General features: G+C 41.1%; 11 protein-coding genes across 12 annotated transcripts; 8 read left to right on the top strand and 3 right to left on the bottom strand.

Annotated features, from left to right (window-relative positions):
• The first annotated feature begins 6,855 nt into the window (after positions 1–6,855).
• LOC139299458 (alanine and glycine-rich protein-like) lies at positions 6,856–9,390 on the top strand. Its single transcript, XM_070922366.1, has 3 exons — positions 6,856–7,083; positions 8,190–8,472; positions 8,630–9,390. Exons 1-3 carry the CDS (start codon positions 7,079–7,081, stop codon positions 8,651–8,653), a joined length of 312 nt encoding a protein of 103 aa, XP_070778467.1. The 5' UTR covers positions 6,856–7,078; the 3' UTR covers positions 8,654–9,390.
• A 2,856-nt stretch (positions 9,391–12,246) lies between these two features.
• On the bottom strand, positions 12,247–20,814 carry smarcc1b (SWI/SNF related BAF chromatin remodeling complex subunit C1b). Its single transcript, XM_070922362.1, has 28 exons — positions 20,589–20,814; positions 20,071–20,190; positions 19,600–19,685; positions 19,436–19,517; positions 19,257–19,349; positions 18,989–19,058; positions 18,821–18,890; positions 18,642–18,717; positions 18,285–18,410; positions 18,102–18,184; positions 17,895–18,001; positions 17,745–17,804; positions 17,574–17,602; positions 17,336–17,451; positions 17,158–17,229; positions 16,950–17,063; positions 16,502–16,655; positions 16,297–16,407; positions 16,014–16,073; positions 15,616–15,874; positions 15,440–15,511; positions 15,275–15,321; positions 15,048–15,156; positions 14,809–14,948; positions 13,609–13,743; positions 13,211–13,343; positions 12,725–12,811; positions 12,247–12,614 (listed from the first exon to the last, which is right to left on the bottom strand). The coding sequence occupies exons 1-28, from the start codon at positions 20,757–20,759 to the stop codon at positions 12,547–12,549; spliced, it is 2,850 nt and encodes a 949-aa protein (XP_070778463.1). The 5' UTR covers positions 20,760–20,814; the 3' UTR covers positions 12,247–12,546.
• On the top strand, positions 20,712–25,425 carry aste1b (asteroid homolog 1b). Its single transcript, XM_070922364.1, has 7 exons — positions 20,712–20,741; positions 21,503–21,753; positions 22,142–22,408; positions 22,547–23,496; positions 23,593–23,824; positions 24,203–24,395; positions 24,609–25,425. The coding sequence occupies exons 2-7, from the start codon at positions 21,516–21,518 to the stop codon at positions 24,922–24,924; spliced, it is 2,196 nt and encodes a 731-aa protein (XP_070778465.1). The 5' UTR covers positions 20,712–20,741; positions 21,503–21,515; the 3' UTR covers positions 24,925–25,425.
• klhl7 (kelch-like family member 7) lies at positions 25,083–31,153 on the bottom strand. Its single transcript, XM_070922365.1, has 12 exons — positions 31,025–31,153; positions 30,795–30,897; positions 30,014–30,107; positions 29,671–29,795; positions 29,267–29,442; positions 28,898–29,072; positions 28,393–28,535; positions 27,944–28,184; positions 27,493–27,694; positions 26,941–27,038; positions 26,521–26,704; positions 25,083–26,195 (listed from the first exon to the last, which is right to left on the bottom strand). Exons 1-12 carry the CDS (start codon positions 31,151–31,153, stop codon positions 26,030–26,032), a joined length of 1,836 nt encoding a protein of 611 aa, XP_070778466.1. The 3' UTR covers positions 25,083–26,029.
• Positions 31,154–31,904: 751 nt separating this feature from the next.
• On the top strand, positions 31,905–33,970 carry LOC139299236 (uncharacterized). The gene is made up of 4 exons (XM_070922138.1): positions 31,905–31,958; positions 32,491–32,569; positions 32,719–32,940; positions 33,059–33,970. The coding sequence occupies exons 1-4, from the start codon at positions 31,905–31,907 to the stop codon at positions 33,454–33,456; spliced, it is 753 nt and encodes a 250-aa protein (XP_070778239.1). The 3' UTR covers positions 33,457–33,970.
• Positions 33,971–35,183: 1,213 nt separating this feature from the next.
• Positions 35,184–55,010, top strand: hycc1 (hyccin PI4KA lipid kinase complex subunit 1). Of its 2 annotated transcripts, XM_070921376.1 has the most exons (12): positions 35,184–35,319; positions 42,626–42,707; positions 43,459–43,560; positions 43,661–43,840; positions 44,654–44,734; positions 44,816–44,931; positions 46,234–46,329; positions 47,147–47,263; positions 47,756–47,843; positions 49,604–49,766; positions 50,913–51,256; positions 52,786–52,924. In XM_070921376.1, the coding sequence occupies exons 2-11, from the start codon at positions 42,657–42,659 to the stop codon at positions 51,209–51,211; spliced, it is 1,293 nt and encodes a 430-aa protein (XP_070777477.1). In that variant the 5' UTR covers positions 35,184–35,319; positions 42,626–42,656; the 3' UTR covers positions 51,212–51,256; positions 52,786–52,924. The 2 variants fall into 2 exon arrangements, with proteins under 2 accessions (XP_070777477.1, XP_070777476.1); XM_070921375.1 differs by lacking the exon at positions 50,913–51,256 and having other exon boundaries at positions 49,604–49,775; positions 52,792–55,010.
• A 938-nt stretch (positions 55,011–55,948) lies between these two features.
• On the top strand, positions 55,949–59,258 carry tomm7 (translocase of outer mitochondrial membrane 7 homolog (yeast)). Its single transcript, XM_070922077.1, has 3 exons — positions 55,949–56,083; positions 57,725–57,773; positions 58,891–59,258. The coding sequence occupies exons 1-3, from the start codon at positions 55,981–55,983 to the stop codon at positions 58,904–58,906; spliced, it is 168 nt and encodes a 55-aa protein (XP_070778178.1). The 5' UTR covers positions 55,949–55,980; the 3' UTR covers positions 58,907–59,258.
• Positions 59,259–60,593: 1,335 nt separating this feature from the next.
• Positions 60,594–62,156, bottom strand: LOC139299235 (interleukin-6-like). Its single transcript, XM_070922137.1, is given in 6 exon segments — positions 60,594–60,649; positions 60,652–60,817; positions 61,360–61,503; positions 61,599–61,700; positions 61,836–62,032; positions 62,141–62,156. Coding segments are annotated over 6 exon segments (681 nt in total).
• A 10,587-nt stretch (positions 62,157–72,743) lies between these two features.
• On the top strand, positions 72,744–114,375 carry rapgef5a (Rap guanine nucleotide exchange factor (GEF) 5a). Its single transcript, XM_070921743.1, has 26 exons — positions 72,744–72,887; positions 81,435–81,485; positions 82,915–83,021; positions 83,556–83,677; positions 84,669–84,846; positions 90,712–90,793; positions 90,922–90,970; positions 91,076–91,149; positions 94,508–94,696; positions 101,880–102,025; positions 102,997–103,097; positions 106,777–106,855; positions 106,942–107,086; positions 108,712–108,803; positions 108,913–108,943; positions 109,381–109,459; positions 109,716–109,865; positions 110,230–110,327; positions 111,340–111,462; positions 112,079–112,257; positions 112,371–112,461; positions 112,578–112,628; positions 112,755–112,842; positions 112,938–113,002; positions 113,631–113,685; positions 114,033–114,375. The coding sequence occupies exons 1-26, from the start codon at positions 72,744–72,746 to the stop codon at positions 114,149–114,151; spliced, it is 2,688 nt and encodes an 895-aa protein (XP_070777844.1). The 3' UTR covers positions 114,152–114,375.
• A 4,067-nt stretch (positions 114,376–118,442) lies between these two features.
• Positions 118,443–118,949, top strand: LOC139299040 (lactose-binding lectin l-2-like). The gene has a single exon (XM_070921914.1). The coding sequence runs from the start codon at positions 118,443–118,445 to the stop codon at positions 118,947–118,949; it is 507 nt and encodes a 168-aa protein (XP_070778015.1).
• A 2,975-nt stretch (positions 118,950–121,924) lies between these two features.
• Positions 121,925–127,444, top strand: cdca7b (cell division cycle associated 7b). Its single transcript, XM_070922341.1, has 10 exons — positions 121,925–121,976; positions 123,475–123,618; positions 123,716–123,810; positions 124,245–124,476; positions 124,594–124,656; positions 124,811–124,993; positions 125,144–125,299; positions 125,490–125,639; positions 126,754–126,890; positions 127,335–127,444. The coding sequence occupies exons 1-10, from the start codon at positions 121,959–121,961 to the stop codon at positions 127,354–127,356; spliced, it is 1,200 nt and encodes a 399-aa protein (XP_070778442.1). The 5' UTR covers positions 121,925–121,958; the 3' UTR covers positions 127,357–127,444.
• The last annotated feature ends 1,025 nt before the right edge of the window (positions 127,445–128,469 follow it).

The raw sequence follows: 128,469 nt of genomic DNA, 5'->3' as shown, positions 1-128,469 counted from the left end.
CCTCCACTGAAGGCTGGAAGCTCATCTCTTGAATCAAACTCTTTTCTACTGGTGTTCCCCCTGGTGTGTGTAGCTCTGACGAACAGCATATGCTAAATGATTGATGTGTAAAACTTAAAACTGTGATTCCATTAGTTTTCTAACTATGTTTGTATGTTATGTCTGTTTTGATCATTTCAGAGTGTATTTCAACTGTTAGCATACTAGAAATATGTAGAGTTCACCTGACTATGTTTAGCTCCACTCATTGAAGTTACTGCTGTTGTTACATGTCACCACTTCACTTCCAGCTGAAGAAACACAAAAGCCAAATTAAATGACGTATATTCAAAATTCATTCAATTAGTACCACAACAGAATGGATTTTTGAAAGATATCCAGGGAGTTATGTTTTTATGTAAGGACATTACAAGGGAAGCAGAAACTGGAACAACGGGGAGGATGGCAGGGTCTCCTCTGGAGGCTGGTGATGTCCTGTCCAGTGACGGGGTGGTTCTGACTCTGACTGGGTGGTTCTGTAGCTGAGGCGGGTTGGTTAGAGTCCTGGAGTCTCTCTCTTGTTTTGCCTGCTTGGAGACCTCTCCATGTTTGTTTTTCCTACCCACATCTCTCGGTTTCAGGTCAAAGTTTTGTCCTACTCTCCATTTCATATAATAACAATTGAACCTTGAAACTTGTTCCTGTCCTTATTTTATGTTGATGCATAGTCCTGAGAGTTGAGAGCAGAGACACTAGAGGTGTAAAAACCTATGAAATCTACATGTCAGTATGAGAGTTTAGAGACTGTAAATTGACCAGAAGCTTATTCTGTGTAACTCAGCATAGGATTCACAGTGTGAGGGGCGTCAATCTGCTAGTTGGATCCAGAAAATAAACTCAAGGCGCTTTGATTAAGGCAGCAGTGCTGCCACTAGGTGGAGGCAAAGCTTATGTGTGTCTAACAGCAACGTGAGACACAAGCATTACAAACCAAGGAAATGAAGCAGAGCACTGAGTACAGTCTGCTGAGCACTTTATGTGAAGTGGTGGTCATTCCACTATATGAGGCATCATTGGAGCATTATAAGCACATTGTGACTGCATGATAGGTACTATGATCAGATGATCCCACCAAGTGGGATAGAGTATATTCTGTTTTTTTCAGAATTTGATTTCTAGTTAATGAGATTTACCAGTAAATTGTTGCAAAACAATAGTGATCACAGAAAGGTGCCTTTATATTGTGTTTACAACTAGAGCATCATGAACAACAGAACTGTCAGTCAACATTGTTCTAAAGGAGGTGTTTTGTCTTTAATGGGTAAGAGTTAAACTGAAAGAGTCATTGCATGCCAGTGTTTATCCACCACTACACAGAAATTACATTGTAAGTTTGCACCATTGTACAAACGGGAAACACACCTCTACAAGTAGCCACACAGAAAGGGCGGAACGCAAACAACTGAAACGTAACATCAAACTTCAAACCTGAACGAGCTGATCCTGCAACACTGACTGCTGAGAGAGACAAGAGACCCAAGATGACGTAAGTGACTTTACCTTCAACTATAGTTTGGTTGCTGTAAGTGGTTGAGTCACAAAGACACGGAGAGTTCATTATCAAGCAGCATTAGTTTGTGGGAGGCCTCCGGTGCTATTCAAACAAACAAAGCATAATGTCATGAGCTACATGAATTGTTAGGTACGTTTGGTGTTGTAGGCTACTTTAATGGCTACTTTCATGGTGCCGTTTGAACTGAGCTTCGACAATCGGAGGAGAAATCTTAACAGGGTTTTCATTTCAAACCTGTATGATTATGTCAGTTCTTTCCCAGCAGGATTACAGTTATAGCTGCAGCAGCCCTTATATGGTAATGATAGCAGATAGAAATTGTTCATTGGGACAAAAGACCAGTATTTTCTTTAACACCGTGAAAATACAATACATGCATACATTTTACAGTGTACCAATTTCATTCATTATAAGCTTTCTGCTTCATTACAGTGGATATGGTCAGTGACATGACAGAATGAATCCCACATATTCTGGTTGCACACCCAACTGTGAAAAACATCATAGTGCACATAGGGACAATGACACTGTGAAACAGCCATCGGAGATACTGTAACTTTACTGATCTATTGAACACACTCAGCTCCCTGAATACTGAGGTGTTTATCAGTGGCCCTCTTCCACCAGTCAGAGGAGGAGTTGAGAGATTCAGCAGACTGTTGGCACTGAACACTTGGCTTTCAACTGCATGTGCCCTCCATTCAGTGCACTTTATTGACAATTTCTGGGGCCACAGAAAACTGCCAAGGACATTTGTGGACTTTTGATCTGTTGCAACATGTGAAAGGACCAACACACAACCAAGGACACACACTGGATTTGGTTATTAGCAAGGGTGTTGATATTTCTAGCACTGTTGCCAGGCCTTTCTGACGATTTCTGTGTTTTCTTTGATATGTCACTTTCTCCTGATACTGAAACCAGATCAGTTTCTGTCAAAAGAAGGAATATAAACGAGCGTACTGGTTGTCTTTTTATGGAAGCTATACAACAAGCTTAACATCAGACTCTGTTGATTCACTCTTTGACGATTTTGACTGTAAAACTTGATGCCGTTGCACCTGAGAGGGTAAAAACCCTCTCTGGCAAGCAGAAAGCACCATTGAGAAACACCCCAACTGTCACAAGTCAGAAAAGAGAATGCAGGAAAGCTGAGTACAAACAGAGAAAAGGTCATCTTCAGATTTTCTTCAGAAAATATCACAGTGGCCATAAATTCCTCCATGACAAGCAATGGAACCAGCCCACTGCTGCAACTGCGCACAATTTGGCCAGATTGTCAACATTCAACCCTATCAGTACTAAAACTCTGGATATAGTGAAGCATCTTAATTCATCCACCTGCAGTTCTGACACCCTGCCAACCACCTTCTTCAAAAATGTTTTCAGTTGCTTGGAAATGGATGTGCTGAAAATTACTCCAATCAGGCATTTTTCCTAAATCACTGAAAACTGCAGTTGTTAAGCCCCTTCTAAAGAAAGGCAACCTGGATCCTTCCATTTTGAATCATTACCCAGCACTAAATTTCCATTTATTGGAAAAATTACTGAGAAAGCTGTTTTGATTCAACTCATTAACTAATCATATGTTAACGGAACCCATTTTTATAGCTGAACGATCAGCTGGCTGATGGTTACTTTATTTTTGGCATTTCGCTTTATTTGATGGGACAGTAGAGAGAGAGAGAGAGAGAGAGAGGGAGGACATGCTGTCAGATTTACTTAGCTCTTTCACCAGGTGACTATGGTCCCTTAGACTCACTCTATCAATGCGCAGAGCAAGTAAATAGCTGGATGCAATTACATTCCTTCAATTAAATAGAGACAAGACAAAAATCATTGTATTTTGCAACAAGGAGGAAAGAATTAAAGTTATTGCTCAACTTAATTCCAGAGCTATGAGGACCTAAACCCAAGTTAGAAATCTTGGTGTTTTAATAGACTCAGATCTGAGCTTCAGCAGCCACATCAAGGCAATAACTAAATCAGCATTTTATCATCTCAAATAAAAAGCAAGAATTAGATTTATGGAAACCCATTCATGCCTTCATTTCCAGCAGGGTGGACTATTGTAACTATTGTCTGGTCCTCCAAAAAAGGCTGTAAAACAACTTCAGCTCATTCAGGATGCTGCTGCCAGAGTTCTAACAAGAACCAAGAGAACTGAGCACATTACTCCTGTTCTTAAATATTTACACTGGCTTCCAGTTGCTTACAGAATCGATTTTAAAGTGCAGCTGTGTATAAATCACTCAATAATCAAATGCATTTCTGATCTCCTTGAAGAATATAAACCCAGAAGGGCTCTTAAATCTTTATGAAGCAGTCAACTGGTTATAGCTCGAGTCAGAACCAAACAGGTGAAGCTGCTTTTAGCTTCTATGCTGCACACAGATGGATCAGTCTTAATGTTGTGTTAATGTTCTTATTACTGTTATTGGGTACTGAATATTTGGACTTATATTTTGATGCTTTGGCAACCTTGTTTTCGAAACGCTCATGCCATTAAAGCCTTTTTTATTTTATTAAAACTGACAGTTAAAATCTCACCTCCAGTTCTTGCTGAAGAGTAGACAGCCCACATTGACCGCGTCTCTCCAACCATTTACTCATTCAGACTTGTTTTGCCTTCTGCTTTTGTTTTTTTCTCGCTGCAAAGCATCACTACAGCACTTTGTTGCACCACATCAGTCTCCACTTTGATTGATCTGCTTCCCCATGCGATCACGTGAGGTGGTGCATTGCTCCCTCTGCCGCGATAATCTTAATAATACTCTGTAGTGTGTGATGTGCCATTATTTCCCAGTCTTGTATTGTGTGCATGTTTGATACGAGAGAGAGGAACATCTGAGAAGTTTCTCCTTATGTGCGTGATGCAACCCGATTTCAAAATTGGTTAGGATTTTAAAACTCCTGTAGTCTGAGCCCGGCTTTAGCATGCTAACATTTGCTGATTAGTACAAAACACAAAGTAGCCTACAGTTGAGGCTGATGTGAGTATCTTTAGTTTTGCAGGTATTTGGTCATACACTGAAGTACAAAGGAGGATTACCAAAGTTATTACAATTCATCCTGAGGGGAACAATGTCTGTACCAAATGTCATGGCATAAATGTAATGAAATATTGTCATGCTGCACTGGCTGAGTACGGATGCTGACAGTTTCTCTCTCCTTTTTTAGGAATGGTGTGATTGTAACGTTGGTGGAGGGTATGAAATTGTCAGTCACTGTGCCCATCAGTTGGCTGAAATTCACAATCGAGGTAGAGGGAGCGGCAGCAGCAGCGGCAGCGGCAATAGTAGCGGCAGTGGGAGCTGCAGTGGGTTCGGCAGTGGGAGCAGCAGTGGGAGCAGGAGTGGGAATGGGAGCACTAGCAGGAGCGGCACTGGGAGCAGCAGCAGGAGTGGCAGGAGGGGCAGCGGTAGTGGCAGCGGCAGTGGGAGCAGTAATTTACCTGTGCATGGTAAGTGATTCAACATCTCTCCAGAAGAAGCGTGTGTCCTCTGAGAGATGAATAAACTTAAAAATTAAAAAAAATAAAACTTATGAGTGTGAACTGGCCAGAATGAGTTGTGGCATTAGCTAAAGTTAATCTATGAATGCTGTAATGCGTACCCTGTTATGCATGCATGCTATGTACCGTACTTACATGTTATGTAAAAGAAAAGCATGCATACATTTTTATATTTATTTATAAATTGTTTATTTAGGAGGGTATCTGACTGAGGCATGGGAGAAAGAGCAGCCAGGAAACGAGGGAGAGAGAGCTCAAGAAAAAGAGATAAAACAGCCAGCAAGCAATTAAGTGAGTGCTCAATACAAAGAGGCAGAGCAGCACAAAGGGCAATCTGAAAAAGAAAGAAATGCAGAGAGAACAAGATGAGGGTGAGACTGAGGAACAAATAATCCTTTTGTTCGAACCAGTGCTGATGGAGAATGTTGCCAACGATGTGGAAGAACTCAGTGACAATGATATGTAAAGAGGAAGGAAAAGAAAAAGAGAGACTGAGAACTGGACAAAAAAGACAAAGCAAAAAGACAGAGAAGTTTAGGCCAAAGTTACGTTAACACATTAAACGTCTCTGTGCCCACAAGAAAGAGAAGAACTGTGCCTTTTGTCGCCGCAGTGAGAATTTTCCAAAATCAGACAGGCTGAAAATATTTTAGCATTTTTGGTCAACGGGAGATTCAGCCTTGTAGAAAGTTGCTGATGTCATGGTCTCTTCCTCATTCCCTGTGTTTTCCTTCTGTTTCCCCCCTCCTTGTGTTCCTGTCGATCCCCTCTTTGTTTTCTCTTTGTCTGTGTGTGTGTCTGAGCGTGGCTACCTGTTCCTGCTCCGTCTGCCAATTCACCTGCAACTCATCCACTAGCCATGGTCGTGTAGTAAATAGACCCCGTCTCTTCACTCTTCGCCAGATCGCTCAGTTTGCCAACACCGGTACAACGCTACGGCCAGTTACTCAAGTAATTTTACCTCTTGTTTGCTTGACTCCTGTCTAATCCTGTGTTTCACTGTGCTCAGGTTCACTACTCTGCTGAGATCTTCATTTTGCCTGCCTCGCTCTGCCATTCTGCCCAGTTCACCCTGCACATCTCCATTCATCTGGTTACTTCCTGGTTTCACAATAAACTGTGTTGAACTGTAACTAACCTTGTTTGAGTCTTGCTTTTGGGCCCTGAAAACCTTGTGATTATGCCAGCTGAGCATTACTTCTAGATGAAGATATTCGTTCTTATCTTTTTTTCAGTGTTGACTGAAGGATAGTTGATACATTTGAATTAAAATGAATGGTGATGTCCTGCTTGGAGACCTCTCCATGTTTGTTCTTCCTACCCACATCTCTCAGTTTCAGGTCAAAATTTTGTCCTACTCTCCATTTCATATAATAACAATTGAACCTTGAAACTTGTTCCTGTCCTCATGTTAACTGAAGTTTTATGTTGATGCATAGTCCTGAGAGTTGAGAGCAGAGACACTAGAGGTGTAAAAACCTATGAAATCTACATGTCAGTATGAGAGTTTAGAGACTGTAAATTGACCAGAAGCTTATTCTGTGTGACTCAGCATAGGATTCACAGTGTGAGGGGCGTCAACCTGCTAGTTGGATCCAGAAAATAAACTCAAGGCGCTTTGATTAAGGCAGCAGTGCCGCCACTAGGTGGAGACAAAGCTCATGCCGTGAGACACACTCATTCCACTATATGAGGCATCATTGGAGCATTATAAGCACTTTGTGACTGCATGATAGGTACTATGATCAGATGATGATACAATATAACACCGAGTGGGATAGAGTATATTCTGTTTTTTTCAGAATTTGATTTGTAATTAATGAGATTTACCAGTAAATTGTTGCAATTTTATCGAATGAAAGCTTTAACTCACTCTTTGTGAAACACACCTCTACAAGTAGCCACACAGAAAGGGCGGAACGCAAACACCTGAAACTTAACATCAAACTTCAAACCTGAACGACACCAGCTGATCCCGCAACACCGCTGCTGAGAGAGACAAGAGACCCAAGATGACGTAAGTGACTTTACCTTCAACTATAGTTTGTTTGCTTTAAGTGGTTGAGTCACAAAGACACGGAGAGTTTATCAGTTTATCAAGCATCATTAATTTGTGGGAGGCCTACGGTGCTATTCAAACAAACAAAAACAAAACATGAATTGTTAGGTACGTTTGGTGTTGTAGGCTACTTTAATGGTGCCGTTTGAACTGAGCTGCCAGTGTTTGAGTCGCTATCGGCTCTGTGAGGCTGCACAGGGACACAGTAGTTATTTGCTAACGTGCTAAACTCGCAGTTACAATGCGAACATGCTGATGTCACCTGTATATCACTGACCGTGTTCAGTGTCTCTGTTCGGCCCAGATTGTCTCTTGATGTGAGGGGTTTACAGGGTTTTCATTTCACATCTGGATGACTATATGAGTACTTCCCCTGCAGGACCACAGTAACAGCCAGTGAGAGAGACAAGTCCAGGCAAATCCCGCAACAACTGACTACTGTCGACAGATATCAAGCAGCTGTCTCAATGACTGTAGTATTCCAATAAAATAATACTAGATTCCCTTGATGAACACATTAGGTAAAAACAAAAATCAAACACAGGCTCAGTGATCTCAGATTTGAAATCGATAAAGGAAGACACGAAAAATCATGGCAAGCAAAATAAAACCGAATATGTGGTCAATGTTGGACAGGTGAGGCTGAGACAGAGATTCATTTCCTCTTACAATGTAAAACATTCAATGAAATAAGGAACATTTACACAACTCTGTAATTTCAGATTTCAATTTTAATGACCTCTCAAAATTAAAAGTAGTTCTAGGAGAAGGAGACAGGGCATATCTTGCTGCTCAATATGCATCAACATGCCACAACCTGAGGGACAGTGAATGACCTAGTCACACACACACACGCACTAATACATGCATAGGATATACTGTAGGCCTACATATATAATTAATTTGGTCGTACACTAAAGTGCAAAGGAGGATTACCAAAGTTATTACAATTCATCCTGAGGGGAACAAAGTCTGTACCAAATGTCATGGCATAGATACAATGAAATATTGTCATGCTGCACTTAGTAAGTACGGATGCTGACTGTTTCTCTCTCCTTTTTTAGGAATGGTGTGATTGTAACGTTGGTGGAGGGTATGAAATTTTCAGTCACGGTGTCCATCGGTTGGCTGAAATTCACATTCGAGGTAGAGGGAGCGGCAGCAGCAGCGGCAGCGGCAATGGCAGCGGCAGTGGGAGCGGGAGCGGCAGTGGGAGCGGCAGTGGGAGCAGGAGCGGGAACGGGAGCACTAGCGGGAGCGGCACTGGGAGCGGCAGCGGGAGCGGCAGGAGGGGCAATGGGAGTGGCAGCGGCAGTGGGAGTGGCAGCGGTAATGTACTGGTGCACGGTAAGTGATTCAACATCTCTCTAGGAGAAGCTTGTGTCCTCTGACAGATGAATAAACTGCACTATATTTAAATGTTAAACTTAAATGTTAAAGCATGTTACACTTCCACAGTATCAGTTTCAAGTGTCAAAAATGTCTTTCTTCTTTTTGTTTGTAGAATACTGAGAAGAAGATTGACTGACCGACAAGTTCATCCTTCTCGAGTTAACTGCAAAAGCAGCCATTTTGGTTTTGAAGTACATTTCTGTGCTGACATTTTAACATTTATTCTAACTAATAGTATGCAGATACTTTACTGTTGGCTGCATTTCAGACATTTTGAACACATCATTGAAGCTATGGTACTGACGATCCTCTGTGTCACAGTTTTAGCCTCTGATACAACCTTCAGTTTCTATTACAGTAAAATTCATCTTCTGGTAGGTGGACATTTCATGATTTAATGGTTGCTATGAGCTCCACCACTCCCATCCTCCTCTTGGAAAGTACCATCTGAGGGAAAGAACAAAAGTTGTTTGTCTTGGTCACACACGATATCATGAGACAGGATCTTGAATGGATAAGAATGAAACTGAAAGAGTATATCAGTGTTTATCCACAGTGGGTTAGGGTTAGGGTTAGTGTCACAGTAATTATGTTGTAAGTTTACAGCATTGTGCCAGAAATATAACTTAAAACATATCAAAATAAATACGTAGATTCTACAGAACAAATGTATATTTGTTGTGTGTTAAAAACCTGTAAACTTTCAGATATGCAATAGCATCAATTGCTGTTTTCGAACTGAAAATTAAAAATATGACCTGATGATGGGGAGGAAAAATCAAAGGATTGCCAAAGTTATTACAATTCATCCTGAGGGGAACAATGTCTGTACCAAATGTCATGGCATAAATAAAATGAAATATTGTCATGCTGCATTGAGTGAATGTGAGTGTTTCTCTCTCCTTTTTCAGACTAAGTGTGTCTTTCTCATGGGTGCTGGGTCTTTCAGTAATTATACCCCCTGCTGGTTTAGTGGTGATGACAGTAGTTGGAGTGGCAGCATTGCATTTGCAGTGCTGCCGCTAGATAGAGACAAAGCTCATGAGTGTGTCTAACAGCAACGTGAGACACAAGCATGTTTTACAAACCAAGGAAATGAAGCAGAGCACTGAGCACAAGTACAGTCTGCTGAGCCCTTTATGTGAAGTGGTGTTCATTCCACTATATAAGGCATCACTGGAGCATTATAAGCACATTGTGACTGCATGATAGGTACTATGATCAGATGATGATAAAATATAACACCAAGTGGGATACAGTATATTCTGTTTTTTTCAGAATTTGATTTCTAGTTAATGAGATTTACCAGTAAATTGTTGCACGATGACAGTGATCACAGAATGGTGCTTTTATATTGTGTTTACAACTAGGGCATCATGATCAACAGAACTGTCCATCAACATTGTTCTAAAGGAGGTGAGTTTTTTGTCTTGAATGGGTAAGAATGAAATTGAAAGAAACATCAGTGTTTGTCCATGACACAGAAATGTCAGTACTTTCCCAGCAGGACCACAGTAATAGCCAATGAGAGAGCAGCAGCTGACAGTGTTGCCAAGCAAAATATTCTACTACTGTCGACAGATATCAAGCAGTTGTCTCAATGACTCTGTTGTATTCCAGTAAAATAATACTAGATTCCCTTGATGAACACCTTAAGTAAAAACCAAAAATCAAACACAGGCTCAGTGATCTCAGATTGGCAATCGATAAAGGAAGACACGAAAAACCATGGCAAGCAAAGTAAAACTGAATATGTGGTCAATGTTGGACAGGTGAGGCTGAGACAGAGATGCACTTCCTCCTACAATGTAAAACATTCAATGAAATAAGGAACATTTACACAACTCTGCAATTTCAGATTTCAAAGACTTCAGTGACCTTTCTTAATTTCAATTCTAGTTAATGAGATCGTTGCAAAACAATAGTGATCACAGAATGGTGACTTTATATTGTGTTTACAAATAGGGCATCATGAACAACAGAACTGTCCGTTAACATTGTTCTAAAGGAGGTGACTTTTTTGTCTTGAATGGGCAAGAATGAAACTGAAAGAGTCATTGTATATCAGTGTTTATCCACCATGACACAAAAATTATACTGTAAGTTTACAGCATTGTGCAAGAAATATAACTTAAAATATAGCAAAATAAATACGTAGATTTTACAGAACAAATGTATATATGTTGTGTGTTAAAAACCTGCAAACTTTCAGATATGCAATAGCATTGGTTAACAACAGGACAGACAGGAAAATGAGAGCTACTCACTCTTCAAACTTTTACTTGTATTGATTATTTCTACATTGTGGTATTGTTACTTTTACTTCCACCACCACTGTTAAAAACTGTGAAATGGCAGACATTAGCATGCTAACATTTGCTAATTAGTACAAAGTACAGTTGAGGCTGATGTGAGTATCTTTAGTTTTGCAGGTATTTGGTCGTACACTAAAGTATAAATGTACCAAATGTCATGGCATAAATAAAAGGAAATATTGTCACGCTGCACTGAGTGAGTACAGATGCTGATGGTTTCTCTCTCCTTTATAGGACAAGTGTGACTCTTGGGAGCTTGAGAGAAAGAACAAAAGTTGTTTGTCTTGGTGACACAAATCCATATCTTGATAACCTGGAATTATGCAAACTGAAAGTACAGGATACTACACCTCTCAACCTTTGCTTTAGTTAGAGCTATGCAACCCTTTAATGGTCTTCTTCATTAGTTGGGCACATTTTGAGTTGTGATATCTTGTTTAAAAATGACTCAACCTGACTTTTTTCTGGCATTCGGTTGAGTACAGTTGAGTTCCAGTGCTTGACAGAAGAGTGCAGGTGCCTCTGCCTAATGTGAAACAGGAATAAATTATTTAAATTACTGCATCTGGTTATAGAGAACCTTTATCCATTTCATAAACGTCTGACCTAATCAAATTGGTCTAAGGGTGAGCATGGGAAGGTTCAGATCAAGAAAAGAGGTTATATTTGCATCGGACGTATGAAGATGCATGTAAGACTACTTGAATGTATCATTAATATCATTCGGATTGGTCACAGGCCTCCCTCCCTGAGACTGTATTGCAGGAATTGCTGAGCTAGATGGCATCTGCTTTATATATCCAGCTAATGAATAAGTTTGTCTTGAAACGCCACCTTTTTGGAGAGTAAACAGTTACACACATATTTGAGTTGTGTTTACTCCCTCAAGTTAGACGGAGTGGAAAGATAATCCATTATATATTTGTGGAAGTTATTAGATCAGTTGGATTTACTTTTTGATTTTTTTAGATGTTTTAAGTGATTACAGTTAGGTTGACATATCTACCTTTTAGTAGAGGCTCATACTTAACAAAACTGTAGTCAGTTGAAAGAATTATTTTTTTGTTTTTATTTCCAAAAGGAAAAACAATCTGTTGCTTTTTACTGAGCACTATTAAACAGATAAGGCAGACTTGAGACTGTAATCTGAATGAATGTAGGAACAACTGACATGTCACTTGCTTCCAGATCTATCTATCTAAGATACTTTAAGATCATCATCATATACTCAATGCACGGGCAAGCTTTCCAAAGCTTTTGGACTTGTGTACAAACTCTACACTCTCAGAGGGGCACAGGGGAAAAAAGTTGTAATTTCAATGTTATGTAACTGGTGTTCCATGAAGACACACCCATTACTGAATCAGAAAAAGACACCCACACACAATAAAACCAGTTTGACAATAACAAAAGATACATTTCATGTAAAACAACTTTAATAAGTTGAGTGCAATCTTAAGATTTCTCAACTCTGACGTCAGAGCACAAATATTTCACAGATGTAAGACGGACTGAGCTGTTGACCAAATACACATCAACTGTGTCCATGTGCTTGTGTGTCTTTCAGTCTATAAACATGGGCCTACTGAAGAGTTACAGGCTTCAATTTCTTAACAGTTGTTCCTGAACATTTATGCCAGTGTTGCATCTTTATGTGTGTGTTCTGGTTGAAGGAGGACTGGTGTGTGTGTGTGTGTGTTGTTTTCTGGTCAGTTCAGCTGTGACTGGACGCTGGAGGACCCGGCTGAGCTGGTGCTATCCCATCGGACTGCGAGGATGGGTCTGAGACAATAACAGAAGAAATTAGTGTCACCACACCCACAGAATCAGACCATGCTCAAAAAAGCACAAAGCAGCAGTTTGAACCTGCAGGAACCGTAAAGAAAACTCACACATGCCATTGGGAGCTCCAGGGTGTCGAGGGGCCATCGCCTGGGCATTTCCTCCACCAGGCATCATCCGGTTGGGCATGGACTGGCCTGAAGGAGGAGGCAGGGCTAAAATGTAATGAGAGAACTTCAGATGTTAAAGCATAGGAACAAATAATGACTTAACAGATGAGAAATTAAGAGCTGAGTAACACTGAATGCATTTTACCACGTAAAAACAAGTGGTTTTGTGGTGTGCTAAATGGGTTAACTTGATTTGTGGGTGCAATGTCTGTACCAAATGTCAGGGCATAAATAAAATTAAATATTGTCATGCTGCACTGAGTGAATGTGAGTGTTTCTCTCTCCTTTTTCAGACTAACTGTGTCTTTCTCATGGGCGACGGGTCTTTCATTAACTATACCTTGACTTATGGTCAACGTGTTAACTTGATATGTGGTTGTGTTGTTTCTTAGAGGGTGTTTTTTTAGTTTGTGTGTGTAGTCAGACCTGAATGCTGCACTGTGTATCCCGGCTGCCCCTGCTGCTCCCTCTGCTGGCGAACCTTCATCTCTGCCTGTTTCAGCTGCTCTGTGTGGAACGTTTGTCTCTCTGACAGGAGCTGCTGCCGCTGCTGCTCCAGCTGCATAATACACACACATACACACACAGACGACAAAGTATTAACGAAACTGATTTGTAGACATGTTACTGTTGCTTCTGGTTATAAATGAAATAACAAACCAATGTCAAAAACTAGCCATTAGAGCTTTATGATATTTTAGGTTTTAAGAATTTAAGCTCGAACTACAGAGGAACTTCAATGAGCAAGCAGACTGAGGGTTTAGATGATGAAGAGGTTTGATTGTTCTTTGTTTTGGGCTATAGCAGATATTATGTTCACTCACAGCCTCCTTCTCACGGTCCATGATGGTCTCCAGCTCCTCAAAGTGCCTCAGCTTGATCTCCAGTTTCTTCATCTGGGTCTCCACCAGCAGAGCCACCAGGGACTTGATCTTCCTCTCTTCGACTGCCGCCAAGTGCTGCAAACACATGAGGCAAAGATGGAGGAAGTTAGACAAAAAGAGACACCATAACTGCACAAGACAGTTACAAAGGAAGGAAATAGAAAAATAAAAGAAGGAAAACACTGAGGAAGAAGAGAAAAGGAAGACGTGAGAAAGGGTAGAATAAATTGGGTGTGACAGAGCGCGGCAGGGAGGCAGAGAAAAAATTAATTAAGAGACAAATCAATCATTGGCAACTAGGGGTGGGACAACAATTAATCTAACTACACATCTTGACAGAAAAACATTTTAAGTGCTCACACTGCCAGAGGTTTATATTATTGCTAGAACTGTCTTTATCACAGTGGCTGGCCGCTATTGTGGATGGGAACACCTCTTTGCCACACAGTAGACAAAGAGACACAGGGAAAGCAGAGACTTGCATTGAGACCTAATAAACACATCATATCTTGTTGGTTTAATCCATCAAAGTGTTAAAATGATAAGTTGTGGCTTTACAGGGGGTTATGTGCTGGACCATTCCGTAGCTGGGTGCAGTGACTTCCTGAAGTCTTGTTGCTAGTTGTTTCCTTCTGTTTCTAGTCTTCATGCAAAATAATCTAATGGGTTGCTGGTTATAATTTCAAATGCTCACACAGTCAGAAGAAAGTTAATCTAGACAAAACTGAAAAGAAATTCCAGCTCAATAAAGCCACATATAAACACATCTACTCATCTAACTCTCTGCACGAAAGAGAACATGCTTATTTCCCAAAATGTTGAACTGTTCCGATTGGGGTAGCCATTTTTGTTGTAAAATGGACATTTTCTTTTAAAACATCTGCACAGGATTTTGCTGAAAGTACCAGCCATTTTACCCTTTTCAGTCTCTAATCTATCAAATGTACTTTAAACCCTACATAGACTCAATTATATGTGCAAAGCCAGGTCTTAAAAGTGATCTCCAAGATGGTGCCTGTCTTGGTTGCTAGGAGACCTGTGACCCAACTGAAAAGAGCCTCTTCTATTTAAAATGACAACCATTCCTTTGCTTTACATTCCTGCGATTGGTCCGTTTTGAAGTGGCAGGGCGGGCTTTACCTTGGCCTTTGTGGCAGCTGAGGCCAGAGCAGCTGCTGCTGCCGTGGCAACGCTGCCCTCCACCAGATCCAACTCCATCACTCTCCCCTCATCCCCGTCTCCCTCCCGCCGCCCTACGCTCTCGTCGTCATCTCCCCTTCCTGGAGGAGAGAGAGAATTTCTTTAATGTAGACAAACGTGTACATTTACACGCATGCAGTAGATACATATAAATACATATACTGTATGTATTCACATACCGCCTCCCTCCTCTGCAAGTATATTTTCAGCATTTTCTCTTTTGACTCGTTCTTCCTCCACTTTGGCCCCACTGGGTTCCACCTTGAGCCCATCCGCCCTTACAGGGACCTGAAACAGATACAAATGTACACACACACACACACACATATACACACAAACACAAAGGGTAAGCCAGCAGATACAATAATAACACAATACTCTCTCTAAGCTCTTATTGCTGTTTCACCTGATGGGAGGTGGAGTTTGTCTCAATTTTTTCTGTATCCATCGATTCTGAAGGACAGAGGAGGACAGAATAAGAGAGTCATTGTAGACAGCATAGAGAAAAAAATGTATATATATATATACACACACACACACACACACACACACACACACACACACGTCTTACCTGTTTTGTCAGGCTGGTTGGGTGTTTCAGAGATCTTATCCACGGAGTCCTCCTGCACTCTGGAAAACTCCTCTGAAGACAAAGATTTAGAATCACTACACACATACTGTCCATACAGTATACCATCTCAGAACCTTAAGCTTAGACTAAAATTAACACTCCGTCTGTCCTCTCACCCAGTGCGGCCTTAGCTGCCGATGATGCCACCCGTGGGTCCACTACGGATGCCAGGAAGGCCACAGTGCTCATGACGGGGTTTTCTGATTGGCTGAAAGGCACGGGCTGGTACGCCAGTGGGCCGAGGGAGGCTGAGGAGTCTTCTAGGTAAGGGTCTTCTATCGGCAGACGAAGGAAGTGGAGGATACACTCGTCCTGCGTTCTGGAGCCAACATGCTCGGATACTTTGTTCCAGTCGTCTCTGTAGACCTCTAAGGCCTGAGACAGACACGGGAGGAAGACAAAGAGTTGCAAAACATTCACAAAAGTCAAACACAAATAATGTCCTTTTTAGGGAGGAAATGAGTCATGTGCAAGAGCTATGATAAAAATGCAACAACATAAGTGATTGTCTTACCTCCAATAGCAAGAGTGTCTCTTGCTCTGTCCATTCCCGTCCTGCACTCGCTCCTTTAGTCTGAGACAGGTGTCATGAGAATAATTTTAGAATAATTCAACCTTTTAAACACTTCATTACAGAAAGTGTTACAATGGGAGACTAGTAAAACAAATAAATGGAAAAGAAATTTTGGAAAATGTGTCAACAAATGGATGGAAAATTAGGCAAGTGTGCAAAACAAGATTAAAACTATTCAAAAACAGATGCAATTTTCAGTATCTTTGCGTTGTTACGGTGAGACCTTAGGGTGTTTCTTGGTGTAGATGTCGCTGCGCAGACCGAAGTTCTGGCAGTCTGAAGGCTTCTCTCTGCTCTTTTCTGGGAAATACAACATGTGCTGCGAGGCTGACACCTGCAGAGAGATTATCAGGAGGCATTCAAATGATACAAACACATCTGTGTAGAGCTGCTGTCACGTGCTCTGTGTGTATGTGTGTGTGTTTTACCTGCAGGGGTTTGTGTTGCAGGGGGGCCAGCCCGGACGGTGTGTCAGCCAGTACATTGAAATGAGGGGTGGGTGGGGGTCCCATGGGGAGGGGTCTGCTCTCTGCATCCACCTGGTAGTTTATCAAACCCCACTGCTCCAAAAACGCATGAACCCTGGACACATGGAATATTTCTCTTTATACTTATTCACTTGTGTTTCAGCACCACATGTGGAAATATGTAAATACACTCACAAATCAGCATGTGTCATGTTGCAATTAAAAATAAAAGCTGCTTTTGGACAGTAGACTCATTATGCACACCACATACCGCATGATCCTTCCCAACATTAACAGATTTAATTCGTTATCACATTCATATTTCAGAACGCCCACATACTACACCTAATTTAGCAAATGCAACAGACATTGCATGCTAGCAAACACCCACACACTAACTAAATTATACCTCATGACAGCACAGACGTCTCCAGTGAGGTTGCGCCTGCAGGACGTTGAACTGAGGTATTCCTGGGGGTTGAGCCGGTATGTGTCGATCATGAAGTTACGGTACGCCAGGTAGCTGCAGTGAACAGGAAGGATCATGTTTTCAGTGACGCCATCTCCATCATCTGATAAGACTTTAAGAGTAAAGTCTGAATGTCTGCAGTACTCACATTTCTGGAGATTTGGACTTGTTCTTTCCATTGAAGAATTCAGGCAATGAACGTTTCTCTATCGAGTGAATGCTGGAATACATAGATAGAAAGGTTAGGTTAGGCTATGAAACAGGGAAGCTAAATTTGGAGTAATGTCACAACAAATGTTTACATCTGTGTGTGTGTATTTATTTACCTGTTGTAATTGAACCAAGATGTGTAACTTGGTATTATGATATGATGGGTTTGTTCTGTGATGTTGTCCTCTCCTTCTGACAGGCGAGGTATCTCCCCTCTCCCCTCCTCATCTTCCTAGACACACACGCACACACAGAGTAAATTTAATAACACTGAAACTAAGACACTAACTGAGACAGACTACCCAACCCTCCTGCAAATACAAACACTTTGATTGAGAAAAATTACTGATTTACCCTCCCTGGGAAATCATCCTCCTGTTCATCTGAAAACGGAAAAGTGAAAGTAGGGTGAAAACTCAAGGGGCATACACACAAACAAAAGACCAGCCACGTCATATTTTTTCATGTTTTAAACGGGAAGGAACATTTCTCCTTAAACATTAGCTATAGCACATGTAAACCTACCCAGATCAGCCATGGTCCCTCCTTTGACAGGAGTATTCTCACTGTCCTTCTTCAGGTTGACTACAAGAGAGGGAGACAAACCAAACATGGTTTAGAGAAGAAATGCTACTTTACTGAATTATTTTATGTGACAGTTTTTTAGTGTTTTACCAATTTTGGGCAGTATAACCTCCTCCATGTTAGGAACAGGGGTAGGGTCCTCCATGTCTTTGGTCAAGTCCTCTTCTGGCTCTTCCTCCTGCTGCCCACGCCTTCTCCTGTGCATACACACACACACACACAGATCACTGCTGAGACCACACACTGAAATGCCAAACCAAAAGTATATCGTCCTGTTGGGTTAAAACTTCTTCTTACCCCTTCTTTCCTTTCTTCCTGCCTTCAGAGGAGGGAGGAGAGGGGGAGCGTCTCCTCTTTTTGGAAGGGGTGGATTTGGAGTCCTGCAACAAAGGGTAGAGGGTGAAAAACTAAGACAGCAAGAGTTTAAGCGTCATTAACTGAAACATTACAGATCAAGACTCTTCACATTTTCGAACAAACCTGGTCGTCTCGGAGGTGAATACGCTGGCGGAGAATGATTGGTACATTCCTCTCATCCACACAATAGTCTTCCTCGTTCATCCACTCGTTAAAAACATCTGTGTCCAGAACCCAGCCAGCATGGACCTGTAGCACCCACACAACATGAGTATTAATGAGGTGCATGCTGATGTGTCTCATCAAGTATCCAAAGTGAACAGATCAAGTAAAATGTACTTTGGCAGTTAAATCCATGTAATCTCCTGTGGTGAAGTGTAAAATATTGATGTATAACTTGATATAGTAAATACAGCAGAAGAACGTGTTACGTAATTAAGCATATAGTGTTGTTTTTTGTATGTGTGCTGCTGTACTAACCCGCCAAGTCTTTTCCAAATGCGGCGGCTCTTCAACCTCTCCGTCAACATCACTTGAGGACAGCCAACTGTCATAACTGTTGAAAAGTGACAAGACACATAATAGGTAAGTATTCTCTTTGTGTATGAGCATCTGTGAGTGTGAATGTGTGTGTGTGTGTGTGAGTGCTTGTGCATTACCTGTCAGGGTGCATGCCCCAGTGTACCAAGACATGTTTGTCTTTCCGCATGACAGGACGCATCCATTCATCTGAAAATAGATGTGTATGAAAACATTTATCAAGTTAAAGAAGTACCAGGCATTTAAAATGATAACAAACACACAAACACGCACAAACTTTAACTGACCTTCGTCTGTAGAAGCAGGTGAGGGGGAGATGTGGTGACTGGCGAGCGTTCGGTCCTCAGTGAGGGTTCCCTGTGGAAGGACAAACCGTGACCCAGTAGCACTGAAATGTAATTGCTTTATCAGACGCACTGAGTTTCATATACTCACTATTTTTTAAATCAGCTAGACCTGTCTCAATTTACTAAACAACAAATAAAAACATTCTCCTTTATCAGTCTGTCTAACCCTCTGTCTGCTCATCTTTAACTCACTTCTGCTGCACTTTACCTGGTGTTTGGTGATAATATTGGTAAGTCTACTAGTCAGCTCCTGATCCAGCGTAGGGTCAAGATATACCACAGGCAGTGACATACAATTGTTCTGTAAATGCACATAACACAAGTCCATCAGTGGTGTGTCCTTGGTGGGCTGATGTGTGTGTGTATTTATATGTGTGTCTCTGTCACCTGGATTAGCGCTTTTTCAATAGTGCCAAACATCTCAACATTCCTTTCAGTTCTTGATGGATTCTGCAAGTCAAACCTCCGCCTGAAAAAGGAGGGAAGGGTAGAGAGATGTTGTGAAGGATACTGCCGTGAAAAGACAAAAGCAACAGAGGCCTGCAACTCACCAGCCTTGCTCAGCCTTGAACTTGTAGGCAGTGCCAAGAATGTGGCAGAGTCCACCTCCTGGTCGCAGGTCCAGGAAGCACTGTGCCTGCAGAGAAATGGGAATGTCAGCAGTCTGTTTTGTTTGTTTTGTTTTGTTTTCCATGCTTTTAACCCATCTTACCAGATTTCTACAGAGGGCTACAATTCAAAGAAGGTTTGAGATTTATTGTGCTTTTATCCGGTTATTCTAATTATGTCAAGATGTTATGAGTGATTGCAGTATTGTATTTATATCATTATATATCACATACTTCTTTATATTTTGACATACAGTTATATGGTGATCTCAACCCTTGTAAAAACACAAGAAGACTAATTAAAACATAAATCAGAAAATTAGGAGATTTTGGAAACCGCTAACAATCAAAGGATGAGATGTAAATTCAGAATAAAGGCCATTACAAAAGCGAGACAGTGAGAGACAGACTCACAGGCAGTTTGGTGAGAGCTGGACTGGCAGCTTGTCTGCCAAAGGCATCCTCTTGGAACTGGAGAAGCTGCAGGGTCACTGCAGCCAGAGCCTGACACGATGGAGCATCCACCAGCACATACTGACAGACAGACAGACAGACAGACAGACAGACACACACACACACACACACACACACACACACACACACACACACACATTTTGAGATAAATATGGGGGAAATGTTTTATTGTCATACTTAAATGCACCCTACTACATTTTACCGACAGTCTCACCAACTTAACTATTGTATTTGGTCTGATTAACCTCTAGGATGTAGCTACATTTGCACTTAATATTTTCGATTTAATTTAAATTAAATTAAATACATACAGGACTCTTTAACTTCGTCACACAAATCTCGCTAGCCAGTGTAAACGTAACGTTATCAAGCATGAGACGTTTGTTTACAGTCTGAGCCATTGGATTGCTAGCAGGGGGCGGCTAGCTTATTAGCTTGCTTCCTAGCCAGCTAACTACCTTTTTGTAGTGCTTCCCGATCCACTGTCGCACCACATCCAGCTGGGCTGAAGTATCTGGACTCTCCCAGAACCTAGCGGACGGACTGCTGTCTTTTTTCCGGAGTGCAGATGTTCCGGAGGAGCTGGCTTGGCTTGTCCCGGGAATCCCGAGGTTTGTTCCTCCGGACATTGTAGCCGTAATAAAACGAGATTAATCTCAAACGGGAGAACAAAACTGGCTAGCGCGCTCGCTAGCTTTTGCGTTCTCGCTTTCTCTCGCGAGACACAGCGCGATTGTCGCAGTTCAGCATAAGAGTTTTTCTATTTTTTAATGTTTAACTGTCTTTCATTTCACGTGTTTTTTTTGTTAATTTGTGTTCTTTTTTGATTCAGTGTTATATATGTGATATATGCAAAAAATATAATTTATGCATAACAGAATACACACTTGGTTACAAATCAGGACTTTTACTTTGAAGTATCAGTAAAAGGAAATAACTGCGCAAGACATGTAAACAGAAGTGAAGTAAAGTGACATTGGTTAGTAGCAACTCATATATATTTGAATGTTGAATGCTCTAATTCTGAACTACCTTTGGAATAATAGTTTGAAGATTTACTTTGAAACGGTCAAATCACTTGCCTTGACTTTATATGAACTGTTTTGTTGCTGTAATTCCCGTTGCGACATACATTTCCGAGAAACAGTCGTGTCTGTTAGGAAAAACAAACTCCTTTCCACCAGACTGTCTACTGAGCAGTGGCAGCGAGTTTGTTATGATCTATTTCCATCGCATTCTATAATTGGACATCTGCAAAACCACAGGCTCCACACACCCTCCGTCCAACTAGGCAGTATAAACTGCTCGTGGCACTGAAGCACCAGCACCACTGTGAGTAACTCATTCATCTTCTCACTCCATGTTTTCCTAGGCCCTGAGGTCCTATGGGTGTCCGGGGTCTGACCACCCTTGTGGAGGAGAACAGAAACCTCCTCCAGGATGTGAAGTTCAGGGACAGTCGCCTGGTTATTGATGGCTGCAGTCTGTATTTCCGCCTCTACTTTAGCAACGGTTTGGACCAGCAGCATGGAGGGGACTATGATGCCTTCGCTTGCCTGCTCACCCAGTTCCTCTCTGCGTTGGCAGCCTGTAACATCCAGCCATATGTGGTACTGGATGGAGGTAAGGATGCTTTCAGTCAGATATGGGGGTCCTAACTCAGCAGTGGTAGTTTTTTCCCCACTTGGTTAAATGTGATAACATATTTTCATGTCATTTAGCCTGTGAAAATGAACAAAACTAACACTCAAACCAATTTTCTTTCATAATTCTTACATTATGGTTCCAAAATTGCTTGTTTTGTCTTCTACACTTTTTTATTTATATAATTGAATATAGTCAGATGTTCTGGTCAATGTAGACAGATTAATTAGATTAAACAAAAGCAACTTGCTCATGTTTGTTTAAAAATTGATCAACAACTTCATTTGAACCTGCACAAAGTCTAAGTTTGTCTGCAGTTGTTACACCCACAAACATTTAATTTCAGTCTTTTTTCTGTGATTATAAGGTATTGACCCCAGTGACAAGAAGTTTCCCACTCTGCGACAGCGTCTGCAATCCAAGATAAGGGAGGCGGACAATCTCTCTACCGGCCGCAGTGGCTCTGTTCTCCCCATTCTCACAAGAGACGTCTTCATTCAGGTCCTCATGCAGAGAGGAGTGCCACTGGTCCAGTGTCCAGCTGAGGCTGACTGGGAAATTGCATGTTTGGCTCACCAGTGGAACTGCCCAGTCCTGAGCAATGACAGTGACTTTTATGTCTTTGACCTGCCAGGTGTGGGGAGTGACAGGATTTTTCTAACTGCACTTTAAAGATCTTAATAGACCTTTGTAATAAATGGTGGTAATAGTATCTTGTTTGATTTTATTGTTGTTTTACATATTGTTTATGTGCTTTGTTTTCTTATCTTAGGTGGTTACTTGCCACTCCGTTTTTTCCAGTGGACCAACCTAAACGGTAAAGCTTCTCACCGCTACATCTCAGCTCTACGCTACACCACTAATGTGCTGTGTCGCTGGTTTGGGGGCTTGAACAAGGAGTTGCTCCCCTTATGTGCCGTCCTGACCGGTAATGACTACGACGCTCCAAATGATGCACTTCTGGATCGGTTAGATTTCAGTGCACTAGGGAGAGGTGGTGGCAGGGGTAAAGGTAGAGCATCCCCTTCCCGCATTGAGGGCATCCTCCTCTGGCTGTCGTCTTTCTCACATCCGGCGAAGGCCCTGGAGGAGGTGAGCGGGCTAATGGGGGAGGAAGGCACAGATGGAGGTGGTAGGGGCAGGAGAGGACAGAGGAGTGGGCTCAGTTCACAGCTGTGGGCAGGTATGCAAGAGTACCACATCACCCCTCCAAGCTCTCTGGCTCACTGGTTCTCTGGAGGTAAGGGTGCTCCTAGAGGGTGGACCTCTGGGCTTGCACAGCTGCCAGAGTGCCTGTTGCTGGCTGCAGCGCAGGGACTGTTGGCTCCCTTGGTGGTAGATGCTCTGGTGATGCACAGAGTCCTGCTCATCCCACAAGTGGAGAACAGCAAGCTAGCCAGCAGCCACTGCAGTGCCAGAGCCATACGCCAGGCCGTATATGGGATATTGCTGCACACAGGGCAAGATGTCCAAGCTCGGGATATGAGGCTACACGAAAACCTCAGCCAGGGTACAAGAGGTGGGAGAGGGCGAGGAGGAAGGGGGTGGGGAGGTGAAGGTAGGGGTGTAAATGTAGGATTTAGCATTGAACAAGCAGCTGGTGCAGCTACAGTGCAGGCCCAGTGTGTAGAGGAGTACGACCGTCTGGATCTGAACTTGAAGAAAAACCTAGTTGAGGCACATCCACCCAGAACCCCCCTAGGTCTGGATACACTTGACCAGGTAAAAATGATGTTGAAAATGATGTGTCTCTAATAGCAACAATTTAGGTTTATTATATTATATTAATTATTCATGTGATGAATTAATTTTATCCAGGCTCCTGTTGCAGTTCGTCTTGGTGTCCTGTTAGAAGTCTTGGGAATAAAGGAGTCTGCCCTGGCTCCCGTTCCTCTCCACCTGAGGCTGGCTGTAGCAGTGACGGGCTTCTGGCTGCGAGATACCATGCCAACACCCTCACAGCCCCAGCTCCAGGCTTTGGTGCTGGGCATGGTTTATGGAGAGCTGTCCTGGAGCAACCAGCCTGGAGCTACTCACTACCAACATGCTGGTTAGTTGCATTGTACCTTTTCAGAATCAGAATCAGAAATACTTTTACTAATCGGGGGGAAATTGTACAGTACCGGTGCTCCCATTCAAGAGTAGAAAGTAGCGTAATTTAGAGCTAAAAGTATGTACAAAATATAAAAATAAGAAATAGAAAATAAAAAATATACACATTTACAGTATTTAAGTGAAAAATAAAGTAAAAAATATATACAATAACAATGTATATGTATGTGTATATATATATATAGTATGTATTGCACTGTTGATCAGATTGTTCTACAAGTTTGCAAACACTAAAATGTATCTCAGTAACAAGGCAGTGATCTATCCTTGATGATCTATCTGATCATGATGATGAATCTGTTTTGTATCTCCCTAGTCCCACAACTAAACTGGGCTGCAGAGCGCAACGTGTGGGCAGGGCTGGACCGACAACGTGTGAGGCCGGGGCAGAGACGGGGCTTGGATGTTGGGGTGGCTCACAGTCTCAGCCAGTGGCAGGCCTGCTTCTGGAGTGCACTGTGTCTCAATCAGCTGTTGCTGCTGCCTCTGCCTGTACCCCACCTATCATGGTAAGGCACATGAAAGTGGAGAGATAATGAGAATGAGAACTAGAGCTGCAGCTAATTACTATTTTTATAATTAAATAATCTGTCAATTATTTCAACAGATAACAGATTTTGTAACAAATTAAAAAAATATCTGCAGATACCACCATGGGTATGTGGAATTTATTTCTTTTTTTGTATTTAGTTTGCCTTCCTCTCCCTCTGTGTGTGTCTCAGGTTGTTCAGCGGTACCTTGGTGCACGGCCTCATCAAGTATCTGAAAGGGGGCCGAGCGGCTGAGTCCCTCCTGACTGGGGGTATCTCGTCAAGACAACTCTACTTCTTGCTGCTGGATGTTGTGAGGAACTGCAGCTCCAAAACCCAACCCTCCTCTTCGGCAAAAGGGAGGAGGAAGAGAGGCGGAGGCCGGGGAAGGAGAGGAAGAGGAAGAGGGGGAGGTGGGAGAGGGGCAAGGGGAGGGGGGAGAGGGATGGGGGAGTTAAACAACAGGTTTGCTTTCCTGATGAGTGAGGAAGAGTCTGATGACGACTGATGAGGAGGCAGATAAAAATGAACAGATCAATAAACTGCACTTGCTAGGGGCCAAAGAAGAGGGAGGACATTCCAGTGTTTTATTAAACACACTCAGGGAATGCTGCAAATAGTCATCATCAAGTGAAGAACTACACCTCTTAATGTTTACCACTGAGCTTCTGCCTTTATTATTGTATCACACTTAAATCAAGATTTAACTCAAATCAGTGATGCCAAGACATCTGAGATCTTTTTTTCCCACGCTTGCCATCTTTTAGCACATTTATGAGAGCTTTTATTAAAGTTATGTCACTGTAATTAATGCAACTGCTTTCAACCTGACAGTATTCAGTTACAACACAAGATTTAAACAGTGAATGTAGAGAAGTCTTATTTTGTCATCTCTGTTGACCAGTTGTATGGCAGCTAATGGCATCTTAATGAGAAACTTGTGAAATCTTATGTCATTTTGATATTTGCCTTAGTACTCATCTTTGTATATTAAAAAATTTAAATGAAACTCAGACACGTTTTTTTTTAAATAATCACATTCAGCTAGTTTTTACTTGTTACCACGTACAGCTGAGAATAAAATGTTTACTCATTCTCTATAAAGTCAGCTTTAAGTTACAGTATGTTACCAAATACATACACACAACACAACCAAGACTCAACTAGTCATAAATGCAGTATATCTACACTCTGTAACAGCACGTAATTTACAAGCTACAAAAACATTACAAAGTTTTTTAAAAAGGTTTTTTTTTTTAGCCTTTTCTTTTTGATTTTTTGATTTTTTTTTCTAAATCAGTCTGAGTATCCAGCCTAACAACCCTCTCTCATTAAAAGCCTCCGTGTCCCCTTAAACATAGATTTGTGGATAGTGTCCCACTGGCACTTAAACAATTCTGGCACAGCTAAAAGTTAAAGAGGAATGTGGCTACGGGACACAGTTAAATAACAACCAGTTTGCTGCCTAAATACACACATGAATAATCACATTACTATGAGCTGTCAGGGCATGAGAAGCCAGGTCTTGCCTTCTGTAAATTAGATACACAGTGGACAGAAGGCCTAATGCAGTAGCTGTCACAACTTAATATACACTGTATCTTCCTCTTGGCCTACGAGGATGATGTGGTGGAGGCAGCTGAAGAGGCAGCGGATGCAGCGTGTGACTGAGAGTCTATGAGGTCCATGTCTTCGTCCTCGTTGACTCCACACGTGTCGACCACGCAGATCAAGCAGCTAGTGACGGGAAACGCTCGCACCTTACTGCAAGTCACCCACCTGAGCACACCGAAGAAAAGTCATTTAGAGACAGCATGAAACAGTGATGAAGATCAAAACCTTCAGTAATGATGGGGTAATTCGATTCAGGGTTTAAACAAGCTATTATTTATTTTCATAGATTCCCAGTGTGTCTATTAGAATTAATTTTATTAGTAAGGATATTGGTGGTTCAGGCACTAATTATATTTATACCTTGCTAAATAAACCACCCAAAACAATTACTGAATTATTGGATCAAAATCACTGACATTGTCAAGTATTGACCATAAATATCTTTTTGCTCATTTGTTTTATTTTAGTAATAGTTAGTCAATACACCAACCTGTCAGTATCAGTGTGGTACTCCAGGACGTGTCCGAGCCGCCCCACACCTTGGAACCCTGCCAGCACATAGATGATGTCACCGACCGCTGCACACTTCACCGTTACACCTCGCCACGGCATCGCCGAAGCAGCACGCCACTCATTACTGGTAATGTCGTAGTACTCCACCGAGTCCAGTCCACCTAGAAAACCCCCCACAGAAAATCAGTATCATTCGGAGGCAGCTGGGATGCTCTTGTAACTACTATATGCTACAGCCACTATGTTCCCTGAACAGGTCGCCAGCCAATATATAGAGACAGACAAACATTCACCCTCACAGTCACATCTACGCGTAATTTAGAGCAGCCAGGTAACCTAACCCTGCACGTCTTTGGACTGTGGGAAGAGTATAAAATAAAATATCAATCTTTTGTACCCAGTGCGCCCTGCCCTCCAACAGCATAGATCCTGTTGTTGACCACCGCCAGCCCATGGTTCTTCCTGGCCTCTCTCATCCCACACAACTCCCTCCATCTGAGGACAGAAAGATGGAGACAGAGACAAACACGAGGACAAGGAAGGGATCCATTAAAACAACACAGACAATTGTAGCAGTGCAACACAACATTTGATGATTGTTGATTTGCCACTTTTACAATGTGCCTATGATTATTGTCAGGTAAAAAAAAAAAAGAAATCTGTATGTTGGTCTGATAAAAGCCTTTGAAATGTTTTCTGTTTTTCGACACACAGACAAAAGAAGGCTATTTATCCTATTTCCTGATAATCGGCTTTCACCAAACAACATTGTTATGGATATACAGACTAGTAAAAAAGCCAGTACATATCAATAAGGCAACAGTCTTTCCCCTAATATTACCTTTCATTATTACATCCATAAACACTGTAAACAAGCCAGTGGCAAAACAAAAGTCCCACATCATCCTTTGTGTTGTGCAGTTCTGAGTTGCATGTTCATGGAACTCACTGTTGTGTGGTGGGATCGTAAACCTCACAGTTGTTGAGAACCCTGCCAGACACATTGTTGCCCACCGTGCCTCCGCAGACGTAGATGAGCCCGTTGGCCTCCACTGAGCCGTGGCTGCAGCGTGCCATCAGCATGCTGGTTTTCACCTGCCATGACTCTGTTCTTGTGTCGTAGCATTCGAAAAGGTCGAGGGCAGAGCTACCTGCAGACACACACGTAGAGTACGTAACACCATGACTAAAGAAGTGGTTGGTCTTTCTCACGTGACGAATCGTCAACGTAATTTCCCCTAAGACATGTAAATCATAATTGAAGTATATACCACACCAAACTTTAAACTTAACTTTACAATCCCAAACAAGCACTCCACTATCCTCAACCCACCTAGTAGATACACAAACCTCCCCAATCCCAGGTCCCAAGTTCACCCCTTCCATCTCCCGGTACTCACCCACTTCCGAACCCCCGGATGTGTAGATCTTCCCCTGGGCAGCGCAGGCAGCCAGGCTGTCGCGAGGCGTGGGCGGACCCAGCTTGGAGTACCAGCTGTCCTTCAGGACGTTGTAGCAGTCCATGCGCTTGATGGGGAAGAGCTGTGAGCCCCCCAGGATGTAGACCACATTGTCCCAGAAGATGGCTGTGGCATCTCGGCGCTTCTCGAAGGGGCAGCGGATGTCTGTCCAGGTGGAGTCCTGCATGAGCCAGGCTGATGCTTAAATACTGGCAAATATGATTTCAATAGACTTAACTATACAAAACTACAGTTATAATGTTTGTTTGTGCAATATCTGATCCGATTAATATAAACTGCACTGTCAAAAACATAGTATATATCAATACAACATTGGCTGATTTAACTGCCCCTGTGGATAAAATTTGTTTACATGTACAGACCGGTACCTTGGGGTTGAAGTAGCGACAGGACTGAGGCTGGGAGCCTCCAAACAGAGCGATGCGGTAGTCGTGCTTCTTGCGTCGTGGTCGGCTGCTCTCTCCCAGATCCTCCCGATCCTCCAGGGACAGCAGGTGGTAGCGCATCCCACCTGGGACAAAAGCACAGGCTGTTTTATGTTTGTTTTGGGTGTGTGAGTGCTAGCGTTAACAACAGAGTCTCTGTGGTGGTGGCTCATATGTTATACATCTACAAGAGCCCTGCCTAAAACCTGAATTTTACCTTTAATAATAATGAATACTTAACATTTTACTACTATAATAGAGTATGATGCAGATAATTTAGCTAAAATCCAGAGTAATGTAACATTTACTTCCACTTAGCAAACAATGACAACCATTTTCTCATTACACCAATGTTTTTGTGTCACTTCACATGAATACAATACACTCAGCATTGTGTGTGTTGAATATGTTCACTTAAATTATGCTTTGTGTGTATGTGTATACTCACTGATGACCATCTTGAGGCACTGTGGGTTGTCCTGGATGAGCGGCTCAGCCTGCACCGTCTTGGAGAGGAAGGTTTTGGAGACCAGAGGAAAGCGAACGCACCCCAACACCTCCACCATGTACTGTTGTCTGTTGCACACATCGTACTTCAGCCAGCGCACTGCTGCGTCATAAATCTAAACACAAATGCAACATGTGGAAATATACAGGTTATAGAAGGTACTGTTTTTATCCAAAGCCATCACTCAAGCTCTGTCCTGATGTGATGAAACCCCATTCATTTGGTAATCCAAATGATAAAAAAAGTATTTATCATAGTTTGCACATTTTAATTCAAAAAATTATATTCAAAGAATATGTGTGCGAGTACCTGGGCCTCAGCACGGACAGTGAGTTTGTCCTGGTGCAGTAGATGTGTGAGCTGTGTAACGTCCAGTTGCAGGAACTCGTCCAGTTTGTAGACTTCAGTGAAGTGGAGCTGGAAGAAGTCCTCTGCCGCTGCCTTCAGCTCGGGACAGTCCATACAGTCTGACAGGGCGGAAATACCTGCAGGGGGACAGGACCAGGATCAGTCAGTCTAATGAGTTATGGGATTGGCAGGCCTGACCCAAACACACATGTGGGGAAAACCAGTTCAACTCACTCAGCTGGAATTGTTGGGCCCCAAGTCTGGTTGTTTAGTAATTGATGCTGGTGACTCAATAAATCAAAGGGCTCAGCAAATGGTGTTGTAAAAGCAAGTGAGATACGACTTGATTGCATTTCTGTTCTTACCAAGGCAGTTTGTTGCATCAATTTGTCCTTTGAGGAACTCCACACACATCTTCTTCACAGGCTCAATCTGGTACTGGTTGGCTGCATCCAGCAATGACTGGACATTACTGCTGTTCACCGAGATCCTGGAACACACACACATACACACATTTTACTATTAAAGAGTTGTTTCTGATGAAATTAGGTGAAATTAACAGTTATAAGAGGATGGTCAAATCTTCTGGAAAGAAATTGTGATAAGCAGTCACAGTCTTATATGTAAATTTCAAGTTGCATTGTATACCTCAAAATGACCACTCCTATATGTAACGATTTATGCTCTACTTTTAGCCTCGGTTCTTACCGAGCTGTGTAGATAAATTCGATCAACAGCTCAATGATCTCAGGCTCCGCACTCCTGAGCTCCACCTCATGGGACATCGACTCCATCATTCTGGCTGGAGGTGAGGAAAAAGAGAGGTAGACTTCATCGAAAACAGAAACATACCAACAATACATGGCAGAATTATATTTCTTTTCCTGGCATGTTTGGGAAGCACTGCATAGTTATTAATCCGTAATCCTATATATCATGACTTTGGTTAACAAAATTAATAATCTTGGTATTTGGCCATAACCACACATTTTGCTTTTGTGTCTGTAGCTAAAACAGTCATGTTGAGAAGTGCAATATATCTAGATACATAACTGGGATTTTACCTGTAGTACTAAATTATAGTTAACTTGGTTTCTTTTTGCTTCTTATTCAACATTCAGCAGTACTTTACAATAAAAAGGTGCTTATTTATAGGCATTTTTGCAACACATCTCTGCATATGTGACTTCTAACAATATGTTCTATCATAAATCAAACTACACCTATGACAGCAGAGGCAATTTTCTCACCGTTGTGGTCCACCTGGGCTCAACCCATTTTTTACTCTACTCCCATCTGGACGCAGATGGATGGATAAATATATATATATATACACATATATATATATATATATATATATATATGTGTATATATATATATATACATATATATGTATACATACATATATGTGTATATATATATATATTTATTTAAAATATCAAGCGTGTCTGTCCTGTCCATGATTATGTGTTTTTGTGTCCACACTTACTGGTGAACATCAGGCTGAAGAAGTGGCTGGCAGCAGCCAACACTACTCTGTGGGCAGGAAAGTGTTTCCCCTGAACCACCAGGGTCACATCACAGAGAGTACCCTGAAGGAAACACACAGAAAGTATTAGGACAGGGAGGGACACACGCATACAGTAAATGCCTCTTGCCCTGTAACTGACACACACTCTTGTCCTCTTGTTATGTGTATTATTTTCTCTGCACACACACCTGCTTCCTCAGGTTGTTCATGACTCCCATGATGCTAGACAGCTGCCTGTACTCCTCTTTGGTGGCACACTTCCTCTCGCTTTTCTTCTTGGAGCTTGCCGCCTTCTCAGGAGAGGCCACCCCCGTCATGTCAGCCTGATAAATGTAACTGTTCAGATAAATTAAATTACAATACTTTCAGCACCACTGCCAGCAGTGTGCACATGTAGTCTCTTTGTTGTCGCTCAGCAACTGACAGTTTGCTTGTTAGCAGCAGCAGCCTGCAGCTTGATGTGGTTTTGTGAAATAAAAAGCCGCCACTTTGACGGCAGCTTCTCCTTAAAAACTAGTAGAGAGAACCTCGTAAAGATTAACTTGCTGTCAGGTGTGGAAATAGTAATAACTAACTAAGTAACGGGTTAGCGTAGTGTATTTTTAAGCTGGGGTTGTGGTTTTCTTCTTCTTCTACGGCTAGTTGGATACTCGCGGTCGCCCTCTACCGACAGACGTGACAAATTACACACCAACAGGCAGGATTGCGAAACTGATTTATTCTTTAACAATCTGTAGATCTAGGATACATTTTGGTACGCAGAACAAAAACACTTTAGTAGCTTGTATCCCTTTGAATTTGATATTTCAGATTTAATTATATCAATAGCCAAGGAAATGACTGCAGTGCTAATGGCAACAGCAGCGTTTTGTTTACCTCGCTGCAGCTCACCTGTGGGTGCACCTGTCTGTCACGTTCATACCAGTACAGTAATCTAGAAAACATAACCAGGAAGAAAGGTTTTTCAGGAGTCGCATGACGTTGACGTCATGTGGAATGCGGACTACATATGCATTGTCAGAAATAATTGACCTGAAAACAAATTGAGAGGCACCAGAGCTGCAGAAAATGTTCCGTTTCCTCTGCTGTTGCTGCTTCTCAAATGAAAACTCCGACAACGAGGTATGTGTTTCCACTATTGAGCCTTGTGTAATTGTTAATGAGATAAAGTGGCTTCATTCGAGTTCAGACGAGAAACATGATCACTGATCTGCTTCAGTGAGATTCCTGGATTAATCCATTACTGTATCCTAATTGAATGTAAGAATGGTGAGGACTACACCCATTACAAAGCTTTAATATTTGAATCATGCTATACAATTGTCACAGAAAAAAGTCCCTATAACAGTATTTTCATGGTGTTTCAAAAGACAAAAGAAGTTCAACTAAATAAGAAATACAAAGTGCAGTGATACAACAGAACCTTGAAGTATAATAAGGTGTCCATAAAGGAAGTATAAACCTCATACATATTTTTATTTAATATTTTTATTATTTATTTGAGATACGTGAACACTGGGTTGGTGCTCTGAGTTGAAAAAGTAATTACATGTGTCCAGGTGAACACAAGCCTTATTAGTGCTTTATGTTTTAGTGCCAGTAAAAAGAAAAAGAAAAAAGATTCTCTGTAAAGAAAACAACTCTGCGATTTCAGAGGCAGCCTCTCCTGCACCCCGTACCATCTGACCTGAATGGAGCTGGATCAGCCAGGCAGACCCGGCCAGCACACAGTGGTACATCATCTCTCTAATCTTTATGTGTCTGCCTCTCAAACCTGTACACTTCCAATGCATAAAATTATGGATCAATTTGAACTACATGCATTTGTTTTTTCTGTGTCTGCGTGTGTGCCAGTTGTGTGATACTCTTTTTTTCCTCCCAGATGTACAGACCGTGAAGCGGATCGGCAGGCTGGTGATGAGGCGAGTGTGTGTGCCAGAGTTGGACCAGAGGTTTTCTGACATGGCAGAGACCTTCAACGAACAGCAGGAGCGCTATGAGGCCATGGTCCGACATATCAACAACCTGCGACAGAGTTACGGCTGTAACCGCAATGATACCCTGGCTTTAGCCGAATGTTTGAGGATGATCAGAGAGGAGCACGGTAAGTGACACACTAAGAGTGCCCTGCCAGTACAGGCAATGTGATGGCAGGTTTCCTTGCCCCAATTTTCTGTTTCCTTTGTTTCTCTGTTTCAATCTCCATTTCTTTCCACTTCCAGAGGCCAAATACAGGGTCTCCCTTAAGTTGAAGGGCTATGACTTCTCTCTCAATGTGGTTCCTGTTGGGTCAGAGGGGGAAAGTGAGGAGGAACTGCTGCCTCCACATCTGCAGTTGGCTCAGGATGAACTGAAGGGTACTTCTGAGAGTGCCAAGGCCACCATCTCAAAGGGTACCACACTTCAAGAGTTGATTGGCTGGCTGCTCCGCAGCAAGGATCAAATGGCTGAGCAAGTGAAGGGGGCAGCAGCAACTTACCAGGAGCAAGGACGACTGAATGAGAACATGGAGGAGAACATGAAAGAAGTGAGGAGGGCGAAGGAGTTGTCGCTGGAATACAGACAACGGGCTGGGGAAGTCCTCACTGAGGCTGCACAGATAGCAGGGGCTTATCTGTAGTTTATGCACATTTTAGATACTTTATTTGAATCCACCAATTATGATACAAATACACAGGATTCAAATATTGTCACAGAGGTTATACACATTCTGACAATTATGGGTAGAGAAAACACTGCCTCACTGCGATTGGTAAACTCACAACCTAGTAACAGTCAGTTTGTGAACATGCACAGGGCTGCCAAATATCAGTATCAGTAAGCTGCATTCATATCCTAGCATTTGCAACAACATCAAGGAGTGTTAGAAATGTTAGATAATAAGACATGCACACACAGAAAGTCATGCATGTATTTAAATGTACCAAGTATACACTTGGCTTTGCAGGACATCGCAGCCACTTGTATCATGTTTGCTACAAGACCATGAAGACTTGTGATCATATCTGGCTTTTAAATGTCTATTAACATTGCAATAAATATAGCAGAGACTCACTATAACTCTTAAAATATATTGGCTGTATAAAGACTGACAGTATTTTCCCGGATTGGTGTAATTGTACCAGCTAACATTAGGGGGCATTGTAGACTCACTTTACTATTCTAAAAGTTGCTCTTCAATCCATATTCCTCAGATTTAGTTTGTTTCTCAGAAATTGCATTACATGGATAAAGATTCCCTAAATCCCAGAATCAGGTATCAAAATGATAAATGTATTACTATTTTTTAGAATTTTGTACCTAATTAGACACTTAAATTTTTGCAAAACCTTGTCACAAGGAAAGCTTGCTGTTTGGCTTGTCAAATACATGAGAATTCTGGTTGTGAACTGCACTGGATAATACATTTCTTCTACAATGCAATAGAGGACAAGACACAATCTCCTATAGCAGCAATAGGAATTTGACTGGCGGTTTGTTTTTTGTGACTGTGCAAGTGTTTTGTTATTGTAACATTCAGGGGGAGATTTTCTGGTTATTATCCACAGAACCCCATGCATTTATTAACTGATTAAAAACCGCAGCTTTCCATCTGCTATTAATGTGAAAGCAAACAAACACATGGTCATATGCCATCTTGATAATTAATTTTGGAAAATCCATTGTTCCAGAGGTCATTGTCAAATACTCATGCATTATTTATCTGAGGGAGACAGTTTTAGAGTACTGCTTTCGCCTTAAGCTTTTCAGATTAATTTGGCATGAAGTGTGCAGGATGTGGTGGATGAAAAACTGAGAATGATTAGTAATCTATAAATGAAAAAGTTTAGGAAATAAAACAAGTAAACTGATAAAAGAATTTGATAAAATATTGCATATGTTTAATAGAGACAACTTATATTTATTATATCCTTCATGACTTTGATTAGATCCAGTGTTAGCGTGAAAAAATGGTTAAAAAAGTGTACCTGATAAAGTTCATAATTAAAATGTGAATATATTTTAATTAAACGAATCAAAGGCAATTATTGACTAAACAAAATTTGACTGCAATTTATATGCTGCAGTATAATTCATTATTCTTTCAATGCAATCATATGCCAACTGTCAATAAATTACTTATTTATGTGATTCATTAAAAGCATCTCTGCTGTCAAAGAGCAGTGTCTGACAGAGACAACCTACCTTGATCGTGGAAATTATTAACATGCAGCCTAGCGTCTAATGTGATTGGATACTGCATTTGGGGGGTGCGGCAGTTTGATTATATGCTCTTCACTCATTGGCTCAGAGGCCTGTCACTCCGTATAGACCGAGTCCCCTTGTCTAAGGTAGTCTGAGTGGAGAAAGTAATGAAGATGGAAGGAGCTGATGTAGATGAATTATTGAGGAGATTTATGGAGTAGCGAAGTGATAGCCGTTTACTCATCTTGCCGGAACGACAGAGGACAGCGATACCAGGAAATTGACAGATAGCATGCCAGTAAGTAAACAGTAACTTCCCCAGTTTACTTGGTGTCGCGCCTTAGCCGAGCTAGCTAACTAGCAAGCTAATCTGTAAGCAACCGTGGTGACAGCTCGAAGTCATTCAGCAAGCCGAGATAGGGAGTGTGTGACGGCGGAGGATTAATTTACAGTCTCTGGCTGATACTGGTTAACAAATACACTGAAGTATATGGCAGGGAAAGCTAATGTTTGTCATTGAACTACCAGTGCCTTGAGACAGAATTGCACGATGGTTAAACGCAAGCTGTGTTACCAGTTGTCACTGTGGCAAACTAGCCGGTTAGCAGTGCCGAGGGACACGTATAGTAACTAGTTAAATTAGCTAGATAACATGAAATAAAACAGCAATCAACATGTGAAGGCTTCCCAACATGTTAAGCTAACGAGCTTTTCATTGTAACCATTTTGCCACTGTAGTAGATTGAGTCACATTTGTCATAGAGACAGACTTTGTACCTGACTTTATCCTGTATAGTAACAGCTGTGGGTGTGTGTGTATGTGTGGTCTCTCGGGACCTTGTTAAGACACTGGTTAAGATTCCTCAGGTGATTCCTGTGTGTGTGTGTGTGTGTGTGTGTGTCTGTGTGTGTCTGTGTGTGTGTGCGCGCGCGCGTCAGTTTGGCAGGGCAAGACTGCAGACTGATATGATAGATAATGCGTTGTTAGGATTTTTCTTTGTCATGTGATGCAGCTTTCCTCTATATCACTCAGCCACTTCAAGGGTCTACTGCCTGGCTAAGGGGGACTAGTGTAAAGCTTTGCCACAAATGAACCCCTTCACCACTGTTCATGCTGTCAAAAGTTGAAAAGTGTCTGTCTTACATTCTGTGTCCTGTGCTTCTGGTGATGTGCCAGTTATTGTTAAGATACTGTTTGCGGCTTAGTTCATAGGTTGTCCTTTGCTGTCCATACTGTATGTGTGTATGTGCGTGTGTGTGTATGTTAGCCTTTGTCATTAGTGAGAGGCTTGTCCTTTAGCAGTAGACTGGTTTGTTGAATGGGTAATTGTGCACTGTTAAAGTGGTGTCATTAAGGTATTGATGTGTGTGTGTGTGTGTGTGTGTGTGTGTGTGTGTGTGCACACGTAAAAAGTATGCACAGGTTTGTTAATGTGTGACATCCGTAGCTGCTAGTGTCTCAGGCCTCTTAATGCTTTTTGACAGTGGCAGGTCATGGAGCGAAAAGATCGTGTGGGCACTGCTGTCATCCAGCATCACAGCTAGAGTCACCCATGCCTGCGGTTTCATGAAATATACTGACAATTTGAGCAATGAAAATTGTTGCAATCCCTCCCCCTTTCTTTTAATTCTGCACTAAATTCTACATACACAAGCACAATATAGGTGAAATACAGATGTTGATTTTCCCAGCAAAAGTGTATTTTTGTAGGCATAGATACCAGTAAATGTTGCATTCTTTTAACGTATGAAAAATCTAGAAAATCGAGATGATCATCTGCTCCAAAAGTGGTATTGAATGTGAAATTTATAGATTATGAGAGAGTTGTCTAATTGACAAGAAGCTGAGACAAAGGGGAGATAAAAGAGAGCGTTAAAATAGAAAAATCAGTGATGTCTCTTAAGGCTCACTTGCTGAAGGAAGACAGGGAATTGGAGGGGCGAGAGGAGGGACGAAGATGCATCACTGGCTTAGAGGCAACGAAGAAAAGAGCGTAGGCTGCTATAAGAGGATTCCTCCCTGTCAGATCTCTCTATCTGTCTTCCTCAGCAGCCAAAACCACACACACAAACCACAGACTCTGTTGTCATGTCTGCTTAGCTACATGCAGTCCTCTGCAATCTATGTGTGTGTTTGCCAATGAGGAAAAAAACAGAAGCAGAAAAGCAGAACCTCCAAGCTATAAGCAACCTGCTATTGAAGAAAACCAGGGGGGAGAGCTAGGTGGGAGGCAATGATGCAACAGGGTTAACCGCAGACCAAGATAGTCCAAAATAAAGAAGATAGCAACAGACGGCACGAAAAAGATGTGATATAAACTGAAGAGAAACGTAAAAACAAAAAGTCCTGGTAATGGACGAATGGTGTGAACAGCTCTTAACTGGGCCAGTAAACAGGAGGTCAGCTCTGGGCATGTTAGAGGCTCTGCCCTTTATGACCACCGTTATATAACCCTGCCTTCGCCTTTACTTATATACCCCACAGCTCCTCAAAATAGTTCCTTAACAGTTTTTGCTTCCATTCAAGTAAGAAACAAGTTTGGAGTCACCTTTCCAGCTTGTTGACAGTTGACAACTGACCTAATTTGGAGATTTTGGGTGGAGGCATGTTGCTACAGTTCCTGGTTCTGACATTGGTTAGTGGAGTTACACATTTTATTAGTGGTTTGGGTGTGTCTGTACAAGAGTTGAGTCAGCGGAGGATACTTTAGCTAGTTGAGGTTCATTTCAGCTTAGTAATGTGTCATTCAGCCTAACCAGTAGTTTGTGTGGCTTGCACCCTGTACCACAGGAAAAGGCAGCTGGGGCAGCTCTGTCGCTCTCAAAAACCACCCACTTTGTCTGTCTGTCTGTCTGTCTGTCTGTCTGTCTGTCTGTCTGTCTGTCTGTCTCTCTCTCTCTCTCTCTCTCTCTCTCTCTCTCTCTCTCTCTCTCTCTCTCTCTCTCTCTCTCTCTCTCTCTCTCTCTCTCTCTCTGTGCTTCCTTTCTTCCCTCCATTCAAGCCTTCAATATTATAGGCCTACTCACTTCCTGGAAAAAAAGAAGGTTCCAAAGCATATGTGTAATAGGAAGTGAGGTAATCAGCAGGGAGATGTGTGTGTGTGTGTGGTGTTTCACCAATTCATTCTCACTTGTACTCGCTTCAATTCTCTCTCCGCCAGCTTTCCCAGACAGGTATGTTTTCAATTTACTACTGGGCACCGGAGGACCCACACTGTGTTTTGAAAGTGCTGATTGCCTTTGGTTTTTGTATTGACCTATGTGAAATAGTATGTGTATGGTGTGTGTTTCCCTCAGGTGTTTTGAAGTAACTCTGTCAGGACATGCAAGCACACTTACAACAAGGATTAGGAATGTAAACTCAAAGGAGACCTGTTTGTGTTGGAAGAAGTCCTCAGAAGGAGGAGTCAAAAATAAGCTCATTTAGACTGCCAGCTCAGTGTGTGTGTGTGTGTTAGTGTCAGAGAGTTTAAGACAGAGGCGTGGGTGTAAATTCAGAGTGAACGAGCTGTCAACTTTAGCTAGCTCACAGGAACAGGTTTTGTCAAATCAGACATTGAATAAACACAGTTACACACTCTCTCACACACACACACACACATTTGTGCAATGCATGACACATTCCCCGTCACTCCTTGGCAAGTAGTTGCCTCCATCAGAGCTTTGCATTCGTGAAAAACTCAGGGAGCCACAGTTAGGCTACTAAATGCACTGGTTAGATCCATTTCTTGAGCCTGTTTAGATCACAGAGAGGTGTGTGTTTCATTATCTGTCCTTATCTCATGTGTTTCCCAGGGCCTGGGTGGTTTCCTGAGGCAGCACCAATTGAAACCTAATGAACTCTCTTCTTTTATTGACCGTATTGTCTCACTCCTCTTGGGTTATCCATCCCTTGGGTTATCATACATTCCTTTTTAACCTCTATAAATCCATTTATCTCTTCCTCTATTCATTTAGCCATTGATCTCTGCTGTGTTCATCCTCCTGCACTGCCGATCTGTCCCCCTCCTGCATTTATCATGCATCTACTTGTTCATCACTTCATTGATTTGTTACTTGTGCTCGTCAAGCCTGCTCAGCCACTTGTACTTAACACTGGTTTATTCATGTGTGTGTTTATGCTGGTCAGTGTGATTGAGCTGGACAGAAGAAGCTCACCAGCTGCTGAATCATTTGTACTGTGTGTATGCATGCTCAGTCTAGCTTATATTGATTTCTGTCATTATCTGTGAGTCCTTAATGACATAGAGATGGCCAACAGACTAAGACGGCATCTGCAAGCATCTGCCTAATAACATAATTACGCTCTAAAGTGTACTCCCTGGGCGATTAGTTTTCTATTTTCCTCCACCAGTTGCCCGTGCCTGTTGGCAGTATGTCAATAGAGCCTAGAAATCTTCAAGACAGGGCGTTGTGTTGCTGTTTGTACCGCTGTCTTTTGTGGTTTGAACGCAGTTTCAGATTGAATCATCACCATTTTCACGGTTGAGTAGCCCCAATTATGGATTTTTAGTCTGTTCATTTTAACTAAAATCATCTCACTATCAGAGCTGAAAGAATTAGCTGGTTAAACAATTAGTGGGTAGAAAATTAATCAGCAACTATTCAATCATCTGCTTCCAGCTTCCCCATTGTGATATTTTCAATGAGGTCAATGCTGGCTCCAGGAAATTAAAAAGTTAAACTATTTTGTAGATAAACCAATTAATCAGTTCATCACAGACATAATTGGTAGATTATCAATTACAAAAAGAATTGTTAGTGGCAGCCTTACACAACATACCATATTATATACAGTATCTTGCTAACTGTTGGGCCTATAACTTCACTTTATAATGCATAGTGAGGGTAATAGATGGGTGTTATTTTTTTGGTTTTGTTTTTTGTTGTTGTTGCTGCTAGGACTGAAAAATGATTTGTTGATTAATCAATTAGTTGTTTAAGGGGAAATTAATGGGCAACAATTCTGACCATCGATTAAAAACAAGCATTTTGATGACGTCACCTTAAGCTTTAGGAAATAATGATGGGTATTTTTCACTACTTACATTTACTATAGCAAATAGAATAATTAGCTGGGTGAAAATAATCGTTAGTTGCAGTCCTAGTTGCTACCTTTTGGCTGGCATTTTGAAAAATGTTTTTGTATATTCAGCACATTTGACTTTTATCTTGTAAGGTCGACTTGTTCAGGTTTATTTTGTCAAAATCTCAGTCACTGAATACTTTTCAATGTTGTGTACTTTGCGCTCTTCACATTTTTTAACACGTATATGTTATATGTACGTGTCATGTTTTTACATGATTTAAATTATTTTCAAAATCCACTTTGATTTACAGCTGCATCCCGTTACAGTAACATTATGCCCGAGCGTCCACCTCTGCTGCTGCTTTTGTGTCGCTGCAGTTACTTCTTGGCTTGCTGCTGAGGTGGAAGCCACATATATCACATAGGTAGGCGGCATGGCAGGCGGCTGCTGATTTTAGTCTGCAAGTGTCTTTTTCTGGATACAGATGATGCTGGTGATGCAGGTGATGCAGGTGATGCAGATGACATGCCCCAGACGCCAGCGTGGACAGAGCTGACCAGTTAAAAGTCAACTCTGTATGAGGAGAACCTCTTACAAGACTGACTCATCCACAGTATAATCACAGCCTTTATTTTGTCATTCAGTGGGCCTGCCATTAAATCGCACACGCTGGCTTTAGATATCGCTGTCCTCCTTGTTGTCTTCACCAGCGTGAAAGAACAGAACAACTCACTGCCACAAAGGACTAATTTCTCTAAATGGAGGCTATTCTGCTTTATAATCCTTCCCCATTTCATGAGTCACTGGCTCCCCTCCCCCCTCGTGGTTCCTGTCATTGGTACAGTCCATAAATAGACACCTGGCTGCCATGGAGGGACCAAGCACCAGAATAATACAGAATAAAGCATTTAGATGTGTGAAAGACAGATTAGGGAGCAGAGAAGACGGGGAGAGAGAGGAATGATGGTGTGTGGGAGGATGAGCGGATGGACAGAAGGAGCAAAGAGACGGGGAAAGGTAGAGATGAAAATCAACCACAAACTTTTTTTTATTGCCACACATGCATGACACAGAAACGGATATATTGTAACATGTATATGCAAGGTTTTTTGATGATCATGGTGATTGAAAATCAGACATCTATTATGATATATTCATTTGAATTCACTTCTAGAATATGTTCTGAAATATTTTCTTTCACAGTCAGAAAGGTTAACACTTTCTGTCATCCACTGAGTGAAGTGCTTGAAGTGGATGAGTTTTAAAAAGTGGAATTATGCCACCTTCTGTTCAGACAGCACATGTTTCTGCATGACAAGTGTGCACATAGAAGGACTTCTTCCTCCCTCTTTCTTTTTCTCAGTCTCTGTTACCAGACATACCAAACATGGACTTTGTTTCTGCATTCAACAGCCAATTTAGCCTTGTGCTCACAGTTTCAGAGCGCAGACACGACATACCCTGCAGTGAAAACAGACTGCTATTGGACAACAGATAATCTATCAGTGATGCGTACACACCGTCTCCTCCTCCTCACCTGAAAGCATATGTCTCTGGTCAACAATTGTCTTTTGGTGACCGTTGCAATGCAGAGTTGGTTAAGGTGGCCCCGGTACATGGAAAGACGATAACTGCATCTACTGATAATCTTAATTATCAGTCAGTCTCTCCCTTTGTTTCAATCCATTGAATTAGTTCATTTTACAATGATGGCGTTTTTAGCCAAGAGTCTCTTTGGATGGCAATGTTGGTTGTTCTAGACATGGTCCAGACTGAAATGTCTCAACAGCTATTGGGTGGATTGCTATGAAATTTTGTGCCGACATTCTGGTCCCCAGAGGATGAATCCTAATTAATGTTAATTAGCTAATATTGGGTTATATATTGTTAACACGCTGACCTAAGATGTGTTAGCATTGAGCTCGAATCACAGCAATGCCTAAGTACAGCCTCACAGAGCTGCTAGCGTGGCTGTAGACTCTTAGACTTGTTGCTTTGTAAATGACCTAAACAATTAGAAAATTGACAACAATTTTATAAATTACCTGTCAGTGAGATGGCAGGAGCATTCATTTCATGAGTAAATGTTAGCTAAAGCAGGTAAGAGCCTCTTTTTCTGTCTGTCTCTGTTTAAAGACATCTGAACTGTACAGCCTGTTCAACAAGCATCTACATTTTGATGTGCCACATTGTTTTTTTTCTCGTCAGTGCTTCAACAGTGAAACCAGTCAGGCTTCTCTGTGTGGGTGATTTTTCAATTTGCGAGCCCGAGTTGAGAATAGGTTAGGTACTTGCTGCAGAGGTGTGTGTCTGGAGAGGAACGAGAGGGAACGAGAGACTTATGCTTCTTTGGAGTGTTGAATTAATGCCTGGAGCGTGTACATTCACTATTCACCACTGCCATGGCATTGTTTGCTGTTTGTAATAGAATATCTGGATAACACATAGTAGAAGGCTGGCAAGCATGGAAGCTCATTTTTAAAGCTGTGATTGCATGTGTGTGTATGCACTATATATTTGCTGTGTGTCAATAATTATGCAGAGTGTGTGTTTACAGTATTTGTTTTCTCTTAGGTAGAGGTGACTCCACTGCAGATGAGGGAACATGTTGGCTATGGACCAAGGAGTGGTGGAGGAATGGCTGTCAGAATTTAAGGTACTGCCTTACTGCTTGTGTGTGTGTGTTTAGTGCAAAAAGCAATATTAAAAAGCACATGCCCATGATCAGTACACACTATGTTCTCTGCTGCTTATTATTGGCAACATGTCTTCCACACACATAAACAAACACACTCTTTGAAGTACTTAGTTAACACAGAATTGCATGCTCCCACTCACCGAAACGTGACTGCTACCAAAGCTGGCTTGGCGAGGCGTAATAATAAAGCAGAAGATGAGATTTTCGTGCATGAATATATGAGGACAGTCTCTCAGTGAAGTTAACCTCTAAATGCAACAAGATCGATGTGACTGACCGCTTCTTTAGACATCATCACTGCCTTTCTCTACTAGCTTTAGTCAAAATATCCTTCAGGAGCAGCAGCAAAACAGAGTGTATTGCTATGTTGCTTATACTTGCCAGCTCACTCTTATTGATATCAATGATATTCATTAACCTGTAACCATAATGTTGGGTAGATTTCTTTAAAATGGTATCTGTGTGTCCTCAACTTGATGTTAATCAGAGGGCAGTCAGTGTCAAGTTTAAACAGATCAAATTTAGACTACATCAACACATGTTTGACTAGTCAGTACTCACTTTACAACTTGTCATGCTGTGTGTTTATTTTTAGAATATTGTTAAGTAAGTGTGTCTGTGTGTGTGTGTGTGTGTGTGTGTGTGTGTGTGTGTGTGTGTGTGTGTGTGTGTGTGTGTGTGTGTGTGCGTGTGCGTGTGTGTGTTTCAGACCCTTCCTGACAGTGCTGTGTCCAACTATGCTGCCTCACTAAAAGACAAAGGTGCCCTGGTCCCCGCTCTCTACAAGGTCATCCGGGAGAACTACAGCGATGTATGGACACATACTTTGATGTTTTTATTCATGTAAACAGTATATATTGTAAACTTTGTTAGTCATGTGCCATGTTTGTTTGGTTTTCTGTCCTCCCCAGTTGCTGGAGCCAGTATGTCACCAGCTGTTTGAGTTTTACCGGAGCGGTGAGCCGCAGCTGCAGCGTTTCACGCTACAGTTCCTGCCAGAGCTCCTGTGGAGCCTCTTGTCCGTCAGCGCAGCCAGAGACCCCCACACTTCCGGCTGCATCGAGGCCCTGCTGCTGGGCATTTACAACCTGGTAGGGGAGAGGAAGAAGGTGGTGGTTGCTGTCTGTGTATGTCACAGCTGATCTGTTTTTATTTATCATCAGTAGAGGAGAGCTGCTCTTGTTAATAACAATATCTTTTTTTCAGTGCGATAAGTGCAAGGCAAGGAAATCCTTGATCCTTAGCAAGTGAGCGTAATCATGCAGTTCCAGAGGCAGGGGACTTAACCACGCAACTATTTCTAGGATCTGCGTCATGTGTTTTGAAAGATTACTTTATGCCTTTTCTGCCTTGTTAGACAGCTCTGCGAGGAGAGTCACAGGAAATATGGGTTAGAAATAGGGGAACACAACATAATGACTTTGCAGTTACACAGTATGGATAGGTTGCACCTTGCAAATGCCCTCAAGCTTCCCACAGCTTAAGATGCCAGCACTAATAATTATTAAAGTGTGCAGAGTCCTATTTTCATCCATTTTGTCTCTCGAAGTTCTATCTATCAGCAAAGTGCAGTGTCCCCTAACTTCCTCTCTGAATAGCAGAATAGGTCAGCTGTCACTCATCACTCTGGCTGGCTCCCATTAATCTATTTGACATTAACATGCACTCAGGGGACACCAAAACACACATATACACACTTACAAGCAAACACACATACACCAGCAGACTGAGTGGGGAAAGGGAGACCCTGAGGTCCACACACAAACACCCACACATAATAGATGAGTGCGCTCGAATAGATAAGCACACACTCTCACACACACAGAAAAAAAGCTTCTGTTTTCCGGTGTTTTCTCGCCCACAGAAACATTTTCTGATTGTCTTCCTGTCTTTCTCTTTCACAGGAAATAGTTGATAAAGATGGACAAAGTAAAATATTATCTTTTACTGTCCCTTCCCTCTCCAAACCCTCAGTGTACCATGAGGTAAGAAACACACACATCTTTTAATTTGCTTTTGCAGAGATGTTCAGGTTAAAAACTTCACCTTCATCTCTCCACCTCTAGCCTTCAGCCATCGGCTCCATTGCCCTTACAGAAGGGGCTCTAGCCAATCACGGGCTGAGCAGGGTGGTGTACAGCGGGCCACACCTCCAGAGAGAGACCTTTACAGCACAGAACAGGTAAGAGGCTTGATGGGCGCACTTTAAAGTCTGCTGGACGGGTGGTGATGTGTCAGCAGGGTGGAGGTTGTGCTTGTTTTAAAAAGGGCTTTCCTGGTATCAGGCTGCCAGTCTGCCTGCTTTGAATTGGCAGCCAACACCAGCAACAACCAAAGTAGAAGCACATGAAGTAGGATGACAAAGAAGCACTGAGGAGTTCATTCATTTCTTCTATTGTTACAATATGACTAGTGAAATTTGACAGACATACATTTCCAAGGATTTGGGTTGATTTGGGTTTTGAAAGATAGAAGATTCCAGAGAAAACTGGAAGCTAGTCTCACCTTTCACGGAGGAGAATCTAGATATCTTACAAACATCGCCTCCTTAAGTTATAAGTAGTCATATTCTTGTCAGGCTGCATGTTTTCTGCCAGAATGTGTGTTTTTAATACAACAGTCCATGAAACTCGGGCACAAGGAACCAGTTACACATTCAGTTCACATACTGTTTTTGATTCAGTCAATGGGAAGATAAGTTAAAATGCATCAAATTAGATATGGTAGGCTGCCTTGAAAAATTGTCCTCAGACTTATGTAGTGTTAGAGAGTTTAGCGTCTGCCAGGTCAGTGATGGCCCATGGCAGTTTGCTCTGTTGCATTTGAAGTTGTTATATCGCTGTTAGGGTTTCTTAAATTAATGTAATGAGGCTGCACTGCAGCCAAACTCTGAAGGTCATGGTGGTCTGAGTTGAATATCCTCAACTTTTTTTCTGTACTGTTTTCTTATACTGTTTCAGACTGACTGTATAGATTATTTGAAAAACTGTAGGTGATGAATCTTTTGTTTACAACTAATGTGAAAAAACAAGTCTGGCTGCTTTTTAAGGTCATGCAAAGATAGTTTGATCTTAATCTCTTCAATGTAGCACAGTAGTTGGAATATTTATTTATGTTTATAGTGTTTTATAGTGCATGCTGTATTTTTCACTGACTGTAATTTCAAAAGAGGAACACTACCACTGCATATGTGAAAAAGGTTGTATAAAGCCAAGTGTTGAAAAGGAAGAAAAAAAAAAGACAATTTCTCTGGTTCTGCTCAGAGTGGAGAACTCTTTTAAAGATTACAGAAGCAAATTAGAAGTCATCAGATAAATTGGGGGTTCTTTCAATCTCTTTTTTGGGGTATTTTTATCTACAGTGTGGCGTAACTGTGTCTGTGAATTTCTGATCTAATATGTTTCGAATTCAGTTTTATATGTCATGTTGTAATGTAGTTGGACATAAAGACGTGCGATTTTAAGGGTACGTTTGTGTTGTTGAGATTTGAGGTGCTGACCTTCCTGCTGCTGTGCTACAACGCTGCTCTCAGCTACATGACCGCCACCTCCCTCCAGTCCCTCTGTCAGTTCAGCTCCAGGTAACACACACACACACACACACACACACACACACACACACACACACACACACACACACACACACACACACACACACACACACACAGCACAACACTGTAGCAACTCGTAGGTCACATGAGGATGTTCTTACTATGTGACCTTTGTGTCACTGTCTTGATTGTTGATTTTCTTTTAGGACGCTACTTCCACACACACAGGTGCTATTTTTCAAGCACTTGTTTATCTGATCCTCTTATAGACTTTGCCTCCAGAGAGAGCCAAGATACTGCTATTCGGCAAAGAGCTGCGATGTACACACATCCCAGCTCAGTGATTTTGGTAATCTGCCAACTGCAGTTGAGCATTGCTCTGATAAGCACAGAGCTAAAGAGAAGTCATCAGCTTTGCTTTCCCCCAGACAGTTTGCTGTGTGTCCACTGTGTACAGTATACAGCAGCTCCGATAGCTTCAAATGCACAGGCGCTATCTCAGTTTTAGCTGAATCCATTTTGTTGCAACTTGTATGATACCTGTTTGGAAATAATAAACAAGCTACAGTTTATGCTCAGAACTGATTCAGTACTTTTAAATGTTGTGGGTAATGTAGTAAACCATTAATAAATTGTGTGTGTGTGTGTGTGTGTGTGTGCGTGTGCGCAATTTTATATCCAGCAATGATTTGCTCATTGTTGACTTTGTTGTCTGCTCACCACAGGGAAGTAAATTGCCTTAATGGAGCTGCAGCCAATTGGCTCAGTGGAGTGGTTTCACTGATTGTAGCTTCCCTGTTTCACTGATACAACCTCCCCTATTGTGGTTTTATTGGTTATCCTCCAGGGTGTGTATATGCGGTTACCCACGGCAACAGATGCGGCGCTACAAAGGCATTAGCACACGGCTGACGGTCACATCAGAGTTCCTGGTTCAGCTCATCACAGGGATACACTACGCCTTGTGAGTGCACACACATGCCTGCACAAACAGCTAGACTCATTGAGAAGCTTTAACTTTTCATGTCTCATTTCTCTAAGTGGATGTACTGCTAAACATTTTCTTCTTTCTCCATGTGTCCTATCTCTGACAGTAATTGAGTTGTTTTAATTATGTTATAACGTCCCCCTTTTAAAAGAGGCTGGACTGTGACACTCACTGAGCCTGCACACTTTGCATTTTGAGTTTACATAGCTGTGTTGCATTTCTCAGATGACTTGACATCTTTATCACAATGTAACGTAAGCAAATCAAATAATCAAGCTGTTAACGGGACCCTGTGGAATTCTTGTAAACAAATACATTCAGTGTTACTCACCTGCATCCACGAGATAAACGAAACAGGGACCCACTCATAGCAAAATGGCTAGAGGTCTGAAACTCCACAAGGAACCTTTAATCTGTATCTTAGACTTGTATACTGTGTGACATGTTTGTGTTTGTGCCTGTGTGTAGGTGTAATGGGGAAGTTGAACTGGGATCCAAAGCACTGGATGACGTTCTGTATCGGGCCCAGCTAGAGTTGTTCCCTGAAGCTCTCTTGGTGCGTGTCATCATAATGTTTTCTTCTTCTATCACATCTCCCTCCTCTGTATGTTTTTAGACCTGTGGTGTGTGTGGTGTGTGTGTGGTGTGTGTGTGGTGTGTGTGTGTGTGGTGTGTGTGGTGTGTGTGTGGTGTGTGTGGTGTGTGTGTGTGTGTCTGAGAGAGACATGTGATTTAGACGCACATGCTCGCCTGTGGTTTTGATTCATGCGCAGCACACTATGCTGTATTGTGTTGGTCTCTGTGTGTGTCAGAGACTGCAAGCAGAGTGTAATCCCACTAGATTATTTACATGCTTTCCACTCTGCTCCGATAAGCTATAATCCTTGAGGCCCTGGGAGTAGAGGATTGAACCTAAGCTCACAGTATTACTACACAAGTCAAGGTGTACTCCTCTACAACAATCAAAACACACGACCTTTGGATTCACATTAATGAGAATGGTGTTAGGGTTTAAAAATAAGTTTTTAAAATAAAGAAACAGCTTTGTGGACGCTATGAACTCGCACACCATCATGTGGAACCTTTCAAATATCAGCGTTTTGTCCACTGTGTTTATCTTGTGTTTACTTGTTAGAATGGAACACACCAGGTGGCTGCTAGCTTAGCATAGCTTGGTGGCGTGTCCCCCATGAGGCCAATGTGTTGCAGCTTCACAGACAAAAGACGTTGTGTTGTGATTATGATTCCTTCTACTCCTAGTACTAGTTCCTAGTACAGGTACTCAACTGTTACATGATCATTAGTGCAAGTGCCGCATGAGAATTTCCAGCTAGAACAGAGGTTATTTTAGAAAGACTTGTGAAATAGTGTTGTATAGAGCGAAATACAAAGCCTTTTTGTTTTTCTTATATCACTAGTCTGTGTCAGTTTGTGCTAAGCTTTTAGGTTTATCCCTTTGCATAAATCTGGTAGAAATGGGATTATTGATGAGATCTGATTGGTTTGGTCACATGATCTGAACTTCAGTCTGACTTAAGAGCAAAACACGTCTTAGTGGTATGAGAAATGCTGCTCTTACAGGCATTGTGTACTGGGCCAATGCCTTTACACTTGGATCTTTTTCATGTGATCTGACTGTGTATGTCCATAATTGGGTGATAGGACAGAGGAACTTTTTTCAGTAGTAGTACTTGCATCAGTGAAAACATAGTTGTATTGTAGAGCAAGTGTGTAAAAGGCAAAACTGAAAACAGACACTTTTTGAAATTGTCAGAGTTGGGTGACAAAATGAAAGTTTATATTTTGTAACATGCAGCTAGAAAGAGGTCTAAAACCAAGTGTTCATTTTAAAACCCCTTAATATTGCAGTATACTGTATCAGAATCAGAATCAGAAATACTTTATTGATCCCCGGGGGGAAATTGTACAGTACCGGTGCTCCAAGAGTAGAAAGTAGCATAAATTTAGAGCTAAAAGTATGTACAAAATATAAAAATAAGAAATAGAAAATAAAAATATACACATTTACAGTATTTAAGTGAAAAATAAAAGTAAAAAATATATACAATAACAATGTATATGTATGTGTGTATATATATATAAATATATATATTATATGTATGTATTGCACTGTTGTGTATGACTATATATGTATTGCACTGAAACATTTAAAGAATAAATAATGAGGTAGTATATGGCAGGTGAAGTAGGTCCAGAAATTGTAATCTTACCATTTCTATCAGTAATTAGAAAAACATTTAAAACATAAAATCTGATAAAATAGTATTGATGATGTGTGTTTCTCCTCACCTTCAGGTGGGCAATGCCATCAAGTCGTCACTGCATGGCGCAGCACTGAAGAGCAACAACAAGGAGGGCGCACGGAGTATCCAGGTGGAGATCACACCCACCTCCTCCAGGATCTCCCGAAATGCTGTCACCTCCCTCTCTATCAGAGGACACCGCTGGAAGAGACACGGTGAGACTCGTACACAGGGAAAGATGCAGATTGAGATGTAGGGACACAACTGTGGGAGTTCAAGTCGCTGAAACACAAGAAGCGCTCTCACACGCACTTTTCACATTTTTCTTTAAACATTTTTAAATTGCATTTCCATCAGGTGATAAATAATAGAATTGTTTGATTGAAGAACAAATCTGTGCCAAAGGAGAGAGCAAGAGGTTTGGATCTCTTCATTGTTCATTTCCCTCGCCATTTCATGTCCTACAATCTGTGTACATAAGTGTTGTTGTCATCCTTCAGCACTCAGCTAGTGCCGTCTACCTCCTTTTTAGAATCTACTCATTGAAAACCATGACTTCCTGTCTGATCTGTTAGGATTTGCCCACGTTGGTGGCAATATAGAGACAGGTGAGCATTGACAGTTTGAGAGCAGTCAGTGAAAAGCAGAAGGATGCAGCCAGACAAAGAGACTCAACAGAGCACATGAACCTAATTTGACAGAAACAGGGAACCAGAGAGCAGGTAGTGTATTTATAGTATAATACAGATGACTTGCAGCGTGTACACTTTTGTATTGAATGTGTTGTGTAGTTTCAGCTCGGTGCCAAAGAAGCTTTATAGTATTTTAGATGACCATAGAACAAATAATGATGACAGTCTGTGTGTGGTTCAGAATTAAGAGAGAGCCGCTCTATTTTCCCAGAGTACTGATAAGGCAGGTAAATTACAGCTTTCAGCTAGTTTAATGAGTAGGTTTCATCGTGAACACCCCTTTTTCATCTCATGTATCCTGCTCATCGGTGCCCGTATCAGAGCTACTTGTTTATGCGTAAAGCGGGAAATACAATTAAATATTAATTCATGTGTAGGAATGAGATGAAATGCGATTCCATCCAAATACTGTGTTCATATTCATCTCCATATAGCATGTATTATGACCATGTGTTATGTTCTGATCACTATGATTTTTGTCTTTTTACTTTTCTGCCATTACATTGATTACCTTTGTGTCTTGTGTTACTGTGGTTGTGTGTGCCTGTGCACATGGCCGTCTCTTTGTTTTTCATGTATGTGTGCATGATGCATGTCTGTCTGTGTGTTTGTGTGTGTATATATGTCTATGTATTGTCCCACTACCTCCATGCTCCCCCCCCCCACCAGAGTCCCAGGAGGTGAGTGTAGACAGTGAGGCTGCACTGGGGGGCGTGGCCATCCCCGAGATCAGTGTGACAGGCGTGAGCGGCGAGCGAATGCCCAATGGAGACTCCCTGCGGCCGCGCCCTGACGGCCGTGCCCAGCCCGACTGCGACCCGTTGGGCGCCGCCTCCGAGGTCAGCCTGGACCCCAGAGGTCATGACTCCGGCACGCGGGGTCAGGAGGTCAGGAGGCAGAAGTCTGTGAGGCGAATGGTGGAGAATGAGGGTTCTGGGTCGGCCTCCACAGGGAGGAGCCAGTACTAAGGTCCTGCCCCTCCTTCCCCCTGCCCCACTCCTGGGGTAACCTAGGTAACCGTGTGTGGGGGGTGTGGTCTGAAAAGCTGCATGATGATGACTTCCCCCTTTACCTTTTTTTGCGCTGGGCTCCACCACCCTCTCTTCGCCTAATTGCACTATTCCTCTCATCTGTCTATCCAACGTCATTCGTTCATTTACGCTCTCCTTTGTGGCTAAAGCTTCCTCATGAAGATCTCCTGCTGATGTTCCTTTAAAATCAAATTAATTATTTACGATCTAACTGAATAACAGATCAATAACCTAATAATAAAAAATGCATCATAATGAAATGTGCTTGGCTGAATCACACAATCAAAATAATGTGACGTGTTTATGTTGAGTGGGTTCTATTAAAAGCAGAACATCAGTTAAACAAGGAACATAAATAACAGATATAAAAGTAGCTTCATGAACATTAAATATGACACAAATACTATAGATATAAAACGACTCTTGCTAGCTGTATCTCGTTTGGTAAAAGTCAAACTAAAGCCTGAGGGCAGGTCACTGATAACAAAAAGGCCTGATGCCCTTGAATCATAAAGCCCAGATATTATTTCTGCACTAGGAGAGTGCACTCTTACAATCTTGTTTAGGGATCTAATTCCTGGGTTTTTACTGGAGGGATCAGTGAGCTTTTGGGTCCTTTTATAGCACCCCTTGGTACACCTCGACACGTTACCCCTGGGTTGCACCTGGAGGCAGATTACTTCCTTCTGACTGGTAGCTAGGAGCTGAGGAAAGATATGCAGGTCTTGAATTATTTGAAGCAAAAGTTGCTCACAATGTTAAATCCAGACATGAATACGATAACTCCGAACCTGAACAGGAAAAAACTGACCATAAAAGATTTTGTCAGGACCTGCCTATCTGTCTGTTTACCAGCTGGTTACAGGTATTCTGTTACAGTGCTAGCATCAGATAGAAAGTGTGTATTTGTGCATATGCGGGTGGTTGGCCACTCTCACGGGTGTGGATGCATGCCTTGAAGAAAGCAGGAAACATGTTTATGTGTGTGTGTCTTTAGATTTAGTGAAGAGGAACAGATACATTTAGGGTTTACTTATTTATGCCTTTGTTTGCCTTCCTCTACTTTCCCTTCGTGGTCTTTCCTAGGCTTATGCTCTTAGACTCTGCCCTCTCCTGCCTTTGGGACAAAACATGCACTCCTCTGCCAATAAACCACTGACTGTTGTCTCATGGCGCTGCTGGTTGACCTAACCTGTGTGCTGGGCTGGAATACACAACTTGCATTGTCTCATGTCAGGTGGCGAGATGTTAGCTGAGGTTATGGTGTGAAGGCGCCACCTGCTGGACAGTGATGGAGCTCCTCTGTCATGCAGCCCAACACAAAGTCAGCATATAGGACCCTAGATGCAAAATGTTTAATACATAATATATTGTTTTTCAGCCATGTTAATCTTAATAATTTGATTGGATCAGATGGGCTGGATGACAGATGATTTGGTTATTTTTTCTTGCCGTTCTCCTGTTTTTCATTTCAGTGCTTGTTTTGTCTCCGTCTGTCTGTTGTCTCACAGACGCAGTGGATCTGGGTTCCCCGGATGAGCTGATGGATATTTCGGAGGTGGATGAAGGGATGTGGCCAGGTGGGGTGGGGCCTGACATGACCCCACCCACCATCACTATCAGCAACAGCGTCACCACGTTGAACCTGGGCGCCAAGGCCATGAAGAAGTGTCGGCTCGGCGGGCGCACCAGCAAGGACAAGGACAAGGACAGGGAGGCGGGCCCTCTAACAACGGGCCGGGCCGCCAGCGAGAACACAGAGCTGTCTGTGAAGCGACTGACGCTCACTTCCAGCCAATCAGTGCCCAAGGCAGGAGCTCTCACTAGCCTGACACGCACCGCCAGCGCCGTCTTCTCCCGCTCCTTCGAGCAGGTGGCCAGTGGCAACGCCCCTCCCTCCAGCAACCACACCGCCTCCGAAGCTGGCCGCTATTCCTGCAGCCTGCAGGAGGAAGGGCTGGGGTACTTGAGTCCGGCGGCGAACCACACGCAGCGCTCTCCCAGCATCAGCGTGCACCTTGGCTCTGACCTTTGAACCCTATGTGACTCCTGATTACCTGAACCCTCTGATCCTGTGACCCTGTACCTGTGACCTGGAACTCCAAGCCATGCCAACTGCAACGGACCATAAACACATGAACAAACACTCCCGCTGGTTCCCTCGTCACTCCATGTTAACGTCTTTTAGGTTCTCTGTGCTGTAAACCAGCCTGCTGCCCTCCTCCATTCAGACATCCAGAGCTACATCAGCTCCCTTTTACCCCTAAAGAGTCTCCTCTGGGCCTGATAGAGGCAGGATGCCACTTCCAGCTTCACTGATTTCTAGTAGTGCACTGTTGCCGTGAAGTCGTGCCAGGACAAAACTGCACTCCCTCGCAGAGCAACCTGTTGTAAATGGGTGCACTTAAAACTCATTACTAAAAAAAACTGTGTGGAAAAGTACTTGGAAAGTATTTTCATTGGCATTTGTTGCCCTGCATGGCTTTTCCATACATCCATCCTGACCTTGCCCAGGTTCGTCAGAGGGCGGATGTTGAGTATGTGTGAGCATGCTTGAGTGAGTGTACTGTAAGTGTGTATGTGCAATTGTTTTTAGAATAAAGGCTGCTGATTGATACAATGAACAAGGTATGATTCTCCAAGTTGAAACAAATGTTTCTACTACTTTTTTAAAAATAATAGATCCTTTCCCATAGCAATACAAATCTCTCCTATTCAGTGTTTTCCATCTTTTGGGAAGATTACCCAAACTCCCTCTGTTCACACTAGTTACAGCTGTGCTTCTTTAAAATCTGCATTCTTCCCTTAAAACATCAGGAAACAACAGCCACTAAATAATCAACCAGTATGATAAGAATCGGTTCTTTATGTTTACAATTGCACAGTATTGTCACGATGGAGAAGCAATATTTGTGTCCTTCCCTCTCACTCCTCTAGCACTTTGCTGAATTGCTGTGTATTTGATGGCAAAAATAAAAATCCAACTTCTGACAAATGACGAGGATGATTTTGGTTTTGGGGACGATGGGTGTGTATGATTTGTTAAGTATTGAATTTGCACTTGAAAGAGCAAACGAGTTGTGTTTTCAACTTTGGTATTTTCTTATGATGAACAAGAGAGGTTTGACTCTCAACTGTGGTGTTGTCCTGTGAGGGAGAGAGATGCTTTGTTGCTCTGCACGGATTTCTACGCGTTGATCCAAAAAAACAGGTAAAAGAATCTGATACCTCTTGAGTGAAGATGTTAAAGCTCAGCCAAAATTGTAACAAGCTATTTATGAGTTCTGCAGTGGGAAGGCGTGCATGGGCAACAAGGCATCTTTCCTCTCTTCTGATCCACCCACCATTCCAGCTGTTTGTAGTACTTTGGTGATGTGTCCCCTGTGTCCCTCCTTGTTGTTCACATCATCATCACGTCACAAGACATGGCGGTATTCTCTTGTAACCCCCCCCCCCCCACCATCTGCTACATTTGATGTCCTAAGTCAAGCATTCATGCTGCCCCACCCTCAAGCAAAACTGTGTTCTGTTGTCTGTGTACTAGAGCTGTCGAGTGTCCATTGCTTGGTGGGACACTAACAATCATTGTGTTTCTGTATGTGGGTTTACAGAATGTGAATGGGTGAGCTCTTGTTGTACATCATACTGTTGTACTAAAGTTGGTTTATATGGCCTTTCTATGTCTGAAGATAACTCACTGCTACATCTTCTGGGAATAAAGTGTTTCTATATTTCACTTGTGTGCTCAGTTATATTTGTGTGTCTCTGCATCACCAAACATTACAATGATAAATTCAGAATCCACTTTCAAAACCATGAAATTAAGGTACTTATTTTTATATAGACCATCTAAGTATATTTATTTCATCCTGACTGAATACACCATCTGTTGAATGTTAGGGTTGTCTAAATACTGCATGTATCGAAGAGCTGGAAACTACATTCTACTAAATTGGCTATGAGGAATTACCTTGTATAGCCAATGTAAATGTTGAGTATTATGAGCTCTGCAATTAGACAGCTGTTCAACACTACCGATTGAGAAAGATGTTATAATAATAATAATATAATAGTATAATTAATTTTAAAAAGTAAAATAAAAGTTCCACTGTATATGTTCAATAAAGAAAAGGCCCGATTAGTAATTGGTTTGAATTCATACATTAATTTATTAATTGAGATTTCTAGATTAAAGATAAACCTCAGGTTATTTTTTTGACCTATTTACATTTGTAATGATTCAAATTGAATGACGATTTGAAATGAACATTTTTTTCAGCATAGATTTTATGCACTTTAGTGCTTTCTTAAAATTAAACTTAAAACAGTGGTCTAATATTAATAAGGACATCTGTAAATACATAAATGTCCTATATTAAAACTAGTTTTTGACATAATAATTGAAAAGAGATGAGTGAGGTTCCCTTTCAGATATCAAACTGAAATGAATCCCAAAATATTCTTGAGTACATGAAGGTGAGAAATATGCTCAAATGTTTCAGTATCAGCTAATGCCATTAGCTTTAATGGCATTTATTAAATTCAGTATGTGACCTGACCTGTAGCAGACACGCAGTTTACACGTCTGTCCACAAGATGGCGACCTATGACAGATGGACAACGTCGGTTAACTGCCGGGTCCTCTACGTCACTTCCTCTTACCTTGTCCTTGGCAGCAGCAACAGCAACAGCATCTTCACTGTCACATGGCTAAAATGAGCAAAGAGACAAAACAGCGGCTGCAGCAGCTGTTCCAGTGCGGCCAGTTTGTCATCCGATGGGGTTTTATCCCAACCGTGCTGTACCTCGGTCAGTATCCGAACAGGAGCAGGGGGGGATACGGCAGGTTGAGGAGGCATTTCTCGCTAACGTTAGCTGGTTAGTTTAGCACATTAGCCTTCAGCTATGAGCTAATATTATTGTTTCTCAGATGGGTGGGCGTGATGTAGCTATGACATTGAATTATTATAACCACCTTGGCACCCTTTATAGAAACAACATATAAAGAATAATCAGTCCCTATTTTGTTTTATTAGCAATACCTGCATAGGTTGTGTAGCATTTAGCATACATGGGTCCGAAGGGGTAGTAGACTTTATATTGCCCCCTCTGGAGAAGTAATGTAGTGCATGTCACGTAATGTATGATGGTGTTTTATGGGTGTAGAAGTGAAAGTTATATATTTAGGCCTACTTGTTTGATCAGTGCAGTAAATCCAAACGGACACGACCAATCGGTCCACAATCTCCTCATGAAAGCAAGTTGTGGCCCATAACTGGTGATTATTTAAGATGTTCAGAAAGAATACCAGTATGTGAGAGAGGGAGAGATGTTATTGAATGATCTCTATGATGGATTGAAGACTGTGCAAATAATGTCTGACCATGAAGTACTTGAGTAATAAGTCCTAGGTAGTTGGTTTACAACTACTCTTGTAAGTCCAAGATGTGCTTGTGCATGTGTTATATTGCCAAATGTGTAGGGCATGTCTGGGGCACTAAAATACCTGGCTGTGGGTTGGTGGAGAGATGGGGAAGTTACGACTTTTGCATGGCTGTGGTTTGGAGTAAACTTGGGGAAGTTTAGACTTTGCATGTGTGATCTCACAGCCGGTGGACTTGCCGTCAATGAGTGAATCTTCTCTGACTTCAGCATTTTGGAAACACCAACACTGATGTCATACCTTCTCCCCTCTCATTTTTGCTCTGTTTATTTAGCCTTTTTTTTTTTTTTACATGCAGTGCATTGCTCTTGCAATTCATTTACTTCTTAAGGGCAGAATTTTCTAATATTGCACGTCATTTGTTGCTCTTGTGTTACCACCATCTGAATAACTCTGCATATGTTAGGCAATCGTGATAAAGTCAAGTAAGATAAAAACGCCAACGTTTTGTAGGTTTCAGATTTTCTGTTGTGAGGATGAAATAAAATGTTTTAACTGTCGATGGGACACCAGAGGCTCTGAAAGCAAAAACATTTTTTGTGACATTTCATAGACTAAACAATTAATTGATAAATCAAAAAGCTCAGAGTAAGTTGAGGCTATATTTAGTCTTCTTGGAATCTCTTATCTTTTTCTTAAGAATTAGTTGCATCATGAATGACCTATGAATGAAACTAGAAGAAAAAAAAGGGAAATTGATTTTCCTTTTTCTGTGTGTGTGTGAGGTGGAGGCGATGAGTCAGATGTGCTGCTCACTACATTTCAGGTGTAATTGTAATGGCCCTTTCACTCTTTTTTGCATCATCTTTAAGTGCACAGGCATTATGCAAATTTAATTGTAAAGATGTATTTTTTACTCCAAGTTGGGGGCCATGCATTTTCTATACTAGGTGCTTGCAGCTAGCCGTAATAAGCTCTTTTGGATGATTGTTTTCACTGTGTCGCACATTCCTGGGCGCTTTTCTCAAATGTAAACCTGTATGCTTCAATTCTTCTTTGATTTACAGGTTTCAAACGAGGCGCAGATCCAGGAATGCCTGAACCGACTGTCTTGAGGTGAGGACAGATTGGTTTGAGAGTTGTGTTTTCTGTCAAATCAGATTTCAGAAGCAGGAAACATAAAGGTGTGAAATGTGATAAAGAATCATTTTCACATCTATGCACCACAAGTATTTCCAGTGAACTAATCGTACATGCTGTTTTGATAACTGGCAGTAAAGTGAAATCTGCAGTTAGACTGTGACAAATTATGATATGATTTTAGTAAAATTGGCAATTATTCTGCTGCACATTTAGCATCTTAACGAGATGTTTGCTGACTCTGTTTATTATTAGAAAACACAAGACACTTCCTACAAGACATCCACAAACTACTTTCCCCCTTTACTCAAAGTAGTCATGAAAGTACTTCATCTTAATGGATACAAGAAAAGAACATTAATTACAAAAGATCTCAGACGTGAAGCCGGAGATAACACTGGATATCGTACAATCCATTCCTCATCCTGCTCTCCCTCACTAGCCAGAGGATTACTCTGGATTACTCTAGCTGAAATACAATGCGTCACTAGATATCTTACAAGAATCCTACGTCAGGTTTTGCAGGAAATTGCTTTTATTAATTAAAGTTGATGTCTTTGAATATCCCTACTTATTGAAGGAATTACACATTTGGCATCTAATAAAGAAAGCTCAACTAGCTCATGTCTCCTTCTTTTTACTTAAAAATCTTCATGAAAATGGTAGAAAAATCTAATAAACCACGTTTTTTGTTCTGCAGTAGCTACTCTGTTAATTTAGAAATGAGATGAATGTCTCCCCTAAACACTTTGAGCTTCTGACACCTGTAAATCCAGAGCATTTGTTTATTTAGATGTTAGCTAATTTTATGTGGAGTTGCAGTAAGCATGCTAAATAAGGTGAATAATTTCACACTTTTTACAATTAGTAACTGGAAATGAAAATCATGATACATAGTTAATACCTTTCCACATTGGTAATGTGGCAGGTTAAACCCTGTGAGGTCTGCCATCTTGTTTCATCACTGAAAGTTAAAGAAAACGTATATAAGACTATAATAACTCTTCAGTGATGATATGCCAGCACTTGGGCTCTGTAAGTGAACTGTGGAATTTCAGGCGTGTAGTTGAACCTTTATTTTTCTTTTCTCTAGTTTGCTGTGGGGCTAAGGAACGTCTCCACACAGTCCCCTCCCCTCCTCATCGAGACCATGTGACCCACCCGTCGTTGGAAATCCAGCAAATGGACATTATTTTTCACACAGTAATGAATGGATGCTATCCACAGCCACATATATAGTACATGTATGGAGAGTGTCGGCTACATGGATGGAAGATATTTGGATTAACAAGCTGGAATCAAGACTTTGTCCCTGAAAATATGTGGTCTTGACTGGACGATCTGCCGGTGTTTTGTTTGCAGTGTGTGACAGCGATGTTTGGATATACCATTCATTCCACGTTTGTCCTCTTTTTATTTGTAATTTAAGATTTCTGGAAATAAATCCAACCAGAAATGTCACTCTTGTCTTTTATTACCAGGAGCAGTGGTGGAATGTAACAAAGTACATTTACTCAAGTACTTTCCTGGTATCAGACAGTATAGGCCTGATCTGGACCCGAGCAGCTGAAGTACTTCAGTACAAATTTGAGGTACTTGTACTGTAGTGGTTTCTTTTCTTTCTTTTTTCTTTTTGCCACTTTCTGCTTCTCCTCCTCTACATTTATCTGACAGCTGACTGGCGTTTCTCACTATTTCCAGAATGTTTACAAACCAAACAATCCATCGATAATGGAGAAAACAATGAGCAGATGAATCCATAATAAAGACAATCATTAGCGACAGCAAAATAAAAAAAAATGAGCTCCACCTCAACCGACTACAACAGTAAAATCCTGCTTTTACATTAATGCATGAGTAATAAGCTAATGATACAGGGGACAGAGTACTTTTAATACTTAAATACTTCAGTAACATTTGCAATGCAGGACTTTTGCTTAAGTGAAGGATCTGAAATCTTCCTCACCACTGACCTGGAGTCATGTTGATGCTTAACCTGAAGAACCAAAACTGGGTTTTGATTGTAAAAATTGGTAGTTTTAAAGTAAATTCTACACAGACTTCTTTAAGATGATGGAAATAATGATTCATAGATCACTGCTTACAACACATTGTGGTTTCAAATGCTTTCACAGATTGTGATCTTTCATATTTTCCAGCCTCTGCTCGACATGCGTACATTAGGAGTCAAATCTGCAAATGTCGTTAACAGTTTGTAGAAAAAACATACAAAGAAAAATGTGTCACAACCCTGCAGTGACATGAAATGTGCAGGAAGTGTTGGAATGAAGAAACTTGTTTCTTATCTATGCAAATGTATTTATTTTTAAAAGGTCTTTATGTTTACAGAATATTCCTTCCAGTTGGCCACGTGTATACAAAACACAGTTCATTACATTGTAATTAAATTAACAGCAAAGTCCGTTTAATAATATTAATTGTCAATAAATAACAGTACTGTAAATATAAAACGCATTGTTTACAAAAATAGGCAATGCAATTTTTTGCTTCTCCTAACAGTGATATCGTCACAATCAAGAAATGAATCAACACTAAAATCACTGAATCCAGTACAAATTGCATTTTTTAGTGCAAGAAACCCACAATCAGGGATTTTCTTATGACTTATAAATAACACTTTCACCAGTATAAATAGGTTAAATAAGTTGTGCAATAGTGGGTGACTGAAGCTGTAAGGCCTGTAAGATTGACACTGTCATAGATTGCTATAGAACCTCCATACCTACAGTACAGTTAGTGGACTGTGTATTCTTGAACAGGTGATTTGTAATACTTTCATCTTTTTAATTCTTGGTCATAGAAAGTGACAGGTGCCATGCTCCTCTGGCCATCTCCCTTTTAATAAGTGCTCTTTTGCTGTCGAGTAGGAATATGTAGAAGTGACGCAAAATGCTGTACGCGGTCATCTTTCTGAGGAAGGTGGTGGGGTTGTCGAGGTTCTTCAGCCGCTCATCCTCCTCGCTGCTGGTCAGTGCCGTGACCTGTTCGGGGTCTCTCATCTGTGGGGCAGAAGTGACAGCAGTGTATGTGACTAAGCAGTGCTGTATTGTAATAATAAACCTAGGATGTAATCCAATCCATTACATCCATTACAAAGTCATTTATAATAAGACATAAGCTCAAAAATGGAAGACAAAATTTGGCATTTGCACAAAAGAAATTAAAAGTAGAACATTTGATAAATGAGCTATAACCAGTGGTGGAATGTAACAAAGCACATTTACTCAAGTACTGAGCTTAAGTACAAGTTTGAGGTACTTAGCTTGGGTACACATTAATGCATCAGTAATGTAATATATAATAATGTAACACGGACAGTGACAGTATTTTTACTGCGCTGCTGCTACTTTTACTTAGCTTAAGTAAAGGATCTGGATACTTCTTCCACCACTGGCTATAACAAAGATGGTGAAAAAGTGAGCCAGATGAAAAGCAGTTAGCCTACATACAGACCAGGACAGGGCTGATGCAAAGGCCACCACAGTGCCTTAACACAGCTACAAATAGAACTATTATTTCTAGTTTAGCATCTCAGACCCACCTTTTCTTTGATCCAGCTGATCAGGAGGCCGGCGTACGATCTGGCTTCTGAGGGGATCCGGCTGCTGGGGCACTCCTTCTCCACATACTTGAGAAGAGCTGTGTAAATTGGAAGGCCGTGGGCCAACCTGTGGAGACAAGCCTCCTGGAGAGAGGAAAGAAAATCGGCCATCAGTGCTCAAAAGCTCATCACCTTCTTTTATCAGCGGAACAGGATGACAAAGGAGGGGACATAACTACCTTGCTGAAGTTGGTGTGAGGGCAGCTTGCTGGAAGTGGGAAGGAGATGTTGTATCTCTCCAGAAAGCCATATGTCACCACATTTTGGAATTCATCTTTAAACTGATGGGGGGAAAGAAATATGATGGAGGTCAGGAGTGCAGTTTACATACTACACATGAGACACCAGTCAGTCCACTCTTCTAAACTTTAATTAATATGTTATTAGTTAATAAGCAAAATTGATAACGCGCATACCTCCTCCTTGTGGCGTCCTGTTGCGCCAATGATGGAGTCCCAGATATTGGAGTCGTTCAGTAGGTCGGAGGGCCTCTCCACCTCCTCACCTGAGAGGTCATCTGCCGGGCTGTCGGTGGGCGCGTCTTCAAGTGGAGCTCCGGGAGCGCACTGCAGCAGCAGAGCCGCCAGCATCACTGCAGAGAGCAAGCACGCGTCTGTGCGGGGAGGAATAGCATGAATGAATGGATGGATGAATGAATGAATGAATGAAAAGAGGAAGAGACACGGAGAGCGTGCTGCTCCACAGGCTGCAAATCACTTACTGAGTTTAGAGGGCATGTTGCGCTGCTGGGAAGCACTTGTTGAGTTTCCACTGACGATGAGGGCTGTCAGGGCCAGAAGGAGTTGCCTTGTCTTTGCGATGGGCTGTCATTTTATATTCTTCAGGCGGGAGGGATTTCCCAATGCCTTCCTGCAACAGGCACGGAATTAAGTTTGCGTCAAGCATCCGGTCCACGTATCCGTCGGTGGTTGATGGTGATTTTGATGAAGATGGCAGGAGTGTCCATCTCCAAAAACTTCTTCAACGAGAGCAGGAATTTAATTTACAAGATGCTTTCATTCTTATCTAATTCAAATTAAAGGATGAAATGCTCTAGGCTCTATCTAAGTAATCATTTCAGTAATTGGAACAATAATAAAGCACGGTTCAAACACACCCCCACACACACAAACTGTCAGCTTTGACATAATTGTGAAAAAAAAAAAATCCCTATGGTATTTTAAGCCACATAATTTAAAGGGAAAATCCACCCATCAAACCAAACATTTGCATATCAGCATCCCAATGGCCTGTGATGGTAAAATCAGCTTCGATGAAATAAATAAGCAATATCCGGTGACGAGAAGTCAAATTACATTATAAAGATATTTAATTTGAGTTACACACTGAGGGATACGTTGCCTATCACAATCAACTTGCTGTATTAAGACCTTCCTCTCCAAAATTAGCAACACTTCTGTAATGTAAGATCTTCTTCCCCTCACGTGACCAGCCGAAATAATCAATATCTGTCGCAATGTATCATCAAAGAGCTATTTTTTTATTATTCCGGTAATATATCTAAGGAATATATTTCTGCAGTTATATATTCATATACATTTAATTGATGCGTCAGTGATTTTCTTGTTTTCTCACAGTGATGGTGTCATTTTCCTGTTCATATATTAGTCATGATACTAGATTAAGTTTCATTCTAGATTATTATCAATAAAAGTCAATTCAAGTGCCCTTGAGTTCTTCTAAAGTAAAATGTATTAGCAATCTAGCCCATATTTATTGAATTTACTTATAACCATCCACTTGAGTGCCTAGAATGGGATTTTATATGCCACGTCCTACCAATGGATGAGGGTTTTTTATTTATTAATGTGGATACTTTCTTTTTCTTGAGATTTTTACTTCTGATAAAGGAGCACTACACATGTTACACATCAAGGTCAATATACTGCTTAGCCTGTGACAACAGTTGTCCTCTGTGGCTCTGAAGAAGCTCTGCCAAGTCTGAAAATAATGATGAAACCACTTGACTTACTTTTTAACAGGAAGTCTGCGTTACAAACTGGGGACAGGGAGTTTGAAACACATACATGTTTAACAGGCAGGGGGGGTCTAACAAATTACACTGCCAAGTTGAATTATGGAAAGTGTCAAATCTGGGGTTTGCCAGAAGTCTGAATATATCAGCCTCACATACACCAGCTTTGACCATTTAAAAAAAAACTGTCTCTTGGGTAAATGAGGAGAGTGCATGTTTAACTTACTCCAAGTTAAAGTTATTTATAATTTAGATTTCCACTATTTGAATTTTCATGTCTGTTAATATAAGTTAAAGTAGCACAAATCTGTAAATTTTCTCCTCTTTATCAGTGAGAGTCAAAACAGAAATGCTATTCAAAACATTGTTTGTTGTATCTAGGCATCTGACTTACCAAGAAAAGTACTATAACTATCGAGACATGGCTCAGTGTGTTGAGTTATTATTATACATATACTATATACATAAGGGTTTAGAGTGATAAGCTAAAGCAAACATGGAAACGTTTGCTGGCTTCATGTAATCTCCAAAAGAATTAATTATTTTCTCAAGATATTTTCTTATAATGTCTAAGGTAAGCAAGAGGGTAGCTTGGTTTGTTTGCACACTGACAATTTTAGTTTAAATGCTAATAATCAATGTTTCAAGTCATCCTGTAATCCTTATTTATATCAAATAATATAAGTTAGCAGTTTTACATTGTGCCTGGTGCTTTTCAAATAGCTGTGATAATGCCTCTTCTCAAACCTTAATCTTTAAAACCAATAAAACAAGACACATTTTATTCCAAAACACAGATTGATGGTCACCTGCTTTCTAATTATTCTGTTTCAACCTAGCTGTTAACACCATCTGAGTTGATTCTAAAATGAGATTGTTGTCTGAATTTGCATTCTAGATTTGGCGGTTTTGTTATGTTTTCTTCATGTTACAGATCACGTTACACCTTTTACAAAATCAATGTTGGGACACCACAGGGCACAATTCTAAACCCACTGATATTCTCCCCATGTAAATGCTTTCACTCACTATCTCTAACATTTACAACAAAAGCCAGCTGATCGATCTATATGTCATCAAATGCTGGATAGAAATAGCTTTAGTGATCCCCAAACTTTTCATCTAGTACAATTGTAAGGTCAAATTTGTTCATTTGTCCAATACATTTGGACACATTTTGGTTTAGGACTGAATCTCCCATCAGCCTCAGGTGTTTTAGCAAATATTAACATGCTAACATGCTAAACTAAGATGAGGAACATGGTAAACATTATATCTGCTTGTCATGTTAGCTTTGTCATTGTGAGCATTTTAGCATGCTGATATTAGCATTTAACACAAAGCATTGTTGTGCTTATTACAGCCTCACAAAGCTGCTGGCTGTACACTCTTACTCTTATTTTCATCTTCTCTGTATTGTTTGAATCAGTGCAGGATGCAAACAAAAACAATATTGCTACTACTTCTCAACTCCTGCCTGAATCTCCACTATAGTAAGAGAATACTATGTATGACTATGGTACAACCACATTTGAGGTGGTTTTTATAAGATTTAATATATAACATGAGCTATCACTGTACTTTTTACCTTGCACCCACTGATTGCTTGGCACTGACTACTTCTGGCAAACAGCAGAAGGGTTTCTTGTCTCCCTCCCCTTCCTGGAAAGCTCTCCGTGCTGTGATAATAGACATAACTCCTCAAACGTGTTTTCATTCCAAGTAGTCAGTGCCCCTGTATATTTTTACTATGATGGATTATTGTTTGTCTTCTTTTCCAGAAATGACTCAGTTTCAGGATAACTCATAGTAGTTTGGGTTCCTGTACATGGGAATTAGTTCAAGTACAATGTAAGTGCATTTGCTAACTTCTTCCTTTTCAAGTAGTAAGATAGAATTTGTGGCCCTCAACTGTTTTCCTCTTGTCTTTTGTGTAGCAGCTCATTTCCTTTTTCCATAGATATTCAAAGAAAAGTTACCTTCTTCCACCAACCTTCAGTTATGTTTTCACAACTTTATTTCTTTCTCACACTCCTTTGAAATACTACTTACTTGTAACTACCTTCCATTCAATTCAGCACAGCAACATATGTGATCATTAGTGCTTTACTCCACAAAGCATCTCACAGAGCTGAGATGCTTTGTAATCAAAATATGTAATTCTTTATAATTCCCCCTGCTACTATTTTTGATATGTAATTTTCCCTCCTTTCTTTTGGGGTTACTCATGGGGAATCAAACTGGAGAACTTCCAAAATGGATTTTAAAAAAAAAGCAGTAATCTGCATACTAGTTGATGCCTGATCTGCTCTATGGAGGATGTTGTAAGAACGGGTTTGCGTCCACTTTTGATCGGGGAGTGTTTTGGTACTTTCAGTGGACAATTTGAGACTTTAGAATAGCTTAGTGGTTGCAAGGTGGTGTCTGAGGTTAATGGGAAGTGCCGATCCTGGACATTCTCCTCCTTGCTGAAAAACTCAAGACACACTCAATTCTGAACCTTTAATGCATTCAGGAGCATTCATGAATTTTTCTTGTTTGGGAAAAGTCTGGTGAGCTGGAAGAAATAGCTCTGACTCTCATTTCTGCTTTTTTGTTTGTGTGACCAAATTAATTTATTGTTTACAAAAGTCCACAGTATTCACACTCCATCAAACCACAGGCAAACCTTGTCTCTTCCATTAAAAATGAACTTAATACACACTAAAAATACAACATTTATTCATTCTAAAAATTGAATAAACACACAAGCAACTTTGTAATGTATTGTAACTTCTCATTGCATGGCAAAGGGATTTGCCTAGGATGTGCATGTGTGTGTGTGTGTGTGTGTGTGTGTAAAGTTTGCACTTTACTTCTCTGTTTTGCTACTTTGCATTTTAAAAGGGGCTTAACACTAAGCAGCTTTGAGGGAATGCACATTATGAATTACTGCATGTATTTTCTCAAAGAGTGGTGCTCTCAGAAAACACAAAAAGAAATATGTTCCAAACTTTCTTCTACTATTATAAAATAATGATTAAAACAAAAAATAGTTTTTGTTTATTTTTATTAACCTAATTATACATTAAAAGGATGTTGTACTTTTAAATACAGCACTACAGAAGATAAGTTTCAAAGATCAGCAGATGATCAAGTCATTTCGATCATGATCGAAAACTCTAGAGCAAGCACTGAATGGACCCTGAGGTGAAATTGTTTTGTCAAATACAGAAGATGTACAGTATGAATTCCAGCTTGGATTAGGGTAAGAAGGGCAGCCTAGTGGGTCAGTGGTTAGCAGTCTACTCACAACAAGTAATGGGGTCTTTCCATGCTGTGATGTAAGAGTTATATTACAAACCACACAGACTTCCCATATCAGTGTGGTTTGTTTTGATCTCTTAGCAACTAACACAATGTATTGTCTAAAGCAATGTGGTCCTAAATGTCTGCATTGAAATATTTCAGTTGACTAATATCATCCAACAAACGTGATTTTAAAAAACCTAGTTATTTTAGGTCAAGGCAAGACAGACCTGAAAAGACCACGTCATGCTTATGACTAAGAAAGGGAGGGATCCAAATTTAATTTTTTTTACCACCCTGACCCTCCACCAGGGTTTGTGTGTCTGCATGTGCAAATACATTAAGTAATCACATAGCTTCACTTGTATTTGCTTGCATCAGTTATGTCAGAGATAATATTGCGTATAGTCATCTATTGCCTAAATCGTACATGATAAAGGAAAGGGAAGAATTCATCAAACATCCCTCTTGTTCTTTCCATTAAACCCCCACTCTCTTCAAAGACAGCCCCACCTTAATTACACCCTGAGAAGAGAAGAATCTAGTGTCTAAATCAGTTAGATCCTCTTTTTGTTCTTTCATTATCAATGATGATACTCAAATTCAAGGAAATTCAGTTCACTTTTCCTGTTGTGTTAGTTGTACTATGAACATTGTGCAAAAATAGTCTAACCAGTGTCATCAAGGTGAATGTGTATGTAACATTGGCAGTTTTGTCCTCACAACTTTAATATAAGTTCATCTTGAATTCATATTCCAGTGTTTGAGAAACACATGCTTAATTTGTTGACTTTCTATATAAACATACATATATGTCTGTATAGATGTGTTCTACTATATGCAGTGTTATATATCTCTTGGAATATAGTACAGTGTGTCATGGTATGTATAAAAAACACATGTGATACTAAATCAACACACAACATTTCATTAAATCTCTGTTAAATAATCTAAACAATATACACAACTATTCTCATACAGAAAAAGTGGGGCTGGTAGTATGGTAATTCTATTTCAAGATGCCAATATATATCAGAATATTGTACAGTACATTTTCATTTAAGAATTCAGTTGAGAAACCATTTATTTAGTAATAGCCAGATGGGAATGTCTGTTTTTGGTTAATGCAGTGACACTGACAAAACAAGGTACTTTACCAATCACTGATGGAAAAATCCTGAAATTCCAATATTACCAGTCCTGCTCACGGAAATGCAATTTTCTGCAATGGCCAAATACAACATTGCCTCCAAGTTCCCTTCAAGTCCAGTGCAACCAGAACCATGAGTTGATGTAGTTCTTCAGCAGTGCAAATCCCCCAACTAATTTGCAAATATCAAATTACCAAAACCAATGGATGTGCAGTCAACCTAGGACTTTTGGGTCCCCTCAGGGTCTGGGTCTTGGTAATGTATCTTTGGTCATTAGACTTGGCCAAATATAGAAATGACATAATAGAAGTGGAGCCTTGAGAAGTAGCAGATGTAATGGACTGGATGGAAGTAATTAATTAATTTGTTTTGTATTAGTTCATTTTGATAATACCTATAATCCACAGGGAATATAATCAACAAAGTATGAAAACGGATGGATGACTCAGATGAAGATGAAAAAATGAAGATCAGATGTGCAATAATAAAAAAAACATTGTTGTGTAGTGTACAGTTGCGCATACCTCTCCGTGGTTGAAAGTGGAGCTGGAGGATTGAATCCCACAGTGTTTCACAGGATCCCACAGGACCAAAACAGTGCATTTTTGTTTTCTGAGCCCAGAGAAACCTTTCCAGATAAAAGTGTCGTATGTGAGCACTGGCTTCTCTCCAAGCTCTCTACTCCCACCTGACCCCAGACCCTCTTGTGCACTACAGGGTCTGATCTTAAAAACCCTGAATTGTGCAATGCCTGAGCCCCTATAGCCACATGCCTTTGAAATCACACAAATCACTTTGAGTATTTAAGGTTTGCACTAATCAATGTGATGAGGTTGGAATAAAGACGCTGAACTTCTGTTCAATCTGCAATTCACCATGGTCACTGCTAGATGGCAATCACGCAGCATCTACGATGAGAGGTAGGTTCAGTCCTCTCTGAGAGGGTGACATCCTGAGGCAACAGAATGGAAAGGACTGTTCTGTGCTTTGCAAAGGCACTACAACAATAATATATGACCCTCACATTGAACAGAAATTGCTGGAGGGCCTCTGTGGACATGGAAGTGTGTGTTTTGTTGTTTGAGTTTGAGTTGATGTTCATATGAATTACTGTGGAGTATGTGAAGTATTTATCATCTAATGGCTTTTTAATTGTCTCAGCAGGAATTGATCACCCTGAAGCCCATTAAGAGTTTCTACTACATATGTTTGGAAGCAAAAGTTTTGGAGTCTCATCGCATATGTTGCCTCCAGGTTCATATAATTTTTGACTTCATACACATACAGAATTTGCTTGCGGCTCTGTTAGGCTGTACTTAGGCACCATGGCGCTTTGAGCTAAACCATAAATCAAAGTAGGCTATTGGACAAATTCAAATTTTGATGATGGCGGATTATCGAAAGTCAGGGGACCACTTAAGTCATTAGGAATCATCCTGAGGGGGACACAGATATCTGTAAGAAATGTAATAGAAATCCATCCAATAGTTGTTGAAATATTTCAGTCTGGACCAAAGTGGTGGAACGACCAGCTAGCTCTATGGCTAAAAAGTATTTCTGTGACGTCTGTCATGCACTAAAGGTCAGTGCAGTTACTTAAAAGTGCACAGAACAGCATCAGCTCTTTCATGGTGAGAGCCTTGCTTCTGTTCTTTTATACATGACCTTATCTGTCATACTGTATTATAGTTTCTAGTTCAATATGGCAGTCATCTCCCCACTTTTCTTTCCCTTCTGATTCTACTCCGTCTTCTTGTCTACTCTCAGTTTCTCCTTTCCCGTCTTTTCATCACTGGCCAGCTGCTTTCTCACCCCTCTCCCATCCCTCCTCCCATCCCTCACTTCCCTTTGTGCCTGTTTCTCAGGCCACTGTGTTCCTGCCTCTTCTTCTTCCATAGACGGGGAGCTCCATAAGAGACGAGAGGAATTGTATCTCCGCCACAGGCACTCCTCAATATTTAATCGAGAGTGCATTTGTTTGAAGAGAGCTCTGAATATGTGTGTGAGTGAGTGATAAAGAGAGATGTCTGACCGTGTGTGTGTGGATGCTGTATTTGTATGCAGGAGAGAGGCGGAAGAAAAAAAGATAGAAGTGTGTATATTTGCGTGTGTGGTGACAGTTTTGGGATGAAAGGCTTTCTCCAGTCCTATGGTAATTGGTTTGCTATCTCTCTCTCTCTGCTTCGGCCCTCCTGTTCCTCTCGCTCTTTCTTTCCCCATCTTCTCTTTTACTCCACTTCCCCTCCCCCTATAATCCATTCTTCTCCCTGTGCATCATCATGTAACCCTGGTGTACTGTATAGTACTGTATGTGCACTGCTATGTAGGGCTCATTCATTCAAATGCTGTACTATCAGGTTTATTTGATTTTGCTGTGTGTGCATATGTGGCTGTGTGTGCATGTGTCTCAATGGTCCCCAGGGACCGCAGAGCAGCATATTTCATCATCCTTTAAGCCCAAAGTCCCCTTCTCTTCTTTTGCTTCTTCAGCAATTCAGCAAACACTGAGTCTTTTTCCTTATTTCCCTCTTTCACTTTCAGGCGGCTGCTGGTGCTGAGCTACTGAAGTTACTAGTCATGTGCTGCATGCTAACTGAATCACTTGAAAATTAGCTTCTGGACTTCTGTGGAGAAAGAATGCCTATTATCATACTTCTGCTCAGTCTTATCCAATGTGACACAAGTACACATGTGCACTGTACGATGCCACTTTACAGGAATTATGTTAACATGTCCAATGGCTTTGTTTATTTTAGTGTCTGCAAAATCTTCAGTGGCCTCTTTGGCAGCATTACGCTCAGCGGTAATATCTCGTCCTCACAGCTGACGGTAGTTTTGCTGCCTCTGCTTCAACGCTGTCCACCAGATCTCAGATGGCAGCTATCCGAACGATGATCTGAAAAAGCACTGATGGGCTTGGGGTTCTCAGTAATTGTGTTTAGTTCTCCTTTAGCATATTATAGCACACATGGGGCCAAACAAGCACTCTGTCATTTCCACAGAGAAATAGTTTAACTAACTGACAGTTACTAAGGAGGCTTTTTTAAACTTTGATTGTTACTGATTTAGTCGTGAATATTTAATATTTAATATTTTAGAGAAACAGTTTACAGGGGCTTTGACAGCTAACAATGCTTTTTCTGTCTCTTTACCTACTGCACTTTCTTGATATGAAGAACATGCTCATGTCTGCGTGACTCCAGCAGGGTCCAGATCTGTTCTCATTGTTGTCATCAGCATTAAAAAGCCAACGTTATGCTGTTTCATCATTGTGTTCCAGTAGCCATTCATAATATACAGCATTTGCCTCGAACATGCTTTTCTATGTCTATTGTGAGACGTCTGCACGACTTCAAAACTTGATTTATGAAGCTACTGTTAGTCTTGGTTAAACAGAAATCATTATGTCACCCTCAGTAAAATCAGTTTTTACTATCATGCAGCACATCTCTGTTCCTTTCTCTCATTTTAGTCTAGATTCAGCACCAAACTTGAGTTTAACATGTCAATAGATTAAATGTTACAGCTAGCTTTTGATCTAATCAAAAATAAAGTTTTTCCTCACATATGTGTGTGTTATTCAGCTGCCAAATGGTATGTATGCTGGCCCATTACCTCTGACAGCGATGGTGTTGGTCTAATCTGAGTCCCTGAAAGGGGCCAATTATCCCAGATTACAAATCCTATCAGGAAAGCAGACTCGACATCTGAGTTATACAACTGAACCCACTGCACTCAAGCTGAACTCTGCTCAGATTTATGTCTTCTGGAGTATCAGGCTCAGACCCTCTTGGATCTACTGAATTCAAATTAATTCTCTTTCAGATCACATTCACTTGAAATATTTAATCAAATGTAATGCACTTTCAGCAGCTTCCCAAGAGAGCTGAGTTCTTTTCCAAGCCATACAGTGAATTTCTCTTAAGAATAAGAGCTTCTTATTATAATGCCAGGCAAGTGCAGCCATTTTACTGGATTCAGATTCAAAATAAGAACTTGTTTTTGTCCATCATAATGTGATATATAACGTAGCCTACACTACAACCAGATTGTTAAACAAAAACAGACCTAACAAAGGAAGAGTAAAGAGTTTAAAAGTACATCTGGTGGTGACTATTATTATGAGAGACACTGTGTCTCATCTTCAACAACCCCCAGCATGGAGGGGTTGAGACCCTCTCATGTTTCAGATCACCTGCCTTCTGCCTCAGGTTGAACTGGAATGCAAAGCTCCAGGCTTCAGAGCATTCTCACACGGTCACGGACAAAACACAGCTCCAAACCTGAAAATGCCATGTAGCCACACACAGACGTACACTCTGTGGCTGCTCTTTGTTTATCTATGGAAATTTGAGCCAGGTAATGTGGTGACGTAGCCCTACCGAGCACCTTCTGCTTCTTTTCTCCCTCAGCCCCTGACCATTATCTTTAGTATTGTATTACATTTACGACTTATGACATAAATAAACATTACAATGATAGTGACATGTCAACTGCACCAGATGACATTTGTTTTAAAATGTTCCTCGCTCTCTTCCTTTGACAGACTGGGCAGAGAATGAAAGGTGGAAGTGATGCAATGTTTCTATGCACCTGTGTGACCCCCCTCCCCCCTCACACAAACACACACCACATCAACCTAGTAGTACCGAGGAGTAGGACGCGCGAGCCATTGGGTGGAGCAGCAGCGTCGCGTGCTGCGGAATACATTCAGTAGGTCGTTAACGCTGCGCGCGGTTTGGTTGCAGATGCAGGTCGCTGAGTGTGAGCGCGAGGCGGGGGGAAATGGCGAACGGGCGCGGGCGGCGGTGCGCCTCGTGAGGATACAGTAGACACTTCGAGCGGAGGCAGGCGGCAGCTCGAGGACATACAGGAGAAGGAAAAGAACCATGGAGGACTCCGATCCCGCAGAGGACGGCTTGCTCGCGGGCTTGCGTTGGAACCGGAGCACACGGGACCAGGCTCAGCTCAAACACAAAATCCGGGATCTGCCGGGGCTACTCAAGCACGGGCTGCACCTGCGGAAGAAGAGCGTGAGTACTTCAAACCGACCGCTGACTGACTGTCCGTCCTTCCGTGTTTTATGAATGTTAGCAACGGCTGACGGTTTTATCTTTTCATCCGTCTGTGTTTTTTCCCGACACCGCTCTGCGCTGTGAGGCTGTTTCGTAACCCCGTCACGACTCAGGTGTTTTCATTTTGTTACAAGCATTACTGTCGCAGAGGCAGTGTGTGTTTGTGTGTGTGTATGCTACATCCATAATAACCAATTGCTGTTGGACATCATACCTTCACACTCCGGTAGTCAAGGCAACACTACCACCCCCCTCCCCAACAGATTCACTTCACACGCACCTACTTACATACATTAAAAAATACATACACTTTTATATATTTCTGTACACAAATCTGTGTGCAGCTGCACAACTAACAATTATTATTATTGATTTATTTGTCAATGTTTTTTTTTTGTTTTTGTTTTTTTACAATCATCTGATTAATTGTTTCGTCTAAATGGCCATCACAAGTTCTGAAGGCTCAAGGTGATGTCTTCAGATGTCTTGTTATTTCCATCCAACCCTCCACAACTCTGAGATAATCCGTTTAAAATGATATAAAACAGAGAAAAGCAGCTATTCCTCACATTTGAGAATCTGGAAACAGCAAATATTTGACATCTTTGTTTGATTGAATCTATGATGAATCGATTATCTAAATTGTTGTGGATTAATTTTCTGTTTATGACTAGTCAGTTATTTGACTAATTGTTTCAGCTCTATTCTGTAATATCAAATCTCTCTTTTTTTATCGACATTATAACACTCCCAGTCCAAATGGGGCACATTTGTAGATCAACCATCTAAAATTCATCTCATGGGTCCTTCTGTTTTCTGATGACTGGTCTACTGCGCAGTAAATGTGTGTGACTTGGTGTGCCCTGATGTGGAACGAACACACCTGACAAGCCAAATATCTGCTCAAAGTGTCAGCTCCACTCGTCTTCATCATCAGCGGCAGCCAGGAGAAACGTGTCCCTGATTCCCTCTGTGGGAATCAGAGACGGAGTGCCAGGACTTCCCGTCCCACTGGTGCCAAATGTGCTAAAGATATGCAAATATGCACTTTGGACCAAGGAGATGAACAGTTTATGTCATGTTACATCTTGTCATTTTAAGTGATGTTTAAAGGACTTTTTGAGGCAGCTCAGTGTTCCTTAAAATGTACAATTTAAATCCTCTTGTGGTAACAAATCAACAATCATAAATCCTATAATGAATTTCAATACAGAACAGGATATGAAAGTCGAGTCCAGTTATAAAGAAACCGTAAAGAATGGATTACTTCAATAGCTGACTGTGCTAGACTGTGTTTGCGTGTCCCGCATCATCTTTGTGTTATTGTTCTGTGCCTGTGATTGAGCTGAAGGGAAGGAAAGAAGGGAATACTGAGGAGATGAAGAGAAAATGTCGAGTTTTCCTTCCCCTGTCTTCATCTAACTTGGTGTATGTGTGTGCATGTGTGGGTGAGTGTGATGAGGCGTGGGTAAGTAGTGTAAAGGTATGGCTGTTCTGTGCAGACTGGTTCTCTCTAGACACTGGCAGTTGGCTGTGCTTCACCTGGCACACACACACACACACACACACACTTGTTTGTATATGCACATATAAAATCTCCAAAGAGATGTTGGAGAGGGACTACTGTGGCTTGTTTTTGCACTTCACTACAATAGCACTCAAATTTGGAATTGCTAAAATGAAAACGATGACATAATCTGAAATCACAGCATCTCTTTGCAGCCTTCCAGAGATGGATACCTCTGATCACCACTTTCTTTTGTTGTTTTCTGTTCTGTTATTAGGGCCCTGTAAAAGAGCACAACATCTGTCATAAGCAGTTTTTCACATTACCTCATGTGCTTCTTTGATGTTCGCCGACAGTTTATGAAGGAATTGAAACTGTTGTACAGAGCCATCTGTCGCCTTTGGTTCGAGCCTGCAGCAGCCTCACCTTTGAGAATTCTCTGTTGTGACTTGCTCTGGTATTCATTATTTAGTCCTTTAATGGCTATGAAATAACAGGAACAGAGAGATTAGCTTAAAGGAACACTTTACTGACCTTTCTGACTGTGATATTCGTGCAGTAGAAGTTTACTACAGGGACAACCTGACTAGTTTTCTTTCCTCCTCCTGCAAATAGTTGACCACAGCTCAGTTGGGTGTCAGATTTTGGAGCCACACATTGGTCAGCCAAAGTCGCTGATTATGTGCAGTGGACTTAATGTTTTATGCTGTCAGAGTAAAACATACGTGTAAGAACCCACTGGTGAGGAAATGTAGCACAGGCTCAGGCTGCCCTTTAGCTGGGCTGGAAAGACAGATGCTGACAGGTAAAACTGCTTGGTGGTGTTTTTTGTTGTTTGCACCAGTACTCTCAAGCCCCACGTCAATTTTCTGCAACCAGTTTTACTGTGGACTGTTAGTTTTGGTTGGATTTTGTTGCTGACACCCAAAACAGAGGGCGAAACAGTGCATACAGCAGCGTGGGACATGAAACTGTCTTCACTTTTGTTAGCAGGAATCAGAAAACAGCAGACTTATAGGGCTTTCTCGACCCTAACTGTGTGTCTCAACGTTCAGTAATCATAATACAGAAATTGTTTGTAATACTAATTGCAGAGGTTGAGGTGTGGATACTTTATTTGTCACAGGGTTAGGGTTAGGGTTAGGTACAGTCACATTGATATGCACAGGTACAATCACATTGATATACCTTCAGTCAATCAATCAAATATTGTAATAATAGCTTGTTCGATATATGTGTGCATGTCCTGTATGTGTCGTCAGTTGCCAACGTGTTTGCATTCTTAATGCTAGCAAAGGAAAAGATGCATGTTGAAGGTAGAGGAGGCTGAAATATATCATATTTTTCAGAAAACAGTTGAATCATGGTGCATTCCCACTTTAAATGTGCTATTTTGTTAGGGGTTGCAGCTTCTTTGTCTTTCTTTCTTTTTCTAATAGATTTATGACAGATTACTCACTGGAAATTATTGCTAGCTGTGAAGTCAAACCTTGTGGATTAAAACTTGAACACAAAAGTAGATTTATAAACACTGTATATAAATGTACACTATGCTGCTCAAGACATATAATTTAGGCTGTAAAATGAGATTATCACAGTCATAATGTAAGCTCTCAGACTTTTTGATCACTGTCTCAGAGGAAAGTTGATGATATTCCTCAGAAGAGGATCTCATTTCTGCGTTATACATGCAGCAAAACAGTGGCTTGTGATGTGTTTTTATGTCTGCCAGCAATATTTCACATCCATAACTGCATTATACATTGAGTTTAAAAAGATGAAAGGGCAAGAGAGGGGTGTAGAGAGAGACTCAACACATTCACACTCACTGTATGAACTTACACGCTATCACCAGAACAACTGTATTTGGCTGAAAGGATTAGCATAGTGAGAAGTATGCCGATACTAATTCCGAACTTTATTAACAGCTTAAAATAAATATGCAAAATATGCACAATGATGCAAGTGTATATGCAGAATTAGCAAATGCTGATAACACATGAAAGAAAAGGAAGAAACAAAGATTAAAATATACAAAAGATAAAACATAAATGTAATACATCATAACATTTATGCCAGTAGACTTTCAGTAACCAAAAATGATCTTTATTATTAAGACCACAAAAACATAACCTAGATCAACAGGTGGCCTCTCATTCTCATTCAAAATAATGAATGTTGAGACAGTCTCTTTCAAATTTTTTAGGTATTTTTGCGTTTCGACGACAAATGTGATATTTACTCATATTATAGATTAGATTGATTAAATCAGTCACATTTTATGGAAGCCTGTCTAAAAAGAACCTTAAGTGGAAGAATTCAAATATCGGGATACATCCATTTTCAAAGACAATGACTCAACTCTGGTCTCATAATGTTCAAAATATTGTTGTTTGGGGATTTTGTTTTTTTATTGTTGTTTCACAGTTAATCTACAGAATACTTTCTCGATTAATGAAATGAAAGTTTGAACATATAAAATGTGAAAATATATTGAAAAATGCTCATTAAAATTTCCTAAAGCCCAAGTTGACATTTAAATTACTTGCTCCAAGCCACAAGATATTCAGTTTACTATGATTGGAGACCAAGAAAACCAGCAAATATTCACATTTGAGAACAAATGACTTAAATGATCGATCAAAACTGTTGTTGTTGATAGATAACTCCTGAAATTACTGTAGATCACTGCCCGCAAGTGTTGGTGAGCCAAAGGTCGTGTGGGCTGGCAGGTGGGTTTCTTTACTAAGTGTGTTTTTCTATGTGTGTGTGTGCATGCGTTGAGCCGTAGCTGCTTTGATGTCTCTTTTTTGACTTCCTTGTATGACGAATCTGTCGAGGAGTCGACAGGAGCTTAGTGTGAATGTGAAGTGTGTGTATGTGTGTGAGGGGGCTTGCCAAGCATACCGTGCTACAGCTCTTCCCTGTGCTCAGCAATCTAATCTGAGAGTAATCCATTTCTCGCAGATAATGACCTCGCTCTCTGCTGCTCTCCCCCTCTCTCTCTGTATACACACTTTGAAGTCATCACACAGATAAGCATGTCAGCATGTGCTCTCTCTTTTTGTAACACTCATTCCTCCTCATTCATCCTGTCTTCTCTTCTCTTCTGTCACTCTCTTTTGGCCTCAGGTGTACTGACAGCAATGGACTGTATACTGTGTGATGGAGGAGTGCATCTCAGTGAGAAACTGAGGCACTGACAAAGAGACTCACAGGAACATGGCCAGCAGACATTTCTCTCGTCGTGTGATGCAGTATGAATGAACCACCTCTATTGCTGGTGTGTCTTGGGTGTGTTTGTGAGAAGAGATGGCAGTGGAGAAACAAAGACCTCCTTGAGAGATCTGTATTCACCAGACGGGGAGACAAAGAGATGGAGAGATAAGATAGAGCGGCCGAGACAAAAGAGAGGAAGAAGGAGCAAGACAGAGATAGCCAGAGTCAGAAACAATTTATTTAGTCTGTGTGCTTGGCTGGCTGGTGTGCTCTACTTAACCTCCAGTCCAAACATTGCATGTCTTCACAGACACAAACACAGAAAGAAGCTCTCATCTATACTGACCTCTCCGAGGACGTCCACTCTGGGCTGGCGTCTTTCACAACCAAAAACTGAGCTCCTTTTGAAAATGTTTTCAGCGCGGGTAAATCGGAAACTCTGGCCTTGCATTTTATTGTGAATGAGGAAAAATGGTGCTTTTGGACTTTATGTCACCTCCAGCTTTCTGTGTACTCTCATTTTAAATGGCAAAATTACAGTAGGGCTGCGACTGATGATTATTTTCTTTGTTGATTATTTCAGATTATTGTCACGATTAAAATGTTGTAAAATAGTAAAAAAATGCCCAATACAACTTCCTGAAACCCAAGATGGCGTCTTCACATTGGTTACTTTGTCTGACCAACAATCCAAAACCCACATATATTAGCTTGAAAAATGATTAATTAATTATCAAAACAGTTGATTGACTAATCAAGTAAGCGTGTTGTAGTCTCACACAGCATACATGACACATTTATGAAAAAGCACATATGCATGTTCCCCAAAATGTCAAACTATTCCTTTTTAATAAAGAGTTGGTGATCTGTGATACAGTCACTGGCTTTGGATAAGGTGTGTGCACAAGTGTGTATACCCGCTTGCTCTTGTGTGTGAGGGTATGAGACATCCCAGACAGTATCATCGCTCTAATGAGGATCACACACACTGCTCTACATCTCTCTAATCATCCCTCTATTTCATTTTCTTGCAAGTCAAAGCCACAGCCATGCTTTTCTCTCCCTCTCCCTTCGTCTTTCTCACTTTTTCTCTCTTTTGCAATTACAATTAAAATGATCTCTCCGTCTCTCTCACCGCTTCATCTCTCTCCCTGTCCATCTGTCATGCTCATATCTCCCGTCATATATTCATAGACTGTTGTGATTTGTTCAGCCCCCCTCTCTTCTTTCTCCTCTTGCACGCTAACTCATTTATATTTCTTCATCTACATCCATCTTCCACAGCTGCTTTCATGCTTTTCATTTGTTCCATCATTTGATCTCTCTGTATCTTACCACTCGTCATCATCTGGTGGTTTGTTAATGTCAGCCAGTGAGAGGCGAAGGGCAGGCTCAATGTTCTGTGAAGGTTTCCAGAGGGAATCAAACCCACAACTCTGTCACAACTCTGGATCCTGCTTCACTGACTGAGCTCACAGACCAGTTGCACTCCTATTGCAGGAGGTTCTCATCTGTCTGAACGCTGGCAACGTGATCGTCATCCTAATACAATTCTACAGTTTGCATTTTCATCAGGGATTTTCAAAGCAGTTACAAGTATCTGATATTTTCTCGCTCATATCCACTGATAATGATGCTGTATTGTTCTAAGAGAGAGTGCAAATGTGAAAGAATGGTTATAAAATCTACAAACTATATTTACCCTCTTGGGCTTTTTCATGTTAGAATTCTTTTGACAGTGATCAACAGAAGAATTAATCTTTAATGTCAGGTTAAAAAGACATCTCTATAAATTGAGTCTCTGTCAGTGTTATACAACTCGACATGACATTTTTTGCATTCTTTGCAAAAGAGCATGGGTTCAGGTCCTGCATGAAATTGGCCACTTGACTTGTCCCTTACAGGACCTTATTGTTGTTTTGAAACCCTTTTTGCCTTCGCTTTGTTATCTTGCTGAAAAATAAGTCTTCTCCCAATTCAGCATTCTCTTGCAGACGGCAGCAAGTTTCTCTCCAGGGTTATTCTGTATTTTGCTGCATTACCATTAGCCTCTATCTTCAAAGTGCTCCCATGCCTGCTGCAGAAAAGCATCCCCTGTGGATGACTCTGACATGACCAAGCATTTAGTAAGGTGGTCTCATCAGACCATAGAAAGTTCTTCCACTTTGTTCTAGAGTTCTTTGCTCAGTGTCTCCCCTCTCAGCCATAAAATCTGTAGCTACGTTAGAGTGTCTATTGGCTTCTTGAGGGCCTCCCTCTCTGCCCTTCTGTAGAAGGTGTTGGTGGCTTGACAATATTCTGGTATTCTTCCACTGATGATAGGCAAAGACGATTGGAATGGACATTTTGACATGTCACTGTAGGAAAAACACAGGTGTAAATTATAAAATGAATGATGGCTGAATTCCATTTAGCTGCTTCAGTTTCAGGGTCCTGCTATTGTGCATGATGGGTCACTGTCACACTGTCATGGCTGTCTACTCAAGGACACTTGAATAGAACTGAGTCATCTTTAATGTTATTAGTAACACAAGTGTCTCCTTCTGACAAATGAAAAATGTCCTTTCTTTTGGTTATGTAGTTTTAGCCAAGAAATTGACTATCCAGCTATTGGACCCTGTAGATACAGGCGTATTTAACCTAAAATCACACCTTGATTACACACAGGTGCCGTTTAACTGAAAACGCTTGGCTACAACAGCGACAATCTAGGTGTGTCAGTGTAAAGGGGGTAAATATTCATGTCATTCTGTGCTTTATGTTTGCTTAATTTAGATACACATGTTCACTTTTCCCTTTCAGGGAGGTGAATACTTTTATACACACTGTAAAGGCTTCTCTTCGTGGGTGGGAAAGTGACAGATTAAACTTTTTAGATATGCCTATATTACAGTACTGTAATGAAATGTTTTTACAAAATAAATACTGAATATTGACCATATATTAGCAGTAACAAATCATATTGGACCAGTTAAGAACTATTATCTTAAAGAAATATTATCTGATTTTGAAAATGGGGCTGTGAAACATTTGAAGCAAGCTTTTAATTCAGCAGCAGAGCAACCAGGACTCGTTACTAAATTACATCATAATGTATCGCACTGCAGTGAAATAGAAAAACAGATGTCTGCATGTAGTGCTGTTTCTACTCTACTTGATCTAACACTTACTATCATTTTTAATCTGTTTTATGACCAGTGTGTCACCACAGTGTCAGCGCTGTCATCTAGCTCCTCTGGCACCATCATAATCCATAAAGATTAAGAGTTTATTTCCTGATAGGCAACGTAGAGGTGGAGTGGATACGCCCAGGGCAAAGGCTACAACATGATGGCGTGATGGTTGTAACCATGAAGAGATTTAAAATGGTGTCACTGTATATTGTAAACTGATAAATGTCTTTTTATTAGTGTTTACTATTGCACTGGTTTTCTGTTGATGAGAGCTTGAGTTAATATGTGTCACTGTTAAACCATTTAGGTCAAATAATCGTTATACACTTTATAAGTGAAAATGAACGGCCACGTTCTCAAAGTGTATTGCAGTAACAGGAGTCACTGTACATGAAAGCACTAAATATCACCAGAATGTAAGTGTGTATGAGCAATGGTTGTTACTGCTGTTGATTTAAACAAAACCTGACTAATGTTTTTGAAATGGTAAAACTGGTCTATCGCACCTCAGAGTCGTGTTTGTTCAGTGTATTTACTGTGTGTGTGTGTGTGTGTGTATCATTGTGAGTTGGCTCTTGACGGCTTTTGTGTATTTTGTTTCAACAGCAATCACCTGACACTATCCCTGGACCAAGCACTGGACCTACAGTACACAAAGTAAGGAAACACACACACGCAGGTGATGTCATCCCATTTAGTTTTGCTATGGAGCGAAAGTGTGTTTGTTTAGCCTCAATACAGATGACATCAGTGGTGATATTACATCGGGCTTTTTCCAAGCTAGTTTCACCAACTACATACACAAACACACACACTCAAGAGAGAGCCTTAATTTGTCGTGCATCACTATAATGCGATTTGGCAAACATTTCAGTACTGCACTCTGAAAAGGCCTTAGGGCTTAAATATCTGCCATGAGTATAGTTTTCTTTGAACATTGAAAGCACAGCTGTTACCCCTGTGCCAAAAAATATTTACATGTGTTTGGTTGTTTGTCCCTCAGCACTGTTGCACTCATTGGAACCTAACATTGATGTGGTACCCAAAGCTGGATGAAAAACTCCTTGCCATGAGCACCTAAGCAGAGATATGCTTGCAAAAAGAAACTTTAAACTTGATCTTTTAAGTTTAGTTTGGAAAATATTTATTAAGAATTGATTGAACCAGGTTGCTGAAAGCTGGACCAATCAATAAACTATGGAGATTAGTTTGGGTGATAGTGACGCTTGATTTTAATTTGAACTTAGTGCTGACTTCCACCTCTTTGACTTTGTGATCAACTACTTCAAAATTAAACATTATTATGCAGCTGCATGGCTTATTTGTAACCTCAGATTGATTCTCAATAACCCATTTCGGTAGATTATAGTTTTTAGAACAGTTCGAAAATCCGAAGCAAAAATGTTTCAGCAAAGGTAGAGTTGTAAAATATTTCTCATTGTTTATTAAAACTTGATCCAAATGCCTGTCAAGTCATTTTCTTTTATTGCCAACACCCATAACTGAATAAAATGCTGATCAAGGCTCAGCAGGCATGCAAACAAAATGAGGACCCACTCTTAGAAAGATTACTCCAACTCGCGATCAGAAATGGGTACCTTTTAATGTTGCAATACATGGGACCGTTTATCTAAAACATATAGCCACACGGCTATGCAACGGACAGGATACAATGTGAGACTGAACTGACACTTGAGGGTTGTAACATAATGTGAATGGAGCCTCACCAGTCATTAAGCGGGCTCTGCTCTATAGCATGTAAACGTGAATATTAATGGAAGAGAACAAGCAGCCCATGTAAACAGCTTAATTGAAATACGGTCTTATTTACCATAGCATCAATAGCAGGATTATTGCAGAGCGTGTAGACACCGTCAATGTTTCATTCCTCAGGGGGACAGAAATCGAGCTGTCCTTCTGAGCTGGTCAATGACAGCTGCATGTAGCCACACTAGCTCTCTGCAGTCTAATGTTCATGTCCAAAACAATGCTTTTTATCATTTTTGTCACATTTATTCATTTTTAATGTTCAGATTTTACAAAAACAAAAATGTATTTTGATGTGTTTGCTGTGTGTGTGTCTCAGTCTTGTTCCCAGAGTTTTCCATGTGCCGGTCGGACTGTGAGGAATGCCTTCCTCTCTCATGGACCGTACCCAGCTAAAGACAAGATACACCTGGCCAGAATCATACGGTACACTTGTCTCTGTGTCTCTGTGTTTGTGTGTCTGTCTGTGTGCAGGGCTGAATCGATGTGTCCGGTGAAGCATATTCACTGACTCACCAGTCACTGTTGAGCCTCGTCCTGATTGGCCAATCAAGTTGTTTATGCAGTATGACAGGCAAAGTGTGACGTAGATATTATATAGCAGAGCACTTGATGGTGTGGGAATACATGCATACTGTACAAACAGTACACACAGATGCAGACAAAACATCTGGACACAAATATAAATAGATACTCTTTACAGGCATTGCACATCAACGCACACAAACACACACCCACACACATACACAAGGAGTTTATCCTGGGGGAAAGTAGACGGAAAGTCTTCAGTGTTTCAGAGGAAAAGGCTCATAGAGAACTAATGAATAATCAATGGATATTGATTAAATAAAATAGACAAGCTTTGTGCGAGGGAAGAAGCGGGTGTGTAAATGCATGTATCATGTAACACTGTGTGGCTGTACTTGTGTACTGAAAATGTGTGTGTATGTATTTTAACAGGCGTAGCTACGTGGGCGTGGAGCTGGTGCAGTGGCTGTGTGAACAGTGTGTGTACGTGCGCTGTCGGACTACTGCTGTGCGTGTCTGGCAGGTGCTGCTGGAGCTGGGAGTCCTGCTGTCTGGTAAAAACACAACCACACATGCACACTAACCTATGCCTGGAGGTTGTACTGTGCTTCAAAATTTATAGTAACCTTCCAACGACATCAGCAACAATCTATACGTGTGTAAAGAGACAAATGATAAACCAGTTCAGCAGGTAATTTCCAACAGAATAGAAAGATGAATTCCCTGCTTCATTCACCTGCTGTGCATCCAAGCCCCCTACGAATAATCCCAAACATCCTCTTTCATTATTTACCAAACACCATTTTAACAACTAACATTTCGCCACAAACTAAACCTTCTGATAAACTGTGAATCTACTATCACTACACCCACTATGCCTCAGTATGCTATGGATGACACATTCTTGTAAAGAGGGTAGGATATTCAAAGGCAGTTAAAGAATGAGCAAACCTGATCCTCTTGAGGCTGCCTGCTTTTGGACATTTTCTCAGGTGCAGTTCATCGGTCCGGCTAATCCACAATAACTGATAACAAAGAGTTAATCCAGGTTTTATTGTTGTCACCATGTCTCTGCTCTTTCTCTAGAACTAAAACGTGTCTGCTATACACCACCAGTGTATGTGTTACATCATTTATTTTTTGTCAATTATTGTTTGTTATATCAAACAGGCAGTTTCATTCAGGCTCACATTTTAGTGCACCAATATAAATATAAGTAATGCACTAAGCAATGCTTGTCCTGTTTCAAGTCTTAAGGTTTTCACCCACATTAAAAATATATTTGACATTATTCATCTCTTCTTTTGGGCTTTTTTCAAAGAACAATAAATTGAGGGGTTTCCTTAATACTCATTTTAATCATCTATTCATATATTAAGCCCAAAATATAGTCTGTATATTATAATAGTAATAATAAATGAAAGACATTGGAACACAATTACTAAACTTATTTCTAACTTAAATGAAGCAGCAGTGCTGGAAATTAACTTAAAACAGTGGTAGACTAAACATGATGTCAATGTTGTATGTCTTTTCTTTCTCCAGTGGACCAGCGGGTGGTGTTTTCAGACTCAAACTCTTACTACCAGTTCAGCTTTGAAGAGTGTGACTCTGCCTCCTGTGAGTTTCGCTCCAATGAGGGGGAGTGGCCAGAGGCGGTTAGGCTCCTCCTACAACTTGCCCCATATGTCCAGTTTCGCTCTGGAGGCGGGGCCAACAGCCCGTAAGTGTCTATTACAATCTGATTGCACATTATGCTGATGGATGGATGGTAGGGATTTCACCATGTAGCCTAATCCTCAGCTAACTTTACCTTGTAAAACGTATGTGGTTCGGTTCATTCACAGAGCCTCCACCGCCTCACTTGAGTTACGAGCTAACAGGTAACTTCAGATTTGTTTTAAGGAAGTTTAATTTTTAAAAGAAAGCAAATCACCTCACCCTGATGACCCATGGTTCACATATTGAATATTGAATATTTCCCCAAGTTTGAATGGTTGTTTGAATTTCAAATAAAAAGTGAAAGCTCTAATCGATGGACAGATATTATTAGTCATATTTATCTGTTGTAATGAAGAGTTAGTGGTTTCCACTGTTGTCACTGGGTTTCTGTCATTAGGGCCAGCATGTTAAAGTGTAGCAGAATTTTGATCATAGTTGATGGTGAATGTGACTCAGTTGTAATGTACTGGATGATCTCCATTGACCTGAAGTGGAAGCTCATTGCTCTGGTAAAATATCAAAGTTGAAGTGACAGTGTTCCCGTTTATGATTTATGATTGAGGTCATTTGTCTGTCTGATGATTTACTGTGAAATGTGACAAGTGACTGTGTTTGATGAAGTGTGGAAGTGCACTCTTGCAAGTACTTAACTTTTTTGCAACATAATATACAGTCACACATACTCACACCTCAAGATCTCCCTCAAATCCCAGCTATAAACCTAATCTCTATTCAGTGTTTTAAATCCTAAATCTGCTTATGTGAGAGACACATGTGCAAGCACACACACCTCCAAGTCTAGAAGACACTCATATACAAAAACTGACACATGATGCCATCACACATATACACGAGATGGGCTCTGACACACACACACACACACACACATATGCAGAGTGGTGTCAGCCAGAGTTCCCTGCTTTGCTGCTCCTGTGTGTGGGATTCCTGCTGAGGCTGCTACTGAACTCAATCTGTCACTCACAGAAAGGGAGCGAGTGAGACGGGTGGAGCGGGTAACAAAAAAAAATAGAGTATATATGGAGAGCGAAGGAACAAGAGCATACGTCAACACATTCATCTGTGTGTCAACTTCAAAGGGTGTATTTCCAGACACCAGGGAGAGAGCACGACAGCGAGGGGAATTGAATGTCATACTTACTAATATAAATCTCATGTATCATACTGTACGTACCTCCATGTTCTCCATCAGTTACTTTATATGCATTATAGTGGATGACATGCATACTTAAAGGCACTCCACCACAGTGTTTCCACAGGTTGGCAGGGTGCAGAGGAATGGGTGGAAGAAAGAGAGAGAGAGGGGGGGGGGGTGTTATTGTTATTGCAGCACCACTTTAGCACATTTCGATTTCATTTGAGGGCTGTTTTTCCCCCAGGCTGGTTTTACCTGTAGTCTACTTGTGTCAGCAGAAAGCTGAAAAACAGACCACAGTTTACATGACAAAGGAGTCTGTATATATTTATCATGTGGTGTTTTTTATGTATTCTCACACATAAGAAGGAATGTAAATAAGTCCTATCGTAACTGTTTATATGCATAACACTCCATTGGCCCAAATATTGTAGGTTTTTGCTTAAAAAAGTGCTGTTGTTTCACTATCGCAGACTAGCCATAGATTAGATAATGCATTCAACATCCTCACTCTGAGTCTGTCACTTTGACCCTGCTGCTGTCTGTGTCTCTCTTTGACTGTCGCATCATTTCTCTGCAGGCATCCCCACTCTCTCTCTCTCTCTCTCTCTCTCTCTCTCTCGCTCCGTCTCACACCCTCCCTCCCTCTTTGTCTCTCTTGTTGGTGTAAAGGAGAATAGTTGTAGCTGTGAGGGAAAACACCTGCTGTAACTCCACTGGCTTCTTCCAAGAGAATTTATGATGCATTAGTTAATACGCTATTCCATTGGTTAATGTTGACTCTTGTTGAAATTGTAAAAAAAGGATATAGATAGATATATGAGATAGATATTACCAGAAGGCTAATAAATGCAGTCATTTAAATAAAATCCTGGCAATGTGCACAATCTGAGAGTGTCTGAACCTGCCCAAGCATACAAATGTGTGTTAAACTACTGTTAAAGGCCTGTTCAGCAATGCTCATGGCTGAGTCAGGGAGATTGGACCCCGCTATACTCGTTGAATTTGTAAAAAGGAGATAGAATTACCAGCAGGCTAATGAAACGCAGTAATTCAAATAACATAATTATATAATTTTTAACAAATGTCTAATATGGTGTGTCTGTTCTCTAGAGTGCTTCTTATCTTCAGTAAGTTTTTATCCAAAAACAGGTGTTGCAAAAAGGGAGGGTCATCTTAAATTGGGCCAATATGATAATATTTAATGAAATCCAAACAGGAGATACCATGTCTGATTTGAATATGTTTCTTATCAGGAGCTTATCTTCATGTTGCCAGTGTATGCATCGAAAGCAAAGCCACATGCCTTTTCTCTCGCTTACATTACATACACATTTTTGATACATGTTTTTGAAGTTGCTACAGCGAGGCTATAAATTCAGCCAGGTGTAACTGATGCACATGCTCCTTTATAAATTATGGCTCCCTCTCTCTGGCTGTAGTTTAATCTAATGAGGCAAGCATTAAACTGATACTTGATAAGGCAGCATTAGCTGACTATTATGCCTCCTTCCAGTGATTTCTACTTTAGTGAAGCCTAAGAACAACAGGCTACTAATTAAGTGGGTTATCTCTTCTGCATCATGTGTAGTGGATGTTTCTTAGTGACTGTCATTATTCAGCTTGTGTCAATGCTGCCAGCGTGTCTCAAAGGATTGCTGTGTCTGAACAATAATATTTGCTACCAGGCACATTGTGGTCATTAAAGTTGATTAGCTTATTGTTTATTGTTCACTGCAATGCTCGCCAGACATAAATGTTCTGTAGTGGAACAAGAATATCGTGGCTCTAAGCAGGTTTCAAACTTCAGATTCATGCACAGTGAATTAATCCTAAAAATGTACTATTGTTTACCCAAGAGTCAAAAATTAACGTTATACAAAAAACATGTCTCCCCACTCTCTCTCTCTATCTCCATCTGAATTCATTTCGGTTTGAATTTAATGAGCTTTTTTGGCAGGAAAGTCTCTCTGTTTCATTCTCTCTCTTCCACTTCGCCTCACATTACAGTAAGGGCAAAACCTGCATATATAGTGCTTTTTAGAAGAGCTGTGTAAGGAGAAGGCATTAAAGTTTAACCATGAAAAGATGTCCTGCACACTGCCCCTGCAGCAGAAGTCACTACATTTTGTTCATTTAAAGTTCAGTCCATGGCAGGTTTAGCTTTGTCAGAGTGTGAACTGATCATGGAGTCAAGTTCATGTTTAGATATGAACGCTGCCTCATCTAGCTCACTAAACTGTATTCCCCTATTTTCAGTCCTTTACTGTGTATCAGTTGCACACAACTTTTATATAGACACAGAACACAAGGGAGGGACACAGTAATATGAACACCTGCACAGCATAATGTAGTCCAATACAATAGCCCTGTGACAAATTCATTTTAGTCTTTGTGGGGCTGATATGTTCAGATTATGTTGAGAATGTTTAGTATTTTGTCACCCTGTCAACAAACAATGCCTTAACTAAATATTAGGTGTTTTTTACGTTGTAATATTATGCAGTTTCTGGCTGGGCTATTACTGTATATTTGATTAAATTATATTTTGTCCACTGTCTGCCTAACATAAGTTGAAATGATAACTATTAATGTTTCACTGTGTGAGAGTGGCAAAAACAATTTTAATGCATAAATGTGTGTACTCTCCAAAGGCCCTCTCTTTGTTCCCACTGTATACTGTATACAGTATTAAATACAGTACATTATCTGTATACCTACTTCATTATTTGGTGTAGTAGGACGTGGCATCAGTCAATAACAATTAAGTTGCCCGTTGCTTTGCATGGTGCTCTGGTCCAAAAAGGGCAAAACGCCAAACAGACTCGGCAGAATGCTGAAGGAACATTTTGGGCAGAGTGGAACGAAACCAAACAATCACTGTTTTTTACAGAGATTACATTTACCTCCTCCACAATTCTGCAGTGTGGCACACAAGTTTTTTATTCTGAGTTAGGCAGTATTCAGATCACAACCACATGCGCATACGCAGTAGATAGATTAAATTATGTAGTTATATTTCTCTTCGAGAATCTATATCACAAACAGGCTGACATATTGTTGTGTTCTGGTAAATCACCGACCATGACTACACCTTGTGGCATGTGTTTTTGACGTGGCATGAACAGGGAGGCGTTGCAAGCACCAATCATGTTAATCCTCTATCAATACTGCTCTGTGCTGCTTAATGATTGGTGACACACCTCCCACTGTGCCTCTCTTCCAGCTCTGGTATATTCAGGCTCATGGTGAGTCACCAAATTACCAAATGAATGCCGGCTGAAAAAAACGTAATGACCCGGATGAGAATAAATTTAGCATGATGACTTAGAATAGACTTTGTGCATCTCACGACCCACTAATGGACTACAACAGATAAAAAAACCCAGAATTAAACCGCAGTGATGACTTGATCATTTGCCCTCATTCACCCGGCACTGGCAGAAGTTTGAGCATCAGTTATCTTGTTTTTAAAGAGAGAGTATAGTAAAGTCATTTTGATCATAAATACTGACAGAAAAGCACAGCCACCAAACGGTTTTTATTGCGACAGTAAAAATAAGGTATTTTCACACTCCTTCAAGGCATGTGTTGGTCTACCTGCCTCCATCTCTCTCTGTCTGTGTCAGAGCCGATAGCTGAAGTGTCAGGTGGAGGGCTACATGTTATCACCATCTCTCCCGCCTCTGCATCTATCATTCCCTTATCAGATTACAGTGTACACACACACACACACACATTCACACAGGGCTTCATCTTCTTTCTATTACAAGTGCCACTGGGATCTGCTGATAAAATCCAAATTGTATGCAAATTGTGTGTGTGTTTGTGTGTGTGTGCATGCTTGAGAAAGAGAGTGTGTGTGTTGTGTAGGGGTGAGGCAGTGTGTGGGAGACCAATCCAAACAGTGTTTTTTTAAGAGAACATATTAGATAAGGGGCCCATGGGTGCAGTCTGCCGCTGTTGAAGACAAACTCTACAACCCTGTATTATTGCTGTGGGAATAATGCCGAGTTTACCCCAAAACAACCACCTGTTTATATAGCAAATGCAAACACACGGATGCAGGATTGAAAAAAAATCCTCGACAAGAGTTACACATCTATATACATTCTGAACGCATGTACACACACACACACACACACACACACACACACACACACACACACACACACACAGCCTCACTAACATCAATAGCAGGGTGTGTCTGGGAGCTATTTTGAATGAAACCACATGAAAGGGGCGAAGGGGGGTGCGGAGAGAGATGCTCGATGCAAAGACACACGAGCAGTGAAGAAGTAGAAAGACAGATGGGAGGGGAACCCATTGGCTACTGGTTTAGTCTTTGAGCAACCATTTGGGAACCATTGGGAAGCCACTATTAGTTATTTTTTGTTTGTATGTAATGTAAAGGTTTCTTCATACAAAAGGGTGAAAATAGAGAAGTGGCTTCTATCCACTTAAATCAATTTAAATACAGACTTATTTAAAACATTTTAAGGTCCACGGGTAAGAATATCCAACTGAGAAGCAGATGGGTTTGTAGGCTGTAGTTCCTCTGTAGCTGTACCAGGGGGCAGCGTAGAGAGGCCCAAAGCTCTGCAGGAGACTTTTTTTCTCTGCCGTGTGTTTGGTCAGAATAATGCACTTGTCAGTTGCAAGTACAGCTCTGTACTGTATGTGAGTGTGTGTTGGTGTTTGTGTCTATCAAAGGTCAGAGGAGGACTCTGAAGGCAACAGGGACATCTGCAGTGAGATTCTCCAGATGAAAGCTCTTGAGAGGCTCACTTCTACGGTCAGTGTGTGCATGTGTGACTGAAGATATAAATATAGATAAAATCCAAAATTACTGCTTCATTCCAGTGTGTTTTAATTCATGCTTTATAGTTTTTGTATTTTGTCTTGACACCTTTTCTCCAACAGGTACAAAGTGAGTTGGCGGCTGCTCTCGCCCGAAAGACTCGCAAAGCTTGTAAGTATGCATTGAATTTGAGCGTGTGCACTTTCCTGGTGTGTTTTTTTTCCAACTGCATTATGAGAGAGTGACAAATAATATTCTGTTTGTGGTTGGTTGCAGTATCGGAGCAGGACTCTGAGACGACGGCGACGAGCCAACAGGAGCCTCGCGCCCCCAGCGAGGAGAGCAGCCCGGTAATACACACAGAAAGACATACACATACGCCTACTTACACTAAATAATAGGAATGTCCATACCATGTTTTTTTATTTTGCACCCAATCCTGATCATTCAATACATTTTCACTCTCTGCCAATAGAGTCCAATCCAATATGTAATAAAATAAATACATCTTATAATATCAGTTGAGAGAGTGATGTTTGTCTAATTTTGTGTTCATGCCGCGTATGAAGAGAGGTTGTCCAAATCTTTCTGCCTAAACAAATCCAAAGGTCAAATGCCGTTATTTAACCAGCAGCAGCTTTTTAGAGGCGTGGTTCACCTATGAAATGGGTTAGGATTACAGTAGCGGCTGCTGTTTCGACCTGTGCTGGATGCTATTTATTTGTTCTTGCTGCTCTACAGTTTGCTTGCTTGTTGCAGTGTCCTGTGTTTGGAAGAGGTTTGAGCGTTTTAATAGGGCACAGTAAAGCTTTCTGACAGCTGTCGTAACCAGATTGCTATAAACAAAGGACTGGAAATCGACCAGGCTGAATATGACCAATACTGGCCAATGAAAATATAACTTGATCATCTCCAACACAGATTGGCTTGGGACATCCATAATAACAGATCATAACTTATCATAACTGACTTATTCTGACTACCTTGCTGAATTTTAAAGGTCACTGAATGCAAGTTGTGTGTGTGTGTGTGTGTGTGTGTGTAACCTCCATGAGGTGGCTGAATATAGAAAATAGGGTCAGAACAGACAGCAGTGGGAGGTCTGTTTACTTTCGGGTCCCATCTCGGTACAGTGGAAACCTCTTTTTCTCCCATCAATTATTCATTCTCTGATTACATCAGAGATGATGAGAGAGGAGGAGAACAGGAAAATAAACCTTTTGAACGCAATTACACACACAGCACTAAAGATTAGTGGTTCATGTTTTGGGCTTCTGACCCCATAATACAAAGAAATGGCTTCTTGCAACCCCCTTGTCACAGTTTACATAGTCTATGACTGCGGGAGTTCAACTAGAGAGTGATTTCCCCTCTCATATTATAGTATTTGGATAATTTTAGAGGCCTGAATTGGTGACACAGTGGTGAGAAAAGGTTTAAAAAATAAGCTTAAATGTTTTTTCTTGTTTCCAACCCCAGTAATCATTTTGAGACTCATTTTGTCCACTGGATCCAGCTGGATTGCATTTGCTATGGCTCAGTCATAGTGCCACTGTAGTTTCAGTGTCGAGTGGAAACGTTTTAGTGTCTCTTCTTCAGCCACATATAGCCAATGTAGTTTGCTGACATTGGTTTGCAGCTCATTTAAATGTGGCAACAGATACTTTGTGGCGGTACTTGGATATGACAACAATGATCACTCCTTTATAAATATCAGTACAGATGCTGTCATTGTGTTTTTGTATATTCTGTCTGTCGATATCGTGGTCATAAAATAATGATTTTGTCTGCAGTTCATCTGCTTGGGAATGACTGCTGGTCAACATAGTAGGCTATTTATGAGCCAAACCCAAATTTCATACTCATTCTGTTGTTTGTCAACAGAAACAGATTTTGTGAACGAGAACAACTATATTGCAAATTCAGCTGCAATAAAACACAGAGAGCAAGAAAGAGAGAAAGGGAGGAAGTCTGCAGTCTGTGGTCAAAAATACTAACGACAAATACATAAAACTAGTTGTGCTGTCTATGTGTTAAGACATGTCAGTAACAAATGAAATGCATAATTAAAGGAAATTCTATGTCAATTGCCAATAAATATAGCCATTTGTATACATTTACAAGTGAATTTCATGCTTCAGAGACAACCTGCTCTGGCAAATATAGACCTGACGCTCCGGTTACAAAGGCTGAGGAAATTGCAACACCAGCTATGCAACACAGCCGCATTCAGTGGACATAAGGTTCCTCCTGCAATCCTGTTGGGGGGTTTGGGAACCACTGCAGGTTGTAGTGGTAACATGAGTACTAGTTTAGTTTATCTGACATAATGAGAAGGAGAACAATAAGCCACACACTTTAGAAAATGTCAAGGATGACACGATGAAGTCCAAGACTTATTTCCATTGGGGTCGTTGATGTACAATTTTTTTAATTTTTTCAGTAAATATTTTGCTAATTCATCTCCACAGCAACTTAACTGGACTGTGCTCCAGTTATCTTACAGCCTACTGAACGTTTTAGCTTGTCATAGATATCAAACACAAGAGATCAAAGAAAAATGAAGGATACAGTGGGAGAGAAAAGGAGACAGCCTCACAATACAAACACACAGACACAGACAGGTTTATCTTGGTATGTTCTGTGTCGCGGACAGGAAGCTGAAAACAGGTTAACAGGATGCACGAGGGACGGGGGTCTGTGGTTCTGATATAATGTCTGTGTGTGTGTACGTGGCTATTCTACCAGATAAGAGTTGTCACTCGGGGGAGTTTTCCTCGTAAACAAAATGAAGCGTGGGAGTATGCCATCATGTCTTGTGTGTGTGTGTGTGTGTGTGTGTGTTACCCTCTGTTAGAGCATGGCACTGTGGGATAGCTGAACTCACAGGAAGGGTTAACCAACTTTGAGCCAAATGAAATACCCCTCTCTCCCTCTTCCAAGGAAAATAAACAGACCAGGCTGCCCACCACTGGTGATAACCATCCTGCTAGCAGCACCCTAGGGAGCAGAGACACACACACACACACACACACACACACACACACACACACACACACACACACAGTCATGTTTTCTGTTGTCAGGTCTATCCGAGAACAATTAGTTTATCAAGTATCCTGCAATTAAATATATTCTCTATATATCTATATTGTCTATTTCTGTTTTATTTTTCTGCCTTAAGACGTCACTGTTAGAGACACATATTTATATATTCTCTATCTACTTCAGTTGGGCTTCCACATTTCTCAGTCCCAGCTATAGAGGGGAGGAGACGGACAGACAGACACCACACACACACCCCCCAGCACACACTCTTCCCACGCAGACACACACTCCCGCCCACTTATACTACTAATCACACACACTCACTCTTTCTCCGCCAGATCCTCTGACACAGAGCAGTCAGACTGAGACAAAGAGAGAAGTGCAACAGATAAAGGGAATTACAGACTGTAATAGATAGACAGAATAAGAGACAGGGAGACCCAGGATTACCATTTCATCTCATTCTCCTCACATGGACATAAAGGGGCAACTAAAAACTTGCCATTGCATGTTCCTGGATTACGCCCAAATTGCTTTCATTCTCCCTTGGATCAAAACTCTGAACTTTCTTGACCTCCATCCCACAAACCTTTTTTTACTGTTTCCACAATGTCTTGGGACTGCGGGTTGAGATATGTGTTCATGCCTCCTGTGTTGCAGCTGGGCGGGGTATGTGCATTGCGTGGTGGCGGTGGCACTGGTGGCAGCGGCAGCGTTGTAGGAATGGGGACGTGCGGCCGCGAGGATCTGACCAGCCGTCTGGGGCTGGAGGCCGTTCAGCGACTGGCCAAGGACGGCTGTCGGCTGCTGCAGAACCACAACTACAGGCTGCCCGACAGAAACCAGGCGGTGAGTGCAGAGTGTGATAATGGCATTTATATTTTGAAATGTCATTAATATCATACAGTACATCTTCACTGCTGATAGGACTGATGATTTTCTGCAAACTCGTTGGTCTTTCGTCATGTAATCTGCAGAGTGAGTTGTGGCTGTATGGTTAGTATGAGTGTAATGTACGTCATCATGTGGTAAATGTTGTCATTATTGTCGTCACTTTTAAGCACACACACACACACTTATGTCTGAGTTACTCATGGATTCGGGGTGAAGGATCATGTGAATAAATCCTCATCAGGGCCATCTTGATTTGTGTTGCTGTCAATCTAAAGGACAGACACACATGTACACACTTTTACAGCATGCCTGCTCACTTTTGTACATCATCTAACATGTCTGTGCAACAACATGCATCCACACACACGCACGCAAACTGAAGTTATCATTGTAGATGCACAGAGCTTTGCTTCACTCAGATCACTTTAGATTAAACAGCCACCAGTTCTCTAGCTCATTTAATGTGGGTGTTAATAATGGCTTAGTGTAATGTGATCTCACACTCTTTTTACAGTCTGCCAAGTACTGTGTGTGTGTCTATATTCACTTGTGTGTGTGAGTTTGCTGGCTAGAGCATATAATCATATGTGGGAGCTTGTGTGTGTGTGTTCATGCACCGTTGGTGCTGTGGCAGGCTGAGTCAATGTGTGCGGATAATGAGTGGGGTGTTAGCGAAGCGTTCTACTGTATAATCCGGCTCTACAGTACACCTGAGGGCAGGAAACGAAGCGAATGCAGTCTGATTTCACCGTACCTCACAATGTGTTTGTGAAACTTACCACATATCTCATCAGCTTGGTGAGTTTGGCTGAAGCCAGCTTAGAGGATTTTCGCTTTCATTCCTTATATACAAAAGTAGAAACATAATGTATTTTATAACAATTACTACTGTATGAAACTGCAGAGACTTATTTATGTAGTGTTGGGTTAGGGTTAACCCTAAGCAGGAATGTGGAGAGTGGGTTCAACTAGAGTTCTCTCTACTTACTACATACTGAACCTTTCAATTTGTAAACCAATTTGCCCACTTTTAGGTTGACTTAAATCTCAAAGTATCATTTCACATCCTCTCAAACTGATGTAGGTTACATGAAGATAAACCTTAGACTTAAAGACTTAAAGTGGGAATATTAATTTTAATTTCAAGCTTTCTAAGCCTTATGAGGATCAGTGGACCTACATTTTATTCACTGCTAAATCATTGTGGTTAGTGGGTAAATGTCTGAATTTTCTCATGTTGTGTATATTTCCATTTTAAAATGCAAAAATGTACCAGCAAATGATTTTATGCAGAGCCAAGCATTTTTCTGATCCGTTTCCAAACAAATATTTTGTGCTGAATTGCAGGCAAATGTGTGTATTATGCACAAGAAATTGTGCTGTCTTTTGTTTGAAAAATAGAAATGGTGTAGCTTCCTGAGTCCTGGAACAAGCAGATAAAAATGATTGATGTGACATAATCTACTTAAAGAGAGATTTGAGGAACAATGTTGATGAATTAATGTTAAGAGGTTAATGATGAAATGTCCAGGTAATGCAAAGATCCTTCAGTCTGCACACACATGCCCACTCTGTTGCTTGGTTTAAGTAAACATCACAAAGTGGGCTATTTCAAACTAAATAGGAAGCCACGTCAAATCAAGTTTCTTACTCTTTTTTTTTTTTAAATAGAAGCAACATCAGCAGCTCACGCAGGAGTTGTCAGCTTGTCAAATTATTATAATTGTCATTTCTGTTCATGGCTATGTCAGCATCCAAAAATTCTCTTAAAAAGATGATTACATGTTCACCTCCATGTACTAGAACACAAGTATGAAAGAAATGTAAAATAGTGACATTGAAGACTCATGGTGGCATGATATTCTTATAGGGGAGGCAAAGAAATGGCTGGATTGTAGTATATTTGTAAATATCAATAAAAGAAGCTGTATGGAATAATACCACCGGGCACTGAGTTCTTCTGACTGTGACTGCTCTACTGTGTGTCAGTGCTGGGCAAGCAATGAAATCCTTGTATGACCGAGAGGAGGATAATTATTGGCAGATGTATATCAGCTAAGGGACGTACAAAAGACACGCATAAAATATCCTTTAAAAGAATATCCATTCTCCTTATCTTATTTATTTAGGCCACAGGGATACATCTAGTTTATGTCAGACTGTCTTATAATTTAAATATTATCAGCCATGTTGCATCAAGCACCGAGGGTACCAGTGGTTACAATGAAAGTGTAAAATGAACCAAATGATTCTTGCAGGTTTATGAGCTTGATAAGAGGCTCTTAGTCTTCTCAAAGTAGATAGGACATGCTGATCTCTAATCATTTTAAGAGTGTGCGTAGAGGTGATGCTTTTCAGTAATGCGTCTCTAATGTTTGCAGATTTGTAACAGGTTTGATTATTATTTTCTGCCATCTTATTGATGGTCAAGCTAAGGCCGCAAAATGTGGCAGAAACCAAACAAACGGCTCGATTCACCACAAAGGCCACTCTCCTTTTGCTGGGTTGTCATGGTGATTTTCTTTTTTTTTTTTTAGTTTCCTTTTTTTCCATGACAGACGAGCTCTGACAAACCGGTGTGGGCTGTTTCCATAGTGATATAACTGATGTGTCAGTACAGTGTATTAGGTGCATCTCTGCCTTTTAGTCGCTTCAGACTTGCATTTGCACTCTTCCACATTTTATTCAGTCATCAGAGTTTACCAGAGGTCAACCTGCACAAGGGATTATACATGCATGACACACATGTGCACACAGGCAGGCTTTTTGGCAGCGTGTGTTACTTTCTAATAGTTGTGGAAATTGTAGTGTGTGTGTGTGTGTATATGTATGCTGCTGACTGAGACGTAATGTGTTTTCATATTCTTATCCATTATTTCCAGGAATCGGACCTGGAGCTATCACAACACAGATACGGCTTGGTCACAGCCAACACACACACACACACACAGACACACACAGACACACACACACACACACACACACACACACACACACACACACACACACACACACATAAAGGAACAGGAAGGGAACAGAGAGTGTTTCCTTTAGGCTGTCCATGAGGCCCACCTTTCCTCTGTACAGTTTGTCATATTGTGTGTGTGTGTGTGTGTGTGTGTGTGTGTGTGTGTGTGTGTGTGTGTGTGTGTGTGTGTGTGTGTGTGTGTGTGTGTGTGTGTGTGTGTGTGTGTGAAAGAGAGATGTGTGTACGCGGTTTATGACCCTGTGAGGGGAACAGTAAGTGCATGTCCTCTGGTCTCTATTTTCTCTTCCCAAATCACAAACCTCTAGAGCATGAAGTCTGACCATTCAAAGACAGACAGAGTGAGACTTGAGCGTGGTGAGGGAAAGGACAGAAAGTGTTTTCAGTGTAGAGAGGAGACAGTGAAGAGGGAAGGGTGGAGACGAGGTGGAAGTACAGATGGTTGAATTGAAGGAAGGGATGGTAAGAAATGGAAGGAAAGAGACTGACCCACCTGTTAGCCGAGAACAAGTGACCATCCAGAGAACTGACTTCACAGAAACAGTCATGGAGGTTTGTACATACCTGGCATGATCAGTTTTGTGCAGCATTTTGGAAGTGGGTTTGGACATCTTTTTGAAATTTTGTCTTTAAAGGTTCTGTCCACCATAACTGCCCAGAAATGTCCTACCCAACCTATAACCTGCTTATGATGCCCCATAAGCAGGTTATAGGTTGGGTAGGATATTACTGTCCCTTTTACATTTAAAAAGTTTGGATAAATGACATATGACAGTTGGATTCACACGTCTTTCTGTCTCTTTGTAGCAGTCAGTGCCTCTTGTTTGTCTCACTTTTCCTCACACTCCTCCGTGTCTCTCGCTTTCCGTCCTGGTCTCTTGCCTTTTGTCTTGCTTTCTTTTCTTGTTCTCTCTCTTTCTGTTGCGTAACTTTTTGACCCATCCTCTCTAGAGTGTTCAAGTGCGTACTTGGTATATTTTTCTTTTTCATGTCTTACATTCGTTCTCAGGCTAAATGAATGTTGTTCTTATGAGCTGCTGTTTGCACTTAACTCTCTGCAGATTGTTTGTGAATGCGTGTGTAAGCATGTATAGCTACATATGCATAGTGGGAATGTTGTAAGTTTTACTTCTGTTTTGGTGCATTTTCCAGAAGCTTTTTGATCTTGAGTGTGTGTATGTGTGTTTATAATGCTGCGTTGCTACATTTTTGGCTCAGAGTTGTTTTTCTTGGCATCTGTTTAAAGAGTGCGAGTGTGTTATCGGAAGGATCAACAGCTACTGTATCAGGGACACAGCACAACATTTTCCTCTCCTTTGTTTTTATAGTGGTTACGCTATAATTGGTTGCATAATCTCTGTCTTTTTCTTTTTTTACAGTATTTCTGGGGCACTTCTTCCTTTATTAGATAGTTGATGGTGTAGAGAGACAGGAAAGGTCAGAAGAGATTAAGGGAGTGACGTGTGATAAAGCATCCTGGTTCATATTTGAACCCTGGATGATCTAATGGCATGTCCCCTTTAGACCACTTAGCCACCAAAGTTGTTATCTTGACATCACATCTGGGCCGTTGGGTGCGGTCTGGGTGCCAGCCCAAATTGTAATTAACGGCCTGCAGTGTCAGAACTCTTTATATCAGCCATCACTGCCTTATTTATCAGCTGCATGCATCTCTGTGTTTCTAATCCTTGAGGACATTTACTTTCAGCATGTTACATAATGAAATGGCAATGATTCTTTGAAAGTTCTGTCCAAAGGTGAATTCACTTTGAAGACCTGTTTTGTTTACTGTAGATTATCACATGTTTGTTACAGTGAAAATCAGGAAAGTTTGTCTACCTCAGTGTCTTGGTAGTTTACTTGTGTGCAACATGGAAATTGGTCCTACTGGACTTGAGATTATTGTGTGCTGTTTGATATGAAGTCCATGGGTTGGGCAAAGGCTCTGTAGTAATTCGGTGAAATTATATAGTTCTGTTAAATACTGGTGTGTCATTTATATGGATAGGAGGAATAAGCAATTAATTATGAAGGCATTTTAAAATTGCAGTTTAAGTTACTGCAATACGCAACTTAAAAGAAGCTCCAGTTTTCTTAGATAACTTTGATTGGATCTTAATAGAGTCCCGAACAAGACATTGTGCTGCGATGAACACCTCCAGTTTTGTTCTTTCAAGTGCTCATCCAAGACAGAGGCTCCTCTACCGAGAATCAAACCAGAGTCTCTGCAGTGGGCGAGTGTTTCCTTTCTTTTTAACCTATAAACCACCTGAACGCCTCTACAATGATTCATTATAAGGTGTCAAAATGAATAAAAACATTCTCTGTTGCAGATGCAAGTGTATCATCATTATCATTTAGCTGAAATGAAGACATGGACAGTTAACATTTAACTGAAGCTTGACTTGAAGTCAGTTTTACTTGTACAGCAAAGCACCCTCTATTCCTCTGAGAAACCTTTGGAAAGTGAAATTGCACTCTCCCAAACAAAGTTCCCAAGTACTTTATTTCAAATACTGTAGAATTTGTTAAATAAGAGGGAATGAGCCCAAATGGTTAGTGTGTGACGCACACAAACCAACACACCTGAGGGAAAGGATCCAGTGAATGTGTGTTGAACATCTGTGTCATTCTCCAGTAGGATATGAGTCATCAGGGCATGTCAACACACACACACACACACAAGATCACACAGAGCACTTTAGGCATATTGTTTTGTCTGACCCAAGTCAGACCCGACCTGCTGTCTCTCAGGATCAGACAACTCCTTTCATCAGATGATCACAGAGATACGTGTGTGTGTGTGTGTGTGTGTGTTTGCTTGTTCATGTCAGCCTGCTTATTGACTAGTTCTTGTGTGTTACAGAGGTATCTGTGACTGCATTAGTAGTGCTCTGTGTTTGGGCTCCATGATGTCTAAAATAAAATCAAGGTTCTAGATATCACAGTTATTGATTACTGCACTGTTGGCACTGAACCTGAGGACTTTTTTCAAGCTTCAGCTGAATTCTTTTAAATAAAATAAAAGCTATCATCCATGTGGTATTATGTAATTGTATCATTATGTGTGTGTGTGTGTGTGTGAGTGTGTTAAAGGAAGAAACAACAGAAAGACAGCCCTGCATAGAGAGCTCTCTGTGTCAGTTGTGATTGCTGCTGGATCCCTCTGGCTGCGACAGAGACTGCAGCGAGCAGCTGGAGGAGAGACGTTGCTTCTTTATCTCTCCTCCTGCTCTTGTCCTCTGCCTTTGATCTCCCTCTCTCCTCTCCTTCTTCTCTCCTCTCCTTCTTCTCTCCTCAGGCTGTTTCGTATTGTGCTCCTTTGTCCATCTGGAACCCTGTCCCCATTGCACTGCCACTGCAGGTGTGTGTGTGTGTGTGTGTGTGTGTGTGTGTGTGTGTGCGTGTGTGTGTGTGTGTGCGTGTGTGTGTGTGTGTGCGTGTGCGTGTGCGTGTGCGTGTGTGTGTGTGTGTGTCAGATCAAGTTGCTGTTCATTTTTGGAGCAGGAGATCATTTCGAGTGTCAGCCCACATTCCTAGTTGTCCCCATTGTTATTCATTACACAGTACTGTTTCTTCTGAAGGCAAGAAATGCAATCCTTCCTTGTTATGGTGCCAACAGATTCCTTGTCTGCATGTGTGGATTGGTGAGCGAGTGTGTGTGCTACATTGGCCTTGTAGGAGAAACCTTTTCATTTTGTGAAGTGAAAGGTTTGATACTGGACTTTTGAGGTCGATAACCAATATGGATATTTGAGAGTTAAAAAAATCTGACGACATTTCAGCTGATTTTTAACATTAATTACTGAATTTTTAACACATGACCTAAAAAACATTTTTCATTATGATTGCTTAAACTTGGTCAATAAGGAGTTGTGACCAAGATAGTGTGTATTGAGCGAGAGAAGAAAACTTGTCAGTGCCCTCTAGTGGATAGAAAATGCATGCATATGGTATGATCTGGGTTTTCAGAGTCTTGACACACATGCATCACATTAATTTCATTGCCTGTTGATGCTGAAAGTGTCTACCGTTGAAAAAACATCATTGTCTTCACTCCCTTAAAATGCCTTCCAACACTTTTGTCCTTGTCTCACTTTGTGACATGTTGTTCCTTTTTTTTTTTTCTCTCGCTCTTGTTTTCTCTCTCAGGAGGCGGTGGGGAGGGTTTGTCTGAAGGAGAGAGGACGGGACGTGTTGGTGTTGCGGAGAGTGACATCATCAGTGACGTCGCCATCGGACCGTCCCTCACCCACGTCGTCAGGGGGCGGGCCCAGAGAGGAGGATTGCGACAAGAGGTCAGTCCCTCCTCCTACATAATAAGAGCCCTCCAAACCAACAGAGGCAACAAAAACATAATCATAGCACTCCTCCCTCTCGTTTTCAGTTTTTTATTTTGGCATCTGAAGTTGCAACCACACACTCTTGCACGTACATGCAAAATATCAGTAGTGCTGTCAACACTGTGTGTGTGTGTCTAAGATAATGTATGCTTTAGCTTCTGGCACAAAGCGGAAAAAAGAGAATGGCTTTTTTGTTTTCAGCTGAAAGGGAAACAAATATGACACCAAGACTGGTTTACTTCCTTCTACATGGTATGCGTTTAGGATTGTGTGTGTGTGTGTGTGTGTGTACAAGTGCATTTTCTCAAAGTCAGTTTCTTTGTGCAGTGTCTGTGTTTGTGTGCATTTAAGCCAGTGTGTGCCAAGACCTAAGGCACAATGCAGGGAGTGTCAGTGACAGGCAGGTTAAGTGTGTGTGTGTGTGTGTATGTATATACAGTGCTCAGCATCTTCAGTTGCAATCAGTTCCTTCTAAATGCTACTGTAGGAGCTGTCAGAGAGAGGGTTTTAATCTCTGGAGCTCTTAGCTGACGGGGACAGACGGCAAGGCAGTTTGCCCCACAGGAGAGCACCCTTCCTGGGTATGCAAAACTTAGATGAGGGCTGATCCTCCGGAAGTGTTAAGATATGAAGATGACCACCAAGCTAGCTACGCTTGCCGAGGCAGAGGAGGACATAGATGATGAGGACGAGGACGAGGACGAGGACGATGATGATGATGATGATGATGAGGATAGCAATCAGGATGAAGACGGTAGCAGATCAGAAATCTGTACATTTGATGTTCCCCATTTTCGCTACATCGATGACGACGATGTGGAGGAGAATAAGGAGGAAGAAAGGGAGGGAGGATGGAGGGATGGAAGTAGTCGTACCTGTTGCTCATTCTCTAGGGAGGATGATTGTTGCAACTCTTCGTCTTACAGGTATGTGGTGGTGTCGGGGACGCCGCTCAAGATCTTGGAGCATCTGCTAAGTGACCTGCGATTGGACGACCAAAGAGGGGCACCAGAGAGCAGGGAGAGCGGTAAGCTTGTCGACACACACACGTGAACTCACATCTCGTAAACATTGTGCACAGAGACACATCTTTGAGAGGGCATCCATACACACAGTGTGCCTGTATCTCCATAAAAAGATAGAAACATATTGATGAAAGAAAAAAGTTAACAAAAGTTAGTGGAAGATTAAAGAGAGAGTCATATAAATAAAGCAGTTGAGCTGTTTGTGTCTGCGGTTTGACCAAAGGTATGTTTCAAACTAAGCAACTCCCCACCCATTGTAAGGAATTTCATTTTCAGTGCCACACAAGTTACAACACAGCCCAACCTGGACCTTTCTCTGTCTTTCATTTTCCCCGAAGTGGGTTAAAACCTGGGAGGTATGCACCCCCCCTCGATTACACTGTCTGTATGTGTGTGTGTGTTGTGTGGCTGCGTGAGTCAGTCAGCCCTCACACCACATCCAGGTGCGTGTGTGCAGTCATTCAGCCATGTCATTGCCTGTAAATATGAGGAACATTCAAGAGGTTAAATGCTCTAATGAGTTGGTGAAACGATTCCCTCTGGGTGCTGTAGGCATTTCTGCTGCAAACAATTTCAGTGGGCTTTTACTGTCATATCTAAGTTTCACAATCCTCAAGTCTACAGTACCTTATAGCTACTGGAATTTTTGACAGTGCGGCAGTACTACTATACTGTTTTACAGGAAAGTTTTGTTATTTGTTTTATTGCTGCATCGTTAGCACAAAGACCACATCGAAAGTTGAGCTGCAGCTAATGATTATTTTCATTTTGATTTATCTTTTTGGATGTAAATTATTTAGAATGTAAAATGTTAGAAAGAAGAAAAAAAGGATTGAAAAATTGCCAATATGAAATGTTTAAACACCTTGTTTTGTCTGATCAATAGTCCAAATCCCAAAGGTATTCAGTTTACAATAGACATTCACCATGAACTGCATCGTCCCCAGTTCAAGTCTGGTGGTGACATTTGTTGCATCTCTCTCTTCCTCATTTCATTTAATTTGTGTATTCACTGCAATAAAAAGGCATACAGTGCCCCAAAGATACAAAAAAACTGAGAAAAGTTGCAAATCCTCACTTTAAGAAACCAGAACCAGAGAATATTTGGCTTTTTTGATTGATAAATGATTTAAATGATTAATTGATTATCAAAATAATTGTTGTCTCTCGATTGACTAATCAATAAATCAACCAGTTGTTTCAGTAAAAGTTGAAAGTTTATGTTGAAAAAGTATGTAAGTAAAAATACAAACACATTTCTTGTCATAGTCAGTGGATCTTAATTTCTTTTCTTCTAATTGAATTCCGTATCACCGCTGTGGAGCCCAGGTCTGCTAAAATAATACTTTCACACAGGGACATCTGGGTCCCAACCTGTATTTTATGAAACCTGCTCTTGCATGTTTTCACTGTTTTAAGACAAGGCGTCTTTATGTATCAACTCCTCAGCACCACCAGTTCCCAGCAGTCCACAGGGAGCCATCTCACTGAATTGCAGGAAGCAAATGAAGAAAGAGGAGGGATGAATGTAGGAGGGAGAGAGAGAGAACTGAGATGGTCTTTGTGGCGGAAGACCGCCTGATATTTATTCACTCAAAAGAGAAAAGACACACTTTTTTTTCTTTTTTTTTCTTTGTTGGCGCAGAGGGAGAGGCAGAAGCAGGGATGCAGATCAAGAGTGTTTGTGCATGTTTGGCTGTCTTTGTCTCTGTATCTGTGTGTGCGTGCATCTATCGGCCTATGTGCGTTGAATAAGCATGAGGGGTGAGCGTGTGTGTCGATGTGTGTGTGTAGACCCTCTGGTGTGGTACTGAGCATCAGTGTGCCGTTTTAGCGGGCTTAGCTGTGCAGCATGTTGAACAGGCTCAAACACGCTTCCACAGAGAGAGAGCGATTACCCCAACCATGTACACATAAAAACACACACACAACAAAAAACACAGCAGCAGATTACTGTGATTAGTTCAGCACACACACACATTTTCTCTTTTTCCTTTCTCTATCACAAGAGATAAAGTCCCCCAAGGTCAGAACTGAATGACTTATTCATCAGGGTTGTCTGTGTGTGTGTGTGTGTGTGTGTGTGTATGTGTATGTGTATGTGTATGTGTATGTGTATGTGTGTGTGTGTGTGTGTGTGTGTGTGTGTGTGTGCGTTTGGGTGTGTATTTCCGTGTCTATGAGTGTATGTGTTTGACTTTGTGCGTGCCAGCGGGCAAACGCAGAGGGCATATGTTGAAGATGAAAATGGATATTTATCATCACAGAGAGCTGAGAGAGGGCGAGCGTAGGAGGAGAGTAGTAGCGGGAGGAAATGTAACCGCTGAAAAGGAGAAAATGAAAAATGGGGGTGTAGGGAAGGGGGGCAGGCGAGGACAGTTTGGGATGGAGAGAGTGAGAGAGGGAAATAGAAAAGCAGAAAAAAGACTGATAACTGGTCAAGAAGGAGCTCTACAATCACAGATTGAAGAGAAAAGGGCTCACAAAAGAAATGGAAAATGAAAGTTAGTCTTGAGGGTTTTGAAAAAGTGATAAGCTCAGTCAGACCTGCCTAAAAATATATCTTGAGAAAAGTTATGTTTTTATTTCTAAAGAGAAGACGGTTGATCAAATATTAATGCAGTGGCCTCTGCTCAGTCTTCTATAATTGATTTCTTTGCTCTCTGCCCGACGGAGCCATATTTGGGTCACACATTTTACTCTGGAAAGAGTTTGACAACACACACACATACACCACGGCTCCCTCACACCACCAACAATGGCTCATTACCCATCTGCCACGAGGGCTGTTTATATTTAGTTCTTACCCATTGAACACCTGCTGAGTCTCACACACACTCTTGCCGTCTCACTTGCACATCAGGTTTCTTGACTCTGAATTTCTTTTAGTTTTTGAAGTTGTTAAGAATATGAGCCAACAGAAAGAAAAACTTGTATCCCCTTTTCCTTAAAACCTGGTTTCAAATTTCAAAGTATTTCTCTATTATTTTAAATATTCTTGACAAAATAACTAACAATCAAAGCTAATGTTTGTGGGGAAAAGGGAGTATCTACTAAAAAGCTCAGATAATCTGCTTCATCAGGACTGCGTGGGTGTAGTTGGGATTTTATTGACAGTGGCTGTAAGCAAGTGACCTATAACCTCTGCAAACTCATGCTGTGCAACCAAACTTTATTAGTGGATATCCCAACGTTTCCAAAGATACTGAATATGCAGAATTTTCAGGAAGTGTGCATAACATTATGCACAAGACATGTTTTTAAATGACGCAGCCATAAAAGACATATTATCACATTTTAAGTTGATGCGGTGAATGTGTTGGCAAAGAGCTGCTTATTTATACATCCTGCAGACACTGAGCAACATTAGCATTCATTTGGAGTGATGTTTCTGGCCACCTGATGAATGTAAGAGTTGGTAATAATTCTCTGTAGGTTTGTCACTACACATAGTCATTTGATCCATTGTTGATATAAAATTATTAATTATCACTACTTTAAAGCTACTTAAGGGCAAATAAATTCTTGAAGTTAAGGGTAGACTAAGGGAATCCGAGATGAAGTGAGGGACAAAGGGGGAAACTGAAAGACACTTTCCACATATTAATTCCGCAAATAAGTTTAACCACTTTACCCGTGAAGGCATTGGAAGTGACTGATTATGTGTTTCCTGTGTTTCAGAAATGCTGCTGGATGACTTCCTGTTGACCTACCTGGTGTTCATGTCCACCCATGACCTCTGTCAGGCTCTGCTGGGACAATATCCTTACTGGCAAACACACACATAAACACACACATCCCTTCAGCTTCCACACTCTCCTTCGTTGTCTCCTTGACCGCTCTCACCTATAGCACTGCCCGCTGCAGGGGCCAGGAGGAGGGCAAAGACACCCTCTTCAGGAAGCGTAAGGTACTGCAGCTGGTCTCCCACTGGAGCAGGCTCTACAAGGACTTTCTCAAGGATGAGGAGCACGTCAGGAGCTTCATGAAGGTACGACACTATTCGCCTTCATCAACACATCAGATTTTTTTATCGGTCTTCTCACTCTCTTGTATCCCAATGTTTTAATGAGTCCTCTGGTGTCCTTTTCATGCGTGTCACTGATGAACATAAGAAGTCTCATTCATCTCCATTTGTCTCTCTGTCTTGTTGTAAAATGGGGGTTGTCCTTCCTCAAGTTCTGCACGAAAGGACATAAAACGTTTTTTCAAGAGAGACTGAGCTGAAAAGTGTGTGTTTGGTTGTGTGTGTGTGTGTGTCTTCCCTGATCTTTTTGTTTGCTGCATCTCCTGTTGAACTGAACTGTGTTTCAGCTTTCTCCCACAGGGGAACCTTGTTGATGTTTTTATCTCATCCTTCTGATAAAGCAATAAGAAAGAGAAAGAAATACAGGCCCTTTTATGGTGCATCATATGAGGAATGAAGGGCATGAAAACACACACATACATATTGTTAGTGTCACATTAGCATCACATTTCTCACGACAAATGCTGCTTGTATCCACTGTGTTCCCACTATATTTTCACATGGTCGGCTGAATTGGATTTGAATCCCTGTGACGACCGGGACACTGACAAACGCACACACAACACGATCACACATGTACCCATCCACACGCTCACCCACAACAAGCACACACACGCACACATCACCAATCACTACTTGTCCCTCCGTAACCTGACGGCTCCATAGCTCGGTGCCTGGTTGCCATGGAAACCAAAGTGCGAGGGTTTGCACGGGTATAATCTCATATGGAGTGCGTAACCCAGGTGATAGTTGCCTAGTAACAGAGGAATGAGAGGGGAATTGGGATGTGAGGCTATGGTGGGTCAATGACAGCGATAAGCAGGTGTGTGGAGGGGTGTGTGTGTGTGTGTGTGTGTGTGTGTGTGTGTGTGTGTGTGTGTGTGTGTGTGTGTGTGTGTGTGTGTGTGTGTGTGTGTGTGTGTGTGTGTGTGTGTGTGTGGATCCTTGCAAGTTGTTACTGTTGCTGCCTCCTGAGCTTTCATGCTACTTACAAATTCTCTGCCATGCACACATACAGACACTGTGCATGCCCAGTCACCCATTTAAGTACAAGGTACAGAATTTGTCTGATGTTTCTTTAATGTAATCTACCTACGCAGCATAATTTACACCTGATGATACTCAGTGAACGAGCTGCACAGACTGTACTCTTAATACCATGTTGTGTTATTTTGTTGGTTTAAATCATCATCATGACGAGTTCTATGTCATACCTCATCTTTGCCTCTTTGTCCTTCTTGACATTGTTTTACTAATAAACAGCATTGTTTATGAAAAGTAGTATTTATTGACGGTGTCTGAATTTCAACTCACCTCCATCATCAGTACATATTTTGAAATAAAGAATTTACATGCCATTGAGCAAGAATAAATCTTACATGTTAAGATTTATGTGCTATCCTACAGCTGTGTGTAGATTGTTGGAACAGGATAGCAGAGCCAAAGTCCAAGAACATCCAAAGACCAAAGACTAAGGCATTAAAATCTGACGGACCAAACAAACAAACAACTATTTTATCATCAATCAAGTGTGAAACGTGATTATGGTTGTGATGTTATAGATCTTGGTTACCTTCTCTGTCTGTCAGACTCTGTACAGGTGTGTTTTAGAAGATCTGTATGAGTTCCCCACGCTGGAGAAAGACCTGAAGGAGTTCCAGAAACTTCTGCGTCGCAGACAGTAAGTGTGTTGACTTTGTTCTCTGTGTTAAATATGACTGCCTGTAGTTTTTTTTTTTACTCCATGCCTGCCTTCGTCCCTCCTCACTGGGCTTGTTTCTTTCTTGTAGCACGGTGGATGACTGCCCTCCAAACCAAAAGGTAAGCCAGAGAGAGGTGGTGGATGAGAGGGGATATTTACTATATCCATGCTGCTTGACACTGTCAGCTACATTTTACTCCAGCTTTCACACGTTTGATTGGTATAAATAAAAATATAATTTTGTAAAATATTAGAGGTGCAGTGATATTATTTTTTCAAAACCAGTCAAAGTTCTTGTGTCAGACAATGTTCAGTACTCAAATGAGTCATTCAGGCCAGTAGTATACCAAGAATGTAGATAATTACAGGAAAAAGTAAAAAAAATGACATACAGTAAACTGTAAGCCCGTAGAGGTTCAGCTGTGATAACTAAATCTGAGCTGTGTGGGCGCTGATACAGATGCTGCAGATGTTATCAGTGCATCACTATATTCAGTGAAGGATAACTACAGCATTATATATATCTATGTTTCTTCCATGTCTCTCTCTCTGTCAGAGTAAACAAATGTATCAGCAGCTGAGTTTGAAGGAAAACTGTTCGCAGCTCCGAAGTCCACCAACTGACACTAGAGAGGGTGAGTAACAGACATAAACGCATGCACACACATATACACAACACAAAACACAACACCCTGCCCAGGACTGTACACAATTATGCGTAATGACAGTCTGTGAGTTTTAATTTCAGTGTGCACATGCAAATTGTTAAAATACAGCGTGTTCAATTTTTTTTTCAGTTTGAGTACTTGACAAAAATGATTTTTTTCTGCATCTGCTTCATTATGATTTTATGTTATTTAAGTGTCTTTGTTTTTTCCATGTGTCTCTCAGTTATTTGTTGTGTGTACGTGAGCGCTGACTCCTACCTGAGTGTCCACACACACCCCTCACTGGAGGCCCATGAGCTACTGAGGATTGTGGGTCTGAAGATGGACAGAGCAGAAGAGGACATGGTGCTCGCCGTGGTCTCACATGATGGAGGTACACACACAAATAATGCATACACAATACATAGTCAACACATAAACACAAGTATTAACCTCCTAAGACCTGGCATCCACATGCGTGGACATCACATTTTGGGTTATACCATAATACTTAATTCTGCTTATATGGAAATTCAAAATTGTCCCCGTATGCAGAACCACATCATGTCAACAGATGATACTTAGTTTTTATACTTATCAGGTCCCAATAAGCCCAAATAGCAAAGAGAAATTAAGATAGAGCTTGGGTCTTAGGAGGTTAAATCCCGTTGATTTGGTCAATCACTGTTCTACACCCATGGCTCTATTATTATCATCATGTCTCTCTCCTTCTTTTCTGTTCATATTTGTATCTGCAGAGCGGAGGGTGTTACAGCCCAGTGACTGTGTGTATTCAGAGTCTCTGACCCCACAGGGAAAGCTCATGGCCTGTCGCAGGGATCTCATGGAGATCTTGGTACGTAGATGCACTGTTCTGTTTGTGCTTCTGTTCTTCTGCAAGTAAATCTTTATTTTTCATAAGCACCAACAGAGGCTAAAGATGCAGCTTGCAGGTTTAAAACAAATCCTGATCTCTTGAAGATATGGTAATTTGGGCATTTTCTGCCTTTTGATATTGTGGACAGCCTCTGTACCGTCATCTGGCTAAATCAGGCATGAAAGTGAATATTTTAATTCCCCAAGTGACACATTTTCAGTGTAACGATGAGTCATGCATTATAAGTGAGCCGGAAAAACTTAGGCCAGGTGATTGTTATCAACTCTGAATCAATAGGAGAAAAAAAGGTGTGAGCCACAATTATTTTGTTGTTGCCCAACCGTGACAGCAGGATTTGAAAGTGCTGTATCAGGGCAAAGTGTTGTTCTGTAATGGCATGTTTTTCACAGTGGAGCTTCAGTTGTGAATCCTTAAATCATTTTGCAATATTGGGCATTTTACACACTGCAGTTCTAGGGATTTTGGTTTCTTGTTGGATAGGTATATTTTGCAGCCTGTCATTAACAAACCAGTGGATCCTCTACATTTGACCAATTTAACAAATCCACTGTCCCAACTAGTAGGCTGGTAGGCATGTAATATTGAGTTTTATTTAGCAATTTGTCTGCATCAATTGTCAGGCTCACATGCAGAATTGTAATTAATATAGTGACTCGTAACCTGAGTTGGACAGAACAATCGTGTTGTAGGAATCACCGCTCCCCTCTCAGCTTTCAGTTCTGTTTGTATGTAGGCTGGAGGCACTAAGGCTCGACTGGCCCTCTGCTATATTGTTTCTTTTGAATGTTGTGTTATTTGAATCCCCCCACAGCCTCATTGTTCTGAGGTTTATCATGAGGTTAGACATTGTTGCTATTGTGTAACTTATTTAGAGATAGCCCTAATCCTGTGTGTGTGTACAGTATGTGCTGTGTTTTTGTGTATACATTGTCTCTCTATGTACTAACTTAACTTTCTTTTGTGTGTGCAGCCTCCTTTAACGGATAGTGCTGAGCTAAGCAGGAGGCCGGTGCGACTCTTAGGTATTAACACCTGGGATGTGGCAGCTGCTCTCACCCACCTGGACTGGAGCCTCTTCAAATCCATCCACGAGGTATAGACACTCACAAACACAGACATACACACACACCAATATATGCATGTGGTGTGTGTACATAGATTATAATTATAATAATCATTCATATTCATGTCAGAGATTGCTGGGACATAAGCATTAAAGATGCAAATGCTCTACAAGACTTGCTGGATCATGAGTACCGAAAGTCTTCTGGCAGCTGAGCGGCTGTTGTAAAGAGCTGAATATTTGTGGAAATGTGAAACTGGGGAAGCATAGTACAAATAAAAAAACACAGGCTGATTCCTACGCTGTTAAGTGGATGTTATTGTATCTTTAGGAAATCTAGACAATGTTTTGTGCTTGATTCACATTCTCAAATGTTAGCATCTGCTGCTTTTCTCTGCTTTATATGATTGTAAATTGATTTTATGGACTGTTGGTTGGACACAACGAGCAATATTACGATGTCACCTTGGGCTCTGAAAATAATGTGACTGGACATTTTAGACCAAATAATTAATCAAATAATTGAAAAAATAATGGAGAGATGAATCAGTAATGAAAAGTAATGGAGAGGTATCTAAGATCTTAGAGGGAGCTTTTTCTAAAAGCTTTGTCTTTCACTCACACTCCTCCCTCCCTCCACATGCAGCAGGAGCTGGTGTACTACACCCTCAGCCGGGCTCCTGGTACCGGCCACACGGCGGCGCTCTCAGTCCTCCTCCAGCGCTGCAACGAGGTCCAGCAGTGGGTCATGTCCGAGGTGCTCATGTGTGTATCGCTCAACAAGAGAGTACAGCTGCTCAAGAAGTTCATCAAGATCGCAGCTCAGTAAGAATACACACACACTCTCAGATATATACACAAATAAAAGTGCATGTATCAAGAGCATCAAGTTTTCTGTGCATTATGTCAACTGTTTTTACATTTTTGTGTATTCGTAGTTGTAAAGCCCAAAGAAATTTGAACTCTGCATTTGCCATCATCATGGGTCTTAACACAGCAGCTGTCAGCCGACTCAACCAAACCTGGGAGGTAAGTAAGTGTGTGTGTGTGTGTGTGTGTGTGTGTGTGTGTGTGTTGCATTTAGTGTATTTACATACATGGCTTTATGTTTTAAATTGGATTCTGACCAAACACCTTCTTTTCAGAAATGTCCAGGCAAGTTCAAGAAGCTTTTCTCAGAGTTGGAGCTCATCACGGTGAGACACATGGGACAGAGATAGAGACAGATGCAGAGCTGGAAATATGTTCCTCTTCTCTGTTTCTAATCCCTTTGTTTCACTCTGTTTTCTCTCTCTCTCCATCTTCCCTCCATCTTTCTTCAGGATCCATCTCTGAACCACAAAGCTTATAGGGAAGCCTTCAAGAGGATGAAACCTCCTAAGATCCCTTTCATGCCTCTTCTCCTGAAAGGTATCACCTCTAACCCCTACACACACACACACACACACACACACACTTTTGTTTTTGGTGAATGAATCCTTAATGCATTTGTCCCCTGCTCTTAGATATCACCTTTATCCACGAGGGAAATAAGACCTTCCATGACAACCTGGTCAACTTTGAGAAGCTGGTGAGTTGAGTCACAGCAAATTCCACATATTAAATGAGTGAGGCGATTGTTATACTGTCATCTAGTAACTACATTAATAACACGATGATATGCGTCATTGTGTGTCAAAGTGTTGGTACAAGTTTCCTCTCACTCACACAACGATGGCAGTGAGCTACCATGCAAGGTGCTAGCCTAACCAGCCGGACCAATTTGTGGTTTGGTGTCTTGCCCAAGGACACTTCGACATGTGGACAGGAGGAGCTGGGGATCCCACTGCCGACCTTGCGATTAGCGGACAACCAGCTCTGCCTACTGAGCCACAGCTGCTCCCATCATATGTTCGTTTCACAGTAAATTAATCAGAGCAGCATGTCGCCACAAAGAAAAAAGAAAGAAAAACTTTAGGTGCTTGTGTGTGTGAATAAAACTCATAGCTGCACTGCAGGTCAGGCACAGGCTGAAGGTAGACCCACATGTCACATAGGTGACAGCTGAGGTTCCTGCTTGGCTTCATTTTTTTTTTAAAACTGTTGATGTTATTTTATGTCGATTTAGTGCTAGGGGGCAGTACAAATCTGCCCCAATATATTAGATCTTGATTGTGTGGTATTGCACTGATGTAACGTGTCTTCTCCTAAACCAACAGCATATGATCGCAGACACAGTGAGAATGATTCGCCACTGCCAAAGCGACCAGCCAGGTGAGTCTTCTAACTCTTCTGAATGAATTAAGTCGGTGCAATGCTCCTTACATCACAAGTGATAAGATGGGCTTAGTTACAAGAGCTCTTCAGGCTCATTGTCTCCCCTCTTGTTTGGATCAATTCCTTTTGAGGAAACTACCGCCACCTGCAGCTGAGTTAGTGTACTGCATCTGTACCTGAGTCTGGTGTCTCTCCCACTCAGTTTTCTCTTACAGTTTCTAAGCAACCATTTCCAGACAGTCTCTTTATATGGCCCGAATACAGTCTGTGTTGAAATGTATGTGTTCTTGAGTCCATCAGAAAACTCTTCTGTGTGACTAATGTGTTTCGCGTCTGTCTCTTAGGCAACGAGGTAATCGGGGCCGACAGTGCGGAGGTGAGGGCGAGCGCTCATTACCTGCACATTATCGACAATCAGCAGACGCTTTTTGAATTATCACACAAACTGGAGCCACGCGCGTAAACACACACAAACACACTGGACACAGCGCAGTGGAAGTGGAGTGACACGGAGGACGCTTTGTACAGCAAAATCATACTACCAGCAGTGGTGCCAGGTGGACAATAAGGTGCCATGTGTTCTGACAAGTTCCATGAAGACACAGAACTGCACTCTGCCTGTTCTCTGAAGGCTTTATAACACTGATCATGTGCTTATAAAGGAGTCTACAGGAAGAGAGTCTGTGAGGTTTGCCAAGCTGAGAGTGGAAGAGGCTGTAATTAGTTTGTACAGTATCTGTTAGACTGATTATGCCCTTGTTTTTGTTCTCGTGATGAGCTTTTGGTTATTTATCAGCCTGTTCAGCAGGTGGAATGTTACTTTATTTCTGTCAGGGTCTCGTTGCCCGCCCGCCCGCCCCTGCAGGTCAACAAGGACTTGATCCTCCTCATCATTTAATTTTTCAAACACAAAACCGACTGTAGAGGAGTTAGATTTGTTTATAACCTGCTGGCCACAATCTGCCCCATCGATGGTCTCATGATTTCATCTGCCTCGTGATGTATAACCAGGATACATGCCATAGTTATTTAGGTGTATGATCCAGAACTTTTTTTGGGTTATTATGTGGTGGCATATTATGTAACGCAGGCAGCAGCCAGTGCTGGAGCCGTACAACACTTTACCGTACCTACGCTTTTTTTTTTTTTTACCTTTTCTCACTGAGGCTCTGTCTTTTAACTACAGATGTACAGCTTCAGTGAGTGACAAAAACGTCAACAGCATATTGTATCTGGCATGTGAAGGAAGCATTGTGAGAGCTTTGTATTGACTGACTGTGACGATTGAAACACTAAAGCTCTCCTGAACGTGCCAGAGTTCAAAAACTGTCGATGGTTAGTGAATGCATTTTGGTTTTCTTTGGGGTTTTTTCCATTTTAGAGTCCTGGTTGACTTTTAGCCAAACACTCTTATCTATGATGTTTTTGTGTGAGTAGATAATACTGATTTTACATTGTACTGTAAATAATATGGACCTATACATTTTTCAGTGCCAAATGTCATGTTGAGTCCTGCAGCATCGATGTACTGTAGAGCTCTTGGTTTGTTTGTTTTTATCACACTATTTGATTTCCTTGAATGAGCCCTGGAATGAAGTCTGGTCTTTGATGTAAAGCAGATCTGACTCCTCGCAGAGATGCTCTCTGACATTATGATGACTGATTTCAGGGTGCGTGATGGTGTCCCACTCGCCCCGGGTTGCTATGGAAACCCCATCATAGAGCTATTTTTCTTTCTGTCTTAATCCATGAGTTATATTATGTTAACAGATAAGTCAAAGCACTGCACCACATACCTTTGTTAAGAAATAGCTTTATTCAACAAAATCATGATCATGGGGAGATTTTGACTTCAGTGTTTCATTTTTACTGACTGAAAAGATCACTTCATTCAGAAAACCAACACAAGGTGTGGACAGAATAATGGAAGTACAAGGGCACAGACTTCCCCTGATATAGAAAGCAGTCTGTAGTATTTTAACAGCTTTGGTTCACCCATGAATTACAGTTTCTCATTCTAACATTGGTTCTCATTATTTCTACATATTGGCTGGAAAATGATGCTTTCTGAACCAAACAAATCCTCAAGTTCTGACATCTTCTTGTTGACATGGTCCATGACGTGGAAAAACATCTATTTGTTATTCAAATCAGTGAGGGACCAGCCTGTCATGTTAATACAATTAACTCTGGCTCAGTCTTTAGTCACCAGGAAAGAAATGCAGCATGGCATGAGGGGAATCATTCAGAAATTATATCTGAGTGACAATGTCTTCACATCCGGCAGATAGTGTTTGTTATTTTGTCCTTGCCCTGTATCTGTTCACTTCAGTGGTACATTTCTGCGGAGGAAGCATCCAAAGGCGAGATTCCTAAATGTTATGTAGCGATGCATGTCTTGCATTGTTTGTATAGTTATAAAACATGGGGGGTAAAGTGCAATACAGTAGAAATGTTGTTGCCACAAGTGTTTCGAACTCATTTCAACACTAAGCCTTTCAGAGCACAGAGCTGCTTTCTCCTGCAGATCATAATGAATGAAATGGACAGGGGAGGACAAACATCTTTGGTTCATTACAAGAAAAAGATCAAAGATGATCTCAAGGTGAAGTCTTGCTTTTAAACATAATTCTTGTGTTATGAGCAGCTTAGTCATTGTCTTAAATATTCCTGTAGATGCTCTGACACTGAATGTGGAGCCAGTTTTGTGGACACTGTTATAGTCAGTCACCCAAATTGATTATTTCAAATTGAAAGCTTACTTGAGCCGTTTAAGTATTTGATATTATGTTGATGTAAAATGTAAACAATGAGTCTGTTTATTGTTCTGGAAGTGTTGCTTGAGATTACACGTGAGTCTTGAGATTGTTCCTTTCCAGAAGTTATTTATATCCACAAACATGACATGAACTGTTTAAGATTTTAAGAATAACATTCAGAAATAATGAAAGTCAGTGGTTGTTCGACTGCTAGAGCTGATACATCAGAGCCATGATCTGTTCATATTCAGTGTCATAGAAAGGCCTTGTGGTAGTCATTTTTACTATTAACCTGTACATGACGCACACATGCACAAACACACCTCTGCTCATTGTGTTCAAAGGGCAGAATAATTGTGCTATACTAGTTATTTATTGTAATATATTGTTTATTTATGTATTTTTGAGGTGACAAAAGTTCATGTGCCATGTTCAGAGGTTCAACAATGTAGAAGTGCGTTCTTGAGAAGAAAAGGTGCTGGAATGTAAAAGTACTTGTTGTTATGTTTTGTGGCCACTTGAGGGCAGCAGAAGAACAAGTCACCATGATGATGCTCTTCTCTTTCCTCTGGTGTCAAATGCTGTAATGGACAGGAAACCAACAGGAAGGTGTGTTTAGTGTTTTATCGGCCGTTGTCATGACTGTGTAAAGTTATGGTTTTTTTTAAAGCAATGTTGTTTAAAACTTGTTTGCATGTTAAAACAAAAAACACAAAGTTCACAATGCAAGAGAGGACACATTGAAGGCTTTGTACTATTGTAATATTGTTGATGTGTAAATATATGCCCATGTTTGTTATGTAGTTATTATTTATCAGTTGTAAATGAAAAAAATAGTCCACCACAAAGCAATACGTCTCCCCCCGTGTCCCCTCAACCTTCTGACAGCTGAAGCCACATGTCTTTTCTAAAGCTGCGTTTTACTATGTCAGAATTTGACTGAAATGAATAAATTATAGGTTTTATGTGACATCTCCAGGTGAGCTTGTGGTCTTTTTTATTGGCTCATGTTGCATTTGACCAATGATATCACACCAACAGTGCGACATCGACCGACACAGACATGTGAAACAATGGGAAGACAACATTCATAATGTTTATGATGAAGATGTTTGGGAAGAAGACATATATACAATGATAGTAGATAACAACATAGAACAATACTGATCCCAGTAGATCCCTTTTGCATATTAAGTGTAAGTAGCTGGATCACACATTGCTTTTGTAGTTCTGGTCCATGTATCACCAACCAGATTGGTCCAATTTTAAAGCACAATATTTGTTAAGATCCAGGCCATCTGAAGAATCCACCTTGGAGTCATATAAATCTAAGCTGCTGTAAAAACTCCTTTTCTTCACAAGACAACATGTACCATTTAACTGGATACATAACAAAAAAACCTTCTACTGTAACACAGTAGTATCAAGAGTTATTCAGGGTTTTTCCAGTGAAAAGCTCAGTAGCAAAACAACAGAAACTGACAACATCTTTATGGATCTATGGCGGCCTCTGATAAATAACTTCCCCCGTGATCCAGGTGACTTGGTTCAAAGGGTGAAGGGCACACTGGATTGAAAGGTTCCCGGCATTCCTATGGAAAAGAAGTATCTATTAATCAGAAGTAGATAAGCCTGTGTTATATAGTAATTTAGGGAGAGTGTGTAAATGTGCCTGAGTTGATAAATAGTAAAAGTTAATGCTGGTCTTTTATTTCCTTGTTTTCATTTTAGAGTCCTGGTTAATTTTTATCTAAGCACTCATTATTCTCATTAGACAATGATGAGAAACGTCATGTTCAGATACTGTGTAGTTGTGTACAACTAAAAGTGTTTGCCAAGTGCATTTGACCAATGATATCACACCAACAGTGCAAACACCCTCTCTGAAGCATATAAAAGAAAGTGGCCTTTCAACTGTCTCTGCAAGACTTTCGATAACATTCAACGGTGCACATCACGTACTCCAAAGGCTCAGACAGAGACTCTGACACCAACATGCTCTTGTTCCTTTTCTTGTTTGGTCTGGCTCTGGGTGCCGAGTCTCCTACAGATGATCGTCATCCTACAGATGAGCGTCAGGTGAAGCTACATCGTGGCAACTGTCCCATGTTCTGGTACAACTTCAACGGCAGCTGCTACAAGTACGTGGGCACACATATGACCTGGGCTGATGCAGAGCTCCACTGTGTGTCACAGAGGGCCAACCTGGTGTCTATCCACAGTCTGGAGGAACAGAATTTCGTCAAATTCCTGATCGAGAACTTTGACCCTGCTCAGGGAAGCACCTGGATCGGACTCAGTGACATCCACAAAGAAGGCAGATGGATGTGGTCTGATGGGTCTGCTGCTGACTTTTTCTTTTGGCTCTCACATGAGCCAAACAACTCTGGGGGAAATGAACAATGTGTTCACAACAACATTGGCCCACATCTGAAATGGAATGACGTCGAATGTTCTTATACGTATCCCTCTATTTGTGTATCTCGCATAGCCTGTCCATAGCAACTGAGATAGTTACATATGTCTGATTCAACCTGTTCACTGTTCATCTGTTGCTCTGTTGACATTCATTAGACCTCACAATAAAGATACAATACATTTTTATGTGTGTACAGAAGTCATTTCACTAACCCTCAGTTTCATGAATGTTGGACATTTGTTGATCAAAGGGAATATTAATGACAATATAATGATAATATATATGATAATAATAATCTCCCTTCATTTTGCAAAATAAACATGTAATATTAAGATAATTCAAATTAAAGCAATATAAAGTAAACATGTGGGTTCATGTAGATTTAAATATCTTTGTGTTTTTCTATGTCTGCTCCAGCTGTCCATCATCATATTGAGATATTTATCAGTCATTTCACTTAAAAAAGTTTTATTTCATGTTTTTAGAAAAGCTAAAAGAACTGTAAAGGACATCCTATTGAAAGACATGTGAAGCACTGGAAAGAGATCTTTCATAATGTTTTCTGATGAAGATGTTTGGGAGGAATGTATACAGGGCTCCTATTCTCTTTTTCTTTGCAATAATTTCAAAGAGATATATTGGACAGACAACACACAATATAACTGATCACAATAGATCCCTTTTGTGCAGGGGCGTAAAAATAAACCTTTAACATTCACCACATTCTCTAATGGTTGACTACTACTACTACTACTTTCCAGTTTGATTTGATTTAAGAGTTATTGGGAACTCACTCAATCAGTGATGAAAGGAAAAGGCACATAATGCATATTGATCACACCCTGGACAACCGTATTACAAAGTTTAAATCTTATATCCCTGAGATAACCCAAAACAAGAGGATCAGCTTCAATTACAAAACCAGTGCCTTTTGATGTGTGAGACATGCTGTTGTGAGAGAGGGACAGAGCAAGAGGGGAGCAGCGAGAGGGAATCAGAGAAGGAGGTAGAGATGGAGAGGAGTCCATTTAAATCTGAAACACTAATTGTAGAGAGAGAAGAGTTTGTGGTGGCAGGGGAGGGGAAGACAGAACAATTTTGTAATGTGTGAACAGCTGCCTCTGTCTCATCTCAGCTGATTCCAGCTGGCATGAAGTGTGAGGAGAAAAACACTCCCTGCCATGGGCTGTGTGTCTGTGTGTGGAGGGGAGGTATGGTCAGTGGCGGTTTAGACCCGGGGTGCAGCAATACGGTTTCCTGATGCTGCTAACCCCTATCATTTTGCAGTCGTCCTGATGAGGCTTTTACCCAGCAGGCTTCTGACAACTAAACAACAGTGGAGGATGAAGCAGAAATGAGGGAAGTGAGATAAACTGAACAGACAGGCTTGGTGTGATGCAGGTGCTGTGTAATTGTCAAGCAGTGGTAGCAGTGTTGTAGCCAGGCTTTTAGAAAGAAATAGGTCACATCCAAGTCCCCCCTCTAGTTTTCCCTGTATAAATAAATTTATTTTCCAATATGAAGGTCTGAAAGCAGTCTAAATTAAATATATTAATATATGCAACTCTCATATATGTCCATAAAGTATGAAGCTAAAGTCAGTAGTCTGCTAGCTTAGTTTAGCACAAAGACTGGAAACAGGGGAAAACAGCTAGCCTGGCTCTGTCCAAAGGTAACAAAATCCACCTCTAAGGCTCACTTATTATCACCTTTGTTCAATCCGCATAAAAACCGAGATGTAAAAACTACAATTCGACGTTTTACATTGTGTAATGTGCCGGATTAATTCTTGGCTCTGAGAAGTTTCCAGACAATCAGCAAAGACTCTTGAAAGTTACTTTGCCTTGCCAAGAAAAAAATATTGCACATAAGTTCATAGGAAACTTCAGGAAAACTCTTAGGTGATTGACAATAAATGCCTCTTGGCCTGGAGACTCCACCAAGGTCTCCTGCAGATCAAGGCAGACACTGTTAGGAACTAATGTCTTAAATTTAACCCATAGAAATTCCTCTCAAATGTCATGCCTGCAAGTCAGTAGTGAAAGTATTGAGATCCTTAACTAAAGTAAAAGTAGTGATACTACAATGTACAGATACTCCATTACAAGTAAAAGTCCTGCATTGCAAATCTGATTTAGGTACAAGAACATAAGTATCATCACTACTTGAAGTAAAAGTATTCATTATGCAGCAGAATAACCCCTGTCAGTGCTTATTGTTATATGTTAGTTATTATGTAAGCAGCACTTTAATCTAGGTCACCATGGGCTCTGAAAATTTGTGATAGACATAATTTCTCTATTCTTTAATATTTTAAAGACTAAATGATTAAATGAGATAAACTAAATGAAATAATTGCAGCCCTAACTAACTAGTTTATATACTAGGTAGATTAATCTGTAACAACACATCATGTTTTATAAAGTGATATAAAATCTGCAAAGTAATTAACTATGAAATATAAACAAATGTAGTAGAGTAAAAAGTAGGAATATTTGCCTTAAATGTAGTGGAGTAGGAGCATAAAATGTAAATACTTAAATACAAGTACCTCGAAATTGTACTTTAGTACTGTAATTTAGTGAACGTAGCCTACTTAGTTACATTCCGCCACTACTGTTTAAACTGTTAATAATACACAATGTGTCTTTAATACAACGGCAGACGCACAAACATCAGATCTAGGGGCACAATTCACTACATTATGGTAGGGGCCATGGTAGGGGCAGGTTCCCGAGATTACCACGCCCATATGGCGTTTTCGCGCGAAAGGATAGACTGCACCATTGTGAGTGCGAGGGGGACTCAGAAGAGAGACAACTCCTAAACATAATGAAAGACACCTTTATCAAAAACTGCAAATGAGCGAATGGTTTTTTGAAGTATACTAGTTGTTAGTTGGGTCTCAAAATTACAGTTATTGGACTTATCTACAAATGTAGGTATGAGACCACCAACTACAGAACCCCTACTTTTTCAATCAACGGACTTCTCCAGCGGTTAATTTTTAAACCCACCTCTACTCATTGGTTTTCATGTTACAAGAAGAAAACTTTCTGTTGGACGGAAATTTGCCGCAAAACGGAGATAAAATGACCCTCACATCAAAGGTAAGCGGCACAGCTGTGCGTGTAAATGTAGTTCTGTTTTCCTCGTTGGTCTTTTGTAGTTAAAGGAAAGTCACAATGAGTCAAAATGAACACCATTGTTAATAGCTAACAGTGTTGGCTTAGCCCGCCTGTATCTGCTCCATTGTAAAGATGCATTCATATATTTCTCCTCCGACTGGTGGTGATTTTGTAGTTACTTAGCTCAGCTCTGTAACCCAGACATCCTGTCATAATGTATTGTATTGAACACTATTTGCAAAACTTGTCTCACGTCTTTGTTTTGACCTGGTTAACTAGATATCTTCCACGTGATCTGCTTCACATCAGTGTTCAGGTGATCGTTTATATTTTGGCTAAATGCCTGTGCCTGTAAGTCAAGGATCTGGGTAGGTGAGTTCGGACAGTGTCGCCCTCCTCTCGAAAGGTCAGAGGTCAAGACCCCTTATGCTGGACAGGATGGTTCAGCAGATATCAACAAATAGAGCCAGGACATCGACTGCATGGATCGGACACAACTTGACTTCGTTTTACACACATAACTAAGACTCTGGGCCTAATAATTCAGTCTTGCCCCTAGATAACGGCTTTCACACTGCTGCACTTATGACAACAGGCCTTCACACTGCTGTCGTGAGTGGCCATACAAGAAGAACATGTAAACCCTTAACCCTAATATTTTGTTTGACACTCTTTAACAGCTCAAAAAACATAATTTCTGTATTTGATCACTTCCATCAAATGTGCACGTCCAAAATGTGGCAGGGTTACTACTTTAAAACTTTTCTACATATTGGGTTTTAATTGGGTCAGAAGAAAAGAAAAAAAAATTGTGAAGGGAAACAGGGTTGAATTATTATTTATTCATTTACACACATACAGCATAGGAACCTGTGGTACCCCAAACAATGAGGAAGTAAAGCCAATGTCAACAAAGCACAAGGGTTAAGTGTCTGTTCCTTTTCCACTTCACTTTGTCATTGGTTTTGCCCTGCCATGGCTGAGAAGTTGCACAGGCCGGCAGTGATAAGGACGTCCTTGGGTTCAGTTTGGGTTTTAGTTTTAGTATCTGCCAACGTAAACTCAAGAAGTTAAGTTTACTTCAATGATAACCAGCCTCAATTCCTGGCAAGCTGCTTAGTGACACAACTAAATTCATTGTTCCCACAGCATTCACTTGTGACATGATGCTTCCTCTGGTGTAAAGTGTGAAAATCAATCAAAGAAATTGTCCTGTGGAGTTTTCCAGTAAAGAAACAAAAGTTCTGGTTGGTGCATGAACTGACCAATGAATGACCCAGAAAGTGCACTGCTGTAATTTACACGTCGCATTCACACTTGTGTGTACAGGAAGTGCATTTTTGTCACAGTTAGTAATATTTATTAGCTGAATTCAGACCTCTAGTTCTGAGTTCAGATCCTAACACAGGACTACATGTGGGACATGTCATCTATTCCACCAAACCTAGTTTAATATGATGTTTGATATGTCTGCCAACAGGCTCCACGTTTCAAATCCAAGTTCATCACTGCAGAGTTGGCTCGTCTATTTAGCCAGTCGGACAGTGAGGAGGAGTTTGAAGGTTTCAGCGAGGATGAGGAAGAAGAGGACAGAGGATGTTTTAACAAACGACTGAAAACCAAGGCATGAAACGTTTATTGTTGTATTATTTGATGAAAATGTGTGCGATACCACAGCCAAAGCACCTGACTAAATGCTTTTTCTCTCTGGTTTTCTCTAGATGGATTCAGAGGACAGCGATGTGGACACCGGCTTCTACTCTGATGGCGAGGAGGCCCCCCCACCAAAGAGGAAGAGTCTTTTAGTAGCCCTTAGGTGAGTGAATAAGCATTTTTTTTAATATAAAGATGATCACATCTGATCAGCTGTATCTCAGTATGTAGTAGTACTAGTAGTATCTCTTTGTTGCAATACACATGTATTGTACACAAATATCATCTTTGAGCAAATATCCCGTAGTGCTGCTAATATGAACAAAGAAACTGTATTTGCATGGTTGGTGGCTGTCCTGTCTACATGACTGTAGTATATGCTGGATTACAAAGCCTTTAAATGCAACATATACCCGCATGATGTGTCTTTAACAGGCTAAGGCTATGAGTGAATGAAGCCTCTTATTGCTGGTACCACTGCACCACCGTATTCGTATTGCCTATACAAGGGACCTTAGAAACATATGCATGTTTCGTGACAATAGTGTTGATTCTCCAGGGATTGAATAATAATCTTAATTTGATTTTGCTCCTCAGGTTTCCTGTCAAAAGACTGTCTACCCCCAAACGGGAACTGCAAGAGAAAAATGTCAAAAAGCCAGTCAAAGAAACTCCTCCTTCACAGAGAGGCAGAGGAATGCAGAGGAAGAGGCAGCAGCAGCAGAAGAAGGATGAGGAAGAGGAAGAGGAAGAGGAGGAAGACAAAGAGGAGGTCCTGTCTCAGAGCCTAAGGAAACGAGACAAGAACATCAAGGAAAACAAGGCCATGGTAATGAACCCTTTCAACTTTTTGTGTTTTCTCCATATTCTGACACATTCTGTATACTTTTCTGTATACATCAGTCCCTCTGTTGTCAGATGTCCTTTGACTTCTATTGTCTTTCAGCTGGCTAAGCTGTTTGCTGATCTGAGCACCATGGCTGATCTGACTCTGCCCACCTCCCCTCAAGTGAGTATATGCAGATAACCTATTTGAGTTATAACGATGCATGGTACAAACTGCATTAATTAGTCAAATAGATTTGATGTAAGATATTTTTGTAATAAGATTTGCTGTTTTTACAGTGACTGTTGCAAACACTGTCTTTGTTTTATTTCAGCAGAAGAAGAAGCGGGTGCCAGATCAAGCAACACCACGGAAACGCAAGTTTGAACCACAGATGGGGTCAGAAAGGAGGAACCCGTCTCGTAAGGCTCGCCCTCCTGAGAACTTTGCAGTGGAGGAAAAGAGCGAGCCAGTCACCCGCAGAAGCCCCAGGACTGTAGACATCAGAAGACTGGTGGAGGTACGACGCTGCTGACATCTGCAGTATACACACAGTCCTGTACAGCTCTCATGTATGTGCAATGAAGTTAATTGCAATTATGAAAACCTTATTGGCTACATAGCTCCTGTTTGTGCCCTCTCAGTTTCACCTGTCGTTGTGATTGGGCAGGTGGACGATGAACATGTTGGGGAGGGACGGAAAAAGAGGAAGAGCCACGGTTCCAGGAGGAGCCAGTATGAGGTGAAGTCAGTCGACGAGATCACCAAAGAAGACCTGGACAACATAGCTTACCGCAGCAAAGACAAGATCTGGGACAAGGAGAATGTGAGTCACATCAGGCCTTTACCCATTTAGTTCTGTCGGTGCTGTACTATACTGACAGGTGGTTGGGTTAGTGCAGTTCTTCACTGTGTGTGTGTGTGTGTGTGTGTGTGTGTGTGTGTGTGTGTGTGTGTGTGTGTGTGTGTGTGTGTGTTGTGTGTTGTGTGTGTGTGTGTGTGTGTGTTCCTTTCAGGGCAGCTCGTGTCACCAGTGCAGACAGAAGACTCTGGACACCAAGACAGTGTGTCGCAGTGGTTTCTGTGTGGGGGCCAAAGGTCAGTTCTGTGGGCCGTGTCTGAAGAACCGCTACGGAGAGGACGTGCGCGCTGTGCTGCTCGACCCGGTTAGTGCTGATGCACACATGTTAAACATTAAACACTTTGTCTGTTGCAATGCTTTGTGACATTAAAATTCAGTTCCATACAGATTTTAAAAAAAAACATTTGTCTGCTTATAAGTAATAATCTTAGTCTTAAAAATGCTTTTAAAAGTTTTATAAGAACATGCTTCAGAATGTCTTTCAGATAAATACATTTTCTGTGATGCTGATTGATGTCTAGTTAATGAAAGCGTTTATATTTTCTTTTGAAACACGCTCCATCTGGTAGAAGAAATGTGGGATTCGGTTTACATTTCCAGCGACAGCCAAACCACCATTATTGTTTTGTTTTGTTTTATATAAAAAGCTGAACTGATTAGTCAACAGAGGCAGTGGGAACCAACATAGCTGAATACACAAAGCAAAAAGCACCACCTACAGAAACGTCAACTTAATTATTGAAAATCCAAGAAATAAGATGCAGAATGAAATGTCAAGATACAGATGAAGATGCTGTGTGCAAGCCAGAACTAAAGTGTGAAATATAATCAGGAATTTTTTGAAGTTCTAAAGAGACAAGGAGTTGTAAATGTGCATTTTTTTTCATTGTTGTACATTACTCACTGCTTACATGGAGTAGCATGTTAGCTGGTGTTTCAAGGCTAATGTTTCCCAGTACATTTGATTAAAGGCGATTTGAGAGTAGGCAGTCACACTCTTCTGTTGTTTTTACAGTTGGGGCTGCTATGCTAACACAAGATATTGTTTATACATTGTACTAATGATTTCTAGTTGTTTTTCGGCACCAGTTTGAATTGTGTCCCTGTGTTTTTGCAGTTGCTAACTTGTCTTTGGTAGAACAGGCAAGTATTTTAGTGCGGTTATTTGTTTGGAAGCTGCTTTCTTTGAGGTCAAAGTGTGAGTGACACTGTGGGAAAGTCATCACAGGGAAATTCAGTGACTAAAGAAGAAAAAGCTCCGATGTAATAAACATTTGTCAATGTATTTACAGTGTGTGGCTTATTATGAATGCATGCTTGTGGGTTTTGGATGGAAGGAACATAAAACCTCAACATGGATCCACTTGTGTAACAACACAGTTGGTCACCCTCATTAAATTTGGACCTTTTCTTTGTAGACATGGTCGTGTCCGATCTGCAGAGAGATGTGTAACTGCAGTCTGTGTCGTAAAAAGGAGGGCCGATGTGCTACAGGCATCCTGGTGGGATTGGCCCGCTACAACGGCCACGACAACGTCCACGAGTATCTGGAGAGGTACGTCACCTTTTAGGAATTTGATTAAGATCATTTGCATTTACAGTTGGAATATGTCGGTGCCACTGCAGTGAGCATCTACTTGAATTAAGTAAATTCTACAGATGACTATTAATATCTGTGTCAAGTGATTGATTGACAGAGCACAAAGTTTCTTAAAAAGGCCTCACTGGATGCTTATCAATTGAGGCTTATTGTCTGAAATTTTTAGTCATTTAAACGATTAGTTGAATTAATAACCAATAAAAACAGTGAGGATTTGCTGCTTTTCTTTTTTTTTTTAATGTCATTGAAAATATAATATCTGTTAAGCTGGACAAAACAAAGTATTTTAAGACATTATCTTGAGCTGTGAGAAATTGCAATATATATTTTCATTTTTCATGACTGAAGTGTTAGTCTGACAGCAGATGGAGCTCATGTGTTGTTTTGTCTCCATCGCAGCATTCAGAAGGAGCTGCAGTAAAGTCCAGAGAGGAGAACCTGCTTGTACAGCTGGTACCTGGACCTGGCTCTTTGTGCTGCACAGTACTGTAGAACCCATTTTAATGCACATTTTTAGGTTTAACCTTTAACCCTAACTAGAGAAACAAAAGATGAAAGATGTTTTTTTTTGTTTGTTTGTTTTTATGTCATCTTAATGGAAGGCACATACACTGTTCATATGTTTTATATATCCCGATTTAAGGCTGCATAAGATGCAGGGATGTTTTTATTGTCTTAAAGTCAGTACTCAGTTTTGAGTTGTATATTTTCATTAGAGTATTTCTACTCTTGGTGTTCACTAGAGCAAATGTAAGATATGGTTATTTTCTGTGTTACGGGTGCAAAACGAGCCTTTTATACCAACTACTTTTCTAAAAGTGAGTAACTTTTTTTAAGCATTCTTGTCAGTCCACTGTAAATTTTAATAAAGAATGGCATCATCTAAATGATTTGCCATGTTTTTTTATGCCGTCTGTTATTTGTTGGACGCTTGCTTCAGCTCTCACAGATGTCAACATCACACCGCAGTGTCTTTAAGGAGGAAAATCAAGCCTAACATTATTGTACACACGCCCTTTTGCGCGTGTGTGTGTCTGCCTGTGTGTGTGTGTGTGTGCGTCTGCCTGTGTGTGTGTGTGTGTGTGTGTGTGTGTGTGTGTGTGTGTCTGCGTGTGTGCGTCTGCTGTGTACTTGGTGTGATTTCTCCAGGTGAGTGGGGTCGGGTCCAGGTCAACTGTGTGTCCCTGAGGTGATCAGTCAGCTGATCTCATGTAATGTGCAGGTACCATTGCTGCAGGGCAGGGGTCAACCTGAGGTCACTGGATCTTCATGAGGCATGCAATGTGAGTGAGAAATAAAAACATTTATTACAACTTTTCCAGGTCCTGGAAAAGGTTTCAGGCTAGAGTTTAACACCTGTATTCATGTGTCATTTAACATTTAAGTGATACAAAGTGAGTCAAAACATGAAAAAGCTGTTCTGATGCTTTGAGAGTTCATTACATTTAACTCCTTACCTTCAGAAACACCCAAGGGTGCAGAGAGGTTGTAGAGTTAGGTGTTTTTGAAGTGCTTCAAAGGAGTGACATGTCAG

The sequence above is a fragment of the Enoplosus armatus genome, chromosome 16 (genome assembly GCF_043641665.1).
Source record: "Enoplosus armatus isolate fEnoArm2 chromosome 16, fEnoArm2.hap1, whole genome shotgun sequence".
In the NCBI taxonomy this organism is placed as follows: domain Eukaryota; kingdom Metazoa; phylum Chordata; class Actinopteri; order Centrarchiformes; family Enoplosidae; genus Enoplosus; species Enoplosus armatus.
The sequence above is the reverse complement of the archived record's forward strand: the minus strand, read 5'-3'. Positions and strand labels throughout refer to the sequence as shown.

Excerpts from the sequence above, each read along its gene's own strand:
- tomm7 (XM_070922077.1), top strand. The coding sequence starts at position 55,981 with ATGGCTAAAATGAGCAAAGAGACAAAACAGCGGCTGCAGCAGCTGTTC. Across the intron at positions 56,084-57,724 it reads CCCAACCGTGCTGTACCTCG|GTTTCAAACGAGGCGCAGAT; the intron begins GTCAGTATCCGA and ends TTTGATTTACAG.
- klhl7 (XM_070922365.1), bottom strand. The coding sequence starts at position 31,153 with ATGACGGGGGTGGCCTCTCCTGAGAAGGCGGCAAGCTCCAAGAAGAAA. Across the intron at positions 29,073-29,266 it reads CTGTCCGTGCTGAGGCCCAG|ATTTATGACGCAGCAGTGCG; the intron begins GTACTCGCACAC and ends ATTTGTGTTTAG. Across the intron at positions 27,039-27,492 it reads TACGATCCCACCACACAACA|ATGGAGGGAGTTGTGTGGGA; the intron begins GTGAGTTCCATG and ends TTCTGTCCTCAG.
- cdca7b (XM_070922341.1), top strand. Across the intron at positions 123,619-123,715 it reads ACAAACGACTGAAAACCAAG|ATGGATTCAGAGGACAGCGA; the intron begins GCATGAAACGTT and ends GGTTTTCTCTAG. Across the intron at positions 124,657-124,810 it reads CTCTGCCCACCTCCCCTCAA|AAGAAGAAGCGGGTGCCAGA; the intron begins GTGAGTATATGC and ends TTATTTCAGCAG.
- LOC139299040 (XM_070921914.1), top strand. The coding sequence starts at position 118,443 with ATGCTCTTGTTCCTTTTCTTGTTTGGTCTGGCTCTGGGTGCCGAGTCT.
- hycc1 (XM_070921375.1), top strand. The coding sequence starts at position 42,657 with ATGTTGGCTATGGACCAAGGAGTGGTGGAGGAATGGCTGTCAGAATTT. Across the intron at positions 47,844-49,603 it reads TGTTCCCTGAAGCTCTCTTG|GTGGGCAATGCCATCAAGTC; the intron begins GTGCGTGTCATC and ends CCTCACCTTCAG. Across the intron at positions 49,776-52,791 it reads GAAGAGACACGGTGAGACTC|TGGATCTGGGTTCCCCGGAT; the intron begins GTACACAGGGAA and ends TCACAGACGCAG.
- aste1b (XM_070922364.1), top strand. The coding sequence starts at position 21,516 with ATGGGTGTCCGGGGTCTGACCACCCTTGTGGAGGAGAACAGAAACCTC. Across the intron at positions 21,754-22,141 it reads ATATGTGGTACTGGATGGAG|GTATTGACCCCAGTGACAAG; the intron begins GTAAGGATGCTT and ends TGTGATTATAAG. Across the intron at positions 23,825-24,202 it reads TACTCACTACCAACATGCTG|TCCCACAACTAAACTGGGCT; the intron begins GTTAGTTGCATT and ends GTATCTCCCTAG.
- smarcc1b (XM_070922362.1), bottom strand. The coding sequence starts at position 20,759 with ATGTCCGGAGGAACAAACCTCGGGATTCCCGGGACAAGCCAAGCCAGC. Across the intron at positions 15,157-15,274 it reads CAAACTCCACCTCCCATCAG|GTCCCTGTAAGGGCGGATGG; the intron begins GTGAAACAGCAA and ends TATCTGTTTCAG. Across the intron at positions 13,744-14,808 it reads CAGCTGCCACAAAGGCCAAG|CACTTGGCGGCAGTCGAAGA; the intron begins GTAAAGCCCGCC and ends ATGTGTTTGCAG.
- LOC139299458 (XM_070922366.1), top strand. Across the intron at positions 8,473-8,629 it reads CGGTAATGTACTGGTGCACG|AATACTGAGAAGAAGATTGA; the intron begins GTAAGTGATTCA and ends TTTTGTTTGTAG.
- rapgef5a (XM_070921743.1), top strand. The coding sequence starts at position 72,744 with ATGGAGGACTCCGATCCCGCAGAGGACGGCTTGCTCGCGGGCTTGCGT. Across the intron at positions 84,847-90,711 it reads GGAGGCGGGGCCAACAGCCC|GTCAGAGGAGGACTCTGAAG; the intron begins GTAAGTGTCTAT and ends TGTCTATCAAAG. Across the intron at positions 107,087-108,711 it reads ACGTCAGGAGCTTCATGAAG|ACTCTGTACAGGTGTGTTTT; the intron begins GTACGACACTAT and ends TCTGTCTGTCAG.
- LOC139299236 (XM_070922138.1), top strand. The coding sequence starts at position 31,905 with ATGTTCCGTTTCCTCTGCTGTTGCTGCTTCTCAAATGAAAACTCCGAC. Across the intron at positions 31,959-32,490 it reads ATGAAAACTCCGACAACGAG|AGGCAGCCTCTCCTGCACCC; the intron begins GTATGTGTTTCC and ends CTGCGATTTCAG. Across the intron at positions 32,570-32,718 it reads GACCCGGCCAGCACACAGTG|ATGTACAGACCGTGAAGCGG; the intron begins GTACATCATCTC and ends TTTTCCTCCCAG.